This window comes from Gossypium arboreum, chromosome 6 (genome assembly GCF_025698485.1).
Source record: "Gossypium arboreum isolate Shixiya-1 chromosome 6, ASM2569848v2, whole genome shotgun sequence".
NCBI classification, from domain to species: Eukaryota; Viridiplantae; Streptophyta; class Magnoliopsida; order Malvales; family Malvaceae; genus Gossypium; species Gossypium arboreum.
Window position 1 is genome coordinate 124,258,482 of NC_069075.1, and position 144,179 is coordinate 124,402,660.

At 33.4% G+C, this 144,179-nt stretch overlaps 6 protein-coding genes, 3 long non-coding RNA genes and 1 pseudogene across 18 annotated transcripts; 4 read left to right on the plus strand and 6 right to left on the minus strand.

The window, feature by feature from the left end:
* Positions 1-24,894: 24,894 nt before the first annotated feature.
* Positions 24,895-25,734, plus strand: LOC128293709 (uncharacterized). Its single transcript, XR_008283886.1, has 2 exons — positions 24,895-25,290; positions 25,435-25,734. It is a non-coding gene; the product is annotated as an uncharacterized LOC128293709 (long non-coding RNA).
* A 118-nt stretch (positions 25,735-25,852) lies between these two features.
* Positions 25,853-65,551, minus strand: LOC108478712 (CRM-domain containing factor CFM3A, chloroplastic/mitochondrial-like; annotated as a pseudogene).
* Positions 65,552-78,732: 13,181 nt separating this feature from the next.
* LOC108451796 (uncharacterized) lies at positions 78,733-81,835 on the plus strand. 3 transcript variants are annotated; one of them, XM_017749492.2, is made up of 8 exons: positions 78,738-78,915; positions 79,007-79,103; positions 79,217-79,335; positions 79,463-79,545; positions 79,894-80,015; positions 80,433-80,597; positions 81,005-81,098; positions 81,252-81,835. In XM_017749492.2, exons 2-8 carry the CDS (start codon positions 79,073-79,075, stop codon positions 81,451-81,453), a joined length of 816 nt encoding a protein of 271 aa, XP_017604981.1. In that variant the 5' UTR covers positions 78,738-78,915; positions 79,007-79,072; the 3' UTR covers positions 81,454-81,835. The 3 variants fall into 3 exon arrangements, with proteins under 3 accessions (XP_052885569.1, XP_017604971.1, XP_017604981.1); XM_053029609.1 differs by having other exon boundaries at positions 78,733-79,103; positions 81,005-81,094; positions 81,252-81,394; XM_017749482.2 differs by having other exon boundaries at positions 78,736-79,103.
* On the minus strand, positions 81,823-86,160 carry LOC108451780 (CRM-domain containing factor CFM3, chloroplastic/mitochondrial). 2 transcript variants are annotated; one of them, XM_017749471.2, is made up of 9 exons: positions 85,019-86,160; positions 84,331-84,799; positions 84,079-84,209; positions 83,523-83,873; positions 83,259-83,415; positions 82,888-83,180; positions 82,740-82,799; positions 82,543-82,635; positions 81,823-82,150 (listed from the first exon to the last, which is right to left on the minus strand). In XM_017749471.2, the coding sequence occupies exons 1-9, from the start codon at positions 85,976-85,978 to the stop codon at positions 82,067-82,069; spliced, it is 2,598 nt and encodes an 865-aa protein (XP_017604960.1). In that variant the 5' UTR covers positions 85,979-86,160; the 3' UTR covers positions 81,823-82,066. The 2 variants fall into 2 exon arrangements, with proteins under 2 accessions (XP_017604960.1, XP_017604951.1); XM_017749462.2 differs by having other exon boundaries at positions 81,823-82,146; positions 85,019-86,117.
* A 1,617-nt stretch (positions 86,161-87,777) lies between these two features.
* On the minus strand, positions 87,778-90,524 carry LOC108478724 (cytokinin dehydrogenase 3). Its single transcript, XM_017781197.2, has 5 exons — positions 89,757-90,524; positions 89,059-89,186; positions 88,694-88,969; positions 88,335-88,603; positions 87,778-88,164 (listed from the first exon to the last, which is right to left on the minus strand). The coding sequence occupies exons 1-5, from the start codon at positions 90,352-90,354 to the stop codon at positions 87,867-87,869; spliced, it is 1,569 nt and encodes a 522-aa protein (XP_017636686.1). The 5' UTR covers positions 90,355-90,524; the 3' UTR covers positions 87,778-87,866.
* A 21,186-nt stretch (positions 90,525-111,710) lies between these two features.
* LOC108480585 (factor of DNA methylation 1-like) lies at positions 111,711-116,676 on the plus strand. 7 transcript variants are annotated; one of them, XR_008284034.1, is made up of 8 exons: positions 111,711-112,195; positions 112,497-112,558; positions 112,658-112,725; positions 112,809-112,862; positions 113,278-113,364; positions 113,872-113,918; positions 114,347-114,438; positions 116,179-116,676. XR_008284034.1 is itself a non-coding variant. In XM_053029464.1 (8 exons), the coding sequence occupies exons 5-8, from the start codon at positions 113,356-113,358 to the stop codon at positions 116,361-116,363; spliced, it is 342 nt and encodes a 113-aa protein (XP_052885424.1). In that variant the 5' UTR covers positions 112,042-112,195; positions 112,497-112,558; positions 112,658-112,725; positions 112,809-112,862; positions 113,278-113,355; the 3' UTR covers positions 116,364-116,676. The 7 variants fall into 7 exon arrangements, 4 of the variants coding, with proteins under 4 accessions (XP_017639132.1, XP_052885425.1, XP_052885424.1 ...); XR_008284035.1 differs by having other exon boundaries at positions 111,713-112,195; positions 112,429-112,558; positions 116,170-116,676; XM_053029464.1 differs by having other exon boundaries at positions 112,042-112,195; positions 116,170-116,676.
* A 4,342-nt stretch (positions 116,677-121,018) lies between these two features.
* On the minus strand, positions 121,019-121,947 carry LOC128293829 (uncharacterized). Its single transcript, XM_053029375.1, has 3 exons — positions 121,617-121,947; positions 121,209-121,533; positions 121,019-121,118 (listed from the first exon to the last, which is right to left on the minus strand). Exons 1-3 carry the CDS (start codon positions 121,945-121,947, stop codon positions 121,019-121,021), a joined length of 756 nt encoding a protein of 251 aa, XP_052885335.1.
* A 3,857-nt stretch (positions 121,948-125,804) lies between these two features.
* On the plus strand, positions 125,805-131,372 carry LOC108473524 (zinc finger CCCH domain-containing protein 64). The gene is made up of 10 exons (XM_017775525.2): positions 125,805-125,988; positions 126,094-126,367; positions 126,498-126,627; positions 126,719-126,838; positions 127,748-127,865; positions 128,338-128,789; positions 128,998-129,283; positions 129,618-129,711; positions 129,921-130,066; positions 130,761-131,372. The coding sequence occupies exons 1-10, from the start codon at positions 125,914-125,916 to the stop codon at positions 130,887-130,889; spliced, it is 1,824 nt and encodes a 607-aa protein (XP_017631014.1). The 5' UTR covers positions 125,805-125,913; the 3' UTR covers positions 130,890-131,372.
* Positions 127,850-128,537, minus strand: LOC128294113 (uncharacterized). The gene is made up of 2 exons (XR_008284375.1): positions 128,228-128,537; positions 127,850-128,108 (listed from the first exon to the last, which is right to left on the minus strand). It is a non-coding gene; the product is annotated as an uncharacterized LOC128294113 (long non-coding RNA).
* LOC128294112 (uncharacterized) lies at positions 129,962-131,903 on the minus strand. The gene is made up of 2 exons (XR_008284374.1): positions 131,455-131,903; positions 129,962-130,124 (listed from the first exon to the last, which is right to left on the minus strand). It is a non-coding gene; the product is annotated as an uncharacterized LOC128294112 (long non-coding RNA).
* Between the last annotated feature and the right edge of the window lie 12,276 nt (positions 131,904-144,179).

Sequence of the window (144,179 nt, forward strand, 5' to 3'; positions counted from 1 at the left end):
TTGATCAAGAAACCAATTTCTGATTTGTCTTCCTCAAGAGAGTTTACCTTTTTTATAATTGTTAGCGTATCCCCCTCCACCACAATCTCTTGAAACCCTAACTCCTTTATAAAGATAAGGGCTCGTAAACAAGACCTTGGTTCTATGACATTGAGTCTACCACATGCTCAAATGGGTAAATGCATGCTACCATTACAAATCCCTCATTGATTCTAATTAGAATCCCAGTTTTTTCACTTTTTGTAACTTGATCAAATGTGGCATCAAATTTTACTTTCATGACATCTCCTGATGGAGACTCCCATGTGTAAGAATTCGATCCTTGAAAGACTAGTATTACTATATCCAGATTATCCAGTTCTTGCATGTAGGCTCTAATAAATGCTAGTACCCTGTAAACATTTTGATGAACTCCTTCATGATAGATACTATTATGATTCTACCATAATACCCAAAAAATAATCACCTACAATTTGCATGTATCCCAATTTCTATGTATAAATTCCTTAGCTAACCATATTTTTCAACTGTCTTCTCTATTGGAAGATGAGAACAGCACATTCAACTTTTGTAAAATTTGGTGCGTGAAGGGACACTCACTAAACACATGCTTTACCGATTCTTCAGCCTATCGAAAAATAGGACAACAACTCACCATTGCAATTCTCTGTGCCTGAAGACTACTTAATGTAGGCAAATAATCATTAATGATTCTTCAGCATGTAATCTTTATTTTACTAGCAACACTTAGGTTTCGTAACATTGTATAGATAGCCTTTAAGATTGTATTTTGAGTTGTCTCATCGATATTTACTGCATCTGTATTATAACTTCCCCAACTCGACCTAGACGTTAGACCCGAATTCGGAAGATTACATCAGCCATCGAAGGGGCCCAATAAGCTATCAAAGTTTATAAAATAGTTATTTAAAAACATTTGTTCATCTTAAAAGCAAACTTAGTGACCACCTCCGGACGTACTAACATCCAAAGTGTGAATACTATAATAAAAATATAGAAAGACAAGGCAATATCCGCAAGTATACGTGATAAACTATAATTTATACATATTTTTTACCCTATGCTTGGCATATTTATGAATGATTTTTCCTTGGTTTTAGTGAATTTGATGCTTCTAATCTTTTAATTTCATGTTGTATACTCAGGAGAGCTTAGGATAGCAAAAAGAGCGAGAAACGGGCCAAAAACGAACAAATTGGGCTTAAAACAGTGTTTCACATGGCCTAGGCACTTCCACACGGGTGATCCACACACCCGTGTGTGACACACGGGTAGACCACACGCTCTTGTGTTATGGACATGTCGACTAAGAACCAACTCAATATTGCACACGGCCTGAGCACCTTCACACAGGCCTGGCACACGGCTGTGTCCCTACCGAGCCCAAGCCTAGTTCTATTCAGAAAAGGAAACTTTTGAGGGTTTTGAAGCATTCTAAAGCCTATATAAACACCCTAGAAGAGGATTAAGGGGAAATATAGAGTTTGAGGCAGAAAATACTCGCAACTAGCCATCGGAATCACATCGGAGTCAGGATCTACATCAAGACTGAAGATTTCCATCCAATTTCCTAGAAGTTCTTGGGTTTCTTTATGTTTTTTGTTTTCTAAACTTTGAGGTGTTTTCCATTATTATTATGAACTAAATTCCCTAAATACCTAAGGAGATGAACCCTATGACGAATCTTATTATGCTTTGATTTATATGATAAATACTTGTTCTTATTCTTAATTATGAGTTTTAATTCTTGCTTTAATATTCTAGGATATTAATCCAGGTTTTTGATGTGCTTATTCAGTGGAGCAAAAGTCCCTGTTTAAGATTAGATCATTCATAATTAAGCGGAGTTGAATGCAATCCTAGAGATAGGACGACATAAATCTGCCGGATTAGAGTCAAATCTAACAAGGAAATCCATAGATCGAGTTAATGAGACAATAGGGGTTTTAATTAGAAAGAAATTTCAATTAATCAACCTAGAGTCAGTTGTTCTTAGTCTCGAGAGAGATATTGACATAAATTAGGGATTCCTACGGAATAAGTCAAGTGAATAAATCGTCTAAGTCAAAGGTAATAAGTGAAGTCTAAGTGGATTCTTTATTGGGTATTGTCTTCTCAATTGGTTTTCCTAAAGTACTTTCCAACTTTCGCCTCTGTCGTGATCTTAGATAAATTAGAAAATTAGTTTAGCTTAAAAAAAACACCCTTAAATTCTTAGGCTAGATAATAAAAAGAGAGTAACTACTAGTACTTTTAGTTCTTGTGGATACGATATTCCGGTCTCACCATAACTATACTACTGTTCAATAGTAATAAAGACAAAATAACATAAAAAGATAAAATTCAAGAGATTACAAAGGAAGAATAAACTAAATCTAATTATGGGTGATTAGTTTGCTTTGGTAATCTCCATCAACTGATGTTTCGAGTTTCCTCGTCAATCAACTAGTCGTTACCCTAGCAGGATCTTTCGATCTTCCACATACATAATGAGTCAACAAGAACTACTTATCTTTCGACCTCACAGTCCAAACTGGTTTGGGGTTAAGGTATTCATAGATAGTAATTACCAATTTTGGGTTAATTCCCACCTTGATGACTTCCTGGGGTTGTCAGGCCTAGGGTTTGTTTCACGTTCTCTCTTTCCCAAATAGTTGATCCAATGAGTAACCCTACAAAATAGTTAACAGATCTTACCTCCACTCACTAATCTCTTATAGAAGGAATAGTTCCTCATGATGTCCATAAACAATATATAATAGATGTAAGGAGATAGCATTCTGATTCAATCGACTAGATAGAGTAAATTAAAAACCCTGATTGTATTGAGATTAAGTGCCAACCCACAGAGTTAAATCATTCCATAATTCAGATCTCTTGAAATTGATAAGAACAACTAAATAAAACTAAAACCTAAGAATGAAAGGAAATACTAAACTAAATTTTACACAAAGAATCTAAGTTAAAAGGAATAATGTCTCTAACAGGTGAAAATGAACCTATTTATAGCCTTTAGGTGGCCGCCGTCCTTAACCTAGTTAGTTGACGTTCTAAAGCTTTAAGGATTGTGCAGACCAAAATGCCCCTGCTTCGTATTTAGTTTCTGACATAGAGTTTATGTTGTGACACACCAGGACCTGTGTCACGACATAGCAACTAGTATGCTCCTCTATAGCCATATTCAGAGGTATCTTGCGACACATTCAGTCTATGTCACGACATTGAAGGCAAACTTGAGTTTTCTTCATTATGTTCCCTATGCTATGACATTGAGCTATCAGTGTTGCAACATAGCGACCAGTATATGTTTAGTGTGCCTTCTAATTGTCTCTTGCACACTCACAAAGTACGTTAGCTCACCCTTAGGCCTCATTCCACCCCTAAGGTCAATAAAAGACTCAATTTGCACATTTTATTGAATATAAACAAAACTACGAAGACTTAACTAGAACATAAAGAAAATGCTTGTATTCAAGCTCCTTAAATACGAAAACTAGTTTAATCCACTACACCGAGTTCCAACAGATCACTTAGCATATTTTCATAAAAACCCACGAGTTATCAAAAAAATGATTACGTAAAACGTATTCCTTATAATGGTGACTATTTTTTAAAACTTAGTTAATTTCTAATTTATTTATTACTCAAAATTTATTTATAAACTAGCACTGAAAAAGTGATATTCAACCTAGTTTTAATTAAGGAAAAGTAGGATAGTTTTTAAGCTAAGTTAATCCTAAATCCATGTTTCATTATTCTAAATTCAAATAAATTCCAATGCATGCTAAACAAATCCAAAATCAAAGTCTCATGCCACAATTCAAATAAAATAAAATGATACAGACTCTGAATAATAAAGATATCTTGTAATAAATCTAAAATATTTTGATAAAGAATTGATCTCAGGCAAACCTTCTGTATGTCGAGTCCACGCCCTAACCTGGTGGGTTATCTATAAGAATGGAAATAAGAGGGGGAGTGAGCTTATGAAGCTCAATGTGGGTTGAATCACAAGAAAACCAGTGCAAACAGTAAACAAATCGTACAAAATATCCATTTATAGAATTATCACAATTGAATAGCAATTCTAAATATCGGTATTTCAGGTCAACTCATCACTATAATATCTCAATATTCACATCTATATGAATGCTTATGAATGCAATGAAATTTTAATTTATCACAAAAGGTTCATACCCCATCGTAACACACCACAGTTGGAGTTCCGCAGAAACCCTCTAACTTTACACCACGTTGTGGATCAACCATTCATCATTACAGTTGAACTGCTAATGATTAAAACGTATTGGTGGATGAATTGTCCATTTATGCAGGAAAAATTTCCTAATACATAGTAAATGAAACACTGGTTGAGCAGATAACTATCGACTAAAATATTGTAAATGATGTAACACCCCTAACCCGTAACCGACATCGGATTAGGGTTACGAGGCATTACCAGAAAGACAGAACATTTCGGACCAATTCAGAATCATAGATACTATTTAACATCATTTCATAAACAATCATCTCTAATTATGGTCTGCAAGACCTAAAATATCCATTTAAAGAAAGGTCGGAACTACACCGAACTTATTTAGAATTTCCAGAACTTAACCAATTCTTTCAAACTGTTAAAGTCATACGCTCGTGTGACTAGGCCGTATGGTACACACGGGCACTAGACACTCCCATGTGAACCAGCCGTGCCAAAAATAGGTCCTATACTGACTTTTTCACACGACCAATAGCCACGCCAGTGTATTATGGCCGTGTGATACTTAGCTAGCTATAGACTTTAGCCCACGGCCATATGACACGCCCATGTGTCAAGACCGTGTGGTTCTTAGAAGAATACTGCTTTTCTTACATGGCCGCAAGGCACGCTCGTATACCCTGACCGTGTGGCACCAAGCAGGCTTGGTTAAAGCCAATTTGCCACCCCTTTTTGGGTCCAATCCTACAAACAATAATATACAACATTCACACCAAAATTTCCAACCAATTCCATGCTTAAGAATGACCAAAACACATTAGAACTCATCACATTACAAACATACACCAAAACTATACACAACTCATCAATGTTAGCCAACTCCCATGGCATAATATATACACATGAAAACTTATATACATAGACCTTCTAGCCTATACATGCCATACTTTAAAATATTTACGCTTTCAAAAATACCAAAATGAGATCGATAGTGTGGTGACGATCCTCGACTATCCCCGAGCCTTCAGTAGCTACAATAAATGTAAAACAGACAGTAAACATACAGAGTAAGCTACAAAGAGCTTAGTAAGCCAAATGCAATTGGTATAATTACTAAAGCATATATGTACCATTCAAACATCTAGATTCATAACCATTTTATAGAATAATTCATAAACTTAACCATGCTCTTTTGTTTGCATATATGTCATGCTTCATTTCCATACATATTTCACAGAGACAGGTTTTTTCATATTCAAGAATTTTAGTACAATACAAACGTACCTGCATAGGTTATACAATTCATATACTCAATCTCAAATTTCGTACACTATAATTAGATGGGTCAGAAACGATACAGATGCTCATAATCAAGTACAATGCCAACGTCCCAAACTTGGTCTTACATGTAATTCAATATCGATGCCTCTGTCCCAGACAGGGTCTTACACAAAATCAGATACGATGTCGATGTCCCAGACATGGTCTTATACATAAATCTCAATCGAGGCCTGTGTCCCAGACACGGTCTTACACAATGTCACAGACAGATGTCAACTTTGCTTAGGAACATACAGAGTTTTTCAAATATTAACATATTATCATACTTTACCCCAAAGATATACATCAGGCACTCAAGGCCATCTAATACAGATTACAATTTATATGTGTAAAATTTATTTCAATTAACACGTAATTGTAATTTGACTTACCTCGTACGGATTTCAGGCGGAACGAGTCGACTATTCAACTATTTTGGACTTCCCTCGATCTAAGTCCGATTTTCTTTATTCTTGATCTAATACAATTCAAAATCAACCACTCAATCATTTATTCACTCAAAATAATCCATGAACACATATTTAGGGCACTTTTCATTTTAGCCCTTACATTTTCACACTTTGACAATTTAGTCCATTTTTCACAAAATCACAAATATGCAAAATTCACCAAGACTATAGCTTGGCCAAATATACATAGCTTCCATACAAGTCCAAATAACATAATTAATTCATAATTTAGTCCTTCAAAACCCCATTTTCACAAATTAGTCCAAATGACTCTATTACATCAAAATTCAAAGACAAAACTTATAACCCATCAACCAAGCCTTCAAAATTCATCCAAAAACATTTCAAAACTCATGATATCAACAATGGCATCTCATGAAATCTTTAACAGAAACAGAAATTCAGACTTGGGCTTTGAAGAACACGAAGCAACGATCACAGAAACGTAAAAATTACTAAAAATCGGGTCAAAATGAACTTACAATTGCTTCCTCAAAGTGCCGAATTATTTTGAGCATTCAAACCCTATTTCCATGGTAATATTCGGCCAAAAAAATGATGAACATGCAAAACCATTTCATGGTTTATTTTTATTTAATATATCATTATACACTTTTTACCATTTTAGCCTTGTTAATAAAACATTAATTTCCATCCACTAATGTCCATAATTGTCCATACCATATAACAATGGTCTCATTGCATCTTAAAGACCTCATATTTAACAAGTCAAATCAATTAGGCACTTAAGCAAATAGAAAGGTACTTTTGCATTCACTACGATTAAGTCATTTTTCATAACTAAGCACAGAAATAGACAAATTAAATCACAAAAATTTCGCAGATATAAATTCACATATCACAGACACAGAAAATAATATTAAAATATTTTTAGACTCGGATTTATGGTTCCGAAATCACTATTCCGACTAGGGTCAAAACCAGACTGTTACAATTCACCCCCTTAGGGATTTTTGTCCCCGAAAATCTTACCATTAAATAGATTCAGATACTGTTGTCTCATTGCATCCTCAGGCTCCTACGTAGCCTCTTCTAGTCCGTGTCGATGCCACATCACTTTAACTAGAGAAATTTTCTTATTTCGTAACTCTTTAATCTCGCGAGCTAAAATACGGATCAAATTTTCTTCGTAAGTCATATCATATTGAACCTCAATTTCAGAAAGGGATATCACATGGAACAAATCAGATCTGTACCATCGAAGCATCGATACGTGAAATACATTATGTATGTTTTCTAACTCAGATGGTAGCCTCAATCTATAAGCAACCGGTCCAACTCGCTCGATGATTTCAAACGGTCCAATGAACCTGGGACTCAACTTCCCCATTTTACCAAATCGGAACAGTTTCCTCCATGGAGACGCTTTCAAAAACACTTTATCACTGATCTCATATTTGATATCTTTTCGTTTTAACTCTACATAAGATTTCTGACGATCATAGGCAGCTTTCAGACTATCACGGATTACTTTGACCTTCTATTCAGTTTCCTTTATCAAATCAATACCGTAAATCTTATTCTTACTAAGTTCAGACCAATATAACGGAGTTCTACACTTTCTACCATATAAGGCTTCGTACGGTGCCATTTTGATGCTCGATTGAAAGCTATTCTTATAAGCAAATTCAATCAAGGGTAAGTATTGTTCCCACGCACCTTCAAACTCGAGAATGCAACATCTCAATACATCCTCAAGTTTTTGAATAATCCATTCAGATTGACCATCCGCTTGTGGATGAAAAGCAGTGCTAAAATGCAATTTAGTACCCATAGCATCTTGCAATTTCTTCCAGAATCGCAATGCAAATCTCGGGTCTCTATCAGACACTATTGACAATGGCACACCATACAATCTCACAATATCAGAAATATACAACTCAGCTAGCTTATCAAGCGAATAATCAAACCGGATCGGAATAAAATGAGCTGATTTCGTCAAACGATCAACTACAACCCAAATTGCTTCTTTCTTTTTTGGAGACAGAGGTAAACCCGAAAAAAATCCATGGTCACACGATCCCATTTCCAATCCAAAATCATAATTGGTTGTAATAACCCAGATGGCACCTAATGCTCAGCTTTAACTAGCTGACAGATCAAACATCTTGAAACAAAGTCAGAAATATCTATTTTCATTCCCGGCCACCAATATAGTTTTTTCAAATCGTTATATATTTTCGTACTTCTCGGATGTACAGAAATCTACTACTGGGGGCTTTACTCAAAATCGTTTGAATCAAATCTGGATTTCTTGGAACACAAAGTCTATTTCTGAACCTCAGACAATCATCAACATCTATCCGGAATTCAGAACCAGAATCAGAATTACACTGAGTTCGTTTGGCCATAATCTCATTATCAATCTTCTGAGCTTCGATAATCTATTGCAGAAACAAAGGTCTCACTTTTAATTCAGCTAAAACTAAACAATCATCAGGCAAAACTAAACGAGCATTCATTTCAAATAATGATTTTCGACTCAAAGCATCATCAACTACATTTGCTTTTCCTGGGTGATAATCAATCACAAGTTCATAGTTTTTAACAGTTCTAACCATCTTCTCTGTCGTAAATACAAATCTTTTTGTGTCATTAAATACTTCAGAATTTTATGATCAGAAAACACATGATATTTCTCACCAAACAGATAGTGACGCCAGATCTTCAAAGCAAACACAATGGCAGTTAACTCAAGGTCGTGTGTCGGATAGTTCTTCTCATGCTGCTTTAATTGTCTCGAAGCATAAGCAACAACTTTTCCTTCTTGCATTAAAACAAAACCGAGTCCATTCAACAAAGCATCGCTGTAAACAATGAATTCTTTACCTGACTCAGGTTGTACTAGTACCAGAGCTTCAATTAACAGAGCTTTTAACCGATCAAAACTTTTCTGCCATTGCTCAGACCATTCAAACTTCACATCTTTCTGGAGCAACTTTGTCAACGGAGTTGCTATCATAGAGAAATCTTTTACAAATCGTCTGTAGTAACCGGCAAGTCCTAAAAAACTACGGACTTCAGATACATTCCTCAGAGGCTTCCAATCCAGAATAGCTGAAATCTTGCTCGGATCAACTCGGATACCGGAAGCTGATACAATATGACCCAGAAAACCAACTTCTCGCAACCAGAATTCAAATTTACTAAACTTTGCATACAACTGTTTATCTCGCAGAGTCTGTAGCACTATTTTCAGATGCTCAGCATGCTCAAATTCATCATGAGAATAAATCAATATATCATCTATGAATACAACAACAAATTAATCTAGATACGGTTTGAAAATTCTATTCATTAAGTCCATAAATACAGCAGGTGCATTCATTAAACCAAAAGGCATAACTAAAAATTCATAGTGTTCGTACCTCGTTCTGAAAGTAGTTTTCGGAATGTCAGAGTCCTTTACTTGCAACTTATAATAACCCGATCTCAGATCTATCTTTGAAAACACAGTTGCACCTTTCAACTGATCGAATAAATCATCAATTCTAGGCAGAGGGTATTTGTTCTTTACAGTCACTTTATTAAGCTATCTGTAATCAATACACATTCTCATTGTGCCATCTTTCTTTTTCACAAATAGAACAGGAGCACCCCAAGGTGAAAAACTCGGTCTAGCAAATCCTCGATCAATTAATTCTTGCAACTGAGATTTTAATTCCTTTAACTCGGTCGGAGCCATTCTATACGGAGCTATTGAAATCGGAGTAGTACCAGGTACTAATTCAATGTCAAACTCGACTTCTCAAATTGAAGGCAAACCAGGTAGTTCTTTAGGAAACACATCAGAGAAGTCACAAACAACAAGCATAGATTTAACTTTCTTATCATTCACTTTCGAATCTAACACATAAGCTAAGTAGGCTTCACAACCTTTCTTCACATATTTTCATATTTTCATTACAGATACCACAGCTGGTAGTCCATTCAAATCACTAGACTCAATTCAAATTATTTCATCATTCTTACACCTTAAATCAATGACTTTTCGTTTACAATTCACAATAGCATCATGCAGAGTTAACCAATCTATTCCCAGAATTATATCAAATTCGTCAAAAGGAAAAAAGCATCAGATCAGCAGGAAAACAAACACCTCGAATCATTAACAGGCAATACTTGCAAACTTTATGAACCAGGACACTTTTGCCTAAGGGGTTCGATACTCTTACTGTGTACTAAATTCATACAGATATAAGAATGCGTTGATCCAAGGTCTATCAATGCTATCATAGAAGTATCATAACGAGTAAAAATACCAGTAATCACATCTGGTGATGAAGCTTCCTCATAAGCTCGGATAGCATAGGCTCTGGCAGGTGCTCTGGCCTTAGATCTAACAGTAGTATCCCCAGTAGCTCTTTGACTTGCATTTCTCAAATTTCTGGAAGGTCTACCTCTAACTGAGGTGTTACTCGGTCTCTGATTCTATACATTCTCTTGCTCAACAGGTTCAGAACAATCTCTTACAAAATGATCCAAAGATCCACATCGAAAATAGGCTCGGCCATTCAATCTACAATTTCTCGGATGTCTTTTACCACAGTGTTTACATTCAGGTTTTTCAGATCGAACATTTCCAACACTTGCAACAGAAGTAACAGAAGCTCTGGAATTCGAGTGCAATCTAGCTCGATCTCAGTTCGAATATCTTACATCAGTCTTTAAACAGTTTCGATCATCTCTGAATTTCTTTGACTCAGATTGAATGATCTACCCGAAGATCTCTTTCTAGCATCTCTAGCTTCAAAATCATCTTTTCTTTTCTCTTTACTTAATTCTTCAGCATTACAAGCTCGCTCAATGAGCACGACCATTTCTTTAATCTCTAAAATCGCAACTAGCAAACGAATATCTTCGTTTAGTCCATCTTCAAACCTTTTGCACATTATTGCTTCATTCAATACACATTCTCGAGCGTACTGACTCAATCTCACAAACTCATGTTTGTATTCAGTGACAGACATATGGCCTTGTTTAAACTCGAGAAACTCTTTGCATTTCTGATCGATGAATCTTTGACTGATATATTTTTTTCAGAATTCTGCTTGGAAGAAATCCCACGTAACTCGTTCTCTCGGAACCACAGATATTAAGGTTTTCCACCAATGGTACGTCGTATCTCTCAAAAGTGAAACAGCACATTTCACACATTCTTTAGGATTCAAAGACATTTCATCAAACACTCGTATTATATTCTCTAATCAGAATTCAGCTCCTTCAGCATCATCTTTTGTTGCTTGAAACGCTTCAACTCCATATTTTCTAATCTTATCAACTGGTGGTCTACTCAACTGTACCGGATTCACTCATGGCATATCAGAAGTTTGAGGAGGATTAACCGGGGGTGGAGGTTATTGTACAGTCCGATTGGTTCTAATATACTAAGTGAACCAATCATTCATCATCTGATAAAAGGCTTGCTTAGCCTCGCTATCACGGCTACGTATAGCCGATCATGAATCATCTTGCACCGTCCCTTGCGCGGGAGTAGGCGCATTACTTTCAACATTGTCAAGTACAGCTTTATCGGGATCCATTTGCTATATAAAAGCACATTTCAATGTCAGGAGTCATCACACTATCACAAATTCAGATATATGGCATGTATAGCTAGACTTAAATAAGCTATGATAGTCCTAGAACTGACTAAACCATAGCTCTGATACCAATAAAATGTAACACCCCTAACTCGTAACTGAAATCAGATTAGGAATACGAGGCATTACCAGACAGACAGAACATTTCGAACCAATTCAGAATCGCAGATACTATTTAACATCATTTCATAACAATCATCTCTAATTATGGTCTGCGAGACCTAAAATATCCATTTAAAGAAAGGTCGGAACTAAACCGAACTTATTTAGAATTTCCAGAACTTAACCAATTCTTTCAAACTGTTAAAGTCACACGCCCGTGTGCTAGGCCGTGTGGTACACATGGGCACTAGACACTCCCATGTGAACCAGCCGTGCCAAAAATAGGTCCTATACTAATTTTTTTACACGGCCAATAAGCACACCCGTGTACTATGGCCGTGTGATACTTAGCTAGCTATGGACTTTAGCCCACGGCCATATGACACGCCCATGTGTCTAGACCATGTGGTTCTTAGAAGAATACTGCTTTTCTTACACGACCACAAGGCACGCTCGTATACCCTGACCGTGTGGCACCAAGCAGGCTTGGTTAAAGCCAATTTGCCACCCCTTTTTAGGTCCAATCTTACAAACAATAATATACAACATTCACACCAAAATTTCCAACCAATTCGATGCTTAAGAATGACCAAAACACATTAGAACTTAGCACATTACAAACATACACCAAAACTATACACAACTCATCAATGTTAGCCAACTCTCATGGCATAATATATACACATGAAAACTTATATACATAGACCTTCTAGCCTATACATGCCATACTTTAAAATATTTACGCTTTCAAAAATATCAAAATGAGATAGATAGTGTGGTGACGATCCTCGACTATCCCTGAGCCTTCAGTAGCTACAATAAATGTAAAACAGACAGTAAACACACAGAGTAAGCTACAAAGAGCTTAGTAAGCCAAATACAATTGGTATAATTACTAAAGCATATATGTACCATTCAAACATCTAGATTCATAACCATTTCATAGAATAATTCATAAACTTAACCATGCTCCTTTGTTTGCATATATGTCATGCTTCATTTCCATACATATTTCACAGAGACAAAGTTTTTCATATTCAGGAATTTTAGTACGATACAAACGTACCTTCATAGGTTATACAATTCATATACTCAATCTCAGATTTCATACGCTTTAACTAGATGGGTCAAAAACGATACAGATGCTCATAATCAAGTACAATGCCGACGTCCCAAAAATGGTCTTACAGGTAATTCAATATCGATGCCTCTGTCCCAGACAGGGTCTTACACGAAATCAGATATGATGCTGATGTCCCCGACATGGTCTTATACGTAAATCTCAATCGAGGCCTGTGTCCAAAACACGGTCTTACACGATGTCACAGACAGATGTCAACTTTGCTTAGGAACATACAGAGTTTTTCAGATATTAACATATTATCATACTTTACTCCAAAGATATACATCAGGCACTCAAGGCCATCCAATACAGATTACAATATATATGTTCAGAATTGATTTCAATTAACACGTAATTGTAATTTGACTTACCTTGTACGGATTTCAAACGGAACGAGTCGACTATTCAACTATTTTAGACTTCCCTCGATCTAAGTCCAATTTTCTTTGTTCTTGATCTAATACAATTCAAATTCAACCATTCAATCATTCATTCACTCAAAATAATCCATGAACACATATTTAGGGCACTTTTCATTTTAGCCCTTACATTTTCAAACTTTGACAATTTAGTCCATTTTTCACAAAATCACAAATATGCAGAATTCACCAAGACTATAGCTTGGCCAAATATACATAGCTTCCATACAAGTCCAAATAACATAATTAATTCATAATTTAGTCCTTCAAAACCCCATTTTCACAAATTAGTCCAAATGACTCTATTACATCAAAATTCAAAGACAAAACTTATAACCCATCTACCAAGCCTTCATAATTCATCCAAAAACATTTCAAAACTCATGATATCAACAATGGCATCTCATGAAATCTTTAACAGAAACAGAAATTCAGACATGGGCTCTGAAGAACACGAAGCAACGATCACAGAAACGTAAAAATTACTAAAAACCGGGTCAAAATGAACTTACAATTGCTTCCTCAAAGTGCCGAATTATTTTGAGCATTCAAACCCTATTTCCATGGTAATATTCGGCCAAAAAAATGATGAACATGCAAAACCATTTCATGGTTTATTTTTATTTAATATATCATTATACACTTTTTACCATTTTAGCCTTATTAATAAAACATTAATTTCCATCCACTAATGTCCATAATTGTCCATACCATATAACAATGGTCTCATTGCATCTTAAAGACCTCATATTTAACAAGACAAATCAATTAGGCACTTAAGCAAATAGAAAGCTACGTTTGCAGTGACTACGATTAAGTCCTTTTTCATAATTAAGCACAGAAACAGACAAATTAAATCACAGAAATTTCGCAGATATAAATTCACATATCGCAAACATAGAAAATAATATTAAAATATTTTTCAGACTCGGATTTGTGGTCCCAAAACCACTATTCTGACTAGGGTCAAACCCAGACTATTACAAATGAACCATTCATTTGTGCAAATAAAAGTTGGTAATACGTTATGGATGAACCACTAGTCCAATAGATGGTTTCCGACTTAACCATCAAGCCTAAGGCTTTTTCCTGGCTTATTCATTACAACTAACCCCTTATGTTTTGGGGTGTGACATGCATCCTCTATTATGAGCCATTTGTAGCCACTCTTAGCTGAATAAACTCATGTATTATCCCCTCGCCACAAATTTCCTAAATTCGGGCAAAGCTACAAAGCGAGATTTTATAATCCTTTCTACATGACCACTATTAAATAGCATGTTTCACACATCTAACTTCCAGGTATTTGAGTTCAAGTTTATCAAATTTTCTACTTTTCTATAATTAACATCAATATTCTAACAACACACTCTCCCTTTACCAGGTCCCAACAACCAGAGGTCATTTCAAATATTTATTGTCGCCCTACTGCCCACTTTATAACCACTGCCTTACTCTATCAACCTTCAGGCACTCCAAATGCTATGCTAGGTATATGAAGGGTAAGACCCTAACCTTGAATTCATAAAACTCCATCCTTGATAATATATAGCTTTCATCACATGAGCAAACAAAAAATCTAAATTCATTAATAATCTCCTAGTTTGTTTCCCTAATAAAGCCACATTAAATATGGCAAAATATTGAAAGCCCAACCCATCTTTGGATTTCAATCTGCATACCAACCTCCACCAGCACCAATGTACACCCTTTTTGTGGTACTATTACACCACTAAAATCTATTAATAACACTTTCTAACTTGCGGCACAATATAATCAGTAATAAAAAACATTACATGGCATAAATTGGAATTCCTTTTAAAATGGATGAAATAAAGACCTCTTTTCCCCCTGCTGACAAATGGCGAACACTCCAACTTTCTATTCATTTATAATCTCACTTTGAAACTCACAAATGCTTCCTTCTTTCTTCACTCCAATAGTTGGCAACCTAAGATACTCTTTTGGGTTACTCGAAATCCGTACTCCCAGAACATCCCCAATTCATTCCTTCATTATACTATCAACGTTTTTACTAAAGTAAATGAGCCATTTATTAAAATTGACCACTTGGCCTAACACTCATTCATATTCTAATATAATTGTTTTCATCTCATTCACTTCATCTACACTTTTCTAGCCAAAAAGAATTTTGTCATCTACAAAAAAAAAAAACGTATCACTGTCGAACCACACCTCCCTACTCTTGCGCTTCAAATTAACTTATCTTGCTTCGCCTTATTAAGCAAACTAGATAGGCCCTCTGCACAAATTAAAAATAAATAAAGGCTTAAAGGATCCCCTTGTCGGAATCCATAGGAAAGTTGAAACACTTCTCCCTAATTACCATTAAAGACTACCAAGTACGACACCGATGTTATGCACCTCATCACTAAGTCAATCCAATCCCTATTGAACCCCAACCGCTCTATCATCCTCTCTAAAAAATCCATTCAACTCTATCATAGGCCTTTCTCATATCCAATTTCAACGTGAACGAAGCATAAAAGCCATGATGCCTCCTTTTAAAGGCGTGCAATAATTCATAAGCAATAAGAATGTTGTTCATAATCTGCCTTCCAGGAACAAACGCCCACTGGGCCTCATCAATACAAATGTCTAGCACTTTTCTAAATCTATTGAAAATTATTTTAGCTATGATCTTATATAAAACATTGCAAAAACTAATAGGCCTGAGCTGTGACATAACATTCGGGTTGTTACCTTTAGGGATCAGCATTATATTTTTGTGATTGATATTATCAAACTCATTTGCTCCATTTAAAGCATCAATGCAATACTGAGTTACTTTCTTTCCAATAACATGTAAGTATTACTGAAAAAATAAAGTTGGGAATTCATCTATACCTGATGCTTTTAGTGGCACCATACTTTTAACAGCTTCCAACACTTCATCTTCCTTGAACGCAGTTGACAGTTCATCATTCATGCCCTCCGAAATGCGAGGTTATATTCCCAAAAACACATGATCAAAGCTCCATATCGAAGAAGTCGTGAATAGTTATTTGAAATAATATATAGCAATCGCAACCATTTCCCTTTCCCCTATTACCCATGCTCTATCCTTATCTCTCAATCCCCTGGTGATATTCGTTTTCTTATGATAAGATACAAATTAATGGAAATATGGCATATTTCAATCTCTAAATCTGAGCCATTCTGCTCTTTCCTGTTGTTCCCAAAATAGCTTTTATTTGTCTGCTTCCATATTCAATGCAAGCTTAACTTTAGTTAGTTTAACTAGATTATCCTCATCAGGGTCAGTAGAATTCAATTCTTCCAACCAAATAGTTAACTCATAGACTCTATGCTTCCTCTATTTATGATTCTCTTTCACCCACCCACTTAATTTCGTCTTCAGTTCTTCTAGTTTTTTCAGTACATCCAACCTAACCAACTCTCAAAAATTCCTAATTTGCACCTCACATGTTTTTTTTAAAAACCCAATTCACATTAAATCAGAAGGGGCGTTTCCATACCAACTAAATACTTTCCTTGCTTGTAGTATATGCCGGCATTGAAAAATGATCTAAAAAGCATGAGTAAGATGCTTGAGCGTATAACTAAGGAAGAGCTCCCACTAAGCCGATTTAGCCACCCCCTATCCAAACGTTCTTGTATATTATTATCCAGTAGCCAACCCCTTTCCCAGGAAAACCACTGACCCGAAAATCCTAGATCATTGATATCACTCTCTTCAATAGTTTCTTGAAACATTCTCATTTTTCATTCATCTCAAATCTGAGCCCCTTATTTTTCAAATGAATACATAATTTTGTTAAAGTCACCAAACACTAACTACAGCAATGAAACATTCCTTCCTAAATTCATTAACAAGTTTCATGTTTCTTCTTTTTTACCTTTCTCTTGATGACCCATAAAAACCTGTAAACCTCCAATGAGACAACCCATCCCCTTCCATTATCTCCATATCAATGTGCTAAGAAGAGAAACTTCTTAACTGAACAGTACAATCATTTTTCCATCCCAGAGATACCCCACCTTTAGACACATCCGCACCAACATTTATACCATTAGAAAATCCGCTCTTTTCTCATATCCACTCCATTCTTTTTGTATTTACCTTTGTTTCAATTAGAAACAGTAATTGGGGCTTAATCTGTCTCAACTTATTTTTGAGACATTTGATAGTCCGTGGATGCCCCAATCCACAAACATTCTAGCTAAGAATTTTCATTGCTTTCAGCCAACATTTTTAACAGCGACCTTTGATATTTCAGTAAAGATGCCCAAATCTAATGAATCCATCTTAATAGAAACATTCAAATTCCCAGCATGAGTACAATACCTCTTCTTGTCAACAATCAATCCCAAAGGGTTGTCCTCCATATCGAAACCCAACTCCATTTGCCCTTCCTAACTTGACCCACTAACTACATTCTCCTTGTATACTTGATGACCAACATTAGATAAATTAGCCATGTTTCCTCTAACCATTTTGTCCATTTCATCCAAATCCCCTATTGATGGATTTCTCTTAAGATTTTCTTCTTGTAGCCATAAGCATACCGTCGTCAGCCTCCTTCTAGAAGTTACCCTCAATGAAATATCCCAGCCAAATACCCCAACCTGTGTCCTTAGCGTAATCTGAGTTGGACAAAAGCCTTCATCATGACCAAGCCTCCCATATAAGAAATAAGATAATGTAAGTTTTTCATACTGAAAGTAAGCGTAAACCAAACAATTTTGATCCAGCATAATTCTCTTCTTCCTTTTCAATAGGACCCGAACATCCATCTTTACTCGTATTCTCATGAACCGAATGACCCCAACATCCATCCAGCAGAATTCTCTTCTGCATGAATTTGCCAATGAAATTCCTAAATTGACGCGCCATTACCTCCGACATATATCCCATAGGCAGATTGTGAATATGAAGCCAAAAAACTGAAAAAACCAGTGGCACTTGTAAAAAGTCTTCTATCGATTCCAACTTGTGAAATCCAATTAGATGCGTACAAAAGGTCCACAGCATACCTTCAATCACCCTCTTCAAATCTATATTATAATAAAAGTGAAATAAATACCTCTTTTCCCTGATATCCGTGATAGAGACTCTTCCCAACCGATGCCATAGATCTGCTAGGGTATTTCTCATCGATAGAAAGTGCACTACACTATCTGTCAGAACTTGCCCCACTAAGGAAAGTCTATAATCCTCTTCAACCAGACTTGTGTTCCCTTGGCCTTAAAAAGGCTCTTCTCCGTCCTTAAAAATATTTAGATTCATTGGATCCTCCTTTATCTTCTCCCTAAAATCGCTAACCACCAACCCATCACGAAACCCTAGACAAAGACAAAAGGCATGCTAAACCTAGTAGACAAAAAAGTCCTATACTAGCAGACTTTAAATTAATTAACACTCATTTTAAATTCAAAATCATTTTTTTTCAATAATGATAATTTTAGTAGTATATGGTAATTGATAAAAGATTTGTATTAATAAAATGCAATTATATTATACTATATATTAAAAAGTGTTTATTTTTATTTTAGAAGATCCAAGCTAACATAATTTTCGGCTAGGCTGAGCATTTAGGGTTTTTTAATATAGTAAAATAATTTAAAGTTGTTTTTGAAAAATATGTTTTTTTAGGAGTAGTTCGATATTTTTAGGTATCAAGTTCTTTTATGAGTAATGCAACCACCATTTTTCCTGAGCGTAAGATTCTTGGTAAATAAAAAAAAAATGTATTTAGTATAGATTCAAAGACCTCAACACATACATGTGTCGAGTTTCTTGTAAAATAACTAGAATAAAAAAAATAAAGATAAAGAAATTTACTGAACCAAATAAGAGAATAAAATAAATTTGGGTTGCCTCCTAAAAAGCTCATTTGTTTAATGTCGTTGGCTTGAAATTCTCCATTTCTAGGTTCAATTTGGATATCTAATATGAATTTCTTCCACATCTTAAAGAAGAAGATTTTAATGGTCTCCTAGTAAGAGGAAGTTAAGGAGACCACAACGATTTCGATTCCACGTCAATGCTTGCAAAATAAATGGCTAAAGCTTAAAATAAGCGGAAGGTAATTTTGTGTTATTGGCACCATAATCTGGAGGCTTCATTACCTCTATCTTGCATTAAATCTAAATTTTTTTCTTCAACTACAAGATGATCTCCAAGTTGACTTAACTTTTCCTCATTAACATTCCTGCAAAGCAATAAAATCAATTCAATTTTATTGTGTAAGTTAAAGAATTATGTGTCACAAAATCAATCATATCCTTACCGCATACCTTGGACACTTCACTAGGATGTTTTAGTGAATCATAAATACTGAGTTCAACAACCTTACCATTGAAATCCACAGCAAGTGTATTGTTAAATATACCTATTTTGGTTATTGCAATGCTAAGAAATGTTCACCCTAATAGAAAGTTTGAAGCGTTCAAAGAGTCGTCATCCTCCCTATATACAACATAGAAATCTATAGGAAATATTAAGTTATTAACCTTAGCCAAAACATTTTTCAACACTCCATTTGGGTAGACTGTAGAGCTATTAGTCAATTGGAGGCTAATCTGTGTATCTTTCAAAAGACCAACATTAAGTGATTCATAAACATATAATGAAATTATGTTAATAAATGAACTCAAATCGCACATAGCTCTCTTAATGCCTACATTACTTATTTTACATAGAATTGAAATCATCCTAGCATTTGGGGGGTATCTTATTCTGTATAAGAACGGATATGTTCTCCCCCATACTTACCTCTTCAAAACCAGTGGGATTCTTCTAGTTGGTACAAAATTTCTTCAAGAGTTTCACAAAATAAGGTATATTTATCATAGTGTTCAATAGTGGAATGCGCACCTCATTTTTTCGAAAAATCTCAAGAATCTAAGTTTCATCTTTTTTGTTCTTGTCTCTCACTAGCCTTCCAAGAAAATGTGGTAGAATCATGATCACTTTTGGAGGTGTTGGTTCTACTTTTGCTTGTGGCTCATCATCCTATTCTTTCTTACACAAGTATTGTTCACAATTTTTATCTAAATAGGGCTCTGGAACTGTTCCACTTCTATGAGTCATCGAACTCATGCTTTGGCTCAGGTTAAGCTCTATTTGGATTGAAAACTCCTTTTAGGAGTCCCATTCACCCATTGAGATAGCAAGCTGCCTCATTAGACTCTCCAATATTTCCATTTTGGTCTTTGTTTCCTGATGGAATTCAAGAGTGTTAGCAGCTAAAGCATTAAAAAGTTTTTCAAAAGACGTACATAAAGATTATGGTTCTTACATTGGTGTACTAGGCTGATAATATGGATCAAATTAGGGTCTCATTCCATAGCCTAAATCGAAGTAATCTCTCCACCCATAATTGTATGTCTCGAAAACTTCACCCTTAAGGCGGTCCATGGAAACTTCCAACGATGCTAAATTGTCCTGGATAATAGTCCTCCTAGATTAGACATGCTTTTGTTGCATGGCTAGGTGCAGTATATATACCACACATCATGACTGATGTCATATTTTTTGCACCAATATGATGAACAATATTAGCAATATGACTAAGTTTACTTTCCATGGAAGATACATTTACCTCTTTTGCTTTCATTTGGTAATTCGGTATAAACCCAAACTATTGATAATTGATAGCCACAGTGGAATACATTCAATCGTTCATCATGTCTTTTCACGAGCAGTCTTCTCTACTTCTAGATCATGCTCGAGCATTGATACGTCTAAACCTGGTAAAAAAGAAAACACAAAATTAGTTAGCACTAGTCCTTAGCAATGACGCCAAAAATTTATGGGTGTTGAATCCACCAAAATTAATATTCATATGCCTCAACAAGAAATAAATAGTAGTATAGGGAATAGGTCAATCCCATAGAGATTAGAATGTCTAAAATTGTTGTTTTGAATTAACCAGGTTGTGCGACAGGAAACTATCATGCCCACGACGTGTGACGATTTGTGCAAAAATAAGAAATATGGATTTAAATTTGATAAAAGTAAAAATAATAAAAATAATTGAAATTGAAATAACAATAAAAATATCATAAATGAAATTAAATTAAATTAACCGATGTGAAGTTAGAATAGACATAAATTAAATTAAATTATTGGGGGCAAAATAGGGATGAGAAAACTTTCTAATATAGAACATTAATGTTTATTTTGGAAAATAGAAAAATATGTATGGGTTGGATTAAATTATAAAGTGTTGGGTTAAAAGTTTAGAAAGCACATATAATTGGGCCCAATACAATGAGAGGCCCGAATCCCCATCATAATACATATAAAGGAAAAAGCACACCCTATTAGCCTTTCTCCCTCTCCTAGTTGAACTAGGAAGTTGTTTTTCTATTTGAAATAAACCTCTCCAATTCAATAAGGTTTCTACTTTCTCTCCCTATAAATAGATGGCACTGATAGAGCTATTTACACAACTTTTAAAGATTGTTCCTCTACCAAAAAATAGAGAGAATTTGTTCTAAACTATTAAATATATTTTTTTAAAATAAAAATTCTACCAAATTCTATTAAGAAGAGAAAATTTATGTTTTCACCCAAAATAAAACAGAGAAATTTTTTTCTAGTTCTATGTCTTGATTCAATTGGTTCGACTCACACTCGAAGCAGTTCATGGTACGAGAATAGTGGAGAAGATCATTTGGTTGAAAGTCAAGAACAATGAACGTCCTCTAAGCCAAAAATATAAGTAGAATTTGATTATGGTTTATTGCTATAAATATCATAAATCGAGTCGATTTTTGAAATTTTTAATTTTCCGCTATGCAAGAAAATCGTTTTCAAACTGGGATTTTTCCAACATCTATTAGGTAAAATTTTGATATAATTATGTCGAGTAGTGAGATCGAGAGGAGAACTATGTGCCTAGGTGAGACCGATAGAAGATCTTAAGTGGTAACTTTTAGTTTAGGATGAGACTAAGAGGAGATTCCTAGTTAGGAGTGGCAAATGATGCAATCAAGACATGTTTATTAGTCTAGTGAGTAATAAGTGGACCAATTGACCATCACATTGATCATTTGCATCATCTAAGGCAAGAAAGAGAAAGGTGAGGTTAGTGTGTTCAATTGATAAGCTAGATTTGGTTGTGGCATGATTTCTATTTGGTTTTGCACTAATTATCTCCGAGTTGATTAGATTAGTATTTGCTTTATTATTGGTTGACTTGACTATTTCATCTTCCCTTATCAATCCCTTGAGTGCGATCCTTGGACTACTATGGTATTTCGTTGTAAACAAAATCTATATTACAATTTGACATTGTACGCTTGCAGTATAGCCGTGACTTAATTTATGAATATTTTTTCCCTTTTCTTATACTTGTACAAGAGCGGTAAGAAATATTTAGAGATAAGTCTTTAAGTTGCCTCAATCCAATCTCCTCATTTAAGGGGATTCGATTACTTGATCAGATTCAATCCAATCTTCAAGATATGTTATTTCAAATAGATTGATATTCAAAGATGGGGTATCACACATCTAAGATATCAGCAATAATCACAACCCAATTGTTTTGGTACAAAAGATTTTCGATTATAAATAAGGCAAGTTATGTGACTTGCACAGTGTCAAGTGCAGTGAGCACTGCTCACATAATTGCCTCATCAAACTCTTCCAACATGACTTCCATATATAGAGCATCAACCTAACTTCACAAAGTAAACTTTAATCCATCCCGATTTGCACAAATCTCATCAAATCAATTACCCTTAATATAATAGGGATACAAAGAATTGAAACAAATTTTCATAAAGTCAACTTATATTTGCTCGGATTACATATCCTAGTATATAATGTAAGTAGATCACATTAAAATACTTGAACAATAATCTTATTTGATCAAATTTCTTCTTCAATTATAATCACGAGATTAGTTGCACAACATCCTCAAAAGGATGCCAACAAATAAGCAAGAGGTTTTGGTCAGACATGCTAACAAATAAGGCAGGTTATAAAACCTACGCAGTGCCAAGCGCAATGATCACTGCTCGAGTCATTGCTTTCAAAATATGTCTCGATAGTTATTATTATTAATTTCAAACTATATGTTTCATTATTTATTAAAGGTTATTTTAAATGCACACATGTATTCTAAATACATGATGCCCACATGCATATGTGTGTGATAAAATTATTAATAAATTATTATTAAATTTGTTTGTGTAAAATAAAAACTATTACATTCTTAATTTATAAATAAATAAAATGTATACCAAATTATTTAATGTCATTTATCAATTTAAAAGAAACATCGGATAATGCTCCATTTCTTAATTTGAATGCTAAAATATTATTTAAAACAGTTAAATGATGCCTTAATTTTTATACATTAATTCTACATAACTTTGTATTTACAAAAATATGATAACATTTCATTTTCTTAATTTGGATGTTTATGTTGGAACCTTATGTTTCTAAAGTTTTATCAATGTTTAAATATTCTTTTAAATTGTTTGTTGGACGTCATATTTTTGTCTTGTCTGACCAGCCATTTGAATATGTTTTCAGGACAACTCAAAGTTAATTTAAGTGTTGGCATTTTAGACTAAGTAATTAATGTTTGGCTACTTTCTAAGCAGCAAATGAGAATTTCGCTACACTATGAAATGAGCATTTTAATCTTTTCAATTGACTTGGAGAAAAAGGTAAGAGACTTTAAGATGATTGAATATGCTTAACCTTATCATTCTCAGAGTGAGATTTAGTAAATGTAGGATTGAAGGATCTAGACTGTGTTGATAGCTATTGTGTTAATTCTGTCTTTATTTATCTCTTTGATTCTCATTGTGGATTTGTGTTTATTTTTCTCATTGATTTTCTTCATGCACTGATGTACTACCTATGTTATGTTCAAACATCAATTTGTACATCAAATTGACCATAGAACAAATCTAGGTTTTTACGGTTTAAATTAACTTTAAAACATTTAAATGGTCAAATTATGACTCTATTTTAATACAACGAATATTCGAACCCAAACTATTTCTAGGAAAGATAAACACCTGGCTAATAAGCCACAACTTGAGGTTTAAAAAAATTAAGATTTTGGTCTCTCTATTATAGGATTTAGTCGTTATATTTTAATTTAACATAATTTTTTTTTTTACTTTTATAAAGTTATTAGTTAGTTTAAATAGTTAAAATCATTAACTAGAAAGTAAAAATGTTGACGTTGAATTTTTCTTAAAACCATCCTTTCCCAACATTAAAAAAAACTCTATCAGATTGATGGGTTAGAAGGGATACTCAAAGCCTTGTTCTACCTTGTAATAGTTAAGGTTGTTTGAATCAAATTGAACCGGTCAATTAGATCAAATCAATTGATCAAATTAATTAGATTGGAAATTAGTCAAATATTAATACAGAGAAGGGTATTAAATCAGTTGACTCGAAAATTAATAAAAACTAATTAAACCGTAAAAAAATTAATTGAATTGGATAATTGAAATTAATTTTAAATATTTTTTAATAATTTATTTAATGGAATAGAATAGATTACAATTGGCGCCACGGAATCAACCGAAAACCTTTCCTATATCTCAATCCATTTATAGGTCTTGCTTTATTAAGCACAATAAAAGAAAGAGGCCAACCAGAGGTCCTAAGAGTGTATTTTTGTATTACTTCTAACAAGTATTTTTGGGATAAAAGCAGTTTTTTTAGAAGAAAAAAAATACTTCTCCTATAAAAAATTGACACAAGAATAATTTTTGAGAAGTTTGAAAATTTTATCCCGAAAATGTTTTTTTTTTTTTCGGAAAGCACGAATCATTGCAGAACTAGCTTTAAAAATGGACACAATTGCCCTTAACTTTGATTCGTTAGCACTGCTCTCAAATTTATCAACTTATCCTAAATCTCCTTTTCCACAGGTACGAACCCCATTCATATCATCCACCTGTCGACGTATCTCTAAACCAAACTCCACAATCTCGACGATGGCTCACTCTCATTCTGCCCAAAGCCCAGGTCCCAAATTATTAGTATTTCCTTTCTTTTATAACTTTATTATGGTTCCATTTTGTCTTTAATGTAAAGAATTTTTTTTTTTATAGAATCAATGTAAAGAATTTTGAAAATAAAAAAAGGACCCTTTTTTTTTCTACATTTTAGTGATTGAGCAGCAGAGAATGATAATTCCGAACAAGCATGGTGAAAAACTGGTGGGATTATTGCATGAAACCGAGTCTAAAGAGATTGTAATCTTATGCCATGGTTTCAATTCCACAAAGGTCAGTTGGGTCATTTCATCTCTTTCACCTTGCTTTCTTTAGTAAATATATAGTTGGTGTCAGCTATACAACTCGAAGCTTTCCTACACTCGGTCTTTGAATCTTTGTAACACAAGCAGGGGCGAATCCAGAACAAATTTTTAGGGGGGCAAATGAAAATTTAATTTTTTATAGTCTATAATTTTATAATTTTTAAAGGACTAAATCGAATTTCTATAATTTTAGGGGGGCCAAAGTATAATTTTACCTTTACTAATTTAAAATTTTAAAAAAAATTCAAGGGCCTAAATAGAAATTTTTCATTTTAGGGGGGTGAAGGCCACTGCCAGCCTCCCTTGTATCCGCCTCTGAACACAGGTTTCAAGTACAGAATTCATTCACTAAATCCAGTTGTGATATTATAGAGGAAGAACAAAATAATAGATTATCAATGATCATATTATTAAGGTTTGGCACTATTTCTTAGTTGGAAATCAGGCCTAGGGGAGGATTGCAACTTCAAATGTGTATAATTACTCATAACAAAGTGGAAGAAAATGAAATCCATGTTCTTTATCTTCCAGCATGTATAAGTTAGCGGATCATTCATTACCTCTTCAATATCCTCATCAGAAAGTAAAGCTTCATTCAACCTTGAGTATGGAGTATTTACGGCACCAACCTCATTCCCGGCGTTCATTTCTTCCTGGATTAAAACAACATATTATAATTACGTCAAACTTTATCAAGTCATCTCTTGTTCAACATCAGTACGTAATTACATATATATCTAAAAGTAAAAAGAATTACCATCACTGATTTGGAGACCAAAAGGATTAACGCTGTTGTGAACAATGTAAGACTGTTTGGGGACCAATTCAGTGAAAGCAGAATAGTGGAAAAGGTTATTGTAGCCTTACCTGAGAGATATGAAGTCGAGGTTTCTTCCTTGGAAGACTCGAGAGAATTGTCAACAATCTCTTTGACTGAGCTAATCAATGCACTCTATGCTCTGGAACAAAGAAGAGCCAGATAGGAGGAGCATCATGAAGTTGCATTTCAAGTCAAAAGTAAAGGAAGCTTGAGCTTCTCTAGCTACAAAGGGAAGAAGAGTTGGTCAGACAATAAAAATAAGTCTAAAAGAGATGGTGGAAAGAAAAAATATCCACCATGCTCTCATTGTAAAAGGACTACTCACTTGGAAGCATATTGTTAGTTCAAGCATAATGTGCAATGTAGAGCTTGCAAGCAGTTAGGCCATGTTGACAAATTTTGCAGGAACAACGGCCAACAAAAATAACAGCAGCCACAACAGTTGTGTAACAACTCATTTTTCAGTAGTGTTGAAAACAGTGGTTTCAGGACCACAATTTCGATGAGTAAGTACGTAAATATTATTATTTAATATTTACAAGTCAAATATTATAATAAAGAGAATTTTATTTGATAATTTTTATTTAATTAGATAATTAGTTAAGTGCAAGTGGGTTGTCATCAAAGTAAAGTAATTTTGAAAAATGAAGTATCGGGACCTCGTTTCCATAAATCGAGCCTGTAAATATTTAATAATAGTTATATTAAATTTTGTTATAGAAATTTTAACGTTTGAATAGTTAATTAAGGTGTAAAGACTAAATCGTAGCAATTGTAAAATTAATCGCTATTGAATTTTATTAATTAAAAGATTTAATCATTAAATGTGTATAGACTTATGTTATAATTAGGCCCAAATAACCTTAGTGGGATGGTTGGTGCATGATTATTAATAAATTATTTATTAAATTTACATGAATTAAGTTAAAGAAGTAAAATTTAAATTTTATTTAATTATATTAAATAAAAGAATAAAACATAAAAGTAAAGCGGTCACCTTCCGTTTGCTATTTCTCCGTCGCTTGGAACGAAAGAAACTTTGAGAAGCCATTGACGAGCTTTAAGTAACTTTTGGCCTCTTGTTTTGTAAGTAAATCAATTTCATTTCTTGTGGTAGATGTTAAAAGTAAATGTTTTAATCCTAATCTTAATGCATTTTTAGATGATTATTCAAAGTAAAATGGTGAATTTTATACTCCTAATCCTTTAAATTCATGTTTCTATACTTGGGAGATCATTTGGAAGCAAAAGGAGCGAAAAATGAGCAAAAATTGAAAAATCAGAATAGGTTTCAAGAACCACACAGGCTAAGCCATTCCACACAAGCTGAACACATAGTTGTGTGAGCCACACGAGCTACCACATGGCCATGTGCCAAACTGTGTGAAAATCGCATATCGCATTCCAAACACGAAAAAAAATACAATTTTCAGATTTTTCGGGCATTCTAAGACCTATATATACCAAACATAAGAAGAGGGGAGTAAGCCATCATAGAATACTGAAGAAAACAACTTGAAAAACACCATTGAAGCTGACTTTAAAGTATATTTTCATCAAAATTGAAGATCTCCTCTTGATTCCTTTGAAATTTAATATGAGTTTCTTCGTTTCTTATGGTTATACTATCTTTGGGGTATTTTTATTTACTATCATGAACTAATTTTTCAAATACCTAGGGGATGAACTCTAGGATGGATTATGTTATTTGATTTCTATTTTTACACAATAAATACTTGTATCTTATTCCTAATTATGTGTGCTTAATTCTTGGTTTAATATTTCTAGACTAGTAATCCATATTTGATGTGCTTAAATCAGAGGAGGAATAGACCCTGTTTAATAATAGATCTAGCATAATTGAGTGAATTTGTATGCAATCTTAAAAATAGGAAGACACAAATCTATCGGATTAGAGTCAAATCTAATAGGGGGATCCATAGATCGAGTTAATGCGACAACAGGGGTTTTATTAGAAAGAAATTTCAATTAATCAACCTAGAGCCAGTAGCTCTTAGTCTTGAAGAGAGATATTAGCATAGTTTAGGGATTTCTATGGATCAAGATACTAAGTGAAGAAATTGTGTAACTTAGATTGATAATGACAGATGAAATCTAGGTGAATTCTTTCCTGGGTATTGTTTCGCTTCTTAGTTGTTTACTAGATTATTTTCCTGATTTTTTATTTTCCATGTTCTTTGGTTAATTAATTTAATTAATTTTATTTTAATCAATCACTCCAATTTGTCAGTTAAATAATAAAGAGACGGTAATTACTAGTACTTTTAGTCTTCGTGGGAACGATATCTTTGCTCATTGTAGCTATACTATTAATTGATAGGTGCACTTGCCTTAGTCAGATTTTCAGTTGGTTTACGACTGTAATCATCTTATAATTTTTATATTTTTGAAATAGTTGTAATTAGGTCCAGCTAACCTGTATCTTCAATTTCAAAACTGTTAAAGATTTTAAAATTTTCCACTAATGATTCTTAAATTTTTTTTATAGAAAATGATAGATTTGGAAGCTATGAAATGTTTAGGACTATTTTATAAAGTGATTTTTGTTAATTTTGAACATAAGGACTAAAATGTTAATATCTTGAAATTTACATGTAATTTTCATGATTTTTTATAATAGGTGGCTGTAATTGAATGTAATTGAAATTGGTTTAAAGTTTCAAGTCAAAATTTGAAAGTTATCTAATTTTAGGGACTAAATTAAATAAAATGTAAAAGTTTAAGGGTAATTTTGTAAAATATGATTAAAAGGGCAATGCATAAATTTGATTGTTTATGTAACACCCCTAACCCGTATCCGCTGCCAGAACAGGGTTTCGGAGCATTACTACCATTTACAGATCACTAAAAAAATTTAAATACTTACCGATTTAATGCATCATATAAATAAATATATTACCATTCAATCAACAGTTTGACAATTGTATAAGCATCAAACAGCAACATTGTTAGTATACTTGCACATATCTCATATAAATTCAACACTGATATATCTATTTTCTCGACATATCGCACTTGAGTTTAATAATAGTCTCAATTACATAATTTCCTTGTATCAACATATCAAAGATAATCATATATGTACATGTCATGAAACATATCATGCTCTTACCGTTTCTTCATAAGCATATATCATTCATTTCATTATATCAATATTTCATGCTCCATCATTTCCATATATTTTATGTATATTTATTAGGTAATAGCTTATATCAAACTTAACATAAATTATATTTCATGTATTTATACTTATTTCGTTTATCTATCTTCATAGTTATTTCATATAACCATTCGTCATCGATACATATTACACGAATATCAATTGTTCAACAGATGCTAGGCGTCTCCGTCCACGGTCTTATTTATCTTTAACATGATGCCATAGTGTCTTTCAACTATGGTCTTACTCATTTTCTGTCATGTTGCCATGGTATCTTTCAACCATGGTCTTGTTCATTTCATATCACATTGCCATGGTATCTTTCAACCATGGTCTTACACATTTCATATCAGGTTGCCATATTTTATATCAGGTTGCCATGGTATCTTTCAACCATGGTCTTACACATTTTATATCAGGTTGCCATGGTATCTTTCAACCATGGTCTTACACTCAGGTTTCCATGGTATCTTTCAACCATGGACTTACACATTTCATATCAGAGAGCACACTCACGCGAACCTCATCTTTGCAGCGGGATTACCAGTCCAGGCTAAATCCCCTGCAATATAAACTCATAGAGTATTGTCGGGATTACCAGTCCAGGCTAAATCCCCTGCAACGACAATTACTCTAATGAGATTGGATCTGAATTACCAGTCCAGGCTAAATTCAGACCCTAATTCGGATTACCCGTCCGGGCTAAATCCATTTTACACGTATTCTTCGGGAGGGCTATATCAGGATAGGATCACCCGTCCGGGCTAGATCCTTTTTACCGTCAATTCCTTTTCAGAAATCCATCGAATTTTCCTTTCATTCAACCGGGATTCCTTCCCATTTTATCAAATATATCAATGTTTCATAAAGTTCCATATAATGAACATTCAGATCATATTCATATAAAAAAACATACAATCTCAAGCAATTTAAGAATATAATTCAAGTTACACGAACTTACCTCATTGATTGCTCGTGTTTATTATTTCATTATTCTGATATATTTTCTTTTCCATGATCAAGTCTCGTATTTGTGTCGTCCGGATCTTTATAAATAAATTTGATCATCATTTTCATTCATTTCATATTCTAATACATTTAATTAATGCTCTAGGCAAAATTACCATTTTGCCCCTAAACTTTTAATTAATGACGATTTCATCCTTAGGGACAGGAAAGTAAAATTCTTGCAATTTAATCCTTATTTCCAACTATTATTCTCATATATATTGATAACAGTCCATGAATTCTATAAAATATCAAAATTTTCCATAATTTCAACACTTTTCAATTTAATCCCTAAAACATGTTTTCCCGATCTTGAACTAAATTGATAATTTCGTTAAATTTTGTAATTTAAATAATAAAATAATCTATTTCATGCAATTTAGTCATTTATGACATTTTACAAAATTGCCCATAAAATTTTACTTTTATTCAATTTAGTCCACGAGCCTAAAACATGCAAATTAGCCATGCTAGATGAATATTCATACATATTTTCCTCCTCCTCCTCTCCATTCCACATCCTTAATTTATATAACATACAACAAGTAACATTATCAATAATTTCACTATTTACTTATATGTACATTTAAAACTGTCCATTTGCGTCATAGTCACTAAATTATTTATATATTAAGATACAGAACTCGAAATTAAGATCCGTTAATTTTTCCTGAAACTAGACTCACATGTATTCTTATCATAAAATTTTCAGAATTTTGGTTTAGCCAATTAGTACAGTTTATTCATTAAAGTCACCCTGTTCTGCTGTCTGACAGTTCTGACCCTTCTTCACTAAAAATTAGTTATCTCCTTTTACAGAATTCAAATGATGTTCTAGTTTGTTTCTCATAAAACTAGACTCATTCAGGATTCTATAAATATAAATTTAAGCCTCTAATTATTTTTATTCATTTTTTATTATTTTTCAAAGTCTGAACAGGGAACCCAAATTCATTCTGACCTTGTCTCACAAAATTCATTATATATAAAATTTACAAATTCATTGCTTACACTGTTTCTTCTATGAGAAACTAGACTCATTAAGATTTAATTCCATATTTTTTCATCTTCTAATTCAATTTATAAAATTTATGGTGATTTTTCAAAGTTAGACTACTGCTGCTGTCCATAACTGTTTTAGTGCAAGATATTAATTACCATATTATAACACCCTTATTTTCTTTTCTACACCATTTCTCATCACTTTCTCTTATTTTCTCTTCACTAACATATCAAGAACATAGGACCTTATGTAATAAAACTCTACTATAACATTATTTCCATGATTTATCAACAATAACAAACTTAAAAACGTATTGAAATCTTGATGTACTTACCTTATTCTCTTGATACCAATCTTTAACTTGATTTTCTCTCCTCCAGCTTCTATTTCTTGAATCCAACTTGATATTCTAACTCCCCATGTTCTCCTTAACATTTCTCTCTCTTAGTAGCTATGGAAATTCATTTGATTTTTGGGTGAAAATGGTGAATTTTTGGTAAAAGGACCAAATTGTAAAGAAAGTAAAACTTTCTTTCTTCCTCTCTTTCTCTCACGTTAGTTTGCATGGAAAGGAAAGATGATGAAAATTCTTCATCTTTCTTTCCTTATATACTAAATAAATAATAATAAAATAATATTAAATATCTCATAAAATATTAATAAAATAATATTTATCTAATTAATTAATTTAAAATATCATTAACATAATCATTACATTCTAGAATTCTCTCTCTTACTAATTGACCATTTTGCCCTTCATGATCTTTTAGTATTCCATCCTTGAGTCATCATTTAATTTGGTAAAATTGCAATTTAGTCCCTCATAGTTCTTCACTTATTCAATTTGGTCCCAATTCATCCATTTTCCTTAGTTTCTAGATCATTCTACCCTTAAAATATTTACACTATTGGTCCTTTAACTTTTCATATTTACACTTTAACCCTTTAAGTCTTGAGTATTTACTCTTAGGCAACAAAACTTTTCTAACTTTTACAATTTAGTCCTTTCACGAATCAAGATATCATAATTTACTTCCCAATGTTGCCATAACTCAAAACTTCCCTTTTATCACTTTATTTCCTTATTTTATTATATCAAGGATAATATATTCTTGTAAAGATTTTCGGGTATTACATTTCTCTCCCTTAAAATAAATTTCGTCCTCGAAATTTTCTTGTTTTCTTTGATCATGAATTTCATTATTTCTATAGTTCTATAGTTTCTTTCTGTACATATTTACCCAGTTTATCATTTATATCCATTCTCTATCTTTTCATTTCATAATTTATTTTCAATACAATATTTCACATTTACCTTTCAAAGCTTCTACCAATAGAAATAGAAAATAATATCATATGAATCTTATTATCAAATGTTCTATCACATATATTGGCTTGAAAACCAAAGAAAGATAGAGTAGTACCACTTGTGAATCAATCAGACTTGCGATAATTTCTGTCTATTAGCATATTTATCCAACCTTTTCATATATTGATTATAGCATCCAAACATGAACAGTTCCATATGCCTCTGAAAATATCAATATATATAAGATACCCATATAAAATCCCAAAAATTTACTATAATATACCCACTTATAACGGCTATATTCAAATATTTTTGCAATCTATTCACCAATCTATTGACTAGTATAGTCATCAATAATTTCACATCATTTACTCCACTCAAAAAAACTAATTGGAAGAAATTTTCAGTTAACTATTCGTAAATATCATATTTAAATAAATCGATTTTCCCATAAATAACTTCTTTCTTTACTGGATGATCTGTATATCTCAACTAGTTTAAGAAAAATCGATATCTTTATTCGAACCCATCTTTACTTATTAACTCATTCTCGATTCATTGCATTATCAATTGTTCAACCATTGAGTTTTTCACTTTCCGCTTCGAACTTAATCAATATAAATCTCATGAATTTCATTGCATATAATTGTACTAGTAAAGGGTATAGATCGTAAAGTCTCATAATTTAATTGTCATATATTTACTCATATAACATTTATCTTTCTCAAGTACTATAAAAGATTTATTCGTACTTTTACGAGTTCTACTTCATCATAACTAACATTTTTACTCAGAGATAATCCTTTACTTAGAATGAAAATTGTTTACTTTTTACTTAGCAGAGGCCCAGAGACTAGATAGAACACTTGGATATATGGGACTTATATAGAGGTGCATTATTATGCACTATTAAAGAAAAACTTGAAGTGCTATCTGAAAGTACAAATGTCTTTGAATGTGCTAATAATCGAAAGCATCTTTGAGGTCCCTTAATATACTAGTAGTTCTAATCTTGTCTACTTGGGCAAATTATTTCATGCACGCATATCACTTTTACACCTTTCGCATGATACTTTTACATGCTTTACAATTTAATCCTTGTACCAATAATTCATATACTTATATCTTCGTATCTTCCATACATGTAATATATTTCAAAATTCACTATTTATTCATAATTCTCTAATAATCCTTATCATGTACTTCATATATTACTTTTATATATTTTGTAATTTAGTCATCAGCACAATATTTCATGTAGTAATATAATTTGCTTTTAATAATAGATATAGCATCATATTCATCATCGACATGTATTATAAAACATTTATTCATACCATTTTTTTATACCGATTCATCATAATCAACTTTCTACTCATATACTTGAGTATCGCTTTTAACATTATCGAATTAGCTTGGTTGAAAACATCTCTTTCTATAAATAAAACAAATCTCATCAGAGTCGAAAGATATCACACTATCACATATTATAATGACATGTGTTTTTAGACTTCACATGTACTACGTTTGGTCCGAGAATCGACTAAACCATAGCTCTGATACCACTAAATGTAACACCCCTAACCCGTATCCACTGCCAGAACAGGGTTTCGGAGCATTACTACCATTTACAGATCACTAAAAAAAATTTAAATACTTACCGATTCAATGCATCATATAAATAAATATATTACCATTCAATCAACAGTTTGACAGTTGTATAAGCATCAAACAGCAACATTGTTAGTATACTTGCACATATCTCATATAAATTCAACAACGATATATCTATTTTCTCGACATATCGCACTTGAGTTTAATAATAGTCTCAATTACATAATTTCCTTGTATCAACATATCAAAGATAATCATATATGTACATGTCATGAAACATATCATGCTCTTACCGTTTCTTCATAAGCATATATCATTCATTTCATTATATCAATATTTCATGCTCCATCATTTCCATATATTTTATGTATATTTATTCCGGTAATAGCTTATATCAAACTTAACATAAATTATATTTCATGTACTTATACTTATTTCGTTTATCTATCTTCATAATTATTTCATATAACCATTCGTCATCGATACATATTACACGAATATCAATTGTTCAACAGATGCTAGGCGTCTCCGTCCACGGTCTTATTTATCTTTGACATGATGCCATAGTGTCTTTCAACTATGGTCTTACTCATTTTCGTCATGTTGCCATGGTATCTTTCAACCATGGTCTTGTTCATTTCATATCACATTGCCATGGTATCTTTCAACCATGGTCTTACACATTCATATCAGTTGCCATGGTATCTTTCAACCATGGTCTTACACATTTTATATCAGTTGCCATGGTATCTTTCAACCATGGTCTTACACATTTTATATCGAGTTGCCATGGTATCTTTCAACCATGGTCTTACACTCGAGTTGCCATGGTATCTTTCAACCATGGTCTTACACATTTCATATCGAGAGCACACTCCATGAACCTCATCCTTGCGGCGGGATTACCGGTCCGAGCTAAATCCCGCAATATAAACTCATAGAGTATTGTGGGATTACCGGTCGAGCTAAATCCCCCAACGATAATTACTCTAATGAGATTGGATCTGAATTACCATCCGAGCTAAATTCAGACCCTAATTGGATTACCCGTCCGGGCTAAATCCATTTTACACGTATTCTTCGGGAGGGCTATATCGAGGATAGGATCACCCGTCCGGGCTAGATCCTTTTACCGTCAATTCCTTTTCGTAAATCCATCAATTTTCCTTTCATTCAACCGGATTCCTTCCCATTTTATCAAATATATCAATGTTTCATAAAGTTCCATATAATGAACATTCAGATCATATTCATATAAAAACATACAATCTCAAGCAATTTAAGAATATAATTCAAGTTACGAACTTACCTCATTGATTGCTCGTGTTTATTATTTCATTATTCGATATATTTTCTTTTCCATGATCAAGTCTCGTATTTGTGTCGTCGGATCTTTATAAATAAATTTGATCATCATTTTCATTCATTTCATATTCTAATACATTTAATTAATGCTCTAGGCAAAATTACCATTTTGCCCCTAAACTTTAATTAATGACGATTTCATCCTTAGGGACAGGAAAGTAAAATTCTTGCAATTTAATCCTTATTTCCAACTATTATTCTCATATATATTGATAACAGTCCATGAATTCTATAAAATATCAAAATTTTCCATAATTTCAACACTTTTCAATTTAATCCCTAAAACATGTTTTCCCCGATCTTGAACTAAATTGATAATTTCGTTAAATTTTGTAATTTAAATAATAAAATAATCTATTTCATGCAATTTAGTCATTTCGACATTTTTACAAAATTGCCCATAAAATTTTATTTTATTCAATTTAGTCCCCGAGCCTAAAACATGCAAATTAGCCATGCTAGATGAATATTCATACATATTTTCCTCCTCCTCCTCTCCATTCCACATCCTTAATTTATATAACATACAACAAGTAACATTATCAATAATTTCACTATTTACTTTTATGTACATTCAAAACTGTCCATTTGCGTCATAGTCACTAAATTATTTATATATTAAGCTACAGAACTCAAAATTAAGATCCGTTAATTTTTCCTGAAACTAGACTCACATGTATTTTTATCATAAAATTTTCAGAACTTTTGGTTTAGCCAATTAGTACAGTTTATTCATTAAAGTCACCCCTATTCTGCTGTCTGACAGTTCTGACCCTTCTTCACTAAAAATTAGTTATCTCCTTTTACAGAATTCAAATGATGTTCTAGTTTGTTTCTCATAAAACTAGACTCATTCAGGATTCTATAAATATAAATTTAAGCCTCTAATTATTTTTATTCATTTTTTTTTTATTTTTCAAAGTCTGAACAGGGGAACCCGAATTCATTCTGACCTTGTCTCACAAAATTCATTATATATAAAAATTTACAAATTCATTGCTTACACTGTTTCTTCTATGAGAAACTAGACTCATTAAGATTTAATTCCATATTTTTTTCATCTTCTAATTCAATTTATAAAATTTATGGTGATTTTTCAAAGTTAGACTACTGCTGCTGTCCATAACTGTTTTAGTGCAAGATATTAATTACCATGTTATAACACCCTTATTTTCTTTTTCTACACCATTTCTCATCACTTTCTCTTATTTTCTCTTCACTAACATATCAAGAACATAGGACCTTATGTAATAAAACTCTACTATAACATTATTTCCATGATTTATCAACAATAACAAACTTAAAAACGTATTGAAATCTTGATGTACTTACCTTATTCTCTTGATACCAATCTTTAACTTGATTTTCTCTCCTCCAGCTTCTATTTCTTGAATCCAACTTGATATTCTAACTCCCCATGTTCTCCTTAACATTTCTCTCTCTTAGTAGCTATGGAAATTCATTTGATTTTTGGGTAAAATGGTGAATTTTTGGTAAAGGACAAATTGTAAAGAAAGTAAAACTTTCTTTCTTCCTCTCTTTCTCTCACGTTAGTTTGCATGGAAAGGAAAGATGATGAAAATTCTTCATCTTTCTTTCCTTATATACTAAATAAATAATAATAAAATAATATTAAATATCTCATAAAATATTAATAAAATAATATTTATCTAATTAATTAATTTAAAATATCATTAACATAATCATTACATTCTAGAATTCTCTCTCTTACTAATTGACCATTTTGCCCTTCATGATCTTTTAGAATTCCATCCTTGAGTCATCATTTAATTTGGTAAAATTGCAATTTAGTCCCTCATAGTTCTTCACTTATTCAATTTGGTCCCAATTCATCCATTTTCCTTAGTTTCTAGATCATTCTACCCTTAAAATATTTACACTATTGGTCCTTCAACTTTTCATATTTACACTTTAACCCTTTAAGTCTTGAGTATTTACTCTTAGGCAACAAAACTTTTCTAACTTTTACAATTTAGTCCTTTCCGAATCAAGATATCATAATTTACTTCCCAATGTTGCCATAACTCAAAACTTCCCTTTTATCACCTTATTTCCTTATTTTATTATATCAAGGATAATATATTCTGTAAAGATTTTCGTGGTATTACAGTTTATATGGTTTAAATTGATTTAATTGAATTAAACTATACTTTAGATCAAGAATCTCATCGATCGAAGGACATATGAGGAAAAGGAAAAATTGTCGATTACTTCCTGATAATTGAATTACTTTGACAGGTAAGTTCATAATATTATTCGTGGTTACAGTTCATTATTAGATGTTGTTAATTATATATATAAACTACTGAAATGGAATTGGACTATGTGAAATAAAGTGAATTCTGAGATAGTTCTGATGGACCGAGCAAAAGTTTCATACACGAGATTTCTGAATGATTCCCATTCTAGACCGAGCTCCAGCATTTTTTGTGGACTCGGATATACATGTGACACAAATTTAGCTTGGACTAGTAATCGTTGTCGTTTTAAAGGTTTAGCCTGGACTAGTAACCTTACATGTATTCAAAGCCCTGGTCAAGCTATTTCTTTGTGTTGTCAATTGTAACACCCCTATACTCGGTTCGACCCAAGGAACCTAATATAGGAATATTACATTTGGTGCCAAATTGATTTTGGCTAATCACTAATATATTTGAACAATAAAAAAAATAAAGTTTTCATAACGTATATTTTAGTCCCTACTACTTAGAACACACTTAATATTCCTAAGTACATGCCATTCTATTCCAAATTATTAAACATACCCTATTGGCACTTGGAGATGTGATAAGATGGATGTCCACGACCTCAACTACAACTCTTCAAAATCACTTTACCTATGCGTTCAAATAAACGCGTTAAGTCAGTGAAGACTTAGTAAGTACCTGTGATATTTAAATTCTATTAAATTTCTTAATTTCCAATATCCGTTTCTTTATTTATTTATCATATTCATTTGTAAATTTTTACTTATTTCACAATTTAGTCCTTAAGTCCTCAAATCAACTTATAAAAATTACTACTCTTTTTATACATGTATCATATTTCACCATTTAGTGTGAATTTTCATGATTTCCTCACTATTTCTTTCACAATTGATTTTTACATATTTAACTTACTAGTCATTGTCTTTCTTATACTTCCTCAAATTTACGTCTTCACTTTACTAATTTAATATTTCGAACATTAATCGGAGATAAACCTTTACATTGTAACGAAAATGGTTTACCTTTTTAGTAGAGGCCCATTAGACTAAACAGAACACTTAGGATATATGGAACTGATATGGAGGTGTATTATTATGCACTATTAAATAGAGAGCACTAAAGTGCTATACAGAGAGTGCAAATGTGCTAATCAGATAGCACTGGCGTGCTAATAATCGGAGAGCACTAACATGCTAATAATCAGAGAGAGCGCTAAGGTTCCTTAATAGCATGCTACTAATATTCCAATAGTTCTTTTCTCGTCTACTTGGGCAAGTCATAATATACACACGTCACTTTTACACTTTTTGCATAATGCTTTTACATACTTTACAATTTAATCTTTGTACCAATAATCCGTATACTTATATCTTCACTATCTTTAATACATGTAATATATTTCTAAATTCACTATTCATCCATAATTCACTAATAATCCTTATCATGTATTTCACATATCACTTTTATATATTTTGTAATTTGGTCATTAGCACAATATTTTATGTAGCAATATAGTTTACATTTAATAACACATATAACATAATTCAATACTTATTAATGTTCCAAAATTCACTACAACATCAATTTTTCTTTTCTAAGTGTTATGCACTTCACGTTTCTATTTCTAATATAAATTTTCCCAAATTTACGATTTAACCCTAATTTCCACAACTTAGGAAATAATTGTAGTTTGGATTACAAAATTCATATATTCTTTTATTTTTCACTATGTGCTTTATTATCAATATTTCCTTGTAAACTTTTATAATTTTCCAACTTAATTACCCTTTTTCATAAAAGTTCTCTATTCATTATTACACAATTTTTCTTTAACATCTCAGTTAATTCACATAATTAATTCCACCATCTCATTTTCCACATCAAATTTCTATGTATTTCATTTGTGTTATTTCTACCACATGTATTTCTCAAGTCTTTCAATTTTGTCCTTATTTCCATAAAATTTCACATTTTCCCATAATTTCACTTATCTAATACTTTGTATATTTTTTTCTACCACATAACCTAACTATTATACTTTTATTATAAATTCCTACTTCACATAATAAATTATTTCACACTTTTTTTATTTTTTACTTAATTACCACTTATTTTACAAAGCTCACTTTTTAATCCTTAAAAAACAATGAAGTTCATGGGTACTTACCTCTTTTCTATCAAAATTTCTTTTTTTTCTCTTCTCATACCACTTGATTCACCTACTCAGCTTCTCTCTTCATCAACATGTCAAAAACACAATATTTCCTCATGAGAAACCTTTACTTTAACACCATTTTTATGCTTTTCTATCACTACTAAACTAAAAAATAACATAAAATCTTAACATCCACACCTTATTCGCTTGAAACCAAAGTTTAACTTGATTTTCTCTCTCCTTCAACTTCTATTTTCTTGAATCTAACTTGATATTCTAACTCCCCATTGTAACATCCCAAAATATGGCCTAGTCGGAACAGTGGTTTCGGGACCACAAATCCGACGTTGAAATATTTATTCTATGATTATTATGAGGTCTAGAATATGAAAATATGCATGTGTTAAAGTTTCATGAAGAAATTCTTAAAAACCAAATTGAATAAAGTGCAAAACTAGGATTCTAAAAGCAATTTGTATGAAATTACTTTAGATTGCTAATTAGAAGTCCTTAAGGAGCAATTTTCCCAATTTCTAAGTTTTTGGACAAAAATGGGCATGTATGGATAAAATTCTAAAGAAAGGACTTAAAGGTATTTTGGTCATTTGGCTAATTAATGAAATAAAATGGGAAAATGAAGGCAAAAATCAGCCATTCTTCTCCCTCATCCAGCTAAATTTCTCAAGCCCACAATAGCTAGGGTTTTTAACATTTTCAAGCTCAATAATAAGTGCTCCCAAGCCCCGTTTTTAATGTTCTTCGTATTTTTGAAATCTCGGTAGCTTACTCTCTCCATTTCTACCCATATTTTGAGTTAGGGTTCATGTTTGCAAAGTGACCCATGTGTGACATGTTTATTCTTTGATGTTTTATAGAGGAATATGAAAGTTGGATGTGTGTTAAACATCTTTTTCAAGGTGATTTTCATGAAAAACCCCTAAAAGGACATTTTTACAAAAGGTGTAAAATATGTGGTAGAAATGTGAAATAATGGAAAATGTGGGCTGCCATAAAAGGGAAAAACTTTTGGCTAGGCTTGGGTAATGTAGAAATTTCATGCCTTTCATCATACGAGCCTAGAGACTAAATCGTAAATAATGTGAAAGGTTAGGGGCAAAATGGTTATTTTGTCCGGAGGTGAAATTTAGACTCGAAAAGAATAATGTGAGGTATTAATGATTCATTTTTATTGTTAAAGAACCCGAGGAATAAATTTTAGAGGTCGATCAAGGAAAATGAAAGGTTTCGGAATAACCGAAACACGAAACCGAAACGAGTATCAGGTAAGTTCGAATAACTTTAAGTAAAATATTAATATGTCTAATTTCATGTTTTCTGAATGTATGATAATTGGTTATAATGATGGCATGAAAATCCATGAAATATGTTAATAATAATGATATGATAATAAATGTCCCAGTTGAAGTAAAAAGGGAAATTCGATGGATAAATCATGGCTTACATGACTTGAGATCCTGCATATGTTGCAGAAAAGGGTTTAGCCCGGACGGGTAATCCGTTGATCTCAAATATAAAAAGGATTTAGCCCGGACGAGTGTTCCTTGAGTGATCGAGCCTCCCAAAGAACTGTGTACATTGTGGATTTAGCCTAGATGGGTAATCCGATTAGGGTCTGAATTTAGCCTGGACTGGTAATTCAAATCCAAACACATTATGGGTGTTTGTCGCTATAAGGGATTTAGCCTGGACTGGTAATCCTGACATCACCCTATGAGTTTACATTGCGAGGGATTTCGCAGGAGCGTGTATTTGAGATGATCGCTCTTATGAATTGACGGTAAATGGATAATCCATCGAGATTTCCAAGAAACTCCACAGGATTAACATGAGATATGAAAATAAAAATGTTGGATGATGAGCTCATCTAAGACAAATTACATGGTGTATTGTTATGGGACTAACCTGTTGATTGAGTGCATATGATAGGGAAACTATTTCATACTTATTGGTTTTAATTCCTAATATGGATGTATGTTAATTAATTGGTAAGTTTACTTTCTAGTTATTCAGGCTTACTACGCATGTAAATGCTTACCCCTCTCTTTTCCCTGTCTTACAGAACTTGTGGACTGGCGAAGATTGGGAGACGGTTGGAGAATCAACACACTCTCATCTTGTCTAGCTTTGGTATATAGATACTCTTATTTTGTTCAATAGCATGTATAGGGCTTTTGTTATTTTGTTATATGTGTCATTTGATTAGCCAACATGAAGGCTTATAAAAGTATGTGTGTTCACTTGTATATGGCCATGGAAATTGGCTCATTTCGATGTAGGTTATGACCTACAAATTTGTGCATGTTTATGTTCAAATGTTCTTGTGATAATTAAATATGGCATATCACAATTTAGTATATGTAATATGACCAAATCACAAGGGATGGCTAAGTTATAATTCGCAATGAGTTAAGATAATGAGCCAACTTTAAAAGTGTTATAAGGCATAGAAACCCTTAGTACAAAAGGAATAACCTAGCATGTGTAAAACCGATAAGATGAGGTTTATATGCAATGAGGCTTATTAAGGTCATTTAAGAGTATAATTAGGCTATGTTAAATATCATTGGAGTCTATAAGTGAGAGTGGATGTTAGAGGGTGACCAAAGGCTTGGAAAATAGCCTAACAAGGTCCACACAGGTAGACACACGGGTATGTGTCTAGGCCGTGTGTGACACACGGACTAGCCCATGGGCATGTGATATGGCCGTGTGTCCTCTGCACCTAAAAATTTTAAGTTAGAATGAATGGTAGTAAATACACGAGTAGAGGCAAGGCCGTGTGTCTCAACCGTGTGGAGGTGTAAATTGTCTCCACACGAGCATGTGAAACATTAACCTAGAAATTTCCTTAAAATTTTCTTAGGTCCTCAGTTTATTCTCGGACCATTTTCAATGTATGTTTTGGGCCTCGTAGGCCCATAACAGGGCACTAAGATGTTTTTTGATTGGGTTTAATTTGGAACGAAATTTTACAACCTGTATTTCCTGAAAATGTTAGAGTACATGTCTGGTAACCCGTTAGAGTACATGCCTGGTAACGCCTCGTACCTAGTCCCTTCTCGGGTACGGATAAAGGGTGTTATTCCCATAGTCTCCTTATTATTTTTCTCTCTTGATGGTTATGGAAATTCTTTTGATTTCAAAGTGAAACTAGTGGATTTTTTGTGAAAGGACCAAATTGTAAAGAAAATAAATTCTTTCTTTCTTTCTTTTCTTCTTCACACGTTGGAACTATGGAAAGATGAAGAGAATTATTTATCTTTCTTTCCTTATATACTAAATAAAATAATAATTAAATATAATTAAATGTCCAATCAAAATATTAATAAACTAATATTTATTTAATTAATTTAAAATATCTCCAACATCATCATTACTCTTCAAAATTATCTTCCTTGCTAAATGACTATTTTGCCCCTTGTGATCCTTCAGAATTCCTCCATTGAATCATCACTCATTTTAGTAAATTTGTGATTTAAAACCTCATACTTTTTCCACTTATTTAATTTGGTCCTAATTCATCCATTTTCCTTAGTTTTTAGATCTTTCCACCTTTAAAATATTTGCACTATTGGTCCTTCAAATTTTCTATATTTATATTTTAACCTTCAAATTTTGAGTATTTACTCTTGGGTCACAAAATTTTTCTCACTTTTTCGATTTAGTCTTTACTTTAATTAATACATCATAATATACTTCCTAGATAGATTTTGTTGACACAACTCAAACTTTCCCTTTTGTCACTTTATTTCCTCATTTTACTGTATTAAAGATAATATCACACTTTCTTACTGTAGCAGCTTTCGAGATGTTACAACAATGGTTTAGCCCAGATGGATAACCTAACACATATGTTTCTGTACCCGACTAGCTCGAACGAGCATTAAATGTTTCTCACACTTGTGTATCGTGTTCTTTTACAAAGTTCCATTGGAAAAATCAATGGATATACAGTGTGAAATTGTATCATTAATGTGGATGAAATACGAACTCTGAATATCTATATGTTCATTACTTATTGTCCCAAATATGAATGAATATGACAAGGATATATGATGAAATTTTTTATGATAAAATTGTTGCAAAGTGAAAAATTGGAAAATGGGTTCATGATGAATTTTGAGTTAAAGTTGGTATTTTACCATTTGAAATTATATATGCGGTTTGAACTAAATCTCATACGGTTGATATTTTGAATGCTATGATAGGTGAATTTGTTTCATATTGATTCATGTAATTGTTAAATGGTTAAGGTAAGCTATTTGTTTATATTGTATGAGCTTGCTAAGTATTTTATATACTTACTTGGTTTACTTTTTTTTTATAGATTTTTAATTTTCTGGAACTTGTCTATCGAGAACCATACACCTTTCGTCTCCCAATTTGGTATGCTTTTGATGTTTTGAGCTTGTTATTTTTGGCGTGTACCTAAGAGGATTAAATATTGAAATGTAAAGCTTGTTTTTGTGGTTTGGCACGGTTGTATTTGAATGAATATAAATATTTAAATATATACATATGGTAATTTAACACATAGATGATTATGGCAAAGACATGGATAGTATTAAGTATTTTCTTAGATGATAGCATGAAATGGAAATGGACTTTGGTATGTTAGTTAAATGTTTGCATTTGGTGTAATTGAGTTGTGATATGAAATGATTAAAAGCATTGGTAGTTATGGTACATTTTACTTGATGAAATTGGTAAAAAGTTTTAGGTTATATTTTGAACTTTTCCTATTGATATTTTAGTTAAAGACATAATGCTTGCATATGAATGTTTAGGTATGATTAACTTGTCAAGAATGGTAAAGTTTCCTTATTGTTTAATGGTTGAATTGTTAGTGTTAATAAAGGCATATTGATTGCTTGTTTGTATGATTAGTAAATTAATATTTTGGTCTTGTAATGTACATATTTTGAAGTAGGTCTAAATGGTGTTAAATGGCATTATAAGTCATTTGGTATGAATGGTATGGAAATTGCTTGAAACATGTTATTTATGTTGTACATGGGCTACCAAACGGTCGTGTGTCACACACAACTGGTTGACACGGTCGTATGTGCCACACAAGTTCAGGGTAATTTTAGGTCCACACAGCATCAATTAGTTACAAGGTCTAGAGACACGGATGTGTGTATACTTTCACAAGGTCTGAGCTCTGCCACATGGTTTGGCCACACGACCATTTCCTTCACCACACGATCTCTGCCGTGTTACACGGCCTTGTGACCCCTATTTTCATTTTTATCTGTTATTTTGTAAATGTTTCAAATTGGTCTCGATTTAGTTCTAAACTTGTTCAAAGGCTTTCGTAAGCCTGATTAAGACTTAGTTTTGATTGTAATGCATGTTTAACATGGAATTAACTTGTATTTATTGATTATTGAGTATTATTAAATAAATTGCTTGTGAATGTTTTGATTCTCTGTTGTAGCATCCTATAGCTCGAGTCCGACGACTGGACCGGGTATAGGGTGTTACAAGTTGAACTCTCAAGCTCAAGTAGCTAAAGAAAGCCATACCAACCACATGACTCCTGATGCCAACATTTTCAAATGGATTGATAGTAAGTTCAACTCTGAGGTGAAAGTTGTCAATGGACAGTACATTAAAACAGAAGGAAAATGAGATGTGCTGATTAACACCCCTTCAGGTACTAAGCTTGTCTAAAATGTTTTTTTAGTACCTGAAATAGATAGAAATATACTAAGTATTGGTCAATTACTTGATAAAGGGTATTCCATTATGTTTAAGAAAAAATAATGCTTGATTATTGATCCAAGTGGATGTAATTTTATGTTAGTAGCCTTGACTAATAGGAGCTTTGTCTTTTACTGGAATAAAGCTACTACTAGTGCTTATACAACTACATTGGATGAGTCTAAATTGTGTCATAGGAGGTTGGGTCATGTCAATTATAGATCTTTACTTCATTTATCCAAGGAGGATTTGGTTGACAACTTTACAGAAACGGTCGAGCAACAAGGTGTTTGTGAAGTGTACCAGATGGGGAAGCAAACTAGGCTTCCATTTCCAGTAAACAAGGCTTAGAGGGCCTTTGAAAAACTACAGTTAGTTCACACTAATGTATGTGGTCCTATGAAGACTTAATCTTTGAATGGCAGCAGGTATTTAATCCTTTTGATTAATGATTATTCTAGGTTTTGTTGGGTTTATTTCCTTAAAACGAAGTCAGAGGTTGCTTCTGGATTCTGAAAATTCAAGGTAGCAGTTGAGACTCAATCAAGTTCCAAGCTCAAAATTATAAGATTAGACAACGGGGCAAAGTACACTTCTGATTTGTTTCAAAAGTTTTGTGAAGAGTCAGGGGTTGAACATCAACTCACCAACACCTACACACCTCAGCAAAATGGTGTTTGTGAAAGAAAGAATCGAACCCTGATGGATATGGCCAAATTCTCATGTTTGAAAGAAACTTGCAAAAAAAAATTCTGGGCTGAAGTAGTAAACATTGTTGCCTATCTTCAAAACATGCTACCAACCAAAGATTTGTTGGATAAAACTCCATTTGAAGCCTGGTTTGGATTCAAAACTTCAGTTGCACACTTAAAAATCTTTGGTTGCATCTGTTATGCACATGTTCCTCCTGTTAAGAGGGACAAATTAGAAAAGAAAGTTAACCTAGCATTTTTATGGGCTATAGTAGTGTCAAGAAAGGCTACAGGATACTTGATCCATTAGCTAACAAGGTGTTTGTAAGTAAGGATGTAGTGTTTGATGAGAAGTCAACATAGAACTGGGATAAATTTGGGCCAAAAAATGTTACTAAAGATTTAGCAACTAGGCCGAATGAAGCTGATCAGTTTGAGGAAGAAATGGATTATGATGATTTGCCTGTTAGAGGAACCAGATTAATTAGTGAGGTGTATGAAAAGGCTGACATAGCTGTTATTGACCCAATCAGTTATGAAAAAGCAGAAGCATTACAAGGCTAGAAGGAAGCAATTTTGAATGAAATGAAAATGATACACAAGAATCAAACCTGGGAGCTGGTTGTTTAGAGTCATAGGTGTAAAATAGGTGTTTAGAGCCAAGCACAATGCTGATGGAACCTTAAACAAGTTGAAGGCAAGGTTGGTTGTGAAGGGTTTCAGCTAAAGGTATGGTGTTTGTAACACTTCTCACCCATATTCAACGTCAGAATAGGGTTACGGAGCATTACCGTACTTACAACACATTTAAACATACTTTTCACATACATTTAATCAATTCATACAATCATCATTCAATCTCAATCAATTTGTTCCTAATACAAGCCTACTAGGCCCTAAACATACATTGGGAGTGGTTCGAGACTAAATCGATAACTTAGGAAACTCTCACGAAACTTTGAAATTTTTTCTCAAAACAGGGGACACACACTTGTGTGGCCAGACACACGGCCACCAGACATGCCCATGTCACAGGCTATATGGACATTCGAAATGGGAGCACATGGTTATGTCCCAGCCCGTGTCTAACCCCGTGTAACTCTCTGACTTGGGTCACACAGCCCACACACACACTCGTATGGCTAGCTCGTGTGCCCTAAAAATGGCCATACACGCCCGTGTGCCTGGCCATGTGCTAGGTCGTGCCAAACCTGTAGGGAATATTGACTTATGCCATACGGCTAAGTCACATGCCCGTGTGTGAGGCCGTATGGAGCATACTGACTTAATTTCAAAATCAACACCAGGGGACACAAGGCCATGTACTTGACCGTGTCCCTGCCCTTGTGGATAAAAATAGGCTATTTTCCAAGCCAATTTTGCCACCCAAATTTCATGTGCCTACACCACAATTCAAAGGCACCAACTCAAGGCATAATAAGCATTAAATCAATTTCATACCAAGCATATTCTATACCATTTCATTACCCATAAATACAAATCATAAAATACCACATTATGCCATCTAATTTCATACTTAAATTCACACATATACAATTCAATTAACTAACACTCCAAAATATGCATCTTTTAGCTTAGTTTCACAAAAAAAAAAAAAACAATGTCTATAAATCATCCATTTAACACTCATGAGACCTATTACCATCAAACATAACATAACCATCAACCAACTCACTATACAAAACATAAACATATATATATATACACACATGATTCAACATGCCAAAATAAACCAAAATAAGCCATCACTCATGGTTGCTCATATACATACCAAAACATAAACATTTACAATGCCAATTCATATGGCCAAAATCATTAACAAGACATAACCAAAATGACCAAAGTCCCTATACATGCCATATACTTAGAATACCAAGTTCATAGGTACCAAGAATAGGTGGATAATGTGACGATGTCTCCGACGATCCCCGAATCCAAGCTAGCTTTGAATTCACTATAAAACATAGAAAAATAAATTATGTAAGCTATAAAGCTTAGTAAGCTCGTATGACATAAATTTGATATAATCATAAAAACATAATTTAACAATTGATCATAAGTATAATAATTCACATCAACTAACAAACCGCTCAATTACTTATTCACAAATTTATATACTTTCTTCACCATTTCTTCGATTCATAGCTAATATGGTTTATGCACATACCTGTACCATCTCGTACTAATCTCATTTACATTTTCATCTTTCATTGACCCATTGAACCATTCAGAATAGAAGTTGGATACTCAAGGTTTTCACACGATAAGTACCTATACCATGGCCCGAAGCCAAATCAAGGTAACTTATCTCCAAAGTACTGATATCATGGCCTGAAGCCAATTCAGCTGATATGCATGGCCCGAAGCCAAATCGGTATAACTCACACCCGATGTGCTATATCATGGCCCGAAGACAACTCAATATATCCCCTAATGACATGTCACTAGCATCCTAAACTATTCCTAAGGTTCAACTAGGATTTCGAACGTCGAATCTTCGTCAAATCATTATTGTTTATATATACAGGCTCGTATTTGAAATATATGCAGTATCAAAGCATATGAAATACATTTCTATTGAAATTTATCACATGCGAACTTACCTCGAATGTGGAAACGATGAAATAAGTCGTTTAGTCGATAACTTTCGTTTTTCTCTGATCTAGATTCGAAGTCTTCTTTTCTTAATCTAAATATATTAAAATTTAACTTATTTAATCATATCTCTATTCAATTTAATCCAAAACACATATTAGGGCTATTTTACACATTTTCCCCCAAAGTATCACATTTTTACAATTTAGTCCTTATTACACAAAATCACAAATTGATGCAAATTTCAAGACACCATGCTCAGCCGACTTACTATTATGCCCCTAACAGCCCATATTTTTCATTCATTTCACATTTTATCCACCAATTTTTAACATTTCTCAATTTAATCCCTATTTTGCAATTTCACTAAAAATCACTTAACAAAACTTGTATATCTACCAAGAAGCATTCATAATCGATCAAGAAACTTCAAAATACACATGTATTCATCAATGGAATTATTCAAAATCTTTAATAGTTTTCCAAAATAGTCCCTAGGCTAACTAGTATTCGTTGTAACGATCACAAAAACATAGAAATCATTAAAAACGGAACAAAATACATACCAATTTTAGCCAAATGAAGTAGCCAAAATTTTGAAAGCTTTAAAATGGCTTTACCCACCCTAATTTCAGTTAGAAGAAGATGATAGTGAAGAAAATGGCTTTTAGTTTTATTAGTTTATCATTTATTAACTAATTTACCTTTTTAACCTTAATTAAAAACCATCAAATAACATGATAATATGTCCATTAATGTTCACTCTCACTAATCATGGTCTAATTACAACATAACGACCTTAACTGTAAGGTTCTATAGCTATTAAATGCCTTTAGCTAATAGAACAACACTTTTGCACTTTACGCGATTTAGTCCTTTTTCTCAAATTGACCATTTAAACGATAAAATTTCTTAACGAAATTTTCACACAATCATAATAACATGTTATAAACATTAAAATAATAATAAAATAAATATTTTGACTTCAAATTTGTGGTCCCGAAACTACTGTTTCAATTTGACTAAAAACGGGTTATTACAATGTTGAATACTTTGAGATCTTTACACCTGTAGAAAGATTAGATACCATAAGACTTTTGCTTTCCTTGGTGATGGTCATAAAACTAACTATAAATACAAAAAAGGCAACCGTACCCTATCAAACAATAGCATAGCTATGGTGAGTAGAGAATATCGTATCCACGAGGACTAAAAGTATTAATAATTATCGTTTTTCTATTATTTATCTGACAATTTGGAGTGATGGTTTTAATATAAATTTACTAAACTAATTTAACTAAGAACGCAACAAAGAATGAATCAAGGAAATAATCGAATATTAACCAATAAGATAGACAATACCCAAGAAAGAATCCACCTGGACTTCACCTATTATTAAGAATCTGAATTAAATGATTTATTCACTTGTGTCTTGATCTGTAGAAATCTAAATTATGTTAATATCTCTTTCGAAAGTAAGAACAGCTGACTATAGGTTGATTAATTGAAATCTCTTTCTAATTAAAACTCATATCATCATATTAACTCGATTTATGGATTCCCTTATTAGATTTGACTCAAATTCGATAAATTTATGTCGTCTTATTTCTAGGATTGCATGCAACTCCACTTAATTATGCTAGATCTAATCTTAAATAGGGACTTTTTGTAACACCCCGTACCCGAGACCGTTGCCGGAGTCGAACACGAGGTGCTAACCGACTTAATTCATTTACTCTCACAGTCCATTTAAAAATTTCCAGACGACTGGCTAACTGCATCACTGTCACCTTAAAAATCATAACTTGAGTTCCACAACTCGAAAATCAGTTTCGTAATTTTCCCCGAAACTAGACTCATATATCCATCTACAGATTTTTTTTCTAGAATTTTTGGTCGGGCCAATTAGTACAGTTTATTAGTTAAAGCCTCCCCTGTTACAGGGTGCGACTACACTGACCTTCATGCATTATGATTTGGATATCTCCCTGTACAGGGCTTCAATACTGATGCTGTTTGTTTCTATAGAAACTAGACTCAAAAAGGAATCTATACATATATGGCATGACTTCTAAATGTCTCTGGTTAATTTATAATGAATTTCCAAAGTCAGATCAGGGGATCCAGAAACCGTTCTGGCCCTGTCTCACGAAAACTTTAACATCTCATAATATACTGTTCATATGAATGTTTCGTTACTTTCCTATGAAAATAGATTCATCAAGGTTCCATTACATAATTTATTCGCTATTTAATTCCATTCCTACTATTTTTAGAGATTTTTCACATCCACATCACTGCTGCTGCCAGCATCTATTTTTAAGGTAAACTTTACCTATTTCATGATCCTCCATGGATCAACTAGAGTTTGTCATACATATACCAAAAGTGATTATGAATAACCATTCCCATGACTAACGGTTACCAACATTTCCATACCTCTCGACGGACGACATACAAAACGATTATAATGCTATGATCAAAGTGTACTTAAGCCATTTTCGCATGGCTATCCAAATTTACACAAAACCGAAAGGTACATGACCTACAACAAAAGGGTAGTCCTATACATTAACCAAAATATCCTCTCACTACTAGTCTATTCTATACATGCCATAAGATATTCCAAAACGTAGCAGTACCAAACAGGTGGATGGTGATAATGTGACTAGTTGTTGACGATCCCCGAGCCTGTAGCTTCCAAATGAGATCTATAAAGCAGAGGAAACAAAGTACACGGAATAAGCATTACAATGCTTAGTAAGTTTTAAGCCGTGTCAACGGATAACAATCAAATTATAACATAGTTGTTCGTATTTTTATTTCACTCTTCCTTGGCATACCATCCCTTTTCCGAATATGCACGTCTCATCATATGTAATAGGCAGATAAATTCTCACTTGATGGTGACCTCTTATGATCATAGGTACATTACATTTTTTTTTTCCCTGACTTTCCACATTGACCAAATGCACAATAATCATAGAACAGTCTCATTGCTTACTCACATGTGCATCACATAACGACCTTGTGATTTAGTCTAAATCAAACTTAAATATAATCTCAAAATACATACCTGACCAACTTAACGCATTGAGCGTATTTATTACTAATTGTCACTGTGAAGTCGCATAATCTTACGCTTTACTTGAATCTTCAGCAAAACCTTTAGTTCGGGGCTTACCCGGACAAAATCTCCACACGTAGTCATCGGGTCATTAGAGCTCGGATATAGTACGAGCACGAAGCCTACGGTCATTAATCGGTGATAATATTCTCGCATAAAGCCTGCGGGGTTTTAACCTGGATATAGTACTAACACAAATGCCCTTCGGGACTTATCACATTTATACACTTCCACATCCATCACGTTGGCCACTCGGCCCTATCACATATATACACTTTCACATTCATCACATTGGCCATTCGGCCTTATCACATATATACACCTTCACATTCATCACATCGGCCATTAGGCCTTATCACATATATATACACTTTCACATTCATCACATCGGCCATTAGGCCTTATCACATATATACACACTTTCACATTCATCACATCGGCCATTAGGCCTTATCACATATATATATCTCATACATATTTCATATTTTTCTTGTACATCAATTTCAGCAATAGCTTATAAGCAACTCAAATAGTTTCATCAAAGTTTACAACAAAACACATATTCACTACAAGCAGTTTTCCTGAGCAACAGTCACTAAATTGTTTATAACTGGAGCTACAAAACTCAAAATCAATTGCCGTTAATTTTCCCCGAATGTAGACTCATGTATCTTTCATCCATAAAATTTTCAGAATTTTAGGTGTGGCCAATCAATACCAGATTTTTCTTAAAGTTTTCCCCTGTTTCACTGTTCGACTAATCTGACCACTCCTCACTACGAATCAGATTTCTCATTGTACAGAATTCAAAATGTGTTATATTCAATTTCATTTGAAACTAGACTCATTAAGGAGTCTAAGCATATAAATTTTACCTTATAAACATTTTTGTACAAATTATAACAATTTTCTAAAAACAGAACAGGGGATTTCGGAGTCATTCTGACACCGTCTCACACAACTTTAAATATCTCTTTATAGGAAATTTCTTTGCTCACACGGCCTCTTTTATAAGGAACTAGACTAATTAAGCTTTGATTACATATTTTATTCAGCCTATAATTCCACACCAACAATTTATGGTGATTTTCTAAAATCACGTTACTGCTGCTGTCCTAAGCAAATTATTACAATTTGCTCTTAAATTTCCAAGTCCAAACACTTATGAACTTACCATTTGAGTTTAAAACATATCATGGCCACATCATATCTTATTAAATCAACTCATTATGTTCTATTATGATTGAATTTACTCAACGTTTAATCACTTAAAACTTACCTCGGAAGTGGTCGACGATTAGATGTCCACGGCTATTCATTTACTTTCTCTTTTCCCCTATCCGACTTTGATCCTCTTTGCTCTTAAGCTTAAGTAAAACAATAGATTTGCTTAAGTACTTAACTAATATTATTCACTTAACAATCACATTTGGCAATCACATATCATTTAATCTTTGATTAACCAATTTAACACATACCAAAATCCAATCATACATCTAACCTTTATCTCAATACCAAACCGAGTTATAAGATCATACATTATACTAAGCATATCATTAAACATACCTATTCAATTTAGCTAATTTCATAGCCGATTAATCACCTTACCCCACATTACTCAATGCCGAATATTAACCCAACATCACAAGCATAATCACCATGAAACTTACCTTAATACACATTTTATCTCATTTCCGAATGCATATATCATCAAACAAATATTTATTCACATAACAACAATTCATTCACATCAAAGCATAGTCGAATGCATCATTCTTCTTAAATTCAAAAATAAATACATAGGCTAACTTCAAAATCTATTTAACAACTTAACTTTATAAACACATATTCGGCTAGGAAGAAAGATTGATAATTTAAACAACACAACTCAAATTCTTACAATTTAAGCTTAGAAATTTCTATTCATGTAAATTTTAGCAACATGGAGTCCATTAAACACTCCAAAGTTTCATTTGAACAACAATTGTTCAATCTTCTAGCATAATTTCAATCTGGACAGCAAGCATTATTTAACATTCAGGCTGTTTTATTAAACCATCCGAATAGCTTAATTAACACCAATTTATAGCCCCTTGAACAATGAATTAAACCCATTCGATTAGCAACAAAACTAATATTTAACAACCATTGTTCTCTTTTATTTCAAGCATGCGAGAGACCAATTTCTCCTCATATTACAGCACATTCAAATCAGCATTTACATCTGGAACAATTTGTTTTCAGCTGCAAATTTCCAGCGATCATTTATGCATTTAATTGTCAAATTGTTACGTCACTACTAACAATTGAAACTTAGTAAGAATAACATAATATTTTAGCTATTAAACTCAATTTATCAACCCCTAATTGGCATGAAAATAGAACCATTAATTTGTTCAAATTTTGGACAGATAACGAAGGCACAAAATTGGACGGTAGTAATTTTACAACTAATCCAAGAGCTTTTCTTTTCTACAACCCACATTCATGCCTTCCAACCACAACCCATCATCATTTTTCTTTACAACATAGATAAAGATAGAGGAGAGCTTAGAAAACTTACCAACTTAGGATACAACTCCTAACAAGCTAAATCCTTAGTTTCCTTCAACATGCAAGTTGTCTCCATTTTTTTTCTTTTGTTGCAGCCCTCTCCTTCTTCTTCGATGGATTACCGGGTTACTTGAAATTTCAGCTACCTAACTAGCTAAAATCATAGTTTTCCTCCTTCTAGCCATCTTCTAAGTCAAAATTAAAGCAACCAAAAACTTTCTTCTTCTTGTACTGCTAAGAAGAACAAGATGATACTTTTTTTTCTTTTCTTCACCCTTCATCCCTTATTTTATTACTAACTGTTTTATTTTATTCTTTCCAACATGAAGCATTAACACACCATGCTTAAAATATGCTATGACCCATAGCATGGCTTACCACTAGCTCAAATTTTGGGCAATTTGACATGCAACCCCATCATTTCTATAACATGCATTAATAGGCCACTTTACATTTGCCTAGCACATTTCTAAATTTTCTCACATAAGTCCTATTTACTAGAATTCACCTACAATTAAACAAAATTCAAATATGAAATTTTCACACATGCATATATACATATAATAAGCATCAAATATGACAGCTAATTATTTGTATGACTCAGTTTTGTTGTCCCGAAACCACTTCCCGACTAGGGTCACATTAGGGGTGTCACACTTTTTGTCCACTGAATTAAGCACATTAAACATGAATTAATATCTCAAAAATATTAAAACAAGAAATAAGCATACATAATTGATAACAAGAATCAAGGAATAAAAGGATTCATCATAGGTTTCATCCTCCCTAGGTATCTAGGGAATTAGTTTATAATCCTGAATGCAAACATCTCAAAGTCAGAAAAACCACAAGACATAAGAAAATCAATAAAACTTTGAAAGAAATTAAAATGAGATTTTTGATCTTGATGGAGATCCGCTTCTAAGTTGATTCTGATGGTGTTCTTCGAGTGTTTTCTTCGATCTTCTCTGATGGCTCCCTTATGTCTTCTTGTAATTAGAATTTATAGACTTTATAATGCTCAGAAAGCCTAAAAATTGTGTTTTTCTATCTATTTGGGAAGAAGGGTGCGAAATCGACACAGGCTAGCACATGAGAATGTGTCTAGCCCATGTAGCACACATGGGCATGTGTCCTGCCCGTGTGGAAATGGCCAGGACGTGTGACTCCTACAAACAACTCTATTTGTTCGATTTTTGCTTATTTTTTGCTCCTTTCGCTCCCAAATGCTCTCCTAAGTATAGAAAAATTAATTTAAATGATTAGGAGTATCAAATTCACTAATTTTCATAATTAATCATTCAAAAATGCATTAAGAATGGGATTAAAATATGTTACTTGTATAGCTTACCACTTGGCAGCTTAAAGGAAGTGGAAGATACATCAAATTGATGTGAAATCTGCCTTTCTTAATGGATTCCTCAAGGAGGAGATATATGTTGAACAACTAGATGGCTTCAAAGTGGCTAGTGAAGAAGCAGAAGTCTACAAGCTCAAAAAGTCTTTGTATGGCTTAAAACAGGCACCAAGGGCCTAGTATGACAAAATTGATAGTTATTTGTCAAGTTTGGGATTCGAAAGAAGCATCAGTGAGCCAACTTTATATGTGAAGAAAGCTGGAGATGAAACTCTTCTAATAGTCTCCTTATATATGGATGACTTGCTAGTGACTAGTGGGACTAATGAATTGCTAGCTAAATTTAAAAGGCAAATGGAAAATGTATTCAAAATGTCTGATCTAGGTGAAATGACCTACTTTCTTGGTATGAATGTATCTCAAACTTAGCAAGGCATTTTCAAAAGTCAAAAGCCTTTTTCCTTGAAAACCTTGAACAAATTTTGCATACAAAATTGCAAAGAAGCTAAAACTCTATTGCTATTGGTGGAAAACTTACGAGCCAAGATGATTTTGAAAGGGTAAATGAATCTAGTTATAGAAGCCTAGTGGGGTGTTTACTTTATTTAGCAGCCTCAAGACATGATATTGTATTTGTTATCAGTCTTTTGTCTAGATTCATGCATAGTTGCAATGTGATTCACTTACAAGCAACAACAAGCGTTCTAAGATACATTAAAGGGACTCTAAGCTATGGAGTCAAGTTCACTAAGGCTAATGACATGAAACTTATTGGTTTTGCAGATAGTGATTGGGATGGATCCTTTAATGACATGAAAAGTACCTTAGGGTACCTATTCACCTTAAGATCAATTATTTTCTGTTGGAGTTCGAAAAGGCAAGCCATTGTAGCTTAATCAACTGCTAAGGCTGAATATGTTGTAGCTACTGTAGTTGTTAATCAAGCCATTTGGTTAAGGAAACTCTTGGTTGATTTGAATTTGCACCAAAAGAGAAGCAACAAAGATTAAATGTGACAATCAATATGTTGTTGCTATTGCAAAGAATCCAATGTTTCATGGTAAAACAAAACATTTCAAGATTAAGTTTCATTTTGTCATAGAAGTGGAGCAAGCACATGAGATCAAACTGGTTCATTGCAATTCTAAAGATCAATTGGCAGACATCTAGACAAAACCTCTTGGGACAGAAAGGTTTGAGAACTTAAGAGCCAAATTGGGAGTTTTCAACAAAAAGCCAATGAGGAGTGTTAAGAAATGGCTTACATGCAGCTAAGTCTATTTTTCGTTGCATGCATGTTGCAGCACGACAACATGCTAATTGGTTGTTTTTTGCTACTTAGTTACATTTAAACTAAGTTAGTAAGATGTTTGTTGTGATTAGGTGTTGATTAACTTGATACAATTAGCTTTTCTATGTGTACAAGTTTAGTTTTATGAGTTTCAAGATGTATTAATGGTGTTAGGTAAGTACTAGGTGATAGTTTTTCTTTTCACTCCTATTGATTGCTTGTTTATATGTAGGCTTGACATCTAATGATGACTAATTCTTTCAGCCATTTGTTTCTCTATTTGGTCCTAAAACAATCACTTTGTTGTTTTTTATTAAAAAAACACCAATAAGTTTTTCCCTCAATAGATTATAATAGCATAGCCTTTAGTAGTTTTATCTAAAGATACTAGCACCCTACCACTCTAGGCCTCCAACGAAATTGCAATATGCTTCACTTGGGCCAAACTTTCTCTTTTCACTAGTATCTTTACCAACTCTTGGTATTTTCAATGGAGGTGCATGTTTTCTATTGTACCATCATAAACTCCTCGTTTTCCTAAAAAATAAAAATCATATGAATATCTGATTCTTTTAGTCAGAAACAGTAAAGCAGGATTGAAGTTCCCATTCTTACCCAAAAGCAAGTAGGGTTTCATACTTAGACCAATCTTACGAAATAAAATTCTCTCCTCTTCACTAAAAGTTTCCAAATCAGTTGGGAGATATGTGGGATCGAGATGCGCCTGCACTTTAGCTAAAGCTTTATTGGTCTTTGTCAACTCCCCTTTACCCTAGGACCACAAAGTTAGAAAGATGGCATAAATCAGAAAGTATGTCACAGTTTTAAAACGTTGGAGAATCTTGTTACACTTTTTACTTACAGTATTTGTAATTTACATGAGCTAGTTTCTTCTCTAGATGTCTGACTAGTGAAGCCTGTTGAGTCAATGCTAAATTTCTCTTAATTTCTTCCACTTCATCGGAGCTTGGTTGGTGCCCCTAACGAGAGGTTGCAGCAGTGGTTTCTGCGAGAGTGTTGGCAACCAAAGGAAGTGTAGAAGCTTTTATATTAGATCCAACCAAGGCTAGGGCCCTCCCTCATGCTTCCTCTTCCTCCTCCTGCCGAAGATTTTTGGCTTTTGCATCTCTTTCAATGTATTTGTTACAACAGGTGGCAAGAAATCATTGCTCCTGTAAAATACAAGGAATAAAATTCCTTGTTTCTGGAAAGCAATGCCTGCTGCCAATCGCTACATGTACAAAATCCATGTGCAATAAGCAACAAGTATCTAATGAAGCACCATCCAAAGGAAAACAAAAAATGGCAAGTTGCAAATAGCTTGATATAATAGAAAGTAATCAACGATGGTAGCCAGAAGGCATCAGAAAACTAAGTTGCCAGTTAAACAATTAGATTTACATTTCAAGATGCAACAATATCAATAATCTCTCACTTTAAGCTCTTCAGCCATTCTTTCATTGCGTGTATTTTCTACTCCAAGTTTAATGGCCATCTTAGCAATTGCAGGTCTTTCCCATAACTTCACAATAGCCTGTGCCAAACCTTGTACTTCCATATTTCTTTCTATAACAATAAAGGAACAGAATCCATAATAAATAAGAGAAATAGTATTTGCTAAAGCATTGTATTTCTGAAAAATTTGCTCTTTACAACCTCAGTGCATGACAATATATAATATCAAAGAATTTTCCTTTGTAACATAATGGATAATAGGGACAAAGAGCGTTACAGTTGTCTTGCAACGTGGTTGCATCACACAATAAATAGGCTAGCAATGTGGCTACGATATACAGCTAATATTGGCAATGTTTTCTGTCTTTTTTCCTTGTTAAGTAGAATGGTAGCTTCATCATATGGGATGACACATAGCTTCTCTCGTGATTCTTGGAATGCCTTGGTCAGGAAAGGTTTAGTGAAGACATCAGCAACTTGATGTTTTGCTGGAACATATCCAACATGAATTTGATTATTGAGCACCATTTCATGAACAAAGTGAAAATCCAAATCAACATGTTTTATTTTCGAATATAGAACTGGGTTGGCAGCCATAGTAGTGCTTGAATTGTCATACCAAATTTTGGGTGGTTCAATTAAGTTGATTTGGAAGTCTGATAACAGGGACTGTAACCATATAATTTCTGAGGCCATATCAGCAAGGTTTCTGTATTCTACTTCCTCAGTTGATCGAGAGATAGACCTTTGTTTCTTGGAACTCTATGAAATAATGTTAGGTCCTAGAAGAACACAGTGACCAGATGTTGATCTTCGTTCATCGACATCACTTCTCTAATCGGCATCGGTGTATGCTATGAGGTTCATTATTTTACCAGTAGTGAAAACTAACCCATGATCTAAAGTGCCTTTTAAATAGCAAAGAATTCGTTTGACTGCAACCTAGTGAGACTCTCTAAGATCTTGCATATATTGAGCAACCTTGTTGACACTATATGATATATATGGCTTTGTGTGGCAGAGGTATTGCAGTGACCCTACTATGCTTCTATAATGTTGAGGATCACTAAGGGCATTACCATCATTTTTAGCAAATTTCTTGCCGACTGCCATTGGTGCTGGTATGGTTTGACTATTCATCATGTTGTTTGAGTAAAAAAGTCCAAGGTGTATTTCTTTTGGTTGATGAAGATACCATTACCAATAGATTGAACTTCAATTCCCAAAAAATACATAGGGCTACCTAAGTCCTTCAAGGAAAACTATTTATGAAGTTGTTCTACTGTATTTTCGATTGTCCCGTGAGAGTTTCCCGTTAGTAGTATATCATCCACATACACAATCATGTAGGTGATATTTCCCCCATACTTAAGAGTAAATAATGAGGGGTCTGCTTTAAAAGAAGTGAAACCAATGGTAAGAAGAAATTCTTGTAGTTTGTGAAACCAGTTTCTTAGTGCTTAACGTAGACCATATATAGCTTTATGAAGCTTGCAAACTAACGTCTTACCTTCATCAGGATATTGCTCAAAACCAGGAGGTTGAGTCATATAGATATCCTCATATAAGTCTCTTTTTAGGAATAAATTGTTGATATCGATGTATCTTAAATTCCAGCAATTATAGGCTGCCAAAGCAAAAACTATGCTGATGGTAGGAAATTTAACAACTGGGCTATAGGTTTCACGAAAATCATGCCCTAGGACTTGAGATAAGCCTTTTCCAACTAGTCTCGCCTTATATCTTGCTATTTTGCCATTCGGGTTGTTCTTTAACTTGAAGAGCCACTTGCACCCTATTAGTTTACGATCAGGTGGTAATTCAACTAAAGACCATGTGTTGTTTGCAATGAGAGCATTGTATTCTGTCATGACTGTTTCTCTCCATTTTGTATCCATTAAAGCTTCTTCGATGTTCTTTGGTTCATGATTCTCAAGTATGGCAGAATAAAGCTTAAGTTTGTAAATGTTGTTTTTACTGTGAGTAATCATGGGGTGCACATTAGTGGGGGGACAGTTGTTGTTTGTTTCATTATCTTCTGGTGTATCATCGTTGGCTAGAGGTGTTTCATATGGAGGAGGTGGGCTTTGAATGAGACTGTCAAAAGGTTCCTCTCGGTTATTAAAGTGACTTGTAGTTGTAAAATGGGAAGCAGGTATCATTGGTAAAGAAGATAGTGGTAAGGACCGAAATTGTATAGTGGAAGAACTTGAATGAGGTAAGGAAACCACAAGCAGAGGAGAGGATTCAAATTCTGTAGGAGCATTTGTCACCAAGGATGACTTGCTAGCTGCAAAAGAGAAAACATGTTCATTAAACAAGACATGTCTGGAGATGTAAATTTTACCAGAGTCTTTGTCAAGACACTTATAGCCATGATGCATTAGACTATAGCCCAAGAAAACGCAAGCTTTGGAACGAAAATTCAGCTTATGCGGTATGAATAGATGGAGATGACGGAAGCATTGAGATCCAAAGATACGTAAGAACTCATAATTTGGAGGTCGTCCATACAGTTTCTCATGTGGTGAGATTCCATCAAGAACAGCAGTTGAAAATTGATTTATGAGAAAAACAGCACTAAGAAATGCATCTGTCCAAAATTGAAAAGGTAGATTTGCTTAAGCTAATAAGGTTATACCCATTTCAATTATAAGCCTATGTTTCCGTTCGACAATCCCATTCTATTGAGATGTATGAGGGCAAGTAACACAATGTTAAATACCAAGGTTGGCCAAATATAAAGTGAAATTTCAAAATTCACCTTCCCAATACGTTTTAACAGCAGTAATAGTGGTGGAAAATTGATTAGAGACAAGTTTCTTAAAAAGATCAACGGCAACAATGGCTTCATCTTTTGATTTCAGTAAATACAACCAACAATTCCTTGAAAAAGCATCAACACATGACAAGTAATATCGATACCCTGATGAAAGCTCATGAGCTGGTCCACATAAGTCAAGTTCGACGAGCTCAAAAGGTTTGGTGTATACGGTGTCTAGGCGAATAAAAGGTAGGCGACGACTCTTTCCCATGCAGCAAGCTTCACACAGAGGAACATGTTGTCGATTACATTTCTTCATGACTTTATTCAATACCTCAACTGAGGGGTGGCCAAGACGTGTGTGCCATAACCAAAATCCAACAGGTAAGGAAGGTGATGTAGAACTAGCAGCATTTGTGACAATGGTTTGCGGAAGGTGAGGTTGAGTTGGTGTAGCGAAAAAATGATGCAGACCATCCTGTTCTTCACCATGCAAGAGAACTTCATTTGTATGCTCATCCTTAACAAGACAGTAAGAAAATCAAAATAAACAAGGTTATCTTTTGCAAATTTAGAAACTGAGAGCAGATTGTTAGAAACAGCAGACACATGCAGTAATTCATTCAATAGTAACAGTCGAGATGAAGAAGAGATAGTGGATGTGCCAATATGACTAATTGGAAGGGAAAAACCATCACCCACGGTAACCTTACCAGACCCAGTGTATGAACTATATGTTGAAAGATTGGCAAGGTTGTTGGTGACATAGTGAGATGTGCCAGAATCAGGAACCCAGCTTTGAATTCTGGGGGATGATACTGAAGTAGTGGTAGTGTTGGAAGCTTGCGTGTTCATTTGGGGAGGGTAGTTGAAGAGGATATGGCAGTGTTAAGGCTTATAGGATTAACACTTATAGGATCCGAAGCTGGTTGACCAAAAGGGCAGTACCCGTCTGAAGGAGTATGATTATGATATGTAGTTTCATAGCTTTGGGAAGGGTTGTAATGGGTGCAAGTGTTGATAGTAGGATTGACAGTTGGTGGTAGAGGTGGAGGGTAGGATTGGATACCAGAAAAAGATTGGTCAAAACAATAATAATAATGGTCAACTAAGTGTACTATCCAACCACAAAGTTGACACTATAGACGTGATGTGTTTCTACCTCTGCCTCGACTGTTGTAGGTTGAACGTGGCCTAGGAACAAAGTGAGAGGTGGGAAATGTCCTGAGTATTGGGTTTGGCTATGAAAAATCGGCGGGCTTGAAGTGGTGGGCCTAAGTGGTAGGTTGGAGACAAAATCTGTAGGTGTGGGTGCTCTAACTTGGGCAGTATTGATGGATAGACGGAGACGGAGAGGGTCATGAAGGCGGGACTCAGCATCTAGAAGAATTGTCATGACATGATCAAGTGTATATGGCTCTTGACTTGAGGTAATAACAGCAACGAATGAGTCATAGTCTTGAGGTAAACCATTTAAGATGGTTGCAATATGTTTAATATCGAAGATGGGACTTCCACAAGCAGCAAGGGTGTCACTTACTTCTTTAATCTGGGAGAGATAATCTCGCATAGAGAGTGCACTTTTGCAAAGAGAGTGAAGTTTACAGTGAAGGTGCATCACTTTGGTGGTGGACAGAGACGAGAAAAAAAGAGTTAAGGTGGACCAGATAGAGGCCGAGGAGTCAAGTTGTGAGAGAATATTCAGACTGACAGTGGACAGAAGCCATGAGGTAAGGGCACAGTCTTGCTTGACAAAATGAGTATATGCTGGATTTGGAGTAGATTCACTAGTTGCAGTGATTGAAAATTTTGAGGGTGAAGTGGTGGAATTGTCGAGAAAGTGTTCCAGACTATAACCTCGAACTATAAAGAGAATCTGTTGTTTCCAAAGGAGGTAGTTTTTCTCATCAAGTCTGACATTGATGCGTTTGGTGGAGAAAAAAGATAGAGTTTGAGAATCTGAGGTGAGGGCATCAGTGAGGGGTGGTGGGCTATCATTTAAGTCAGACATTATATGAAGAAAAGGAAGGACTCAGAGTCAATTATGAAAGATCGGAAAACCAGGCTCAGATACCATAATAAATAAGAGATATAGTATTTGCTAAAGCATTGTATTTCTGAAAAATCTGCTCTTTACAACCTCATTGCATGACAATACATAATATCAAAGAATTGTCCTTTGAAACAAAATGGATAATAGGGAAAAAGAATGTTACAGCTGTCTTGCAACGTGGCTGCATCACACAGCAAATAGGCTAGCAATGTGGCTGCGATATACAGCTAATAATCCATTAAGAGAAAAATTTATGGTGATTAGATAAAAAATGGTATATGGAAGAAAAAGAAACATTTAGTGATACAAAGACAATATCATACATTCACTTACCTAAGGCAAAATATGGAGGCATTGACCTCGCAAGTCTAAGGAAAATAGTCATTTCACAATCCTTCAAACAATGTCTTACCCCATAAGGAAGGCGTCTGAATGGGGGTTGATACCCAGGAAAAACATGTGGAAGCAAGTCTGCATCAATAGGCAACGGTTCTCAACCTAACCAATCTTTATTTCGTGAACCTAGTTCATCTAACAAATGTTCGAGTTCACACAAATCCATGAGCTCTTCTTTAGATAGATCCTTCAAATACTCCGAAGAAGGCGGCATGAAGGACTCCTCGGTCCTAACAGAGTCCTTAACTACCATATTTTCTGTGTTAGTAGTTATAACATCCTAAGCACTTGTATCAGCCTGATCCTACCCAGAATACGATTGAACACAGTGAAGCTTGTAGGCCATACCCCTTATAACTACATTGAGCCACCTGATCTCTATATAACCAACCCTCTAGTTTTCTAATATAGGAAAGACATAATTCAATAACATATTTTCAAAAAGATGTCAGCAAATAATCAAGATATTTTGGTAAGACATACTAATAACAAATAAGGTAAGTTATGGAACCTACACAATGCCAAATGCAATGATTACTGCTCAAGTCATTACTCTTAAAACTTACCTCGATAATTGTTATTATTATTAGTTTCAAATTATTTATTGATTTATTTATTGAATGTTACTTCGAATACACATATATTCTAAATTTATGATGCCTACATGCATACGTATATAATAGAATTACTAATAAATTATTATTAAACTTATTTGTGTAAAGTAAAACTATTACATACTTAATTTATAAATAGATAAATAAATAAAATGCATATCGAATTATTTAATTTCATTTCTCAATTTTTTTTAAAAAGACATCAAATAATACTCCATTTCTTAATTTGAATGCTAAAATATTGTTTCAACCAATTAAATGATGCCTTAATATTTGTACATTAATTTTACATAAATTGGTATTTAAAAATATGATAACATTTCATTTTTAATTTGGATGTTTATGTTGGGGCATTAGTTGTCATTGTTGTTAAGCTTTATCTATGTTTAAATATTCTTTTGAATTGTTTGTTGGACATCATGTTTTTATCTTGTCTGGACAGTAGTTTAAACATGTTTTCAGCACAATTTAAGGTTAGTTTAAGTGCTGACATTTTAGACTAAATAATTAATGTTTGGACAAAGGGGAATTTCGCTACATTATAGAATGAGCATTTTTATCTTTTCGATTAACTTAGAGAAAAAGGGAAACGACTTTAAGATGATTGAATATCCTTATCCTTATCTTACCGTTATCATTTTACTTGGAGACCAAGTGATGTTTTACTTAGATATGAAGGTTTTTATTTTGGGATAATTATTGAAGATATTTCAAGAAATATATTTAACCATTTATTAAGAGTATTATCTTATCAAAATTACTTGGAGAAGCTGAGTGAGGCTTCACATATTCGAACTGTTTTGACAAATATCGTGTGTTAATTCTTTTTTTACTTACCTCTTTGACTATTGTTATGAATTTGTGTTTATTTCTATAACAATTTGTTTTTGAGTCAAATCGAAACCGTAATTTTGGGACCACAAATCTGAGGTCGAAAAATTATTTTAATATTATTTTATGTGTTTACAGCATGATAGTATCCATGTGTGAAAATTTTGTGAACTAATTTTATTGTTTAATTTCTCAATTTGAGAAAAAGGACTAAATCGCATAAAGTGTAAAACGTGAGCTCTAATAGCTAAAGGTATTAAAAAGCTATGGAATATTAAATTAGAAGTCCTTATGTTGTAATTAGACCATTATAAGGTTGAGTGGACATATATGACATATATTAAGGTATTTAAATGGTTTATGAATAAGGATAATTTTGTAATTTAGTTAATAAAACATAATTAAATGATAAAAATCACATATCATCTTTTTATGTTCTTCATCATCAACCGAATATTGAAAGGGAGGAAGCCATTTTATGCATTTAGGGTTCGGTCACTTTGAGATTTAATTGTAAGTCCATTTTTGCTCGGTTTTTTATGATTTCTATGTTTTTGTAATTGTTGCAACTCAATCTAGCTAGCTCGTTCATTTAATTTTGAAATTTTTAAAGATTTTGAGAGTTGCCATTGTTGAAGATGTTTGATGATGGATTATGAAAGCTTGATGATAGTTTTACATGTTTTATTAAGTGATTTTTAATGAAAATGCATAATAGGGATTAAATTGTGAAATATGCAAATTGAGTGGTTGAAATGTGAAAGAAATGAAATTTTTGGGCTACTAGGGACTTATATGCAGTTCTTCCAAGCTTGGGTGTAATGAAATTATGTGAATTTTGTGTATTTGTGAAATAGGGACTAAATTGATTAAATGTAAAAGTTTAGGGGCTAATTGTAAAAATGCCGAATGAGTAATTTTGGACTAAATTGAATGAGTAGATGAATAAATAAGTTAATTTTGAATTAATATATGTAATAGCCCAAATTTTAGCAATATCAGAAGTAGTGGTTCGAGACCACCAAATCTGAAAAATGAACTCGTAGATTATATTACTTAATATTTATGAGCCAAATGTAGCTTTTAAAAGATTTTTGAAATAATAAATAGTGTTTTATAAAGATTTATTTGGTCAAGAAATTGAGAAAAAAAGTATCGAGATCTCGCTGTTATAAACCGAGCCATAAATATTTTTATAAATATTTACGGAGTGTCAATAAGGTAGTATTAAAATTTCGTTAGAAAATTTTAATGTTTGGGTGATTAATTAAATAAAAAGGACTAAATTGAAAAAGGTGTAAAAGTTGCTAGAAGGATTAAATAGCTCAATTGTCAAATGAGGAAGGACTTAAAGTGCAAATAAGCCCAAATAAGATATTTTGGGCGGCAATAGCTGAGAAAATCAGGAAATGGGTGAAATGAGGGTAAAATTGAAAAATTGCCAAAATTAGCTAAATAAAAATGGGACCAAATTGGAATATTTAGAATTCTCTTCATTTTCTCTTCATTTTCATCAGCTGAAAAATAGCCATGGAAGAGGGTTCAAGCTGGTTTTCATACTCTAGCTTCATGTAAGTTTAATTCTTGTTTTCTCCTTAAAATTTCTAAGATTTTAGACTTTTACAATTGAGTCCAATTTACTATGTCATTACTTTTTTATTCCATGGCTAATTTTTAAAGTTTCTATGGATGAGTGCTGGAAGCATATGATGAATAAATATAGAATTGAAGGTTTAATTTTGATATATGATGATTTTATCAAGTAAAATTGATGGAAATTGATTTTAAGACCTAATTATGAAAGAGTTTGGAATTAAGGTCTAGTGCTAAAGTTCTGATTTTCAAGGGTTATGAAGTAGTTTAAAATGATAGACTAAAGTATTAATTGAGAAAAATTAGCTCAATTTAGGGGTTAATTGACTAAGGACTGAATTGTATGAACTGTGAAATTTGGGGTAAAATGGAAATCAAATTTTGCATTAAAACTATTTTGGACAGCAGTAGTAGTCTAACTTTGAAAAATCACCAAAAATTGTATAAATCGAATGAGAGGATGAATAAAATATGAAATTAAATCTTATTGAGTCTAGTTTCTTATAGAAGAAACGATGTAAGCAATGGAATTATAAATCATGAGATATAGTAAATTTTGTGAGACAAGGTCAGAATGATTTCGGGTTCCCCTATTCTGAATTTGGAAAATCATCAAAAATTGAAAAAAATAATTAGGGGCTTAAATTTATATATTTAGAATCCTGAATGAGTCTATTTTTAAGAGAAACAAACGGGAACATTATTCAAATCCCGTACGAGGAGATAATTAATTTTTAGTGAATAAGGTTCGGAATTGTCAGACAGCAGAATAAGGGTGACTTTAAAGAATAAACTGTACTTATTGGCTAAACCAAAAATTCTGAAATTTTTATGGTAGAAGTATATTTGAGTCTAGTTTTTGAAACATCAAGTGTTTCTTAATTTAGAATTCTGTAGCTCAAGATATAAATAATTTAGTGGCTATGACTCAAGTGGACAGCTTGATATGAACATATGAGAAAATAGTGGAATTATATATACATTAAGGATATGGAATGGAGAGGAGGAGGAGGAAAATATATATATGAATATTTAGTTAGCATGGGTTACATTAAAGTGGTTAATTTGCATACTTTAGGCTCGGGGACTAAATTGAATAAAAGTAAAACTTTAAGGGTAATTTTGTAAAAAATAAACATGACCAAATTGAGTGAAATGAATTATTTTATTGTCTAAATTAATAAATTGAATGAAATTATTAATTTAGATCAAGATTGGCTGAAAAATCGAGGAAAATAGAAAATTATCGAAATGCCCCTAAATCTTGGTATTTTTGCAATTTAGCTAGATAAGTTCGTGAAACCTAATTATGTGATATAAGGAAATATGAGTTGATGGTACATGAAATATTGATATAATGAATTAACTAATTTATGTTTATGAAGAAACGGTAAGAGAATGATATTTTTCATAACATGTAAATATGTGATTATCTTTGATACGTTGATACAAGGAAAATAAGTATGTTTAGGGGGCAATATGTTTGATTTTGATTGGTCCCAAATATGAATGCTAGATGAAATAAAATGTCTGATAAATAAATTTTTAAATCTGGTAATGCCTCGTACCCTGTTCTGGTGACGGATACGGGTAGGGGGTGTTACAATATAGATCAAGAAAGAAAGAATTCGGATTTAGATCGGGGGGAAAGCAAGGTTGTCGATTAGTCGATTCGATCCGTCAATTCCTTATACGAGGTAAGTTCATATGTAACTAGCTCTATTATAATTGTATTTAAATGCTTTGATATTACATAAATTGTAAATTTTAGACTAACTTGTTCGACCATGATTCGAAAATGATTTGACAGTGATTTGAAATGATTCAACTATGATTTGGTATTAGAAATTCCCGATTGAACCTTAGGAATAGTCGAGGATATAAATGACATGTCATTAAGGTAATAAGTTGGCTTCGGGCCATGATATCGGCACTTCGGGTGCGAGTTATACCTTGATTTGGCTTTAGGCCATGGTATAGGTATTTTGGAAAGGAGTTACCTTGATTTGGCTACGGGCCATGGTATAGGTGCTCCAGGATAAGTTACCTTGCTTTGGCTACGGGCCATGGTATAAGTACTCATCGATTGAGATCCTTAAATATCCGACTTCTATTCCGAATGGTTCAACGGGAAAGTTGAAATATGTGGATTAGACTGAGATTGGTACGAGTTAGTACAGGTACTGTAATAGCCCTAATTTGACCCTAGTCGGAAAGTGGTTTCGGGACCACAAAATCGAGACACGAAAATAATTAAATACTATATTCTATGTCTAATATATGTGAAAATGCATGTGTGAATCTTTGAATGCTTTGATTTTTGTCATTTGATGTGAATTAATCAAAAAGGGCTTAGTTGTTAAACATTGAAATCTTGCTAGGCAAAATTAAAAAGTGGCTGAACAGTTGTAGTTACAAAAAAGGAGTCCTTGCATGTCAAATAGCCCATCTTTAAGTGTAGTAGGCGTAATGATGATGAATCATGAATAAAATATGATTTTATTATTTTTATTTTATAAGTTAAATTGTTTTATAATATGAAATGAATATTATAATATTAAAGGAATATTAATATTATAACAATAGTGATAAAAACAATGTTTTCATGGGGGGTTCATCTTCTCACCTGGCCGAACTTGTGAGGAGGGAAGGAGAAAAATTCCTAAGGCATTTGGCACTTTGTTTTCTTCTATTAGGTAAGCTCTCTTGAAAATTTTGATGGAAACTTGATTATTGAGGTTATTGTTAAGTTGTCTAGCTAACTCATGGTCCAATTCTTGTTTATAATTGTTAAGCATGTTTCGGCCATGGATGCTTTGATAAGAATTCTTGTGTTTGATGCTTTAAAATGTGAAATAATGTTGGAAATTGGGAATTAATAAGAAATTGGGTGGTGAAAACAAAGTTTTCACGCTTTACTTTCCTTCAATTGCCGTAGCTTAAAGAACAAAGAAACAATTAGGCTCTATGGTGTTCGGCCCTTGTGAAGGCAATTTGAGGTATGTTTGATTTTATATCTTGATGAATAAGGTTAGTTGTGGCTAGTTAGATAGATAGTAATTGGCTATAAGGGTTAAAATGCATGAATAGTACATAGTGGGTTAAAATAATGCTTATATGAGGTATATTTGTCCTAAATGGCTATTGATGTTCGACAATTGGCAAGAAATGAATTATGAATTTGAATTTTGAGGGAAAGAACGAATGTTAAATTTCAGTGTATATGGTTGCCGAATTTGATTATGGATAGTGAATAGAGGGATTATCCTTGTTCTAAATCAAGAACTTCATTGTCGAAATGAGTTTTGAACTTGTTAAATTAGGTATTAATGAATTGGGTTTGATGCTTCAAGTGATATATGCATACGAAACTAAATTGTGAATTATGTGTATACTTGTATGAACGTGATTATACATACTTATAAAAATATACACGTGTGATTGTTATACCTTGATTTAAGAGTATATACTTGTAAGCAAAAGTGTAAATGATATGATAAAGATGTTTTGGCTTAGTCATTGAATGATAAATTGTTAATGCATCTATTGTATATATATATATATATGAGTGTTTATGCGGTCATTGCTATGCTTATGCATAAGAAATTATATTTTAATTCATAAGTATATGTTTATATGTGTGTACATGCATGTGTTTTAATGATTGAGTTTTGGAACCGAAAGATACTTTGATAATATATATATGTAGCCATAAATAAGTTATATGTGAAAGTATAAGATAATTGTAAAATCATAAGATTGAAGTTATTTTGAATTTAAGGTTTATTAATTGGTCCTTGCCGAACGTGAATGTGAGTAATAGCTTGGTGATGTTGTGTTTTAAATTATTAATATAACCGAATAAAAGGCATGATTAATGAATTAGTGACAAGTGAATTTGTTTAATCTAGCTCAAGAGCTTAAGGAGCCTAATTCGGATAAGGGAAAAAGCTAAACTAACCAAATAGCATATCCGTAGTCATTCGACGACAGTCAAGGTAAGTCTTTGAGTAATGAAACTTAGCTTATGATTTGATAAAATCATGGTATATAAGCATAATAAATAAATTGTGACCTATTGGTTCTACTTGAATTACGTAGTGGGATAAATAATTGTGCATATGACTTGTAGCCGAATGGTTATAGAAATCATGTTGGATAGTGAAACGAAATCGTGTTCTTTGTATGTGGCTATTGAGCCGAAAGTGGAATGGTTGATAAGCATGTTGTGCTTGTGTTCAAATAATGTAAATGAAATGCTAATGTGTTATGATATATATATATAAGTGTACATGATAATGGAGAATTATATCCGGGCTAAGTCCCGAAGGCATTCGTGCTGGTATTATATCCGAGCTTAAAGTCCCGCATGCTTTGTGGTGGTGATTTGATTCTGGTTTTAAATCTAGCAGACTTAATGCCGATGATTGGAGTAAGATTATGATTTCGAATGTTCGTAGTAAACTACCATTGAATATGTTCAACACATTAAGTCAGTCAGGTATGTATTATATACTTTTATATGTTAGATTGATCGGAATTGAATCATGAATGCGAAATGAGAAGTATATGTGACAATCTCATATGTGTATGTGTGTATTCGGTTATGGTGAAAGGTTATATGAGATTTATTTGGTGATATACATGTTAAATAATATGAATCCAAAGAATGGGTAATAAATCTGCTCGGGACAGCAGCAGTAACGTGATTTCAGAAAATCACCATAAATTGTGGAAGTTGAGTTAGAGGCTGAATAAATTATGTCATGAAATCTTAATGAGTCTAGTTTTTATAAAAGAAACCGTGTAAGCAAAAGAGTTGCCAATAATGAGATATTTGAAGTGCCGTGGAACAGAGTCAAAATGACTTCGAAGTCCCCTGTTCTGTTTTCAGAAAATCATTATAAATGGTACAAAAATGGTTATAAGATAAAATTTATATTCTTAGACTCCCTAATGAGTATAGTTTCAAATGAAATAAACAATAACATATTTTGAATTCTTTATAATGAGAAATTTGATTCATAGTGAAGAGTGGTCAGATTAGTCAAACAGTGAAACAGGGGAAACTTCAATAAAAACCTGGTGTTGATTGGTCAAACCAAAAATTCTGAAAATTTGATGGATGGAAGATATATGAGTCTATTTTCAGGGAAAATTAACGACACTTGATTTGGTGTTTCTTAGCTCCAGTTATAAATAATTTAGTGACTGTTGCTCAGGAAGACAGCTTGTAGTGAATTTGTGATTTTGTTGCAAACATGGTTAAAACTTGTTAATGAGATGCTTTTCGAGTTCTTATGATCTTATTTGTAATTTCAATATTTGGTTTTAATTGAGTTCAGATTCAAGTGAGGTGAATTTGCTAAATATGCATTATGTTCATGGATACTTGGCCAAAATGGCAATTATCTAGGAATGATTTCTTGAAAATTTGAATAATCGATCTATAAGTAAATTAATTGTTTGCATTGCTTAAAACTTACTAAGCATTGAAGCTTACTCCGTGTTCTCTTTTCCATTTCTTATAGGTATATACTTTAGCTCGAGTTGGAAGGGCCGGAGATATCATCACACTATCTAGTCATTATGTGAGTTGAGAAGATTGTATATCATCATGGTTTAAGGCATGTATAGGATAGACTATAGGTAGAATGATATTTCGACTTTGTATACATTATAGCCATGCGAAGATGGCTTGCTCATTTTGTTTAGAGAAGCCTTATAATTGAACTAATGTGGTGAAATGTTTTAGTTATAACTTGATAGTAGTTAATTTGTTATTAGATATTCGGTTATGTTTTGATAGTGAGTCATTTTGGAAATTTATAAGAGCTTTTATGGAAAATCAATGAGACATGGTTGCAGTGTTGATAATTTATGTCTGGTAAGTATCTTTGACCTTATAGAAGTTTTGTTCAGTCAAGTAATACCTCATAACCTTATTCCGGCAACGGATACAGGTTAGGAGTGTTACAAGTACGTACGTAAAGTTTATAAACATTGAATCCATGAAATGGATGAATTCTTGGTAAGCTATTGAATGAATGATTGAATGGTTTAAGATTTAATGATTTTGTATTATCTTGCATTTATATTGATGGAATTGTGAATGAATGGTGAAGTTGCTCATTAAGTTAATATGAACTTACTAAGCTGTAAAGCTTACATTGTGTTATTTTCCTATGTTTTATAGAGAATCAAGGCTAGCTCGGATCTGGAAGTCATCGGGAATATCATCGCACTATCGATCATCTAATTTGGTACTTTTGAAGGCATGTATTTATGGTATATGGCATGTATAGGCTTGAGTCATTTTTGTTATGTTTGATGGATATGTAATTTGGCCATTTGAGTTGGCATAAGATGATAAACTTGGTGATGTTTTATGAATGTGCAATGGTTCTATTTTAATGTTTGGTAATAGATTTATCTTGAATGAATGTGGTTAAAATGATTATGTATGTTTGGATTGGTTTAGTTGGATGAATTATATATATAAATTATGCTTAGTAAAGCAAGACAAATTGATTGGTATTTGAATAGGTAAATGTTATGGAATTTGAGTATTGAATTTAGTTGAAATGGATATAGTATAGTTGTGCATTTTTTGGATGATTTTCGACTGCCTATTTGTGTGATGAAATGGTACCATTTGAGTGTTTATAGGTATGTGCAAAATGGGTGGCAAATTGGCCTTGTAAATGGCCTATTTTTGTCCACACGAGCAGAGACACGGGCATGTGTCTCAGCTGTGTGCGACACACGATTATGCTACATGGCTGTGTATCCCCTAGTATTAAAATTTATTTGAAGTTAGTATGCCCCACACTGTAATATCCTGATTTTGGGCCTAGTCGGAATAGTGGTTTCGTGACCACAAAATCCGAGATAGAAATAATTATTTTATGATTATTTTAAGGTCTATGATATGATTGCATGATTGTGTGAAAATTTCGTGATGAAATTCTATGCCTAAAGTGCTTAAATTGAAAGTAGGGACTAAATCGAATAAGTTGCAAAACTTGCATTCTAGAAGTTTTTAGTATGAAATTGTTTTGGAATATTAATGAGGAGGTCTTAAATAGCAATTTGACCAATTTTAAGTTCATGGACAAAATTAGGACATGGAAGGAATTTTGGAAAGTTTAGTAGTAAGGGTATTTTGGTCATTTAGTTATTAAAATGAATTAAAAACAAAATTAAAAGCCAATTTTGTCCATCTTCTTCATTAGACCGAAATTTCAAGGGTTCTCCATAGCTAGGGTTTGTTTCAAGCTTCCAAGCTCCATAGTAAGTGATTCCAAGCCCGCTTTTAATGATTTTTACGTTTTGGAGTCCCTAGCTCAATTAAGCTTATGCTAGCAATAATTCAACCTAGGGTTCATATTTGGAAAAATACCCATAGGTGAAATTTGTGTATTTTGGTGTTCTATGATAGAATATGAGGTTTTAAATTATGTTAGACAACTTGTGCTACTCGGTTTTAAGTGAAAACGAGTAAAAGGGCTTAATCTGTAAAAATACCTAATAGTCATAAGTACATGTTAGAGTGAGAATTTGATGTTGCCATAGAAGGGAAAAATGATCAGCATGTTATAAAACATAAGAATAAGGAATAAAGTTTAATTCCCGAGCCTAGGGGCAAAAGTGTAAATATGCAAAAGTTTAGGGGCAAAATTTTAATTTTTCCAAAATATGATTTTGGGTCAATTTGAATAATGTGAGTCCTAATTAGACTATATTTTAAATGATAAAGCAAGGAAAACTGAAATTCGGGCTAAAATGGGGAAAATACCAAGTTGTGGACAAAATGGTAAAAGTAGCCATTTTCGCATACGAGGTAAGTTCATGTGTAAATGTAGTAACATAATTATTGTTTTAAGGAATTTAATGTTGTTTATATGATATGATGCTTATTATTATCATGAAACGTTATGCTTTGTGGTTAATGTTGAGTAATATGCAAATTATGTTTACTACTTGATAAACATGAATTGCTACCGAGTATCGGTTCCGATATTCTGTGGAAGACGGAAAAGATGTGAGATCGAGGAAAAAAGCCCGTTTGAACCTTAGGAATAGATTAGGATACAAGTGACATGTCACTAGGATGGTTGAGCATCCGAGCTCGTTGAGTTGAGTCCGAGTTCACTTATGGATGCGAATGTCCGAACTCGTTGAGTTGAGTCCGAGTTCGAGAGATGTAACTAGGCATCCGAGCTCGTTGAGTTGAGTTCGAGTTCACTTATGGATGCGAACGCCCGAGCTCGTTGAGTTGAGTCCGAGTTCACTTATGGGCGAGTTACATGGTAGCTTGGCTACATATGTGGCACTTATGCGCAAACTTTCCATGTATCCGAATTATATTTCGATGTGTTCAACGGGTAAAGTTTTACTGAAATGGAGGAATACTCAAGATGAAAGGGACGTATTGGTAAGTGTTGTGAAATGGATACTTTGAACAGGTATGTACTTAACCCTTGGGTTGAAAAATCGATATAACAACAATATGGTAAGATGATAAATGAAAATGTGATATGAATGTCTTGGTGATGATTATGCAAATGATGTTTTATGTTTGCTTATATGGTTATGTTACTTGCTATTTGCATGTGAACTTATTAAGCATTTATGCTTACTCCCTCCTTTTCATTCCTTGTAGTTTTGACAAGCCAGCTCGGAAATCGGGAACGGTCGGAGGCTCGCTCACACTATCCGTATACCATCTTGGCATAATGGTTTGTATATTTTGAGTATGGCATGTATAGCATTATAATCATTTTGTATATATATGGTCTTATGATATGGTTATTGAGTGGTATGGAAATGCTTGGTAATGATTAGCCATTGGAATGGCTAATCATGATCATATTTGGTGTTATGTATGCTAAATTGCTAGCTAATCCATGGAAACCATGAAATAGGTAAAATTTACCATAAAATAGATTCAGACAGCAGCAGTGACGTGAGTTTGAAAAATTACTAAAAATAGTAGAGATACAATTAGATGATGTATAATATATGGAATTGAAGAATTATGAGTCTATTTTCATATGGATGGAATAAAACAGGTATATGAGTTATATTTTATGAGATGTTTAAATTTTTGTGAAACAGGTCCAGAGCGATTTCTGGATCCCCTGTTCTGACTTTGTAAATTCACCATAAATTTTACAAAGATAATTAGAAGTCATGATTTATATTTACAGATTCCTTATTGAGTCTAGTTTTATTAGAGACAAACGGCATAGTCATTGAAGCTCTGTAGATGGAGATATCTGATTCAGTAATACAGAGGTCGAGTAGTCGAACCTGAAACAGGGAGACTTTAACTAATAAACTGTACTAATTGGCCCGACCAAAAATTCTAGAAACAATTAGTAGATAGATATATGAGTCTAGTTTTAGGAAAAATTTACGGAATTAGATTTGAGTTTGAACTCGAGATATGATTTTTAAAGCGACTGTGATGCGTTAGCCGACTTGTCTGAAATTTTAAAATGAATTGTATGAAATTTGTTTAAGTAATGAATTAAGTCTATTAACACCTCGTGTTCGACTCTGGCAATGGTCTCGGGTACGGGGCGTTACACACACGGTCTCACACACAGGCATGTGACTGGTCGTGTGGTATAAGTCAGTATACCCCCTAAAGGGCACACGGGCGTGTGGTTGGCCGTGTGACCCAAGTCAGTATACTCTCCAGTTTTCACACGGCTTGGCGCATGGGCGTGTCCTCGGCCATGTGATGCAAGTCAGTTTGTATGCCCTGTTTCCACATGGCCTAAGACACGGGCGTGCCTGTTCACACGGGTGTGTGAGCCTTGTATGATTGAAAAATTTCTAAGTTTTTCGAAATTTTCGTATGTTATCGGTTTAGTCCCGAACCACTTCTAAAGCATGATTAAGGTCTCGAAGACCCTTATAAGGGACAAAGTGATTGTGTTGAATGATTTATGAGATTGTATGTTTTATGTTGTGAATTGATATGTAATGCCTCGTAACATTATTCCGGCGACAGTATGGGTTAGGGGTGTTACAATTTCCCTCTTTGATTTTCTTCTTGCACTGATGTACTGCATATGTTATGTTCAAATATCAGTTTGAACATCAAATTGATCAGAGAATAAATCTAAATTTTTACAATTTAAATTAACTTTAAACCAATTAAATGGTCAAATTATGATTTTTTTTTATACAACGAATATTCGAACCCAAACTATTTTTAGGAAAAGTGAACATCTAGCCAATAAGTTATAATTTAAGGTTTAAAAAATTTAAGATTTTGGTCTCTCTATTATAAGATTTAGTTGTTATATTTTAATTTAACATAATTGTTTTTCTACCTTTATAAAGTCATTAGTTAACCCAAATAATTAAAATCATTAACTAAAAAGTAAAAATGTTAGACGTTGAATTTTTACTAAAATCGTCCTTTCCAACATTAAAAAAACTATATCGGCATAATAGGTTAGAAGGAATATTTTAAAATTTTTATGTAAGCATTTTAATCAAAATATAGTAACTTAATGACATAATAAAAGTAAAGGTACAAAGATTAAATTTTATATTTTAATGTAGTAGAGGAATCAAAACTAAAATTTGACAATTTTTAATTGATATTTCCTTTTAACATTTCACTACCATGTAATAGTTAAGGTTGTTTAAAATGAATTGGACCGGTCAATTAAATCAAATTAATTTATCAAATTAATTAGATTGGAAAATAGTCAAGTAAGAAGACATTAAACCAATTGATTCGAGAATTAGTACCTATCAATTAAACTGAAAAAAAAAAACACAATTGAACCCAATGATTGAAGCTAATTTTAAATATTTTTTAATAATTTATTTAATGGAATAGAATAGATTAAAATTAGAGGTGTGTATGGGTCGGGCCGGGCTCAACTAAAAATTCAAGCCTGTTTGCTAGGCCTGGACCAAGTCTAACTTGAAAAATGGACTTAAAATTTTACCCAAGCTCGACCCGGCCCGCTCATATTATTTTTTATATAATTTTAAAATATATATAATACATCAAAATACTAAAAGCATCAAAATAAATATTTCCAACACATGGAAAATAAATTTTAAAAATATGTATACTTAAATAACACTAAGATTAATATAACTTCACAAGTAAATCCTCTAAAATAATAATAAAACAAATGTCTTTTAAAATAATAATAAAATTAATAATAAAATAAGTTATATATAATATTTAAATAATAATAACAAAATAGTAGTAATATAATATTAAAATAATAATAAAATAGAAAAAAAATAAAAAAATAACATAAAAAAATTCCTTTAATGAATCTAAGCGGGCTGGGTTAAGCATAAGTCCTTATCCGTGGCTCGGCCTATTTTGTAAACGTGTTTTATATTTTTGTCCATTCCTATTTTTCAAGCCAATATTTTACTCAGATTTCGAGCCACCCTTCCATCCGGACCTATCAACAGCTGTAATTAAAACCCATGGCACCAGAGATTCAATCGGAAACCTTTCCTTTATCCCAATCCATTTACAGGACTTGCCTTATTAAGCACGATAGAAGAAAGAGGCCAACCAGAGGTTCTAAGAAATGGCCACCATTGCCCTTAACTTTGATTCATTGACACTGCTCTCAAATTTATCAACTAATCCTAAATATACTTTTTCACAGGTACGAACACCATTCATATCATCCTCCTGTCGACGTATCTCCAAACCAAACTCCACAATCTCGACGATGGCTCACTCTCATTCTACTCAAAAACCAGGTCCCAAATTATTAGTGTTCCCTTTCTTTTATAACTTTGTTATGGTTGCATTTTGTTTTTAATGTAAAGAACTTTGAAAATAAAAAAAAGGACCCTTTTTTTCTAAATTTTAGTGATTGAGCGGCAGAGAATGATAATTCCGAACAAGCATGGTGAAAAACTGGTGGGATTATTGCATGAAACCGAGTCTAAAGAGATTGTAATCTTATGCCATGGTTTCAGATCCAGAAAGGTTAGTTGGGTCATTTCATCTCTTTCACCTTGCTTTCAGTAGCAAATATATTTGGTGGAAATGTCTGTTCATGGAGGAATAGTAATAATTTAGGGAAAGCAGCTCACTTAGATTAATTCTACTTCAGGATTACAATACTATGACGAACCTTGCTGCTGCTTTAGAAAAAGAAGGAATCAGTGTCTTCCGTTTCGATTTTGCTGGAAACGGGTGAGTTGATTAAAATCTAATGTTACTCGGACTCTGGTGAGAGTGTCGGACATTGTATATGTCCAACACGGGTATGGTTAGATTTTTCTAAGTTTTTCTTTAATGTAGTTGGAGGGTTCTTGGTCTTATCTCCACACCCAAGGGTCGGGTACGAGTGTTGGTCACGGTAGAAGAGTCGGAGGAACAAAGTTAAAATCTGTAGAGATTTTAAGAGGTGGCTTTTCTTGGATTGGCAAATATGTATTATGCAGCATAGTTCTTACTTTTTATGTCTATTGCTGCTGCTGGAGTGTGTGTTTTGTTCACTTTGTTCTATAGTTGTGATTTATTTTGGGATCCATTTTTCAGAGAAAGTGAAGGTTCATTTCAGTATGGTAACTATTACCGAGAAGCTGATGATTTACACGCCATAATTCAACACTTTTCAGGGGAAAGTCGTGTGGTAAGTGCAATTCTTGGGCATAGTAAAGGTGAGTGTCCGTGTTTCCTACTCGAACTTTTCTGAACTAGTTAAAATAGAGAATGGTTTTGCTCTGCACTGTAGAACTTGTAAGTTCTCTAAGAAGAAACTAAGTTGTTGAAGACTATATCTTAAATTACATTCTAATCACTGAGTTATTTTCAGGATGGATCTTAGCAATATCTTTTTTTCTTATAATGTTTTGATCATTAATACACAGAATAAGTAATGTAACCAAGCTAACATTACTGTTTAATTGTTATATCACTGGAATAATATAAACCAGGGGGAATTTTGGTGCTTCTTTATGCTTCGAAGCATCAAGATATCCCAATGAAGTCTGTCAATTAGTTTTTTCCAGCTGTGATTTTCATTTGTCTAATAAGTTCTCCAACAAGTGTTATACTGCTAAAATAATGTAATGCAGGGGGAAATGTGGTGCTCCTTTACGCTTCTAAGTATCAAGATTTACGTATAGTTGTAAACGTTTCTGGCCGCTACGACTTGAAGAGAGGCATTGCAGAACGCTTGGGAGAAGACTTTATTGAAATAATTAAGAAGGATGGCCACATTGATGTTAAGAATAAGACAGGTAGTTATTTATTTAGCTTCCTTGTTGTGTATGATTTCCTGAGTTTGTGTTCTTCACGTCTGTGTATGTCCATCAAGGATCTATTTGTTGTTTGTTAAGTTAAGCAAATCAGCAGTCCTGATTGGATTTTCTGTCCAGTTCAAGTGTTACTTAAAAGTATCCAAATAGAATTATAGCTACATAATCAGTGATAAAGACAGCTGCTGTCGGTGCTCTTATAGCTTTTGGCATTTGGAACTTGAAAGGGAAGTAGAAATTTTGCATTAAAAATGTTCTATCTTAACAATTTCCTGGGAATAAAAACATTCCTTGTGGAATGTAAAGGGTTAATATTTAGTCTTGTTCAATATTTGTTTATGTACTTGATTGGAAACATTTCGAATTTTAATTACATTTTATTTATGTAGGAGGCATTGAATACCGTGTGACTGAGGAAGCTTTGATGGATCGCTTAAGAACAGAAATGCATGAAGCTTGCCTCAAGATTGATAAAGAATGTCGGTAGGATTTTGAATATAGACTAGAGCCTATTAGTTTTTGTTGTTTCGAAATCATTGATTCTTCACTGATTCATTGAGCTGATTTAGATGCCAATGTCAAATGAACTTCAATACTAGTATATGTTATTGTGCTATTATTCACCGTAACATACAGGGTGTTGACGGTCCATGGATCTGCTGATGAGATAATTTCTGTTGAAGATGCTTTGGAGTTTGCCAAGGTTATACCTAATCACCAATTACACATTACAGAAGGAGCAAATCATGGGTACACCTCGCATCAAACTGAGTTGGCATCTACTGTTGTGAAATTTATAACGTCAGCCTTAGAGCAAGACAAGGTTTCTTCCAAGTAGGTAGAGGCTGTAAACACAAATCTAAAATTTTCTCCACCAACAAATGAGATACAGGTGACAGCTGAAATATTCCAGCAATGTAAGCCCCTGCAGCTGTAATTGATCACTGTTATCTACTGAGATGTTAAACGGCCATGCCAAGCTGGATTTTGCTCACTCTTACTAATTTGACCAAGTTCCATGGAAGCTTGAGTTTCCAGTTGGTATAATGTTTATTGCCATTCGTTCTTAAAAGACAATGCTATGTAGTTTATTTTCTTTTTAATAAATTACGGAGATCTTGCAAGTGACTTGATGTAATTATGGTTCATTCAACACTGTTGTTTTCCTTTCTGTTCCCTCTCAAATTGTCTGCTAGAATAAATGGGATTTTAGAATAAAACTTCTGTTGGATCATTAATTGTATTTATAACATAACTAGAAGCACCTACAACCTTCAAAAATTTGCTGCACGTAAGGACAATTACCATATAATTAGAATGCAACATCCAATGATAATCCATTTCTATATATGATCTTTCCCTGGCTTAGAAGCTGGAATGTTAAAGCATTTGCCTTTATTAAAAAATCTGCAGTAGCTGGTACTCCAGGCTCCGATCTGGTCGAGTAACTACTAAACTGGTCTTTCCTTTTGCTTATCATCATCATCATCATTGCCGCTGCCATATGATTCCATATATTCATCTTCCCAGTCTTCCTGGTTCAAATACAAATAAATTAGCCATCAGAATCAGTACAGCAAAGCATACCATGTCAAGCTCTGCAACTCAAACTGAGATGCAACCTCATAATAGCTGGTGTCAGCTATACAACTCGAAGCTTTCCAACATTGTAACACAGGTTTCAAGTACAGAATTCATTCACTAAATCCAATTGTGGTATCATAGAGGAAGAACAAAATAATGGATTATCAATGATCATCAAGAGATGAGAATTATTTAAGGGTTGGCACTATTCATTAGCTGGGAATCAGGCCTAGGGGAGGGTTGCAACTTCAAATGTGTATAATTGCAAATAACAAAGTAGAAGAAAATGAAACGCATGTTCTTCATCTTCCAGCATGCATAAGTTTAGCGGATCATTTATTACCTCTTCAATATCCTCATCAGAAAGTAGAGCTTCATTCAACCTTGAGTATGGAGTATTTACGGCACCAACCTCATTCCCAGCTTTCATTTCTTCCTGGATCAAAACAACGAATTATAATGACGGTAAACTTTATCAAGTCATCTCTTGTTGAACATCAGTACGTATTTACATATATATCTAAAAGTAAAAAGAATTACCAGCTCTGATTTCATTAGCTCAATTTTTTCCTGTAAGTCTGAGATGTGATGCTTCAGTGCCTAGAAAATGCAGGAACAGAATTAGATGGAAGAACAAAATTGTTTGGAGAAGAATCTGTAAATTGTTGAGAGTTGAATACGATGTTACCTCAGATCTCTGAAGTTCAACTGATCGAGCTAATGCCTGCCTTTTTGTCAATAAATTCTTTGGCCTCATTTCAAGAGGACGCAAGTAGTTTTTTCCTCGATAGATTATAATAGCATAGCCTTTTGTAGTTTTATCTAAAGATACTAGCACCCCACCACTCTCGGCCTCCAACGAAATTGCAATATGCTTCACTTGGGCCAAACTTTCTCTTTTCACAAGTATCTTTACCAACTCTCGGTATTTCCAATGGAGGTGCATGTTTTCTATTGTACCATCATAAACTCCTCGTTTTCCTAAAAAAGAAAACTCATATGAATATTTGATTCTTCTAGTCAGGAACAGTAAAGCAGGATTGAAGTTCCCATTCTTACCTAAAAGCAAGTAGGGTTTCATACTCAGACCAATCTTACGAAATAAAATTCTCTCCTCTTCACTCAACGTTTCCAAATCAGTTGGGAGATCTGTGGGATCGAGATGCTCCTGCACTTTAGCTAAAGCTTTATTGGCCTTTGTCAACTTCCCTTTAGCCTAGGACCACAAAGTTAGAAAGACAGCATAAATCAGAAAGTATGTCACAGTTTTAAAATGCTTGAGAGTCTTGTTATCACTTCTTACTTACTGCATCTGTAACTTACAAGAGCTAGTTTCTTCTCAAGATGTCTGACTAGTGAAGCCTGTTGAGTCAATGCTGAATTTCTCTTCATTTCCTCCACTTCATCGGGGCTTGGTTGGTGCCCCCAGCAAGAGGTTGCAGCAGTGGTTTCTGCGAGAGTGCCGGCAACCAAAGGAAGTGTAGAAGCTTTTACATTAGATCCAACCAAGGCTAGGGCCCTCCCTCGTGCTTCCTCTTCCTCCTCTTGCAGAAGATTTCTGGACTTTTGCATCTCTTTCAATGTATTTGTTACAACAGGTGGCAAGAAATCATTGCCCCTGTAAAATACAATAAATTCCTTGTTTCTGGAAAGCAATGTCCCCCCTGTCAATCGCTACATGTACAAAATGCATGTGCAATAAGCAACAAGTATCTAATGAAGCACCATCCAAAGGAAAAACAAAGAATGGCAAGTTGCAAATAGCTTGATATAATAGAAAGTAATCAAGGATGGTAGCCTGAAGGCATAAGAAAACTAAGTTGTCAGATAAATAATTAGATTTACATTTCAAGATGCAACAATATCTGTAATCTCTCACCTTAAGCTCTTCAGCCATTCTTTCATTGCGTGTATTTTCTACTCCACGTTTAACGGCTATCTTAGCAATTGCAGTTCTTTCCCATAAATTCACAATAGCCTGTGCCAAACCTTGCAGTTCCCTATTTCTTCCTATAACAATAAAGGAACAGAATTCATCAAGAGAAAAAGTTATGGTGATTAGATAAAAAACGGTATATGGAAGAAAAGGAAACATTTAGTGATACAAAGACAATCTCATACATTCACTTACCTAAGGCAAAATGTGGAGGCATTGACCTCGCAAGTCTACGGAAAGTAGTCATTTCACAATCCTTCAAACAATGTCTTACCCCATAAGGAAGGCGTCTGAATGGGGGTTGATACCCAGGAACAACAGGTGGAAGCAAGTCCGCATCAACAGGCAACGGTTCTCGACCTGACCAATCTTTATATCGTGGACCTAGTTCATCTAACAAATGGTTGAGTTCACACAAATCCATGAGCTCTTCTTTAGATAGATCCTTCAAATATTCCGAAGAAGAAGGCATGAAGGACTCCTCGGTCCTAACACAGTCCTTAACTACCATATTTTCTGTGTTAGTAGTTATAACATCCAAAGCACTTGTATCAGCCTGATCCTGCCCGGAATACGATTGAACACAGTGAAGCTTGTAGGCCATGCCCCTATATAACACCACTGAGCCACCTGCTCTCCATATAACCAACCCTCCAGTTCTTTTCTGATGTAGAAAAGACATAATTCAATAAGATTGCCAGTAGACTCTATACAAACTCAACTCTAGATTAAGATTCGGGATTAATTCAATTATACTTTCAGCACGAAAACTTTAACCAGTACAAGTATATCATCAAAGATACTAGAAGCAATACGATTATTAAAATGATTTGCAATGAACCATAAAAACGTAAGGAATGGAAGCAATGTACAAAGAACTAACCTCCAAAACCTCGTGTGTACGCTTCATGTTAAGAGAAAGAGGCTCTTCAAACTTCAACTTGATCACCTCATCCAACTTCCATCTCTCATGAATGTGCTCAACTAACGCCTGTGTGATACCTGCAGCTCCAACTTTAGTCCTCTCCACCATCCTCAGCGCAAAATTCCTTAGCCTCCGCAATTCATGCTCAGGTATCATCCTCTCTGCCATCTCTGTGTTGCTCTTCTTCTTACCCCTCTTGCCATCTCCTTCAATTGAACCACCCTCGTTACTACCATTAGTAGAAACCTCCAAATTCTGCCTGGAGGAAACTACCTCGTTTATGCCCTCAACAGCTGCAATCTTTCTGTGTGCTGATAATGTAGGCTTTTGCTTATTAAAGCTAATTTCCTCATCTAAAAGTTCGGGTTTTTCAATTCGGTCGCCAACGAAATCAATTGGTTTCTCATTAGCAAAACTAACTTCTATTTGAGACTCAAATTCTGGACTTTCAGGAACAAAATCAAAATGGAGTTCATTAAATTTGCGTCCATGAGACCAAGGAGCAGCAATTACCCGACTCGGCAAAGGAAAACTCACTTGGTCACTCGCTTCCACTCGTGGGTCTTCATCACTTTCTGTCTCAGATGCGGTCGCCTCAAAAGTCTGCTCTTTTTCAACTTCTTCTTGTTCTTCAAGTTCCTCTTTTTCTTGCCATGGCAACTTCTCTCTAGTGGAAATGATTGGTTTTTGAGACCATTTATCCTTAATTTGGTACAAAAAACTTGGCTTGGGCTTCCTCTTCTTCTTACTTATATCAATACCAACCTTTATTGTTTGATGAGAAACACAATAAGATTTGAATTTGAGTGCTCTGAAACTGTTATTCTGGGTCTTGGTTTGCAAAATAAGATAGTAAAGAGAATGTGAAGATGATAATACGCACGCTTGATGAGTTACAGGAAATGGTGAGAGCGCCATGGCTAAACCCCAGTAAAGAAAAACACTGAAATCTTTTTCATATCATAGCAGTGGGAGAATTTTATGGCGCAGTACACTGAAGAATCGTATCCAGCCATCGTCTCTAATGTATAAATGCTCATCAAAATACAGAAAATTTTGAAGCCCAGATTGAAAATTTTTGGGTGTGGAATGCTGGCCCAAACATGCATTTCATGAATATCCAGTCCAAGCTTAATCTTTAGACTTTTTCTTTTTCTTCTAAAAGGGTTAATTAAATCTAACTCCTTGAACTATAGTCCAGATTCTAAATTAGCCCTTAAACTTCAAAATATTTTAATTGAATCGATTGTGTTAAGTGTTAGTTCAGCTTGAATTAAATTTTAAACGAATATTCATTTATCTCATGGACATTTTGAGATCCGAACTGTTAAAAAAATAGGCTTCCTAATTTTGAATGACATACAAGTAGTCTATTGAATAGGTACAAGTACAGTTAAATTTTAATTAACATATCTTAAATATGCTTCACATTAAATCCGACCTAAGATTTAATGTTCAAGCTGACAATTAAGCTATCAAAAGATTTAATTGATACAATATTGATTTTTTAAAACTTAATTAGAATCTAACAAAGTTTAAAGCAAATTTAAAGTCTAAACCGTAATTTGAGGACATGTGATAAAATTAAAAAACATATATAAATTAGCTATAAACTAGAATAATAGATATAAAAGGAATGGGATATATTTAATAAATACATAAAAATATTAATTGAATCTTAACTCAGTTGGCATTGTTGTTATTGAAACAACTAGAAGGTAGGGTTATAAATGGATTGAGCTTGAACAAATAGACCTATGTTCATGTTTGTTTGTTTATTTTTAAGTTTGTTTGTGTTCGATTCACGTTCATTTATTTAAAATTATGTGTATTCATATTTGTTTGTTTAATATTCACAAACAATGTTCATGAATAATAAAGAAATAATAAAAACACACACACACACATATATATATATATATATATATATAATTTTTAGATCTAAAATAATCAAATCTAGATATTAATATATAGTAATGAAATAATAAACGAGTTTTAAACAAATATAAATTAGTTTATTCATGAACATAAATAAACTAAAAAGTTTTATTTTATTCGGTTTGTTTAATAAATAAGTTTTAAAATCTTGTTCATATTCGTTTATTTAGTTTAATAAATGAACAAAAATCAAACTATTCATCAAACGCTCTATTATTTTATAACCCTACTAAAAAATAATGAATTTAAGCGTGAAATTTTATATTTTGAATTAAGAGTAGGAGATAATGAATAGTAGTAGAATTTGTTGAAAAAAGATGTGAATGAATTACAAACATTAATGATTAATGATGTTGAAAATGAGAGGTTTTGTTGGGTGACATAGAAAGTCAAATGGTGATAGCAGCAGCCAAAATGATAGATGGCATCATATCTAATGTTTCCTGGTTTTGGACCAACATAATCTGAACCATTATATAAGGTACTGTTCTTTATTTATTACGGCTAATGGCCTCTTTCATCATCATATTCTTAGTAAAACCATAAGCTTTATTTTCCAAAGTCCAAGCTGCCATCAAATAATTTATTGATGCGCCTTCAGAATTGGAGGCGATGTGGCCTACCTTTTCTTATTATTTTTAATTTTCTAATCCATTGCTGAATATTTTTTATTTAATTGTTGCATAAATTAGAAAATACATGGATAATTATGCTACTTGTAAGTTTTGTAGCAAAATTGTGGGTAAAAAGAAAACCCTACCCTTTAGGAAATGGGGAAATATATGCATATGCTAAAAATATCATTTCCTCTAAAAATTCCAGGAAAGGGATTTTAAATATCATTAAACTTATTCTCCTAATTAGGGCTTTATTGATTGTTATTGAAAATTCTCTGCCCTGGAGATAATAACAATTTTGGATCAAACTGAAGTTTTCTCTTCTGAAAAGTGCTCCATTTTGAGCCAAAGTGATTGACCCAACCTACCTTAGTTGTGTAATGAGGAAGATACTGCTTAACCTTGATGCCAGCCTTTTCACAAAACTGCAATATTTCCTTATTTTGATCCTCAAAAGTTCTCCAATCATCAAATCCACTTGATTGCAATAACCCCACTGTGTAGAAAATTTCTTCATCTGGTATAACAGCTGACATCCTATCATCCCATCTGCCAAAAAAGCATATCATGGTATAAGCCTTTTGGATTAATTTGCCAAAAAAATGAAATATAAATTATCAAGGAGTCTGAGCTCTAGACAGAGTTAAAAACAAGGTAAAACCGGACTAATTGGGGTACGAGCCCTCAACAAATATCATCAAAATTTAGTTTATACTTACTTTTTTCTGTTCATGGGGTAAACAAGGACAGGTCCAGTAGTAATGTTTCTTTTAAGGACAATGCTCTTGAAAACACCATCATTGAAATCTGATATCTTGGATTTGGGTATAAAAAGATTCAACCATGGATGTGGAACATCCCATAGACCTTTTGCTTTAAGCTTCAGCTCTTCACTATGGACTCTATTCAAGAACTCTTCATATTTGGCATCTTTTTCGAACATAAATCCAGGCAAGTAGCTCAAGCCTTTCAGAAGCTGCTGCAGATCCTACAAAACAAAGGGAAAAAGATGAAGGTTAATTATATATTATTTTATTATTATATAAGGAAAATAAATAAATGAGATGATTAATCTTACCTTGTCCACAGTGGTTTTGGTTTGACCATCATAGTGCTTGACAATTTCAAGACAGTAAACAATGCGAAATTTGGTTATCAAGGAGATAATTTTGGGTTGATCTTGGGGTGGGAAAAAGGAGGATCTCCAGTTATCTAAAGAACCTTGATCCAGTAGAAGTGAACCTTCCAAATAATTTAGTGCTTTATTGTTATTCCTTCCATTCTTGGAGATCAAAAGCTCTTGGTCTCTAGTAAAATCTAAGAAATCAGTGTACAACATTCGTACCCACTTAACCTGCAAACCCCATTTCAGAAAAAATGATTAAGTACCAAAAAAATGGAGATGATTAATAATGCTCAAATATAAATTTTATAAATATTTACCCGTTTTGGTGCTGGCTCAAGTGGAATCCTAGCTCTTGTTATTATACCAAACTGGCCTAAGCCTCCAAGAGCAGCATAGAAGAGATCGGAGTTGTTGTTTGGAGAGCAAGTCACAAAATCAGCTGTGCCTGAATTTGAAGACACAAAAACCTAGTTTGTAAATAACAACTGCATGCATGCAAGCAAGCAAAGCAACATATAATATTTAAAATTACTCAGTCATACAACTGTACATATAATCTTAGTAGTATCTTTTGTTTATTTTTTGGGAATGGTAAATATTGAAAATTCGCTGGGATACCACTTTCTGATGATGCCAACGTAAAATATGTATAAGCTCAAATGGATTAAGCTCTAGATAAGATATAAAATAATTGAAGATGGGTAAAGAAACCCTCTGACTTATTAAACACGGTCTGATGAAATCTACCTTGGAACTGTCCTGACATGAAATATATATATATGTGTATATGAATCAAATATAGTATTATAAAAAGACTGTAACATTTTGAAATTTCTATGAAACTTATGGGTAGGGAAATCGACAATGACCGTCCATGGAGTCCTAAAACTTATTCAATAGCTAGGTTGCCTACGTTATGAGTTTAACAACCAGCTAATTTGTTTTTAAACAGATAGAAAAAAAAATATTTTGTGAAAATGAGAGACAAGTTGAAGAAAAAGGGTATTTTAGTTACCTGTTATAACATCTATTTCATAAACGTTACTGATCTGAGGACCGTATCGAAAGGTTTGTCCACTGATTCCGGCATTGGAGAGCGTTCCACCTACGGTTAAGTACAAATAATCTGTCCAGGAAACGGGCGTAAGCCCAAGTCCCAATGTCGCATTCAGCACGTCAATCCAAAGCTGTTGGCCGCCAACATCCACATAAGACCCGTCACTCGCGATTCTGATTCCGGTTCCATTCCCGCTCTTCATTGACGTCATGTCAATAACGACCCCGTTTTTTGCCATGGCTTGGCCATTGACGGAGTGGCTGTTCCCTCTGGCTGCTATGCTGAAAGGAACCGAATTACTGTAACTGAAATTTACAAGGGAAGCAATGTCCCGAGGGGAAGAAGGGAGCAGAACAGCTTGGGGAGCGGCTTTTACTATGTGACCAAAATCTTGAGAGGCTGATTCAATGGCTGAAGGATCATGAGAGAGTTTGGGTGCAATATCAAGGGCTTGGAGTTTAGAGGACATATCATTGTTCTTCGATATCCCTATAAAGGCCATCAAACGGCTCATAATCATTATAGCTGTGAAAAATGATGGCAAAGCGACAGCCATTTTCTTTGTTTTGCTTTTCTGGTGAATGAAAAGCAGTGAAAAATTAACAAAGAAAAGCAAATGTTTTTCTCAGTTTCTTTGTGGTGAAAAGGGTGCGCATATATAGGGAATAGGGTGAGAAATTTTTGCATGAAAGGAAGGTTGGTGAAATGAAACGACATCGTTCCTCTCTGATGGCTATAACTAGTTAAAAATTTATTGAGAAAGCCTGGGATCCATTTCTATGAGTGACTCGTGTCAAAGGGAATTTAATAATCCAGCTAATACATATTGTTTAGTAAGTCATTAATTAGTATATTTGTATTGTGTTGGGGATATTTTTACCTCGTTATGGAATCATCATCATCATCATCATCATAGCTACCATATATAGCCCACCCACATTTTTTTTTTCTTCATTCTTGTGGGGGATAGGCTGTTTCAAATGGGAGCATTTCGACCATGTGATCATGATTAAACGATCTACACTAGTCAACCATTGGTCAACTTTGCTCCAACCAAATTCCAATATATATTATGCAACCCTCTCCCCTATTAGGATGGTTGCAAAAGGTTGGTCAAAATTAGGTAATCATCAAAAGGATTCTTCAAGATTTTTTATTTATTATTTTTTGTTTTAGGGGGGGGGGGCATTTTTCATGTTTCCACTGGAGGTTTTCATATTTGCCAAACTGGAAGAGTTTTAATGAGAAACCAAAATTTCCCTATATTTACATGAGTTTGTGGTTGGTTTGTTTGTATCTTAGGTAACATATGGAAATTGGAAAACAAATAAAGTCATTTTGGGACCATAATACAAACTCACTGCCTTACTTGTCAACATTAGTTGAACTCACTTTTCACAAATAATCACCCACCTATTTCAAATTTGCAATCCAATGAAACCCTAGAAGCTCACTTGTTTTTAATCCCAATTTAGAATATATTATTTACTCTTTCAAGAGGTTTTGTGGAATCAAGGCTAATATATACATTTAAAGCATTTCACATTTACTTTGTTTTTTCCCAACAAGTCATGTTACTGAGAATTTAATTAAAGTAAATAAATAATTAGGTCCTAGATTCGAATGGTTCAAATGAATTGAGGAATTAGATCACTCTACTTAACCAAAAAAAACATACACAGATTCAAAGGGAAATCTTTGACCTAAAGATCATACCAGATCCATCAGAAATAACAAATCACACCCAAATTTCAACATTCAAATATGAATTCTATTATTATTATTACTATTTAAGAACGTGATGTTTTCTAACATTCATGTATTGTCCAAAATATTAAATGTCATTGCTAACTTAAAAAAAAAAAAAACCACCCAAATGTAAGAATTAAGATCAATGTTTTTATTAAGTTTTGAAGAGACATTATGATCATGAAAACAATTAAGCTTGCCTATTTCACATGCCAATACACAGTTATAGTTAGGTTTTTATACCTAACAGAAGAAGACGACTATGAAGTATGCTGAAATTTGGAATAAATAAACAATATGATTTGCACCATTAATTCAATATATACCCTTATATTAAACTGCTGACAAACATTTTATACTGGTTTTTTCTTTTTGCTATATATTCATATATATAATTATTTTACAGTAGAACCTCGATAAATGAATATTTGATAAATTAATAATCTCAATTAAATAATATTTTTTCTATCCCAACTTGGGCCAAGGGATAAAATAATAATCTCGTTAAATGCATAAAATAATAGATTTTAGAAAAATCCTTAAAAGCTCAATAAAATATAAAATAATAATTCATTAAATATACTGCAAATTTTATATACAATATATAAAACTAAAGTGCTTCTTAGATAACTTTTATTTTTTCAACTTTATTCTTTAGTAAAATATGCATCTATAGGTAATCGCTTCTTCTTTGCATGTGAATCAAATGCAATTTCATCTTTAACTTTTAAAAGAGCATAAATCAAATCTAGTATATTCTTCTCGTGTTTTATTCAATAATTCTTTAAGGTATCCACAGCTAGAAAAGCCTTTTTTGGAGAAACATGTGATAAAACACTACTATCATGTAACACAACCCGACCCAGACGTTATGGCCGTATCTGGCGATGTCACATGATAGGGTGTTTGAAAACTAGGTTTCTACGATAAATCTATTTTTGTTTAATTATTTTTCTTACCTCTTATTAAATTCCAAAATCCTTACTCGTTAATTCGGTTGTTTTAAACATAATTCGTAGCGGAAGCTTTTAAAATCGTTTTGACTAAATTGTGCGTCTAGAGAAAGCTTTGCCTTCTTGAAAATCGAGTTTTCCTACATCTAGTAGTTATAAATCCATAAAAATAAATAAAAACCAATTTTAAGTGAAAGTCCTTAAAAGTCCCCAAATTACATCCAAATAAACCATGGTAAATAAAACCATAAATTACAAATTATAAATTGTAAAAGTCTCAAAAACTGTGGTCACCATCAAGTCCTCCACCGCTCGATCCGTCTAGGTCTGGGGATTATCTGTGCACATTAAACAGAGAGGGGTGAGTTTACGTAAACTCAGTATGTAATCGCACCGAAAAAAATAACAATAAACACAGTGCACAGTCAAAAACAGTCTTGGACCAAAACCCCTTTCAATATCAGTATCAATATCGGTATGCGCAAGAGCCTTAGCCCATCACAGTATCGGTAACAAATATACAGTATTCAGTAACCAAGTCCTACCCAACCAGCCTTTACACACCATCTCCGTCCAACCCTACACTCTATGTGGGGATTAAATCAACCCACCCATCCCTACACTCCAGGTAGTACCGAATGCGGCACAAAACAGTAGTTTGCAGCTAAGCTGCCAGTATATTAGGCTTAAGAGCCTTTCAATTCACTTCCTCTAAATAAAATCAACCCAACCCCATGCAATGTAACATACAATGCATGACATGCTATCTCATGATATCAGTACATATAACCAGTAAATGTATACATGCATACTATTATCATACTCAATATATATCCATCAATCAGTCCGTTCACACAATTAAGGGTCTAAGTAATGCTTACCGATCCTATAGTAGGTTCACAGTTGACTTGGGTGACTCGTGCAACCTTAGCAATCAATTCAATGAAATAGGCTCACATGCGCATATGGCCTGCCCGTGTGGCCTACACGGCCCAAATTTGCCTTGGCCGTATGGATCACATGGCCTAGCCCAAAATCTTACGCCCTCGTGCGGCCTAAATGACCCAAATCAGTCTAGCTCATGTGTCGCACACGGCTTGCCTGGCCATCACACGACGATGTCTTGCAAGCATGGCCTGGCCTTGTCGATCACACGCCCGTGCTATGGCACACGGCCTACCACACGGGCAACCACATGCCCATGTGGCGTCGACAGTAGGGTTTTTCGGCTTTTCGCCGAACTCCGTTTCCTGCGTTTTCAAATACATATATATTTATTGGATAGTCAAAAAGATTTGCAACAATTGGTTCAACAAACATTTGATCTCTCTATTAGTCAATCAATAATATCAAATACTCTTAAAAGGTCATCTGAATATTTGTCAAAAGAGATAAATAATAGTAATGTTAAAAGGCACAAATTAGCCAAATATCCCGAATTAGAGAAGGTATTGTATGAGTGGTTTCTTCAATATCAAGAGAGAGTAAACATGACTGGAGAAATGATTCAAACTAAAGCAAAATTTATTATAAATGGAGAAAAGGATTATATGAATTACAATATTTTGATACATACATGTGTCTATTTATAATAAATTTTTTATCTATCCAATAAATATATATGTATTTGATTTTGAAACTATTAACTCTTTTTTTCTTTTTGGTTACATGAACCAATCAATTAACTCTCTTTTTGTTACATGAACCAATTAATTTTGATTCATTGCACATACATGCATATTGGATTTTGATAATAAAAAACTCACGCATAAAGTATGAAATATTCTCTAAATTAATAAATATTAATTTATCGATAAATTAATAAAATATTCATTTATCCATAAACTAATAACCTTGATAAAATAATAATTTTTTGGGTCCCAAGAGTATTATTTCATAGAGGTTTTACTTGTATGAGTTTGATGTGTTGATATTAATTTAATAAAAAATTTAAACACTTTTTTTAAAGTAATAGATATTATTCATTAAATTTGGTCACTTGTATCTAGTTGATCTTTAAATTTGGAATCCATCACACACTTTGATATCTTTATTATAACGCCATTAGAATGTAATGGTGTGGCACTACAACCAATAATACATTGCCACATAATAGGCTGAAATTATGACACGTGACCAATGTTAATAAATAATATTTTTTAAAATATATAAATTTATTAAAAATTATAAAAGATTATTTCACGTAAAAAAAACATGATCTTTTGTGCAAATTCATCATAAAAATGTTTTTTATTAGTTTTATATATTTTATTTTTATAAAATTTAATTGCACAAATATCAAAGTACATAAAATTAAATACTAACATATCAATATTTCACAAAATCTCAAAGTAAAAAATATCACAACATTATAATAGATTTGTTTAGTATTGTTAAAAAAAACACTTTTGGCTTGAAAAATACTTTAAAAAAGTTGTGCTAAATAAACTATTTTTTTGCTGAAATTTCTAGCTTTTAAAAATACTTTTGAAAAGGAAAAGCTAAAATTTTAGCTTTTCCTCTACTAAAAGCACTTTTGGTGCTTAATTACTTATTCACCCCTTCAACAATATGGTACTTTTCTTTTTTCTTAGTTCTTAATTACAAATGTATTAAAATCATTAATTAAAAATATTTTTTAAATAATACAAATGTTTAATATCTAATTACAAATATTTAATGGTTATATTTAATTATTTAAAATATAGTTTATATATTCTAATTAAATTTTATAAATAATTAATATTTATTGCTTAAAATATTTAAAATTTATATTTCATATATTAAAATATTAACAACAAGTTGTAATAATTTTTTATATTCTTACTAAAATATAATTATATTAACTAATTTGAATATTATTTAAATACATATTTGTTACTTGATAGTACCATGTTTAAAATGGAAATTTCATTTCTTAAAAGTACTTTTTTTACAACAATGTTAAACATTCGGATCTTAAGCCAAACTTTTCAAAAATACTTCTCAAAAGCACTTTTCCATTGACACTTTTTAAAAGCAATACTAAACTAGCCCTAAAACAAAAACAAAAAAAAATGAATGATGTATTCAGTGTATAAAAAAAGAGTGAGGGATAAGCAAAAGAGATCAGAGCAAAAATAAAGCAAAGTTAATGGCTATTTTGAAGATGAGAATTTTATTGTAACAATAAAAAGTCATTACTAGGTCGTTGTATAGACCTTGTTGTTTAAGGTATACGATTTTGCAAATAAGAAAGTTGTCTTTAACTATTTATATTGCAACAATTTTTGTCGTTTCCATATATTTCCATTTTGTTATACTCCTTCGCCACACAAACACATGTCAACTTCTCATTAACTGTTGACCCAATATTGACTATGGCATAAGGAGGTGTTTGACCAAGTCATCAACCTAATATTTTTCTAAATATGTAGTAGTTGCCATAAAATAGGTTACAATATCTTTAACACAACGAAAATATTTCAATTGCAAAAACTATTATGTAACAACAATATGTTGGCTGCAAATTAAAATTTGCAACAGGGTAAATTTAAATGCTAAATCGTTTTTATGTAATAGTATATAATGGTTGTCAAATATTATTTTGTGATAACATTTTAATTGGTTGTGTATTTCATTGTGCAACAACTGTATGTCACTGCCAAAAACTTGTTTTGACAACCATAAAATGTGGTTGTCAATTACTTTATACAACAATAATAATATGGTTGTTAAAATTACACAAAATCAAAGTTCATATATGAACATTGCGCATTGAATTAAAGTTCATGTATAGTATTAATGTTTACCCTAAAAAAATAGGTACCAACTAAGTACAAGCAATGAAGTTTAAGGATCAAAACATACATTAACCCTTAATTTTTTATATGATATAATTAAAATAACTTAAACCACTTTTTAAACAAACCCACTTTTATAAAATAATCTCTTTTGAAATAAAACTAACATTTGTTTTTAACAAATACTAATTTTAATTTTTTAAATATTGCTTTCGTGAATACTTCATAAATATTTTCTTATATGATTGTTTTTGTCACCCACATCTTAGGATGTAATGTATTCTAATCTTGAGTAAAAGTTCATAATTGAGTTGGTATCATGTTTCAAATGACAAACTCAACTAAAACACACACAAATAATTTTAAAATTAAAATAATAAATTAATAAAATCATATAATTATTTTACTTTTAAAAAACTATTTACTTAACTCATTAATATTTTCCTTTTTGGACTCATCTAGTATTTAAGTAGCCTCCATGTTAACTTATCATGTATAATTGTCAACTAGTCATTGATGTAATGGTAAATAATTAGTGTTGCTTAAGTCTTTATTGAGATCAAGTTGTTAGTTTAAACCTTGGACAATATTGGGAAGATGGGGCAAAAGATGATAGGATTTAAATATGTGCCATCTAAGTCCAAATGAGAGCTCTAATTGTTGATTGAACCAAGTCTGACCCTTCCCTCTACTCTTGATATAAAAAATCTCATATATTATTTAAATTTTACATTTTTTTAAAATACAATTTTCACATTAAAATATCAGCCATGAATAAAAACAAGTTGGGAATTGAAGAGGAGAATGTAGTTTTAATTCTCATTGAATAATTACATCTCTAAAATGATTCAATCTTCTTCCACCTTTGAGGATCTAAATATTGCATGGAAGCAGCTTTAGTGACTCAAACTCCTGTTCAAAACCTTAGCTACCCCATTTTGTTGAAGAGTATGTGTGCAGGAACTTTGGTGAATAATACCTAAAGATATGAAGTAAGAGTCACACTCGAAATTGAAAAACTTATAGCAGTTATCACTTTGAATAATCTTCACACAAGCTGAAAGATGAGTTTGCACCATAGTGATGTTTTGTTTAAGACATATAATAGCATTACTTTGAAGTCTAAAGAGATAATTCGAAGTTATTCAAGTATAGTCATCTATTATGGTTGAAAAAACCTTTGACCTCTTTGTATAGAAATTCTATATGTCCCCTAAATATCAATGTGAATAAGAGAAAAAGGTGAATTAACTCTAGAATTACTATATGAAAAAGTTTATCTAGATTCCTTTGTAAAATGACAAACTTGACATTGAGTAATATAATCACTGTTCCAATCTTTAAAACGTAAGTGAGACATTTTATTCAAAGTTGACAAAAACGTATGTCCAAGTCAAGCATGCCACAATGAGGATGACTTGTTTATAATTAAAAAAAAAAGAAGAAATTAATGAAGTTGAAGGATTCAAATGTTCATGTTGTGATAATAAAATGTAAAGATCATTTTTCTACCTACCAGTCCCCTTCATCCTTCCATTGCAAAGATCTTATAACAAACAAAAATTGGAATAGAATGACACAAAAAGATTCAAACATCAAGTTAGCTTAGAAATTAAATTTAGGTTGTAATTTAAATAAAGGAAAAAAACATTGGCAAGCTTTTTGTCCGGTGATATAAAGTACGAACCAATATGGGTAATTAGGTGTATTTACAATTAGAAATTGTACAAAAGCTAAATTAGAAGTACATGCAACTAGAGACTCCAAGCACCAAAAGTCAGATATCATATGATTAGTAGCTCTAGTGTCTAAGATCCATTTAACTGATAATGCAAGATCAAGAATTATACCTATTGTGTTTGAAAAAACAATGTTTGCTAAATTTGTAGCAACTTTAGTTACAGAATCTTTATGCAACAACCCCAAAATCTATTGATATTGTACTTAAGTAAACATTGCTACCTGATGATTAGAACTCATATTGTTGTCAGTGAAGTATTTTTTTGTGACATTGTTAGACACGTATGGTTGATTTCGAACTCTTTTTTTTGTAAACTTAAAATCAAAATGGTATTCAATTAAGCTTATAACAATTCTTCTTCTTATGGCCTTTAATTTTATAGTGGACACATACTCTAGTGAATTTCTTCTTGTAAGTAACTAGTTGTATATTTTGAAGAATATAAGGTTGTAAGCTCTGAAACCATAATTGATCCTAAAAAATGTTTATTTTGGGCCGTTTCTTGTAGAAGCATAAAATGTTTTTGATTTGTGGATAGAAATGGTTGCATTAACAATATTTGACTTAGAACACAGAGTATAGTTGTTTCATTTAAACCCATAAAGAATGAAAACAGCCATGGTTGAATCATTACTGGGTAATTTTTTTAGACACTTCACAATCACAAAATGAAAAGGGAACGAAAACATCATATTCATCCCAAGGTAGTCTTAATCTCATGAAATACACAAAGATAGCCGAAGTACATTGAGTATGAAACGCAATTTCTAAATGAAAAAAATACACATAAGATCTATTTACCCTATCATATCGTTCTTTAATATCTTGCCAAACCATTTATGGCTCGAAGCAAAAACTATGCTAGCAGATAATTTTTTTAATATAATGATTAAGATCTAAGACAGCACAATAGCATTACATATTTCCCATTAAGAACAGAAGGCTAAAGCAAAAGTATCCTCCTTATAAGTGCCATAAGTAAAGTCGAATTTATTATTGGCTAATAACGTTATACATATAGAGCAACTCCACACATTGTGCTTCTTGAAGAAGCTAATGAGAAACTAAAAGAGCATTAGATATATCTGGTAGATACGAATATAAAGGGCGATTGAACAGTAGACATGGAATCTTGATTCTTTACCATGACACAAAACTTGTTAAGAAATTAAGAAACCAATTTTAAAACAAAAAAAAAAACAATGGATGAATGGATACAAGAAACAAAATTCAAACCCAAGATCTAAACCAAAAAAGATGAATAAAAAAGAGAGAAATGTGGCACTGATAACATGCTAAAATGATCAATGGTAAACAAAAACGTAGTGGAATTGACAAAGGGAATGTAGTTTTAATTTTCCTTGAAAAGAAAAAGCATATCACCTTACATGAAATTGTACATATATATACATTAATATTGATGACTAGCTAACCCTTTTAACTCTGGTAAATAACTAACTAATTCATATCAATTGTGTTAGCTTTGATTTTCTAATAGTTTTGACATAAGAAATGTTCCCTTAATCAAATTTGATAAGTTGTTTCAAAAAATTATTTTCACATATTTTCCAAATTTATTTTAAAGACTTGGAAGAATTTTATGAAGTTTTAAAGCTCTTAAAAATAGTGTTTAGTCCTTCTGAGCAATTTTTACTTGACATGGGTTGCCATCTAATACCCTTATAGAGGGCATTGAAACACAACAAGTCAATATGCTACTGGCTTGTTATGTATCGACCTTTTGAGGGTAAGTACTGATACACAGGCTTGTGTATTGGACCCAAGCCCTGTATGGTTGTGTTATTATCTTCAGAGGTATTGGACCCCAATTGAATTGTATCAAACCCTAAAAGATGAGGTATCAGACCAATCCTATGAGGTCTGGTACTTATAGGTCTAACAATCATCTTTTTTTAGTAGGGTATTGGACCTTAAAGGCTACATATTGATTCATAGGCCCTTATAATTAGATTTAATGTCTGAGTTAATGTCTCCAACTGCTTAATTTCCCCTCTAACAACTCCAAACGACTAGAAATCAATGAGAGGGTATAAGTAGGACTCAAGAACACCAAGAAAAAGAAAAGAAACAAGTTCATAAATTCTATTTTGTAAAAATCAAGTCTTTCACTTGTAATTCTCATACTTTTCTTTTACACACTTGGGGTATTCATTCTCTTCCAATTTTTCAAATGTTGTAAATTCAACTAAGTGAGCTTGATTGTTGTAAATCAACCTTTGAGAGGCAATCTTTCTTATTACTCATTTCTCAATTTTTTTAAGGTTTACTTAAGGTTTTGGCTAGAAAACCTTAAGGGAAAGTGGCTCTATTTTGTCTATTCAAAGGATAGTGTTGTAAAGGTTAAAAATTGTCTTAAAAGGCTTGATATAAGTGGATTTAAGAAATCCTTAGTTGTGATGAACTAAGATAGTAGAAGTAGACAATTGATGCCAAACCGTTTTAATTATTGTGTCATTTACCACATTTCCTCCAAAGTTTTTAATCACCAATTCATGTTCCTCTTTGTGCGTATTAAGCTTTACAAATTGAACAATTGCCAACTACTTTTAACATTATATATATTTACTTAAACATTAATATTAAAAATCTCTCCTTTTAAACAATGATTACTTAATATTTTATTTCTTCTTTTATTATTATTTTTCACTCATTGTGGGCAAGGGATTATATGAACATTCATATTATACCCATAAACAAGTTTGTTTAGATAAAAAATTTAAAATTATGGAGATTTGTAAAATGCCAACATTTTATAATTTATCAATTTAAAATGTTAACAATTGTAATTGCTTTGTTTGAAATAATAAGTATTTTATAAAACATTAGGTTATTGAAGTTTTACAAATTAAAAAATGTTATAAAAATAATGATATTAAAATAGACAATATAAAAAGTTTAATATGGATATCATTAGATTTGTAAAAATTATAAATATTTTTAAAAATATAAAATTGAAAATTATATATTATAATTAAATAAAAAATTTTGAACAATCTCATTATAGGTTCTAATCATGCTCTTTTTGACATAATATCCAAAATTACCTATGGTCTGTCCTCAACCCATAAATAAGAGGATAATGCGTTTAACGCACTCGAACCCATGTCATAATTAACCTTAATTTGTTAACAATTTACAAAATTAACCTTAATGGCATTTATTAATTACACCAAATGCCATGTCATTATCATCCACTATCATAATAATGGTCTAATTACCATATAAGGACCTTAAGTTTAAAGTTCTATACCTATAAGACACCTTTAGCAAATAGAACTGTACTTTTGCAACGTGATTTAGTCTTTTTTTCTCAAATTGACTATTCAAACGATAAAATTAGCTCACGAAATTTTCACACACATCAAATAATATGTTGTAAACACCAAAAATAATATTAAAATAATTTTCTGACATCGAATTTGTGGTTCCAAAATCATTGTTCCAATTTAGCTAAAACAGGGTTGTTACAACAACCGTAGCCGAATGGCATCGTAAGAAACACTATTTATTTTAAAAGTATCATAGAATTCCAAAAAGTTAGCCAAATGAGTATTTGGATCTTCATCTTACAAACCATTGAATTGAACAAATTGTTGGATCATCTGAATAGTGTTCGACTTTAGTTCGAAGTTATTCACAGTAATAACAGGTCTCATAATACTTGATTCAGCCCCAGTTAAGTTGGGCTTGGCATAATCATACATAATACGAGGAGCAGGATTTGCGGGGACTACAGGAGGTAGCTGATTATTCTGGTTTTCAACCATCTCCTTAGTAATATTAATGATGTCCTCTTGCTCTTCTACTGTACTTTGTCGACTCTGCCTCACTTCTCTATAACCTCCTTTGGAGACGAATGGAACCAGACCCTGTAAATCATAATGAATGTAGTTAGGGGTCTCTTTTGTCCTATGCACTGCTGAATTGAAGCTGACTCAAGTTTGCTTCCTAAACATAATGCTCGCAGAAATCTAACTTTCTAATGAATCACTAAACTAACTAAACTCACGATAAAAGAAAGCGCACCTATAGTATAATAGTATAGCTATGATGAGCCGGGAATATAGTATCCACGAGGACTAAAAGTATTAGTAATTACTATATTTTTATTATCTAGCCTATAAATTGAAAGGGTTATTTTTAATCTAAAATTAATTAAACTAATTATTAAGAACGCGACAGAAAATAGAATAAGAAAATACTTGATTATAAACAAAGAGAAAGACAATACCCAAGAAAGAATCTACCTAGACTTCACTTATTATTCTGAATCTGAATTAGACGATTTATTCACTTGCCTTGATCCGTAGAAATCCCTAAATTATGTTAATATCTCTTTCAAGAATAAGAACAACTGACTCTAAGTTGATTAATTGAAATCTCTTTCTAATTAAAACCCCCATTTTCGTATTAACTCTATCTATGGATTCCCCTATAAGATTTGACTCTAATTCGGTAGATTTATGTCATCCTATTTCTAGGATTGCATGCAACTCCACTCAATTAAGCCAGATCTACTCTTAAATATGGACTTTTGCTCCACTGAAATAAGTATATCACACTTGAATTAATATCTTGAAAATACTAAAGCAAGAAATAAGCATACATAATTGAGAACAAGAACAAGTATTTATCATATAATCTGGAAAATCAAATAATAAGATCCATCATAGGTTTTATCTTCCCTAGGTATCTAGGGAATTTAGTTTATACTTTGGAGGAAAACATCTCAAAATTAGGAAAACAACAAAACATAAAAAAACCCAAAAATTTCTAGAGAAATTTAATGGAGATCTTCAATCTTGAAGGAGATCCTGCTTCTAAGTTGAATCCATTGGAGTTCTTTGAGTAACCTTTTCGTTCTATTCTGCGTGCTCCCTTAAGTCCTCTTCTAGTGTGTATTTATAAACTTTAGAATGCTAAAAAATCCTAAAAATTGGCTTTTTCTGCGTGTTTAGGAAACAGGGAGCGATATCGACATGGGCTGGCACATGGGCATGTGTCCAGCCTGTGCAGCTCATACGGGCATGTGCTCAGCTGTGTAGGAATGGCTTGGCCGTGTGGATCCTGAAAATAACTCGTTTTGTCCGAATTTGGCTCGTTTTTTACTCCTTTTGCTCCTATATGCTCACCTAAGTATAGAAACACGAAATTAAAGGATTAGGAGCATCAAATTCACTAAGTTATATAATAAATCATCCAAAAATGCATCAAGAATGGGACTAAAACATGTTACTTTTATTGTTTATCACTTTCCAACTCTAGTGCCTGTGAGAAGACCTTTTTTGCTCAAAATGGTCATACTATTTTTTGCTCATATGATTGAGTCGCATGTGCCATAATTTAGTTGATTTGAAATCTGTAAAGAGCTAATTTTTTCGCGTCGTCACGACGACGTCATAAGAGTCCTCGTCATGACATGGCGACTATTTCGTCTCTATTTTCATAATAGTTGCCGAACCAGTCATAGTTGAATCTTGTAGAATGTATAAGCTGTCGACTTTTTGTCCTCTCATCAAAATAAGAGCTCCATGAGATACTTTAAACCATTTGACTCAATTACGATATTGCAACCATTTGAGTCTAGAATAACTAAATAAACGAGATTCTTCTTTAAATCAGGCACACGCTTAACATCTGACAATGTTCTGATTATCCTGTCATACATCATACTCTGAATTGTGCCAATTTCAATTATTTTGTAGGGTGAGTTATTTCCCAAAAGTACAACTCCATCTTTAAGTGGAGAATCAGTCCTTGTTGGGACACATAGTAGGAACATCCTGAATGCAAGATCCAATAGGATGTGAACTTAGACTTTTCGATTATTGACACCATTAATAAATCATCACCTTTGTCATTGACTATACTAGCATCAGCTACATCAGCCTTCTACTACCCTTTTCTTGTCATTTTTAGTAATCCTTTTATTTTTATTCTGAAGTTTATAGCATTCTGCTTTAATGTGACCCATCTTTTTGCAGTAACCACATTCCTTGTCACGGTTTCTTGATTTCGATCTTGCCCTAGATCTTCTTTGACCTGAATCCTTAGATTGTTGCCTTCCTCTAACAACCAAAACTAAGGCTTGCCCATTTGACTTGTTCTTTAAAACTAACTTGTTGTCAAGTTTATCATTGCTTAAAAGGTTTCCCTTCACGTCCTTAAATGATAGTATCTCTTTATCATAAATTAGGGTTTCCTTAAATGTTTTGTATGAATGGGGCAAAGAATAAAGCAATATCATAGCCTGATCTTCATCATCCATGTTATCATTGACATTCTTTAGGTTATTTAGTAGAGTAACAAATTCACTGATGTGAGCCCTAATAGGCTCACATTTGGCTATACGAAACGTGTATAATCGTTGTTTTAAAACAAAAATTTGTGAGAGACTTTGTCATGTAAAGTGCTTCTAATTTTCTCCATAAGGTTGTTGCTATTTTATCTGTAAGCATCTCTTGCAACACCCCGAACCCGTATCCGTCACCAAAGCAAGGCTACAGAGCATTATCGGGGTTTACGGATTAAACAAATAAAAATTTCAAAGATTTTATTACATATCAATATTCATAATAAAACCAATCAAAATCATCTATATTGTCCCTTATACAAGCCCCCAAGGTCCAAAATATGCATTAAAAACAAATCGGGACTAAATCGAAAACTCAGAGAATTTTCCTGAAAAAGTAGAAAAATTTCAAAGCTGTAAGGGTCACACGGCCATGTGACTCACACAATCAGGAGACATGCCCGTGTCTTAGGCTGTGTGGGCATTCGAAATAGGGACACACAACCGTGTCTCAGCCCGTGTCCGTGCCCGTGTAACTTTCTAACTTGGGTCACACGGCCAAGTCACACGCTCGTGTGCTAGGCCATGTGAGCATACTGACTTGCATTCTTAAGAAGATACAGGGGACACACGGCCATGTCACTTGGCCGTGTGTCATACACGGCTGAGACACATGCCCGTGTCTCTGCCCATGTGGACAAAAATAGGTCATTTTTCAAGCCACATTTCTCACCCAAATTGACATCAACCTAGATTCAACAAATTGCCTATTAAGAAGCCATAACAAGGCATTCAAAACAAGTTAAAATCAAGTCTTAGACATGTATTATCTCCACATTTGACCAGTATGCCTTTAGGCACCTCAAATGACAACTTAAAAACATGTCAACCAAGTATCCAAACTTACCTAATTAATTTACGTAACAAAGTTACCAAAGTTCACTACAAATCAAATACATACATACATATATCACTCATACTAACATCACAATTATACCTTATTCTCATACCAATATGTAAGTTGGTTATATAAACAAAATATTATTCATAATATTTATATAAGCTAAACTTTGACCAAGACCATACAAAAGCCTATACATGCCATCTAAACAGTATTTTTCATTTCAAAAAAACTACCAAGATAAGCTAGATAGTGTGACTTGAATGTTGATCTGATCGTCCAACCTTCTGAAAATCTATAATGACATTAAACAATACAAATAAGCTTAATGAAGCTTAGTAAGTTCAACGAATTAATTAAAAATCTTACTGAACTAACTGTAATAAATTAAGTAATAAAAATCATCCATGACAACTCCCTGTCATTTACAACTTCAATCGATAAGTACATCCATATTCAGATCATTATAAAAATAAGTAACATGCCTTTCAAATTCATTATATAAATCACCTTACTGAGATTTCTCCATTCAAAGAATGACTTACGGATAAGAGTATATCATCAATAAAAGCTCATAAGAGCTAGTCCTCCTATATACACCAAAAGAAGCTCGAAAGCTAAATAGAAACTCGTAAGAGTTGAATAAAAGCTCGTAAGAGCTGATCCACCCAATTACGCCAAACAGAAAGTAAAACACAAGAGTTCGCAACAAAACACAAGAGTTCGCAACAAATGTTGAACCCCGGTTTACTTGGGAATAATGCCAATATCTCCCTCCAAAACCATCATACACCAAATTACAAATGTATTCAAATATCGCATTCAATTTAAACCGAACATCCAATTCAATATTGTAATTCAAGCAATAATTCATTTCCAAAAAAAGAATATATATGCATAATACTTATGCATAATACTAATCATAAATTTATACAAATATTAAATTTTAACTGTACGAACTACAAACTTACCTGGACTGAATTGTAGTAATTGCATAAATTTAGAGACTATTCTGCTATATTTCCTTTTTCACGAGTATCTACGGGATCTTGATATGAAACAAGAAATGAAGAACCAACTTAAAGTTCCCTCCTATGGCGGTTTAAACCGAAAATAGAAGAAGAAATGCATAGGAAGCCTTTAAATTTTAATTTGTTTATTTTTAATTTCATCAAAATTACAATTTTGCCATTCAGTTGTTTTATTTTATTATTTTCCCTTAACTTGCGGTACTGCCATCTTAATTTAGGTATATTTATTACTTAAATCATTCCTTATTTATTAATTAAGCCATATAATCACTTAATTATTATATTTAGCAAGTTTTGCACTTTTTTAATTTAGTCCTTTTTAATTAATTAACTATCGGAACGTTAAAATTTTTCAACGAAACTTTAATACCATCTTAATGACACTTCGAAAATATTTATAAAAATGTTTACGACTCGATTTATAGAAACGATTTCCCGATACCTCACTTTCTAAAATCACTTGACCTAGGGTCTTACCACTCAAACCTAATAAATCATTATAAAATATAAATTACCAATTCAAAAACCTTTTTAAAACTATATTTGATTCATAAATATTAAATAATAATATTTACGAATTTACTTGCTTGATTTGGTGGCCTCGAAACTACTATTTCCGACACCACTGAAAAAATTCGGGCTATTACATCTCCTGCAACACATTGTTCATAAGGCACAACTAAATTGTTGCCAGTGCCTTCTCATCAAGCTCCTCTCATTTTCTTTTTTGATTCGCATCTGCGGGCTTTTGCCCTATAACGACCTTTTTCAGACCGTTCTGTATCAGAATTTTCATCATCCAAACTTGCCACAAACTAAAAATTGTGATCCCATTGAACTTCTCGATATCGTACCTCATTTCCATTTTTGAACAAGTTGAATGCGGAAACTGAACCTTGATCTAATACTAGTTTGTTGGGTTAAACCTGAATTATGCAACGAACAAGAACGAAAAATGAGAAAATTGGACACAAATATTTACGTGGAAATACCCTTTCAAAAAGGATTAAAAATCATGGGTAAAGAAACTTCACTAAAACGGAAAATACCAAAAAAGAAGTGCAAGATGGAGAAACAAAAATAATCTCGAACCCAAAAAAATACAAAGTTCTCCTGAAATTCTCACAAATTTTCTCTTCATTTTTGTTATTGAATCAAGCTCTCTAGGGTTGCTAAAACTCTATTTATAGGCTAAAATTCATGACTAATCTAATTAGAATATCCCTAAAGTTATTAGAGTTCGACTAGGAAAAGATAGCAGAGTTTAACTAGGAAAAGAAACTCATTTTAGTAGGAACATGTCGCCACGTTGTGGCATAGCTATCGGTTCTTTGGGACATCATTTTTCGCATCGTTGAGACGATGGATTCTTCTTTTCAAGACGCCGTGTGTCGTGTCGTCATGACATCAGCTCTTCCTCGTCACGATATCGACTCTATTTCGGACGAAATGCAAGGCACACTCCACAGTTCTCTATTTTTCGGATTTAAAAATTTAGGTCCAGTTGTTACCATCATTAAAATTCTTTTATTAAATTCTTTGGCGTAGCATTTTGAATTTTTTTAAAAACAAATTCACCTAATAGTCATATAACAATAAAAATAATGTTGAAAATAGTGATTAGGATTTTTTTTCACTCATTGGAAATATCATGATAAAAGAATTGTTGAAATAGCGTTCTTGAGAAAAATTGATGTTAGCATTTTGATTAAAATAGTTAACAATATTAACTATTTATATTAATTAATGACACTATAAAATAAAGAGACTAAATTATGTTGAAAATTAAAGTATATATATTAATTTTCAAGTTTCAGTATAGTTTGGTGCCAAAATTGAAATGACATTATCTTATAATGTAAAAAAAAGTAATACAAACTTAAAAGAATAGGAAGTCTCTTTTAAGACTATTAGGTATTCAAATTATATATAATTATGTAATGTTTTAATCAAAAAATAAATATTATTAATTATTTAGACTAATTAACAACATTAATAATCAAATTATGTTAGAAATTAACAACTTTAAGCTGAAGGGTATGAAAATTATATAAAAAAAATCTACTCTCTTTTTTCTTTTCTTTTCCAGCGTTGAAGAACATTTATTGAATGTGCTGGACAGAAAGTTGGAATGTTGACATGTATGCTACACAACGGTTTTAGCATTCATTAAGTGAGCTTTTTTCCAATAGTGGGGAAGGGGGAAGTCAGATTCCTTGAATGAGTTTTTTATTACAAAAATATATACATGTGTGTCGTGGAAAACACCCGCAACGAGCTTCAAAAGTCAATATATGCTTCTTCATGATGAACACTATCAGCCTATACACACAGAGAAAGAGAGAAGAAACCAAACGTGGGTTTCAATTCAAGTATCAAGAGTGTGGGTGAGGAAGACTAGCATGAATGAAGAAGTATGAGTCATGAATCATGTGGGTGATGTTGAGGCTGAGGCAGCCGTGCCACCTCAAACCCAAAGGTCCTCCACAAAAATACATACGGTAGGGTGGGGGAAGGGGGTGAACTTTTGTGACTTGTGAGATACTCCAAATCTTTATTGGGATCAATCAAACCCTTCCTAAAAAGATTACGTGGTCCAAACCAACTACGTCAACATCCCCCACCCCACCCATTTGCTTTGCACCCCCAAAAATCTCTCTCTCTCTCACACACCTACAGCAATCATATCCACGCATACGTGCATGAAAACAGTACAAAACCATAAACCCGCTTTCTTAATTTCGATGCATTAGCTCAAAAGCTGCTTTAACACATGAAAAGAAGAAGAGGAGAAGAAGAATAATGATGGCTAAAAGCCTAAAACAAGTCCTTTGATTGATGACAGTGAGAAGGCTAGCTTTTGAACTTAATTTTTGTCTTTCTCTGGTTTAATTCATATATTCCACTTTTCACTATCTTATACTGATGTCATCTACCCTTTGGAGCAGAAGTCCACAATATGGACCATCACAACCCCACTGCCATGATAGGGATATATACGCATACATTATATGCTCTAATAATCTAATAATACAACAAAACTAAGAACTTCATTAATTAAGACCTATCACCAAGCAACAACAATGTTTGAGAAATATTAATGGGAGGTAGCTAGGGTTAGCAAGGTAGGTTAGGTCGGGAACTTTTTACTGTCGATGCCCTTTCCTGGAAGGTACTTTAATTGTAGCTTGACAAAAAAACGAGGCCCCACTTGATGTGTTGCAAACCTCAGTTTCATATGCGCTCGTGCTTTGAGCGTTTGTCGCTACTATCGGCTGCTTTACCAGACAAGATGGAGGATACGTCTTAGAATAGGACCCATTAGCCCCCCCCCCCCGCCCCAAACCCCTTTTTTTACCGTTATTTTGCATTGCACCTTACTTATTCTTTCTATATACTCCTAGATTATCACTATTTTCCTTACAGCTTTGAGCTTTCTATATATGTTATGTTCATCGACCCTGAGATGTCATCATAATCATTTAGCCAGTAATCGACATATCCTATGAAATTTATATAATTTTTAAAACCCAATTTCAATCTCAAACTTATTTTCAGGTTTCTATTGTTGCCATTGCCAATAATCAACATCAAGGATCATATAGGTCATAGATATGGATTGCTACTGTTGTTAGACTCTACCAATGACCCTACGATTTGGTCCCATATTTTGTAACTTATTATGGAACTTAGTTGAACTATATCAGGTCTAAATCACAATTAAAGTATATCCATGTGCATGAAAGAAAGAAATCTAAGAAGAAGAAAGGAAAAAAGCACCATCTCACCTCTCTATCACTAAAATCTTTACCTTCTGAGGTGCATTGCATGGTGTGGTCAATTTGTTCTCCAGTGATGAAAAGGTGAATCCCTTTTCCCAGAATCGGGTATTGGATCTTGGATGATGATGATGATCTGTGGTGGATATCATATAATTCAATGGCCAGGACAGTTTGTTCTGAAGTGAGGTCATTGGAATCAAATAGAAAATAGAACCATGTAAGTCTTGGATGCTCTGAGCAAGGCAGCCGTACTCCATCAATGGCGTTTTCGACCTAGCAGAGGCTTTGAAGCTGCTGAATGGCAGATTACATTGTTTTATAGCTGTTGCTTGTCATATTGTTAATCCATTTGTTCTTTAGTGAGCATTGCCAAGTCATGTTCCATATTTAATTCTACTGTTGTACAGAATCCTGATGAACTATCCCAAGGTTCAATATAGATAGGGAAGAGCCGGTAGCGTCCAATTTACAAGATTTTGGAAACAAGAACAGGATATTCAAATCCTTGCTGTGTGCCTGTACTGAAGCCAAAACAGCTGACTTGGATCACTTATCTTTCAAGCAAGTTTAATAAGACAAAAGATCTCTTAAAATTTGATTACACTGTCACCAGTTAGTAAGTAGCAGGAACTATATATTGCTGCTGTTTCAGTCAATACCCTTAAGTTAATGGCCCTTGGGCTTGGATTCAACATGGAAAATCTGGTTCTGATACTTTGAAAGTTAAATGTAATAAACACAATATCTCTGACAAGCGCCTATCATTTTTGGCTTTATACAAAGTTACAAACGAACAAAGGTAGTCAGGTTCGCAGGAACAACGTTAGGATCTGACCCGGCAAATCATAGCTCACGCAAAGGATTTGTCCTAAACTAGATTGACAACCCCATCCTCTCCATTTTCCAACAAATAAATATAAATCCCCCCCCCCCCCAACAACCAAAAGACTGCTACTTGCCAAAAAAGACGGTCTGGAGAATAAAATTAATATGGTGCTTACTATAATGCTAGTTTTCTAACAAGATTATTCCATAACTCAAAATGCATAACTTTTTAGTATTATATGCATAATTGCAGAATAAGTGTCATATTCCCCGTTGGGAATAATGATGGATGAAGTTGAACCCTTAAGATCTTCACATATAGCAGAAAAAAATGGGTGCTTTTGAGATATTCAAATAACATCATTTCAAAAGAGTTCATCATGTGATTCGCAACAGATGGGATGGGACAAAAGGAAATAAAATGAAATGCCATAAAACAACTGGAAGAAGACTTGGGTGTTGACAATGTTGAACTTATTGGGAAGTAGTTTGAGATATGTGAACATGAGCAGCTAGCTCATTCAAGGGAAAGCTGTCACAAACATGCTTTGAGCTGTTTCGATATAGTAACAAGTGAAACAAAAGGTTAGGCATGTCTGATGATGATGATGTGAAGCATATGATGCAAAAAAGTTGGAAGACAGTAATGCCAAAGCTTGCAAAGAGCTGGCCAAATGGTGAAATTAGTTAGCTCCCTGATTTGATCTTTTGAATTGAAAATTCTCCAAAACACCTGCTTTACTTCAACTGTGTCTGCATTCACAGTGCAGTGCAGGAGAATCAGATGACAAAATATATAGTCATAATGACCCCATGATTAATTATTGTTAACCCTACAATTATGCCAAATTACACAGTCCTAACCCTTGCCATACAGCAATTACAGTTGATACCATGAAAGTGAACAAGACATCAGACACTGTATAATGAAGAAAACCCTATACATATGATAGCCTTCCACGTCAACATCTAGAATGAAATACTGCAGCCTCGCAATCTGAATGTGAATACTGCTCTGAAAGATTGTTTTAATTCGTGAAGCATTAGGATACATGTGTTTGGATTACATCCGGTGAGATGGAACATCACACCGAAAACACCGCAAAAGATAAAACAATAGCAGCGTTTATGGCAAACAAAAGTAAACAGTAGCGGTATTTTTTCATAAATACCGCTAAAAGTAAAACAATAGCAACCTTTATGAGAAAAATTTTTAAGAACCTAACCGTTTTTGCTAGGCTTAGTTTTATCCCCAAATTCCTTAACATTTTCCCCTAAAATTTTTCCCAAATCTCTTTTTTTTTTTCCCTAGAATTTCTGGTAATTTTCTCTTCCTCCTCTTCGATTGAGCAATAAAATTTTCCCCAAATCCCTTATTTTTTTCCCCTAGCCTCTTACGTTGATTTATATATTAGGGTTTCTTATTTGGGAACCTCGTTGATATTTCCTAAGGTTTTGATGTTGCGATTGCTGTCAATGCTTAACATTTTTGTGCATTGTTGCTTCATTGAAGCTTTAAATTTCTGATAAGTTGAACACTTTAGCGTTTCTAGGTTCTGCCATTTTGTCACCTATGTCGCATGCTTGTAACTTACTTAGCGTTTGATGCCTGGCCGCATAGATGGTATATATGATCGGTTTGTGGATACCCTTGCTATTCATGGATTTTTCTTTCTGTGCAAGGTTTCAGTTTTTCTTTTCCTATTCTGTTCTATTCACGGCCTTTTCCCCAGTACCTTTGTTTTAATGTTTCATCACTAACAGTTCTTTTTAACTAAGCAGGAATCGGGTACCAGAAATGAGGTATTAATTGGACAGCGGATCAAAGCATGGTCTGCCTTTGATAGCTGGTAAGTCAAAGGAAAAGATCTTTCTGCAAGTTTTGCAATATATGCCGGTTTTAGTTTCATTTTATTTTATCTTTATTTTTCAGTTTCTATTCAGGCACCGTGGATGACTTTAACCCAGAAAAAACAACACTCACAAGGTAACTGCTTGCACATATTGTTAGTCAATGGAGTATTTGTTCTGTAATATAAATTTTAGATGCTGCTTGGGAACTATGTGAGAAATTCAGTTTAACTGGAGTTGTTGATTTTATTTATTTGGTTGTCTCTAATGTGTTCAAGAAGTAATAAGGTTTTATTGATTTTGAATTGAATATTCATTCTCATATTTTCTTTTTTCAGTTTTTTTATATTTTCTTTCTGAAAGAGTTTGTTTTACTATTGTTGACTTTCTTAATTAGCTATAAAATGTGATATAAGTGCATTAACGAACTTCCACACCACACACAGAAAGAAAAAAGAAAGAAACTCAAATGAAAGAGTGACATACTCTGCTTGGCTAAGGGTAAAACAATCCAACTCTTTTGATTAAATTTGTTTCCATGCAATTGACAGATTACATGTGATAGTGGGGAAGTTGAAATATTATGCTTGGACAGTGAGAGCTGGGAGACAATAAGTAACTGTTCTTTGATGGATAGGGTAAGTGTGAAAGCTACAGTCTTTCTTTTGAGCTTTGAACTGTTGACTTAACCATACGTTTGTATTTTGAAGATCTAAAGGAATTGGATTGTGTCCGGTCCCATAAGCCAGTCTAGTTAGAATTAGATTTGCTCTTGCCTCGGCCTAGAGAACTCAAATTAGTTCTAAATTCTATTATTCTGACTCTATTAATTGACGGCAAATTAGCCAAGTTGGGTGGAGGGCTGGATGTTGCAGTAGAACCTGGATATGGTGGCTGCCTTAAATGGCTGATTACCAGCAAACCAAGAAGTTATTGGCAAAATAATCCTGTATCCCTGAAAATTAGAAACAGCAACAAAAATAAAGAATATTAACAAAATATGACAACTTTATTGCTGTCGAACCCTACATGATTTTTCATCCAAGCATATGATTTTTGCAGCATGACTTTCTGATCCTTCATTGTTTGTCTTTCTCTGTGACTTTATCCTAGTAATCTTGTTCTGTCCATTTTTTGCATGAAAGGAGGTTCAACCATCAGATGAGCAAAACACCTTGCATTCACGGCAATGGTGAGTTGATCTGTAAAACAAATCGACTATAATGACATGCATCTTGCTTTTTCCACCTGCATGAAATTAGTATTGGACATATTGCTTATATCATTTCCTTTTGTTAAGTTTATATACTTCATCATGCAAATCAATCTAGTTATTTGGTACTCCAACTGTTACTGTTGTTTAGCAATGCCTCAACTTTGTTACTTTTCTCCTTTCGTTAAACTTTGTTTTTGGTACGAGATAGAAAATATAGTCTTTAGATTTTAGGTAAATATAGTTTTTAGTATTTGAATTTGATTTTAATTTCAAATTAGTACTTATGTTTTTTCTTTTTTCCATATTGGTACTTGAATTTGACTTCCATTACAAATTAAAACTTATGGATTTTATTCCTCATTGCTGTTTTCTGCTTTCCTTTTGTTGCATTCTGGTCTCAATAGTGTCAAAGACACAGTTGATAAGTTAAGAAGTGATGCCAGGCAAGAGTCTAAGACAAAATTAAATATGGAGGATAGCAAGGTTCCTTGCAGAGGTAATATATCTGTTGCATTTCTTATCTATTTTCCTTTCTTTTTATCCTTTGTAACTCTTGCCTGTTCTTTACATGTTTCGGTCATTAAAGGGCTTTTGTGATGTTTTAAATTTATAGAAACGTTATTTAATTTCTATAGATTTTAATTTTAATATGTAGTGGTCGGTGGTGGAGTGGGTGAAAGTGTGTGGTCTATGTTTGTTTTAATTAAAGTAATATAGAATATTAAATAATAATAATAAAAAGATGGAAAAAAGAGGAAGATGGTCATCATCTTCTTTCTTTCAACCGTATCACCAAAAGAAAAAGGAGAGACAATTTGCATGTTGAAGGAAACTAAGGATTTAGCTTCTTTAAGAGTTGTATCCTCAAGCTCGGTAATTTTTTTTCTAAGCTCTCCTCTCTCTTTAACTTTGCTGTAAAGAAAAATGATGATGGATTGTGGGTGGTAGGCGTAACTGTGGGTTGTAGAGAAGAAAAGCTCTTTGATTAGTTGTAAAATTTTTCTTTGATGTTAGTAGAATTTGGTTATTTTTTATTATATTATGGTTGACTATGTTTAGCTAACAAGTAGGCAAAAAGTCTAAGCAGCCAGGGGAATGCCAGAATTGTGTAGATAGATTTGATCTTGGGGAATTTTCTTGTGAGTTTTTAAACTCGTTTTGTTGTTTTTATGCTAAATAAAAAAATTATTAATTTAGCATTGATGTTTCGGTTTCGATTTCATGGTTGAAGTTAGATTCGTTTATTGTAAGGCTACATGCTGCTCGGAAATATTGTAAAAATTAATGCTGTCCAATTTTGTGCCCCTTTTTATGCTGTCCAAAATTTGAACAAATTAATGGTTCTATTTTCATGCCAATTGGGGGCTGTAAAGACAGTCCCATTTGTTGCATTATGCTGTCCAGTTTTAGGACCAATTAATTGAGTTATTACAGGATTAAAAAGCATGGATTTTTGATATGATGAGCTAATAAATTTTAATACTATTGAGTGTGTTCTTGTGGGATACAAATGCCCTGCATGTTTGCTGTCTTGTGCTGTCCAAAATAGGACAAATTGAATGTGTTTGTGAGTGAGTTTTTCAAAGGAAACTTTGTAAATTCTCATGTTAAATTTACATGTTAAATTCTGATGTTTGCATGCAGTAAGTTATGGTTATAGGGGTTGATAAATCGAGTTTAGTTGCTAATGTTATTCTTACTAAGTTTCGGTTGTTAGTAGTGAAGTAAAAATTTGACAATTAAATGCTTAAATGACTGCTGGAAACTGCAGCTTCAAAACTCATTGTTTCAGCATGTAAATGCTGATTTGAATGTGTTGTAATATGTGGAGGACTTGGTCTGCTGCATGTTTGAAATAAAAGAAAACAATAGTTGTTAAATATTAGTTTTTGTTGCTGATTGAATGAGTTAAATTCATTGTTCAAAGGGCTGTAAATTGTTGTTAATTAAGCTTCTCAGACGGGTCTAATAAAACAGTCTGAATGTGATGCTATTAAGCTGATTTGATGTTTTGTAATGTTGAAGATTTGTTGATGTCCAAAGTATAAGTTAAAGCTATATAAAACTGAACCTTTGTAATCCGAATTGAATGATGGAAATTCAGTATATTTTTTCTTTTGTTTTAAATTCAGTATATTTCTTTTGTTTCTTTTGTAATCCAAAGTATAAGTTAAAGCTATATAAAATTGAATGCTGGAAATTCAATGTCCTTTTTCTTTTATGCAAGGTTTGCCAGAATTTTTGGGTAACACTAATATTGGATTAAAGAGAATGGGAGAGCTTGATCCAAAGGCTTTTCATGACACTTGTAAGTCGCGATTTCCTCCTGATGAAGCGGAAATTCAGGCCACTACTCTATGCTTATCATGGCAGGAGAATCTGAAGAATCTAGATTGGCATCCAATTTTCAGAAGAAACTAACAAATCTAAAGCTGGAATGGGGTGAAGAGATTTATAATGCAGTGGTAACAGCTTTGAAAGAACTCTTTTGTAATAACTTATTGTAGTATGCTTATAGTTGAAGTTTCTTATACTGAACATCATGTTGTTTATTCGGCAGAAGTTTCAAAGATTTTAGTTTTAGAAGAAAGTATATACTAAGATTTTAGTTTTAGAAGAAAGTATGTACTGTAGTCATTAGCTTGGGTTTTCAAAGATGATTATGTTAACATTTTGATCAAACATTATAAACAGTTCTCTAGTTAATGTTTTTGAACTCAAAAACAATTTAAAATGTGTCAATTGTTAGGTCATTTAAATTTTGTATGAAGTTGAATTTGATATGATTTTTAGCGGCGTTTTTAGGGAAAGCGCTGTTAAAGGTCATGTTTTTTAACGGCATTATAGGAAAAATGTCACTAAAGGTTATGTTTTTAGCGGCGTTTGTGAAAAGCGCCAAGATCATATTCTATAAGGCTGTAAAATTTAGCGTTGTTTTTTGCGGCACCTATAAACCCTCTTTAAAAACCTATTTTGTTGTAGTAGAGATAGAAAATCACCGTCAAATTGAACTGGATTAAATAATTGTATATAAAATAAAAACGGGCAATTTACTAAAAAAAGCCCCTTTTTTTTCGTTAATTACAGAAATGGTTCGACTTTTTTATTATATACGTGAAAGGACCATTTTCCCCGAAAGCGCGTTCACGTCACGCGAAGTCAGTGTCCATGTCAGCAAAACGCGTCTCTAGGGGAGCGTTTTGTCCACGTCAGCACAAAGCGCTTCCTTAAGGGCGCGCTTTATGCTGACGTGGACAAAACACTCCCCCAAGGACGCATTTTGCCCCACCCCAACGATCATGTGACCGTTTGAACCTCAACGGTAAAAAAAAAAAACTATAAAAGGCCACTCCCCCCTTTCATTTTTTCACACAATAGTCCTCTCACAACAATTCTCTCTAAATTCTTTCCAAATTCTCCCAAATTTCTCTCAATTTTTGTCAAAGTTGTCTCTAATTTTTGCAAAAAAAGCTGTGTTTAATTTTTTTTGAATTAGTTTTATTTTTTAAATTACAAAAATATTTGATCGTTTAGCAATGGCCGATTCATTAATTCGTCTCGATAATAAACACATCTGCGTCGAGCAAATGACAATGGTAAGTAATCAACTTAATTAATTTTTGAATAGTATTTAATTTTTTTTCATTTATGCAATTTTAATCAAATATTTATTTTATAATTTTTTTATAATAGTATGTAGATCGGGTGTTGCAATGCTATATCCGTAATATGCCTAGTCATCCATCGCCGTTGATAGAGAATTACCTGCCGGAAGCGGGTTTTTGGCACGTGGCCACGATAGGCCGGGGGTGCAAGTTGGACCCGAAATTAATCAGTGCATTGATAGAGAGGTGGAGACCCGAGACGCACACTTTCCATCTTCTATGCGGAGAGTGTATTATCACTCTAGAAGACGTGCAATTGCAATTGCGATTGCTGGTGGATGAGTACGCAGTCATCGGGTCCGCATCATCTACTGATTGGGGAGCCGTATGCTACGAGCTTTTGGGTGCTATACCAGATAATATTAACAAAGGTCGGATCGAGATGGGTTGGTTACGAGACACATTCCCAGGCCGGATAATGATTCGACTGAACTCGAAAGAATACGATATGCTCGGGCATACATTCTTGAGATGATTGAAGGTTATCTGATGTTGGACTTGTCACGAAACCACGTACATCTGAGATAGCTGTTGAAACTCGTTGATTTTAGAGCAGCAGGTGAGTTAAGTTGGGGGTCTGCCGTGTTAGCAACATTGTACCGAGAGATGTACGGGGCGACGCGACCTAATAAAGCCAAAATCGGAGGATGCCTATCACTACTACAATCATGTGCACAGTTTCGCTTTCCATTTTTACGTCCTCAAGTGAACCACCCATATACATTCCTACTAATAACGAGGTAAATTTTATATTAGATTTTATATTTATTACATAGATTTAAAATATAATTGTATGCTAAAAAATGATTTAATTAGGTGGAACCATTCGACGAGTTATGTTGGAATACCTACATCTCTTGAAGATATACGGCTTCTATTAGACCAACGGTCAGAAGCACAAGTATTAAATAAAATATATATACATAATAAAATAGTCGTTTCGTATTTAGTATTTAGTATTTAGTATTTAGTATTTAGTATTTAGTATTTAGTATTACCTATATAACTAATATTATTATCATGTTCATATAGTTTCAATGGACACCATACAAGGATCCGGCAATTCAGGCAGTAATTAAGGATGAATTTTTTCAAAATTCGAACATTTGGCATGTGAAGGTCCCATTAGTAAACTATGCTATCATGGAGATGCACCAGTCAAATAGGGTATTGCGGCAATTTGAATTCCGACAACCGATTCCCGTGGAACCTAAGGTGCTCGATGATGAGCACAAAGTCGACTTACGGCTATTGAATACGAATTGACCAAGACACTGGTCAGAATATATTGAAATGTGGGAAAATCGGTATGACTATATACCTACTCGGGAATTGATCATCGTTCCTGAGTTAGCATACGTGCCGAAATACATGCCATGGTTTAGGATCCATGGCAAGCCATATTTATTGTCAGAAGAGGAGAGGTGATGAAAAATTCGTGTGCAAAGGGAACGACGGGGCCCTTTAAATCCAAGAAGAAGGGATGACGACATGGGTCCATCAGCAGCGCCCACACAATCACCGGGCCCATCAACAGCGCCTACACAACCACCTGGGTCAACACTTCAACTGACGATACTCATATCACAGCCTTTTCAGATTATGCCAGGTGCGTATCCTGGCCCTTATATGTATTCTAACCCTTTTATGTTTCTTTTTCCCAGTCCTATGGCAGGTTGGAATGCATGGCCCGGTTCATCTCCGTTCTCAATTTCTCTGAGGTAACCGCCGATTAATAGGCCACCATCGCATGAGGGGTCGCACGAGACTCCGTCGGGGAGGTCTTCTTTTTACCATTCCCCATCTCCTTATGGGATTCAAACACCTCCACCATGGGTGATGCAAAAACCTCCGCACTTATTATTTTATCAAGGTGGGTCATCCTCCCAACACCCATAACCAGATCCCCTGCCGGAGGAACCACAATCCCCACCGGAGCAACCACAACCCTCGCTGGAAGCTGAACCAAGAAGGAATCCAGCACGTAACAGTCGACGACCCCCATGTGGCACTGATTTCGACCGGCACCAACATTGATTTTTTTAATATATTTGTAGAAACTTTTTTTTATATTGTTTCATATAATAAAATAAAAATTATTTTTAATATTATAATTGTACTTTACTTTTTTTAATTTTAATACAATAAATGTTCTTTTAAATTAGCCAATAATTTTTATTAAAATAAATGTTATTTTGACTACGGTAATATTTTTAATATTTTTTATATTTTTAATAAAATATAAATAATGCAATATAATTTTATTACAATAACTATCAGTTATTCCGATTTGGACATAATCGAGTTATATGGCCTGGGTTCCTATACCATCCGCACAACCTCTGCTGGTTCGTTATTTCTCGGATATCCATATTGTTACGTATTCCAGTCGAACAAGGTCAACCTTTTGGTTTGCGACGCAATTCTCTATTTGGTAACAGCTTAAACGGAGCAAGCGATACGGACGGCCACTTACGTTCATCTGGGATCGGTGGGAATACGTGTCTCCACACGTTGTACATGTATTCTATTTTGTACACTTGGTCGACATACGTTATGGGATACAAGCGGAGATTTTGACAAGCTCCAATTACATGAGTGCATGGATAACGTAGTGCGTCAAACACCCCACAGTCGCATGTCCTATTTCTCAAGTGTACACGATATTGCCCGCCAATAATACCTTTGTTTGGTCTATCAAACTCCGTCACACGAAACCATAGGTTATCACGATCGTGACAGACTGTGTACATGATGTTGGCTCTTACCTTCGCCTTGTTAATATCTCGCAATACCTTTGCGCACCATACATGGCCTCCCTGCATTTGGCCTTTATAACTCGCTGCTCGCTTTGGAAATAGTGCCACTAAATTAAAATATGTCTCTCGCACAACAGCTGTTATTGACAAATGACGCGTTCCTTTTAGAACATAATTTATGCATTCAGCCAAGTTTGAGGTCATATGACCATATCGTAGGCCGCCGTCGTATGCTTGTGTCCACTGTTCAAAAGGTATGTTACAAAGATAGTTTGCGCCTTCTTTGTTAACTGAATGCAAAACCGCTAACATTTCATGAAAATGGTCCTTACTTAGCTCATACTCTGCCAATATAAGTTGATAACAAAAATTACATACCACTCTTCCATTCAGAATAAATTGAATATTACAAACGAAATTATATTAATAGAGATTAAATACCCAAGTTGGTCACTTGTCGTCGTTCAGTTGTTGATCAATATTGCCTGTAGTAGTTGGACGTAACGTGCCTTAGGCAATACCGATGGTGTGTGCGATGCCATTGGCTTCCTTGTCGCTCAATTGCGGCTAGTATTCTAGTGCCCTAATCCGATATAACGCATATATCAGGTTGGGGGTAGACATGCCTCCTTAATCTAGAAAGAAAGAAATCTCAATCATCAACTGACTTCCCCGGTGTTATTGCAAACGTAATTGGAATGATTCTCCCATTGTCATCCTGTGCCATAGCTAGCAATAGCCGATGGGTATATCTACCATACATAAAAGTACCGTCAATTTGTACCAATGGCTTGCAGTATATAAATGCATCCCGACATTGCTTAAAGCTCCAGAACAGACACTTGAACACTTGACATCCACGGAGCAATCGGTTGTTGTAGTATGCAGGTGTCGTTTCAAAGTCTGTTATGCAACCTGGGACATATCTCTCCAGCACCTGACACGACTGCCACACTTCATTATATGAAGCGTCCCACCTACCATACATTTTTTCCAACGCCTTCTGCTTAGCTATCCAAACCTTATGGTAAGAGGGCGTGTACTTCAATTGGCTACGAATATTGGCAATTAAGACCGACACTGAAGTCTGCGGATTCGCGTTCAGCGTCGGTAGTATTAAGTTAGCAATCATATCTGAATCCATCTTAAGATGATCTTGTGAAACACCTGCCAACGAAATATGTTAAATAATGCAACATTACGTGATAACAGTTTTATTCAAAAACCCTAAACACCTAGTGATACTTTACCGTCAATACATGTATGTGGACCTTTGTACTTTTTTATCTCCCAAAAGTCTGTCATTTTCCTCAATGAGGCCATGATTTTCCATGAACACGTACTGTCTTGCACTGCACACTTGGCCTCAAACTTATCGGATTTGGATTTAACCACATTGTAGTTAACCCCGTTCATGATGCTATATTGTTTCAATGCAGTAAGAAAACTATCTTTATTGTAAAACTTCCTACCAACTTCAATTTCACCCGAATCTAATGACGAACTTGTACGGTCAAACCTTTTGTGTGGTAGATCTAGAAACTCCAATGCATCATCTTGAGATAGATCGACATTATGCATGTAGGCTGAAGGCGAGTACGCCCTGAATCGCGAATATTCTTATTCTTCATCTGAACCCCCTTCAACATCTTCAGGTATGGTTGGAACAGGCTCCGGTTTAGAAAATAATCCAACTTCTGCACCATCGGGGCCGGGCTCTCGAGGTGGATCCACATCAGACTCATCATTCGACCCACCATCATTTGCAACGAACGAGGTCCCCTCGCCGGTGGATGTCATAGGTAGTATATCATCCCTTCTTCTGGATGTTTCATAACGTCCCCAATTCGATGTGGATTGCCAACCACTAGAAGTTAATGTCATTCCCCAGTACGTATTTCCAATATCAAACATCGCCCATCGAGGTGCATGTCCCATCCACCAATAGAATATTGTGCAGGGGTTGTGTATTCCATACTACTACCAAACACGGGCGCTTCCGTGTTTTACCACCCACTAACGGAGTGTCGGGCAGGGGTCATGTATTCCTCTCGAACAATATTAGATGTCAAGGCCGCAAATGCATCAATTGGTGATGAAAATTGTACATATAACACAAGATAGAGTGATCCACTAGCAAGATGAGTCTGCACCATTGCCTCCAAGCTATGAGGACCTTTGATATCGAATGAGTCATATATCACGGGATCAACCGAAGTACAAAATCGATACTTAATAGACAAAACTTTCATTGGCGTTGTTTCGAAGATTTTACGCCTAATTCTTTTACGAAGTTCTGTGAAATCTATGTTCTAGTTAAAAATCAGTCGTGCTGTGCTCTCCGATAAAAAAACGACACCGTTCTCAGTGTCACGGACCTCGCCATTACAGTAAATAACAGCACTAACACGTTCACTAATGTTCAGTTTCTATTTTACTTTAGCCTCAATTTCTCTTGCTGTAACTTATGCAACCTGAGAATGAAGTTTGGCTCATTTATAGTCTAAGGCTTTTTCAGATACTACTGTAGCAAAAGAGCGTCCACGTGAGAGATTTTTCCCGTAATTTTCCTGAAAGTGCATCCTTCTTGAAGCGTTTTTGACACTATTTGTTCAGAAACATTTTCTCAAAATTATTTTATCAGATACTACTGTAGCAAAAAAGCGTCCACATGGGAGCTCTTTTCCATAATTTTGCTGAAAGTGCATCCTTCTTAAGGCGTTTTTGATACTATTTGTTCAGAAACATCTTCTCAAAATTATTTTATCAGATACTACTATAGCAAAAGAGCGTCCACGTAGGAGCTTTTTTCTGTAATTTTGCTAAAAGTGTATCCTTCTTAAGGCGTTTTTGACCCTATTTTTTTAGAAACATCTTCTCAAAATTATTTTATCAGATACTACTGTAGCAAAAGAGCGTCCACGTGGGAGCTTTTTTCCGTAATTAATAGTTAAATTAATTAATAAACACTAAAAAACCCTAAACCTAATTTAATTGATTTTTTTTTATTTTCATAGTTAATTTAATTAATTAACCCTGAACTCTAATTAAATTAATTTTTCCCTTAAAAAACACTAAAAATCCTAAACCACTAAAAACCTTAAACCACTAAAAAACCCTAAACCACTAAGCCCTAATTTAATTGATTTTTTCTTATTTTCATAGTTAATTTAATTAATTAACCCTCAACTCCAAGTGGTCATTAATTTTTCCCTTAAAAAACACTAAAAACCCTAAACCACTAAAACTCTAACCCTAAAACAATAAAAAACCCTAATCTTAAAAAACTTTAAACCCTAATTTAATTGATTTTTTTTATTTTCATAGTTAATTTAATTAATTAGCCATCAACTCTAAGTGTTCATTAATTTTTCCCTTAAAAATGCTAAAAACTCTAAACCACTAAAACCCTAACCCTAAAACAATCAAAAATCCTAACTCTAAAAAACCTTAAACCCTAATTTAATTGATTTTTTTTATTTTCATAGTTAATTTAATTAATTAACCCTCAACTCTAAGTGTTCATTAATTTTTCTCTTAAAAAACCTTAAAAACCCTAAACCACTAAGCCCTAATTTAATTAATTTTTTCTTATTTTCATAGTTAATTTAATTAATTAACCCTCAACTCCAAGTGGTCGTTAATTTTTCCCTTAAAAAACACTAAAAACCCTAAACCACTAAAACCCTAACCCTAAAACAATCAAAACCCTAATCCTAAAAAACCTTAAACCCTAATTTAATTAATTTTTTTATTTTCATAGTTAATTTAATTAATTAACCATCAACTCTAAGTGTTCATTAATTTTTCCCTTAAAAAACACTAAAAACCCTAAATCACTAAAACCCTAACCCTAAAACAATAAAAAAACTTAACTCTAAAAAACCCTAAACACTAATTTAATTGATTTTTTTTATTTTCATAGTTAATTTAATTAATTAACCCTCAACTCTAAGTGTTCATTAATTTTTCTCTTAAAAAACCTTAAAAACCCTAAGCCACTAAGCCCTAATTTAATTGATTTTTTCTTATTTTCATAGTTAATTTAATTAACTAACCCTCAACTCTAAGTGTTTATTAATTTTTCCCTTAAAAAACACTAAAAACCCTAAACCACTAAAACCCTAACCCTAAAACAATCAAAAACCCTAATCTTAAAAATCCCTAAACCCTAATTTAATTAGTTTTTTTTTATTTTTATAGTTAATTTAATTAATTAACCCTAAACTCTAAGTGTTCATTAATTTTTCCCTTAAAAACCCTAAAAATCTTAAACCATCAAAACCCCTAAACTACCAAAAACCCTAACCTTTAAAAAATCCTAACCTTAAAAAAAATGGCAAAATGCGTCCCTCGGGGAGCGTTTGTCCACGTCATAACAAAGCGCTTGCTTAAGGGCGCGCTTTGTGCTGACGTGGACAAAATGCTCCCCCAGGGACGGGTTTTGCTGACATGGAAACTGACTTCGCGCTGACGTGGACGCGCTTTCGGGAAAAATGGTCCTTTCCCGTAAATAATAAAAAAGTCGGACCATTTCCGTAATTAACAAAAAAAGGACTTTTTTTAGTAAATTTCCCAATAAAAACAAAAGATTAAACTCATATTTATATTAAATAATAAATTTACATTAATGTTAAATCATAGTTAAATAATATTAAGTGGTTAAATATTAGAAACATTAGTTTAAAATATATATTCATATTAACTAATAAAATATACATAATCTTTTTATAAAAATAAATTTTATATAATAATATCTATCTTTACTTTCTATAATTATTAATTTTATATTTATATTACATATAATATATTTAAATTTGACAAAGCGAACTATAAATTAGGATGAAAAAACACACAATTAACCAAAAAAAAATCAAGGGCTACTAGTGTAACTTTTCATCTTTCTGTTAAAATTAATCATTAGTTTTAGTGATATGGCAGCAACGATATTAAATCAATCATTGAATATATATTTGGATTTAAATACAACGAAATATTTTAAAAATATAAAAATATTAATTTTTTAATATAATTATACTTATAACTTATTTAAAATTATAATAAATTATAAACAATATATTTATTAAACGGTTTACTTAATTAGCACATGTAAATGAAAATTGATTAAAACATTTTAAATCAAAATAATTAAAAAGTCATCTAAAAGATGTTAATTGAAGACTAAAAATTGTGTTGATAATAACGTAATTAGCTTATTATAAAAATTATTATTTTAAAATTTATATAAAGTATTTTGCATTCGAAAATACGAAGTTATTGAAGCAGAAAGTAAAATGGAGAAAAGAGAGAAAAATGTAAGATTAAACTAAGGGTGCAGTCCTCTCAGACAATCAATTTTAGTTTAATTATAACCACACTATTAACTCTCGAGTATATTTGAGGGTTAGATCGAGCCCAGCAAAAATGGGCCGCAAGGCTGGGACCATTTGAAACTCAGCATAAGCCCAAGTTCCCGGGCTTCAATCTTTCACTTCAGAGAAAGCGGCTTACGGCGTTCACCCACAATGGTCTCTCTCTTCCTCTCTCATGGCTTCTCCCAGAATTCTACTATGCGGGGACGTTTTAGGCCGTCTCAACCAGCTCTTCAAGCGAGTCAACTCTGTAAATTTCTTTCATTTCATTTATTTTTTAGATTTCTCCATGTTTCTGTTAGGTTTTTTTTTTTTTGGAACTGCGGGAGCTAAAAAAACGATTATATTTTTTCAGGTAAACAAATCAGCGGGTCCTTTCGATGCTCTTTTTTGCGTGGGTCAGTTCTTCCCCGATGAACCAGATCGGCTTGATGAATTAATGGACTACGTTGAACGCCGGGCCCAAGTTCCTCTCCCGACTTACTTCATCGGCGATTACGGAGTTGGTGCACCCAAGGTTTTGTCGGCTGTTTCGAGAAACTCCGCTAACCAAGGTTTCAAAATGGACGGTTTCAAGGTTTGCGACAATTTGTTTTGGTTAAAAGGCAGCGGGAAGTTCACTTTCCATGGTAATTTTTTTTTTAAAAAAAACTTCTTTTAAGTAGTCTCTGTTTGCTTACTGAGAAAGTATACGTAATTAGGCTAGAAGGCGCATGTGAAACATTTCTATCATATCTGATTTTTTGTGCTTATATTTAGGTTTGTCTGTGGCTTACTTATCCGGTAGGCAGTTGTCTAATGGGCAACAGTTTGGAACATATAGTCAAATTGACATTGACACCCTACGAGCATTCGCCGAGGAACCTGGAATAGTTGATTTCTTTTTAAGATATCCTTTGCTTTGATAGGCATCGAGACTTTAATTTTAAATTTGATTCACTTTTAGGTTGTTTATTTTGAATTCCTTAATTAGTTTTTACTAATGAATGGCCAAGTGGTATCACAAATAGAGCCACTGTATCAGATATCCCTGCAGGAATCTCAGATTCTTCTGGCAGTGATTCCACTGTCTCCCAACTAGTTGCAGAGATCAAACCACGGTACGTGATGTTTGAAGGTTTTGCATTACTTGGTGCATCCAATTCTCAAATATACAGTTTTTATGCTTCTTGTCAGATATATGATGCTGTTTCCATGACCATGAATGTTTATTTTATGGTTCTTGTTCAAATTAGTATTTAATGATGATTCTTATCTCACAACAGCTTCAAGTTGAAATGACTAATGACAGAACCCAACTTGATGTTAATAGAAAAATTATCGAGTCAGGTACATTAATCCTTATATTGTTCATGGGCTAAGGTCATACACTTAGTGAAATGTTAGAGATGAAAGATACATTTGATACTTTGAATTGTATTCTGCTTTTTTGACATCTCTGGCTTGTTGTGTGTCCAAGATTCAGTGTTCTACTAGCAAATGAAAGCTTATCTTAGACTTTTAGACATCTTGATATTGTAAAAGGCTCAAGCTTTTAGTGAGATCCATATCTCCTCTCATTTGAAATATCTCTAGTCCAATCCTACCATCCCCTTTCAGAACAACAATTTAATGGTCAGATGCTGTTTGTTGTATGTATATAACCACCTCAAGTACTGCCTTGTAACGTTAGGAGTTGAATTTCATTTTCATGAAATATCTGAAACTATAGAATATGCAATAATGGTTCAGTCTGAAGTGCAAAGAAATGTTTTCACTGGAAGGAAAGATTTTAGGGAGAATTTGATAGTCACTAGCATTTTCTATTGGCTGGCAAAATCGACAGTGATGTGCCAATCCTCTTAGACATCTCAATGTGGCCATTTTGAGAGCAGTTTTTCTCATGAAAGACTATGATACCTTAGAAGCGATAATGACTTTACAACCCTATTGGAATTATGCTTCTTTATTTTATTTACTGTTAGTTAAGTTGTTTCTTTTCTTTCGCTAATGGTTGTTCTCCCTGTTAGCTATCACATTGCAGGTACTAAGGGTGCATATTATGCTCGTGAACCTTATTTAAATGTTGATGCTGTACATGTAACTCGGTTCTTGGGTCTTGCATCTGTTGGGAATAAAGAGAAACAGGTGTGACTTGCTTATATACTGAGTATTTGTTGTATTCAGTGAGGTTTTTACCTATAAATTTCTATTAATGAAGCATTAACCTGGATTGTGATGGTACAATATTGATATCTAAATTGAGGAACATTTAAATTGCTACTATGCTTTCACTGGACCACCAAATAAGAGGTGGTTGTTTCTTGTCTACTTGAATATTTCCTGTGCTCTGCCGTGCTCTTCCCTCCTGTTTAAAGAGTTCAGACATTTCTGCACGCCAGAGGAGAGAGAAGTAGGGAAAGAAGATTCAGCATCATTTTTTTTGTCTTGAAGAATTTCTGCATAATCAAACTATTCTTTCTATATTATGATTTGGGTTAATATAATACCTTATCTTGCGAGGATTATCTGAAGTGTTTATTGTTTCAAGCACTACAAACTGCTAGATTTAGCTGTTAAAGGCATTTTGTGATTGTTGTTTCCTGCATCTGCTCCTCAGAAATTTCTTCATGCGCTTTCTCCAACTCCATCATCTGCCATGGCAGCTGCTGAGATCAGTGCAAAGCCACCAAATACTACCTTATCACCGTATACATTAGTTGACCAAGTGGATCGTCGTAAAGAAACCACAAAGAGAGCTAGTGATATTGAACTTGATTCGCAATACTGGAGATATGATGTGTCGAACAAACGACAAAAGCATGGGAATGGTGATACTAATAAGGTGTGTTTTAAATTTATATCCTCTGGAACTTGTCCGCGTGGAGAAAAGTGCAACTTCCCACATGATGCTGATGCAAGGGAACAATTTTTGAGAGGTGTTTGTCTTGACTTTATTATCAAAGGAAAGTGTGAAAAAGGCCCTGCTTGCAACTTTAAGCACAGTTTACAGGATGATGGTGAGAATCATTCTCGAAAAAGACCGGGATCTAGCAATACTAATGCTAACAGGTTGGTTTTTTATTGCCTTTATCATTTTCCCCCTATTTTAACTTGCAACTAGACCACTGTGCGTTATTGTTAATTTAGTAACATTTTTTTGCAGAAAAATCTATTAGCCAACACAATAAACTGCAGATTGCAGATTGTGTGCCCTTTAGTCCTTATTGTAAAATATATAAACCACTATAGTAATTATCTATTTTGTGACTGAATACAGATCAAAAGAGTGCTGGTTTTGTTTGTCAAGCCCAAATGTGGAGTCACATCTGGTAACAAGTATAGGAGAGAATTTCTACTGTGCACTAGCGAAAGGCCCACTTGTCCAAGATCACGTACTGATAATTCCAGTTGAACATATGCCAAATACTCTTTCTCTCCCAGCAGATAGTGAAACTGAACTTGGCAAATTCCAGAACAGTCTGAAGTTGTATTATAAAAACCAGGGAAAAGAAGCAGTGTTCTTTGAATGGATATCAATACGTGGCACCCATGCCAACCTTCAGGTAAAAGAGATTTCTCATGGAGGTAGACTTTACAAAGTCAAAGAAGAGGCGAATTGCTCAGTACAGCTTTACCTGATTATAAAGTCTCTAATCTTAAGTATATAGTATATTGTGGAACATGGCAAACACTTGCAGATAAAGTATTGTTGCCACTCCCAAACTAAACGAGCAATTGCCTTAATCATTTTTAGTTATTCAAGAGTAAATTTATAAGTTACACATAAAGCATAAGGTTACATGGTTTCTCTCCATAATTGTTTCCTTGTTGTTGACTTTTCTTTATAGTTAAGTATTGTTTTGACATCTAATTGTATATTCTGTTCCTTTTGCATAGGCTGTACCTGTTCCATCATCCAAAGCAGCTGTTCTTAAAGACATTTTTACTTTGGCAGCTGAAAAGTTGGGTTTTGAATTTGTTACAAAAAAATGTAAGTTTATCACATTTGAGTGAGTGGTGCATATGCACGTTGATAATGTTGCATTCAAAATTTCCATATGTATGGCTTTTGTAATGCATGAATGTGTTGTCTGTCTTGAAGGGATACTGAATATAGTTTCTGTTCTAATCCTCCTCAAATTCATCCCCCCCAACCCCTTTATGTTCCTCTGAATCTTTGCACTCATGTTTCTCATGCAGTCAGCAATAATTCCGAGGGGAGAAAATGGTTGAGGACACAGTTTGATAAGAATTTTAGCTGCTTCTATGTGGAACTGCCTGAAGGTTCAATCCTATTACATTTAATTGAAGAGAATGAGAAGTTTCCTGCCCAATTTGGTCGTGAGGTAAGATTCTTAATTTCTCCATTGAATGTGATGCTGCTGCCTATTTGAACCTGGGCACCTGCGTACCAAATTGAAACCTAAGAAAATGAATTTTGCATTTTATTTCTCAACTAGATGCCTTGAATTCTATCCTTATTCCTTAAGTAAATTGCCCTCCTTTTTAGATTGTTGGTAATTAGTTTGTTTTATTCTTTAACATGGATTTTCATGATTGCTTTCCATTTTCATAAATGACTGACATAACTTCTTTTGAATTATGTCAATTGTAACATTTTTTCCAAAAATAGGAAACAGAGAATAAAGAAGGTAGTGATTAGAAGCTTTCTATTGTTACTGGGGGAAAGCAAAAAACCATTTCCCTTAGCTAGGGAGTTCTTGTCAATGAGATGGGTGTTCATGCTTCAGTTGACATCCATATAGGAAGTGGGGCTGTGTTATATCTTGGAACTCACACCATAAACCTAAAATTGTTTTGCGGAAAGGTGATTTAGGTTACCATTGGTGAATAATCAGTCATTTGCTGCAGAATAATCTGCTGTTATGAATATTCTAATATTCGAGACTTGTTCATATAAGTGTGTTGGGGGGGGGGGGTAATAATTATGAAGTTAGTAACATACTTGAATATCTAAAGCCAATGTTTAAGAGATCTGTAGCAATGAAAAAAAGAATGATAGGTATGAAATTGATGCAGGTTGTGGCTGGCCTATTGAACGTGGCTGATAGGGCTGATTGGAGGAATTGTACAATTGGCAAAGATGAGGAAACAAAACTGGCTGAAAATTTCAAAAAACGGTTTCAAGTATTTGATCCAAGTCAATGATTTTTCGAAAGAAAGGAACAAGCCTGTTGTCATAAAAATGTGCGTCATTAGGAAGTTCCTAATGAATGAGCTTGGAAGGATGTTGAACCCCTGGCGTGGTTTGGTTCAGGGCATCTTCACAGTCCCACTTGGAATCTCTGGCTAAGTTGCAGATGAGGAAGATATTAAACCTTTCCTCATCACTAATTTTGTTTTGGTTCAAATCTCCTTTTATGAGTCGAAATTTCATCAAAAACTTGTTTCCATTGTCTGTTTTAATTGCCTCTTATATGTATGATATATCTTCTGTCTTTTTAAAACTGATCAATTGGACATTACAGCTCATTGGCTATGGTTGCTAATTTTATGTACTCTTTGATCTTCTCTTCTCAGGGGAAAATAGGAAAAAGACAAAAGGGGTAGAACTTGCTGGATGGATTTTGAAAAAAATTACAAATAATTATTAATTTATGTAGTTTGATTATGGCATGCTTATTACTTGAATTGATGAGAAAACCTAAATATTTATGTTCAAAAAATATGATTACTGGAAAAATATGTAAAACCTAAAAAAAGAAACTCTCACCTTTGCTTTCGTCTCATGTTCACCCTTTCCTTCTTTTCCACTATTTCCTTTCTCTTTCAATCTCCCACAGCCGCCTTACATTACTCCTTTATTTTCTGTGGCCCAACATTCGTCGTCCAAAATGCCTTTACCTCTTGTTGTCTCCTTGTCGACCAGGCCACTTATTTGTTTCAAGCAAAAAGAAGCCATTTCCGATTAATAAAATGCGCCCTCAGCCTATCCTAGTCTCCAGTCAAGGTGGACTTGTGTGTTTATCGAGTCAACTCGGTCTCCTCGAGCCATTGGCGACTTCTTATCTCAAGTTCGGGTTGACTCTGTTTAATTGTTTGTTGACGTGTATGTGTGCCTATGTTTCGACATGAGTCTTCCCTTGCTTCATCTTAGTGAGCAATAAAGATTTGATCCAAACGAAAGTTGCTTTTCTCTCCTATATGATTTGAGTCAATTAAGTGTTGATATAACTTTATTAATTTGTATTTTCTATTAGGCTTTTTTTTAAACTAAATTATTTACGAATTACCATTCTTACATTTTAATAAAATAATATTAGATTGATGGATTTCCAATCCTACAAATACAATCAACCAAAAAGTCCACACTACTTCTCATCAATTCCAAAACCACCCACCTTAGGCCCAAGAGCACATATTTCATGCGCTAAGGCGTACGGAATCTCAAGTTCTGAATTTGAATTAACAAAGATTTTGAAATTTTGGTTTATAAAAAAAAATTGAAATTTGTTGTAAAAAGGGTGGTGTGAATTAGTTCAAATGTTTATTTTAGATAGAATGTTGGAAATTTTAAAAATATAAATTAGTTTAGATAATATTTAAATAATTTAATATGATTATACATGAAATCTATATTTTAAATACTTTTTAAGTAATTAATAAATTATTTGTAAATTTAATGGTACATGAAATATTTTTTAAAAAGATTAGAAAATAATAAAGTTTTTAAATAATTTAATATAATAACATTTGTAAATAATCTTTAAACAATTTAATATAATGGTAAATTATATATAAATATTTAATATAATCATGCATAAGATATAAATTAATTTAAAATTTTAAATACATTTTAAATAGTATTTTACATCAAAACAAAATAAAAATCAAAAATCAAAAGTACCTTTGAATAGAAAAATAATGGGCTATAGTGAAAATTTGCCACATTTATTGTAAATCTGTTATTATCCTCTATTTTGATTGATATTTGTTGTTGTATTTTAAAAATATGGGTAAATTTGTCACAGAATTTCTATGTGATTAAACTTTTCTATTAAGCTTCAAATTTATTCAATTTTATTATCAACTTTAATTTTTGAATTAAAATTTATCATTCGCTTTTGATTTTGATGGTTTGAAAACAAAATATAAGGGGAGATATAATAAATTAATTTATAAAGAACTACAAATTAATAAAAATAACTTTAAATTTTCATTTAGTGAAAGAAATATTTGAAAAAATAAAAATATAAAAAAGAAAAATTATTTTTTATAAAGAACAGTTTTATTAATATTTAACATTATATTAATTAAATTATTTTTAATTACAAAATAAATATTAAAAATATTTTTATTAAATTTATCTTAAAGTTATTTAAAATTAAATTTGAATAGTAAAATTTGATTAAAAAAATCAAATTTTCGTTTCAAACTCCAATCAAGTGGGAGAAATTAGTTTATGGACCTTTCCTACTACATAAACCATGGTCCCTTTCCAAATATTTAATGACATTTTAGTAATTTTTTTCATATCATTGACACATAATTTTAGTAATCTTTTTTTTTTACATTGAATCTCAATCCCCAAACTCGAAACCTTAAACCATAAACTTCGAATCCAAACCCAAATCTCAAATCCTAAATCTCGAACCTGACCTTGAACCCAAACTTTAAACCCTGAATCTCAAACCCAAACTCGAACCCTAGGTTCAATGTTCAGGATTCAAGGTTCAAGTTCGTGGTTTGAGTTCAAGATTCAAACTTTAAGGTTTAAGGTTTGAGATCATAGTTTAGGGTTTGAGGGTTTGAGATTTGAGTTCGAGTTTAGTGTTTAGGGTTCGAGGTTTAGAGTTTGAGGTTCAAGATTTAGAGTCTATAAAATAATTAAAAATGGACTATGAATGATATGGTGGGAAATGCCCATAAAATAATTTTTCATCAAATGGAGTGATAAAATTCTGTAATAGCCCAAATTTGACCGGGCTTAAATAAAACCAAATGAAATAAGTAAATGAATAAATGTTTAACAGTCCATATAAAGTCCTTACAAGAGCCCAAACACAAGCCCAAATACCTCAGACCCGTTACAACAAACCCAAAATAGCTCAGACCCGTTACAGCAAACCCAAAATAGCCCAGACCCGTTATACACACACCCAAACAGACTAGTTACACCCTACCCGTAGCCCAAACCTAAACCAGACCCAAATAGCAGAGGCCTGAATTTTAAAAATTACCAGCTAGGGTTTTTAACCCTAGCTCTTTCTCCTCGCGCCGCAAATAGAAGATTCCAGAAGCCATCTCAACGGATGCGTCTGCTCATCTCTCACGTCGTTCCAGTGACCCCCATCGCTATGACTCGCCTCCCAAATCAGCGAATCTACACCAGCCCTCGTCACCACCAGATTTCTCGCAAGTACCTGCAAAAGAAAAGGAAACACAGCAGATACGGAAAAACAAAAAAGGGAACTAAAATAAAATGATTTCAGCAGATCACAATCAAAGATACGGTGGATACAGTGGACAAGAAATGGAAAGAAATCGAAGATTTCTTTCCCAGTTTATGTAACAAAGCAGTGGCTATAAAAGCCCAAATAAAATGATGTAAAGGTTTATATTCGAAAAAAGAATACACACAGAGAGAATCAATAAAAATTTAGAGATTCAGCAAAAGAATTTGTTCTCACACACATATACAGAGCAAGCATCTCAATCGATTGAATATACAAAGGTGAAATTTTTTAAATATATGCACATATATATATTGCAAATAATGAAAAGAGAAAGCAATACCTTCAATTGGCGTTGAAAGGCGAGGTTTTTAAACCTCCGACCACCGCATGCGGTGGAGAAGACGAGGGCGCGTGAGCGCGTATAGACCCCTAGATGGAGGTCCGGTGACCCTCCGAATACCCCTCCCCAACTCTCTTTCAGAGAGTTTTTTTCTTTTTTTTCTCAGAACCAATTCAAAATGATTTAAAACTAATAGTTTGGCTTATATAGCCACAACAGAACGACGCCGTTTTAGCTTAATCCAATAAGCTTAAAACGACGTCGTATTAAGGCTAGGATCCGCGCGTTGACCCGATTACCTGGGGAGGATCCGCGTGTTTTTTAGAATTAGATTAATTACCCAATCGGTCCTTTCACCATTTTTTGTGTTTATAATCACGTTTTATTTTATTTATGATTTGGCCATAACAGTTTGTATTTGTTTCAATTTAGTCCTAAATGGCTTTTTAAAGTTTAGCTAGGGAAACGGTGCCGTTTTGGGGATTAGGGCAAATTGCCCAGTGAGTCCATTAATTCAAACGTGCTTTCCAAATGGCCCTCGAATTCTATCTTTTAAAAAAAACCTATAAATTTTAATCCGTTTTAATTTCACCCTTTTTATATACTTTTAAACTTATTTTTAATTTATTATATAAATATTATTTATTATATTATTTATATTTTCAAAATTTGTAGATTATTATTATATATTATATTTTAACTTATACATCATACATTATTTTAAAACTTACATTTTATATTATATATTATAAATTATTTCATTTATTATTATTTTTATATACTATTATATATTATCTATTTTAAAATTCACTATTAAATATTATATTTTTATGTATTATTAAATGTTTATATTATTTGATATAATATCATATTTTTTATATTTTATCTTAAAATTAAAGTTTATCTATAACATATTATTATCACCCATTTCTAAATTGTATTTTAATTATATACACATATATCCAAATTACTCTCTTTATTTTATTAAACCTTTTATATTTTTTATATTATAAATTGTTCATGTATTAAATGCTATTTTCATGATTTTATAAAAGTATTGATTGCTTGATAACATATGTTACTATATTATTATTATTATTATTATTTTTATATATTATTGTATTTGTTCGTCTTGTTTTGTTTTTATACAATTATACATCATGCATCATTTTCTCGTTTATTAATATGTTTAAATATATGTTGAATTACAGGTTTATATGTTTTATCTATTCTTCTTTAATATATATTGTTTTTTTTGTATGTATATTTTATTTATTTAAAATTTGCCATATTTTATATTTCTTATATATATATCAATTAATGTATGACATTTATGTTATTGTTATTATGCTTCTATTTACCTATTACTATAATATGCTATCTTGTATGTTATGTTTTATTATGTCAATGTGCTCCTTCATGTATCAGTTTTAAAAACGAGACTTCAAAGTTTTCAAAAATAAAAAGGCAATGCTTGGTGTTTGGAAGTTTCGAAAAAGTAGTGCCCTAACTTATTGGGTCGCAACTTTTCTCGTTGAGTTCGAATAGTCAAGTACCCTTCTAAATCTTTTAAGGTTTTCAAAATACGAGCAACTGTCTTGGAATTTCAAAGCGTCGTGTCCTAACTTATTGGATGTGGCGTTTTTTCGTTTCGAGATAGGGATTTCAAAAAAAAGGGGGCTAACTTAGTGCCAATATGTTGATACAAGTGAATCTCAATTTTCAAAATCAAAATATTCTAAAAAGGATTGCATCTTAAAATTTTTGAATTTTCGACATTAAAGACACTTGATAATCAATTAGGTACCAATTTTTGGGCGTTACGAGGGTACTAACCCTTCCTCGTACATAACCGGCTCCCGAACCCGTTTTCTGATTTTGTAGACCAAAACTAATGATTTTAAAACAAAATGTTTTAAAGGTGATCCAATCGCACCTAAAAAGATTGGTGGCGACTCATGTTTTTGTTTTTAAAGTCGATTCCCATTTTCCAAAACTCAATTTAAAAATGGTTTCGACAAATTCAATATAGAGTTAAAAGTAGAATTTAGTTCAAAAGTATAATGGTAAATATTTAGGTAAATTTCAACTTTTACAAATTTGTATATTAACCAAAAAATACTTTTAATCATTGTTTTTAGAATTTGTTCGAATTGGTTAATCAAATCAGATTAAAGTATCAATTCAGATTGAGAAGTTAAGTCGATTAATTCACAAGTTGAATGAACCAATTGAAATGAGTGGTCAAAGTTATTTGAATCGAGGTGCAGTGAAATATATTTTCTTAGTTTTTGATTAGTCTAAAAACCTTGCTTTTTAATTCAAAAGCAAAATGTTGAACTTACGTTTTGAAATTGAAAAGTACCTAACGGAGGCTTAAAGATTCGAGAGTTGAGTCATAAAACTGTTAGTCGCGTGTTTTATTCACTCCACCATCCGAAACAAAGATCTATGATAAAATCTATCTTAATTCAAATCCTATATATCTATTCTTTTCTCTCTGTGAATTTGATTTGATCATTGGTTTCGTTTCAGGTTTCTACTGCTAACGTAATTACGAGTCCAGTGTCGGATGTGTGGTTCCCAACCTTAACCGTCTTCATGCTCGCCATTGGTCTTGTTCTCACCGCTTCCTTCTTCATGTGGCAACCTTCATCTCAGCTCCTTTGCAACATTTCTTCCCATTTCTATTATAAAATTCTTTTTCTTTTCTCTTCTTATTAAATTCGATTTAGGAGGCATTTTTTCCCTCTAGGTACTTGATGTCCATTTATACAATAAGGAAAACATTAGCAGAATTTGGAACTTAAGTTGTTTGTTTTACTATTGTTGTCACTAAGGTAAACCTCGTCTCTCATCTACGGACAATTTTTTTTAGGGATTGAATAATACTTCCGTGTGATAGTGTAATGCGTAGGTTTGTGTAAGTGTACACACTCGTTATCAAGTAATAAGTAAGTATCGAGTTATCGTCTCCATAGGAATTATATTTGTGTTAAATCACTTAATTGTAAAATTATATTAACAACTTGGTAAATAAAAACACAATATGATTGAGAAGTGATGATGAAAATTAAATATACTAAACTAAATGCAATGATCCCCAATGCAAATTATCCAAAATATGCAAACTATATGAATGAAATAAATTTTAGCAAAATTAAACACAATTTGCAACAATTATAACATAAATAAACTAGGACAATTACTTTAATTAAAAATAATTTATTATCAAAATGCTTAATAACACTCAGAAAAACATTCCATGGCAATTCGATCTTTCATGAGTTTGGAAACCACATTAGGTCCTTTCGGAATCCTTTACTTAGTAAATATGCATTTTAATAATCCTTATTTACTAAGGGTTTCTTAGCATTCATGCGAGGTAATAGGGACATGTTAGGTTTGAAACAGTTTAATCACACAAATCTAACAACTATGCAGATAACAAAGCTTGGTTAGAGTTGTTATGCAACCTGCAATTTACTCGGGTTAGAATCAAAATTGAGCATGCACATTTCAATTATGTGTCCACTAGCCGTTGTCGAGTTAGGATTGCTTAGCTAATTCAGGTGCGTTTCAATCACGTATGAACGAAATACAGACTTGATTTTAATTGAAAACATGATCAATTGAGGTACAAACATTATAATCATGAATCAAATAAATATTATTTAATCAAAGCAATCATCCTAGCTTAAATAAAATTAAGCTAACATTGTTGTAACAAGAACAAAGAGCACATAGCAAATATTTTCAGATTAAATCAAAGAAAATAAAGATTAAACCCAAATCAAAGTGGCTGTTACCCAAGACTCTGACCGACGAGGCTCCTTTGCTTTGCTCCTTTGCTGATGGCTCTCTAAGGTGGCCGACCAAGGGATCTTTAAGAGGCTTAATTGCTAAAATCTCTATGAAGAGATGATGCTAGGCGTGGGGAATGGAAAATGCTAAAGAGAATTGAAAGAAAAGAGAGAATGATGAGGGATGAGGGATGAGGGATGATTAGGAATGGTGAAATGAAGTCTTATTTATAGGTGAAGTGTAACGCCCCAATTTTCGGGAATCCTGTGAATGTTGGCATAGGTTTAATTATGTTAGTGGGCCTCTAGAAAGCCCAAACTTAAGATAGAACCCGACAATTTTAGTTAATTTTTGTTCTATAAGAAAAGGGGGGTGAAATTATGAAATAGGACCTATGTGAAAATGTTTGAAAATGCTATAGGCTAAATTGAAGTGGTCAAATAAATAGGAGTGCAAAATAGGAGGATTTGCATGACAAACCTCCCATTTTACATGAAGTGGCCAGCCATCATGTTGTTGTGGACAAAATGTACACTTGATATCCATAATTTATGGTACAAATTGATACAAATTGATAATAGGTTAGGTAAATGTTCCATGATAATGGGTTAGGTAAATGTTTCATGATAATGGGTTAGGTAAATGTTTCATGATAAGAATTTCATGTCTTTTGTATTAAAGAATTAAATGGATGAAATATGAAGTTTTATTAAAAGAAAAAGGGGTGAAAAGAACAAAGTTTTGTCCATCTTTGTTCATCATAGCTGAAAGTTAGAGAAGAGAAAGGAGAGGAGAAAGCTCTTGAGTATTTGGTCATTAGGAGGAGGAAAATTGAAGGTAAGTTCTTGGTACCTTGCTTCTATTTTGAGGTTCATGAGTTCTTCTTGATTCTACCTTAACTCTTGAAGTATATTTTGATTTTTAGTTGTGTTGTGAGCATTTAGTCATGAATTAAAATGAAGGAAATGGTTGTTGTTTCATGTTCTTTTGATGAAAAATGGAAGATAGGTGAAGTTGAGCCAAACAAATGAGCATGCATGTGCCTTAGATGTTAAAGGGAAAAATCAGCTAACATGTTGTGCTTTTAAATGATGAAATGGAGATTATTCTTAAGTAAAATCATAGATATGTGATGATTGATTGGTGATATACATGTTTAAATAACATGCATGCAAGGTATGTGTGAAAGAGTGATTTGGTAATAAATCTGCTTGGGACAGCAGCAGTAATGTGACTTTGGAAAATCACCATAAATTGTGGAAGATGAGTTAGAAGCTGCATAAATTATGTAATTAAATATTATTGAGTCTAGTTTCTAATGAAATAAACAAGAACATATTTTGAATTCTGTACAATGAGAAATTTGATTCGTAATGAAGGGTGGTCAGATTAGTCAAACAGTGAAACATGGGAAACTTTGAGAAAAATCTGTTATTGATTGGCTAAACCAAAAATTCTGAAAATTTTATGGATAGAAGATATATGAGTCTATTTTCAGGGAAAATTAACAGTACATAATTTGGAGTTTCGTAGCTCCAGTTATAAATAATTTAGTGATTGTTGCTCAGGAAGACAGCTTGCAGTGAAATTATGATTATGTGGTAAACATTGACAAAAATTTGTTAATGAGTTGCTTATTGATTTCTTATAAGCTTACTATGATCTGTAGGTGTGGTTGGCCGAATATTGTAAGGGGTTAATATGTAGTTTGTATTTGAATAGTTAGATTAACGTGTTAGTAATCCAATTGTAGGCGGTTCGTGTGTGGATCTCGTCAAGCATATAAATGCAAGCAGTGTGTAAGCGACACCCTCTCATAGACTAGATTGGCAAAAGTGAAAAGCGAAATGCCGAAAAGTCGGTATTTTGGGAATTTCTGAGTGTGCGAATGCTCGTAAGATAGTTGGGTTTGTATATTTGGTAATCTAAAGTAATAAAGCTGCGATGACGCGATTTAGTACATTTTGATAATTTGGGCTTAATGGGCCAAAGATCGGGTTCATGGGCCAACGGCCCAATTTGGTAAGTATCTGTGGTAAGTGTTACGATAGTACGTAAATAGTTAGGATATGCATGAAAACCCGAAAGTAGCTAAATTACTATAATACCCCTATGTATGGAAAATTATTGTTATACCCTAGGTGCAAAATTACTTGTTATACCTCTAGGGTTAATTTTGGTGAAAAGCATGTGATCGATTACGTATGATGTATGCCATGATTATATATCATTGCATGGTGACATGGGTTATATTATGGAGGAAGCGTTCGGTGGCTATGCCACAAATATCGATCTAGTGGCTCGCCACAAATATTCGATCTGGTGGCTCGCCACATATATCTGATACGGTGGCTCGCCACGATTATCATATCTGGTGACTCTGTCACATTATACATTCAGCAGCCATGCTGCAAATTCGTGGTGTGTAGCGGTTGGGTGGGTCGAGTTGTCTCCCACACGGTGTAAGGTTGGTGCGGGGTGTATACGGTTGGATATGGTTGGGTTTACGCATAAACATGTAATATACATTACGTTCTACTATGGGCCTATGGGCTTTATTCAATTACATTGCAGGCTAAGGCCAACTTATTCTATTTACGTGGTTTGGTGATATAGGCTATGGTTGGGTTAATTTACACATCGAGTTTCCCCAAACTCACCCTTTTATTTTCATCCACGCAGAAATCCCCAACCATAGTGGGCTTGGAGTCGTGAGGAATTGAGTGGTCACCCGTTCGAAAGTTTGATTTTCTTCGGTGAACTGGACATCCTTTTATTTAAGTTTGAAGTTTTGGGCTTTTAAATGTAATAAGGCCGCTTAATTATTTTGATGGTTTTAATATGTATTACTAAGATAGGTAATACTTATTTTAAGCTGTAGAAATTGGATAGCTTTAGGTAGCGTTTTCAAAAACAACAGTTGATTTCAAAATAACATGACAACAAGCAAAGCTTCCGCGAATGAAAGTATTTTTCCAAAATTAATCACTTTTCCTAAAATGACTTAATCAAATCGGTTTCTAGAAATATCCATGACGTTAAGGTGTGGCAATGGCGGTATGCATGTCTAGGATTGGATCCGAAGGGGCTTGGTACTTGACGATCAGATGGACTCACCACCTCTTTTCGGTTTCCTACGGTGCATGACTTCCATTCACTTTAACCCTTAATGAATTAATCTTTTTAACATCAAGTACGATTTTCTGGACTTAGAATGGATTTTTTTTTTTTTACATTTTTGATGTGGCATGTCGGATTCGGCCATAACTTTTGGGCCGGGTTTGGGGTGCTACATTTAGTGGTATCAGAGCCTAGGTTGTAACAACTCGGCTGTGGAATGGGTTTACAAAAATAAAGATTTTTGAAAGCGAAAATTTTATAAAGAATACGAAAAAATCGATTTTCAAAATTTAGATCTTTAGAAGGTGGCATTCCGAATCTCCGGCTCAAGTCTGTAAGTATTACTCTGAACTTTTCTGAATATTTTCCTGAATTATCTGTTTGTACTGAAACCCTATTAGGATACTCCAGATAGGATGATCTGAAACCATAGGAAAATCGATAAGAGATGAAAGCGTAGCTAGACTTGATTCTGCGAAAACAAACTTTGAATTCTTGTCGATTCATAAAACATCGTAATAAACACTAGAATATTGAATTGATGCATAAAATTAAGTAATCAAGATAAATCGATATGAATACGAGAGCTACTGGGAAGAGCAGCGATCGAGGCCGAGGTAGTACTTAATTTGGATCTTTGTCGTGCGAACACATAGCTCTACCGGAGTAGCACGACCACCACCGACGGATGAGAATGGGCCGTATGATAGGGCACGAGGATGATGCCTTGTCACGAGCAATGCTTCATGTTCAGAGCAGATTCACGGAGCAAGTTGAACAACGAAATTGAGGATCAATTCTGAATGACTTCGGGACTAACGGAACGAAGATCTTTAAGGGCGTGTCTGGTATATCCCCGAATGTGGCGGAATATTGGTTGGAGGCCACAGAACGGATTATGGACGACTTGGACTGCTCTGAAGAGATTGTGAGTGGGGTATCTGCACTAAGTCCCTTGGGTCACTCGGTTAGGGTAGACAAACTGTATAGGAATGTACTCTTAGAAACTCAAGGTAAGATTTTCCCTGGAGATTTGATGGAGTTACCATTCGGAGAGTTTGATCTCATTTTGAGAATGGATTGGCTTGTTAAGCATAAGGCGACTCTGGATTGTGCTGCTAAACGAATGGTGTTAAGAACTACAAAGGATGAGGAGGTTATGGTGATAGGTGAGAGAAGGGATTATTTTTCCAATGTGGTGTCGGCATTAAGAGCCGAAAAGTGGATTCAGAAAGGTTGTGAGGCCTAATTAGTATTTGTAAGTCAATCGGAAGAGGAGGGACTGACAGTGGATAAGGTTAGGACCGTAAAGGAGTTCCAAGCTGTTTTTCCGGAGGAGCTTCCAAGATTGCCTCCGAACTGAGAAGTTGAGTTTACAATAGATTTGTTGCCTGGAACGGCGCCCGTGTCCATCTAACCGTATAAGATGGCACCGAAGGAGTTAGTGGAGTTAAAGGCTCAAATTCAAGAGTTGTTGGATAGGGGCTTCATTAGGCCAAACGTGTCTTCATGGGGAGCACCGGTGCTATTCGTGAAGAAGAAGGATGGTACAATGCGGATATGCATTGATTATCGCCAGTTGAACAAACTGATAATTAAGAATAAGTATCCACTGCCAAGGATTGACGATCTATTCGACCAGCTTAGAGGAGCTTCTGTATTTTCCAAGATCGACCTTCGATCTGGATATCATCAGTTAAGGGTCAAGGAGGCATAAATCCAAAAGACGACATTCAGGACTCGGTATGGTCATTACGAGTTTCGGTTATGCCATTTGGACTAACGAACGCTCTGCGGCGTTTATGGATCTGATGAATCGTGTGTTCCAACCATTTTGGATCGGTTAGTAGTCGTCTTTATTGACGATATCTGGTATATTCTGGCTGAAGCGAAACATGATGAGCATCTCCGTATAGTCTTTGTAAGTATTAAGGAGAAAGAACTCTTTGCTAAGTTCAACAAATGTGAATTTTGGTTAAGGAGGTAACCTTCTTAGGACATGTGGTCTCTGCGAGGGATTAAGGTGGACCTCGAAAAATTGAAGCGATTTTGGAGTGGAAGCCGCCTAGGTCGGTGTCGAAATACGGAGTTTTCTAGGGTGGTAGGATACTCTGAAGGTTTGTGGAAGGTTTTTTGTAATGGCGGCACCTCTAACAAAACATATAAGGAAAGGAGTACCGTTTGTATGGACTAAGCAGAGAAAGCTTTTGAGAAGTTGAAGAAAGTTCATTGAAGCACTTGTGTTAATTGACGAGTTTGGGAATGATTTTCTTGTGTGCGGTGGCGCATCACACGTGGGTTTGGGCTGCGTGTTAATGCAAGAGGGTAAGGTGGTTGCATATGCATCACGATAGCTTAAGCCTCATGAGGGAAACTATTTGACTCATGATTTAGAGTTGGCAGCAGTGATATTTGCACTTAAGATTTGGAGACATTACTTGTACGGAAAAAGGTGTATTATATACACTGACCATAAGGGTCTTAAGTATTTGTTGACTCAGAAGGAGCTGAACCTTAGGCAAAGGAGATGGATTGAGTTGCTTAAGGATTATGACTGTTCGATCGAGTATCACCCAAGCAAGGCTAATGTGGTAGCCGATGCTGTAACATCCAGATTTTCGGGTTTATTCGCGATTTTCAATATTTTGTAAAGATTTTTAAAATTTTGTATTTGGATGTGGAATTAGTATTTTGAGTAGGTAAATGGGCTTATAGAAGGACCATGAGTTGGCCAAAACCCAGTTGAATTTTTGGAATTTTAGACTTAGGAGTTAGGGG

Coding starts and splice junctions, on each gene's coding strand:
- LOC108451796 (XM_017749482.2), top strand. CDS start 78,926: ATGGCCACCATTGCCCTTAACTTTGATTCATTGACACTGCTCTCAAAT. Junction 79,104..79,216: donor TCATTCTACTCAAAAACCAG/GTCCCAAATTAT, acceptor TCTAAATTTTAG/TGATTGAGCGGCAGAGAATG. Junction 80,016..80,432: donor AATTCTTGGGCATAGTAAAG/GTGAGTGTCCGT, acceptor AATGTAATGCAG/GGGGAAATGTGGTGCTCCTT.
- LOC108451780 (XM_017749462.2), bottom strand. CDS start 85,978: ATGGCGCTCTCACCATTTCCTGTAACTCATCAAGCGTGCGTATTATCA. Junction 84,800..85,018: donor GTACACACGAGGTTTTGGAG/GTTAGTTCTTTG, acceptor TTTCTACATCAG/AAAAGAACTGGAGGGTTGGT. Junction 84,210..84,330: donor GCCTCCACATTTTGCCTTAG/GTAAGTGAATGT, acceptor TTATTGTTATAG/GAAGAAATAGGGAACTGCAA.
- LOC108478724 (XM_017781197.2), bottom strand. CDS start 90,354: ATGGCTGTCGCTTTGCCATCATTTTTCACAGCTATAATGATTATGAGC. Junction 89,187..89,756: donor TGAAATAGATGTTATAACAG/GTAACTAAAATA, acceptor CTTCAAATTCAG/GCACAGCTGATTTTGTGACT. Junction 88,970..89,058: donor TTGAGCCAGCACCAAAACGG/GTAAATATTTAT, acceptor TGGGGTTTGCAG/GTTAAGTGGGTACGAATGTT.
- LOC108480585 (XM_017783643.2), top strand. Junction 113,919..114,346: donor ACCTTGCATTCACGGCAATG/GTGAGTTGATCT, acceptor TGGTCTCAATAG/TGTCAAAGACACAGTTGATA. Junction 114,439..116,169: donor TAGCAAGGTTCCTTGCAGAG/GTAATATATCTG, acceptor CTTTTATGCAAG/GTTTGCCAGAATTTTTGGGT.
- LOC128293829 (XM_053029375.1), bottom strand. CDS start 121,947: ATGCATAATGTCGATCTATCTCAAGATGATGCATTGGAGTTTCTAGAT. Junction 121,534..121,616: donor TCCACATACATGTATTGACG/GTAAAGTATCAC, acceptor TTTCGTTGGCAG/GTGTTTCACAAGATCATCTT. Junction 121,119..121,208: donor CGTGGATGTCAAGTGTTCAA/GTGTCTGTTCTG, acceptor TATGTATGGTAG/ATATACCCATCGGCTATTGC.
- LOC108473524 (XM_017775525.2), top strand. CDS start 125,914: ATGGCTTCTCCCAGAATTCTACTATGCGGGGACGTTTTAGGCCGTCTC. Junction 125,989..126,093: donor TCTTCAAGCGAGTCAACTCT/GTAAATTTCTTT, acceptor ATATTTTTTCAG/GTAAACAAATCAGCGGGTCC. Junction 126,839..127,747: donor GTTGCAGAGATCAAACCACG/GTACGTGATGTT, acceptor TCTCCCTGTTAG/CTATCACATTGCAGGTACTA.